The sequence below is a fragment of the Nelumbo lutea genome, chromosome 7 (genome assembly GCF_056320005.1).
Source record: "Nelumbo lutea isolate HS-2025 chromosome 7, American lotus-T2T, whole genome shotgun sequence".
Taxonomy (NCBI): domain Eukaryota; kingdom Viridiplantae; phylum Streptophyta; class Magnoliopsida; order Proteales; family Nelumbonaceae; genus Nelumbo; species Nelumbo lutea.
In genome coordinates this window covers 36,276,048-36,403,959 of record NC_142690.1, presented here as the reverse complement: position 1 = coordinate 36,403,959, position 127,912 = coordinate 36,276,048, and the positions used below count along the sequence as shown (strand labels likewise).

Below are 127,912 nucleotides of genomic sequence, written 5' to 3'. Positions count from 1 at the left end.
AGTAATAATGTTTATCCAATTGCTTCCAAAACAGGTGGGATGGGAGTAAGCTCCGTCGACGTGGCATTGTGATCCCAGGGGAGTCGGGGATGATAACCTACTCAAGAAGGAGGTCACCCATCGCATCATACAAGTCGCCAACTAAGCCTTGGTCAAATCGCCTCTTATGTTGACCTGATACCTTTCAGGTTGTCCATAGGTCGGCCTACCGAGGTGGGGCCAAGGAGGTCGAGACGAGTGTGAGGTGTCCATAGTGCTTGATCCAAAGTTTGCTTACGCGGAGCTGAAATGTCATTTGTCAGTTTCGTGGTGCCACGTGTTGTGATGTCACTAGAGGGCCAAATCACCCCCATCGATTGCCCCCCACTCCCGAGTCGAGGTTGGTTCGGCGAAGGGAATACCTTGTCATGTATCCTTGGCCCAGAATAACTATTTTGGTCAATCCTCTGTGAGCACAGTCTAACTTGCCCATCTGGTCTTGGGAGCATATTAGCACGTAAGGTAGATTTAAATTTCTAATTGAGTGCACAAGTTCAAATTTTGAAATCATCGTTGGGTACTAAAGTGGCATGCTCCTTTTATGGACTGTTAGATGAAGTGCATTGCTATCGTTGGTTGCCACATCCCTTCACTATAAATAGGGGACCCCTTGACGAGTCCCATTCACATTGCCTTGGAGTTTTCTGGATGGTTGCAGAACAAGAGGTCAAAGAGCTTGCGGATGAAACCGGTTTTCTATAGGCGAGGTTGGTCTTCATTTTTCCAATCTTCGGTGAGTCTCCCTCAACCCCAAGCTATGTTCAGTGGGTTAGAGAGGGAGTGTCCCCAAGCTGCTTGACACGAGGTGGAGCTTCGGCTCAAGAGCGACGAGGATCTCAAGGAGGAGCCTCAACCTCTCAACATCCTAGGACTATGTCAAAATTCGGACCCAATGAACTGAGTGGGGAGGAGATAGTTGCAAAGAGGGGCCTCATCCCTTTATTTGCAAGGTGGTTTCTCACAATGGCATCTCCTTAGGAAGGTGGTTGACCAATGGGTCCCAGATGTTAAGTTTAATGAGGAGTTGGCTGACGAGATTAGGTTCCTTGTAGAACGACAATCCTTGGCTGACGAGTTTCTAGCCAAACCAATGCTCATTTAGGCCTGTCTAAGTCCTACGGGGTAGGTCGCCTGCGTAGTACTTTGTTATGTCGATCTATTATGGTTTTCCAATTTGACCAAATCTTTTTTTTTTTGCTGCTTGACAGACATGAGTACCACATCCATTCTAACTACAACAAGGAGAGCTCTGAAGAAGAAGAAGAAGAAAAGAGCTATTGAATCTACTTATGCATCAGAGACGAAGCAGGAAATGCTAGAGAGGAGGTTGTTGGCTAGGGAGCCTGACGTGGTGAACATCAACGGTGAGGGCACCAATCCAACGTTTGTTGAACCCACTACCATGTTGGACCAGTTCGCTCTGCTGGGGGCATCTTACATACCCCCCCCCCCCGATTCCATCACTAAAGGGTCTAATTTGCATGGGCCCGTCTACATTCCGAGCTGGAATATTACCATTGTCGATCGGATTTTGGATCCTTGCGTCACTTTTGAAGTTAGTGGCAACATCCTTCTCCCTGATGATGTGAGGTACTACAACCAACAGAGTACCGCCAACCTTGATGCGTCTATGATCTGGGATGCGCTATCGGTATGTGTTTCCACTCTTCAAGAGCTCACTTGTGTATACACCTCTTTCTAACTATTGTTCCTTGTAGGCAAACTCTATGGGTTGGGCTTTGTATGATCGTGCCATCTCCTTGGAGCAGAATGTTGCAAGGATGACAACTCAGATTGAGTCTCTTCAATCTCAGTTGGAGTGCACAACTCAAAGCTCAGGAAGATCGTCGGTGATTCCTCAACGCATCAACCAACTTGACGTGCTAGCTGGAGGAGGCGAACAACAACGTCACCAACCTGATGGCCGAGGTGGAAGAGCAAGCTCGACAACTTGAGGAAAGGCAAAGCAAGCACACTGAGGAGATCCAACAAGCAAAGTAGGTCGGTGTTGAGGAGTTTTGTTATTCGTTGGAATTTAAGCAAGAAAAGTCTAAATTTGCTATGCCAACCCTTTGGAAGGGATTTCAGATTGTGTTGTCATTACCTCTGGCCTGTATATCCCAATTTCAACTTTGGTCACATATCCATTAGGTTGGTCTCGGACGAGGTGAGTGACTGGATAGATGTTGAGCCTGACACATTGGATGAGATGGGTGAGGATGACGAGGCCGAGGCCAAGGAGGGCGTTGGGGAGCGTTACACCGGAGACAAAGTGTAGACTACCTCTTTTCTTGAATCCGCTCCCTTTTGTACATGCTATGTATGCTGATCCTCCAAGCTCAACTTTTTCCTATCATTTTTTCTTTAAGCAATGTACTTTCCTTTGCAATCAATGAAGTTGTTCCTTTTTTTTACACTATGCCCTTCATACCATTTATTTTCCATTTTAGAAAATAGGATAAGTGTAAACATGCAAGTTGAGGTGACGAGGTTCACACATGCTAAGGTGCTTGAAAGTGAACTAACTTGTTGGAATTCAGCTAAGTCAAAATGTTGCCAAGTTGATAAGCGTTTGGTGTCGATGCACTTCGAGGTCGACTTAAGGGGGCCTTAGAGCTGAAAGTGATTTGGATTCTCCTTTTTTATTTTCTAGACGAAGTGCTTATAGCGTAGATCGGCTTGAACAGGTCGTCGTAGCGGGCGGCCTATGTTTTCCAAACTTGGATAATTTCAAATTTTGGTAGATGCATGTTGAAATTGTTGTGGCTACCCAACCTAGAGGGGGAACGGATTTGGGTATGGAGTTTGGAGTCAGCACCTAAATTTTTGGAAAATGGGAATTTAGGAAAACCCGAGATTTTTTCAAGAAAAATGTTAATTTTGTTTTCTTGGCGACTCGTTACCCAATGAGGATGAGATTCTTTTGGTCCGAGGACCAAGGTACAATGCAGGAAGGTGTTAGGCACCCCACACTCGCCAAGTTAAACTGGTTTCTACTTTACCAAAGTTCCAAGGAAATTTTCATAATCTTGGGCTTGAAATAATTATTAATCAAACATTCAATGGAAGAAAATATCAGAGTAACCTAAAGCCAAAAACTAAATATTAAATAACTACTCAAGAGGTAATTAGAAATAAATTAGTTAAGCATCGAACCAGAAATAAACTAACGTATTGAAAATTAAAGGCTAAGATAACAAAATTAATACAAACCTAGAATGATGAGTGTAGGTAAAAGGAGATATGAGAATGGTTGCATGCTATTTATCGTAAATACATGAAAATAGAAAAGAAAAACTAAAGAGATTTCATGATAAATATCCTATAGGTCAAGACTCTAAGCAGAATTCCATAAAAGAAGATTAATCTAACAATGGTGAATTATTAGAGGCTTTGTGGGGACAACTACCGAGGGAGAACTAACACTAACCATGTGTGATATGTGTGGGGTCTAGCTATTTGGTCCTAATGAATGCACACAATAAATTGATGAACTAGGCCAGCCATGAGAGAGTCAAAAATCATTTTTTGGGCTAGTCTGGTTCAAATTTTTGTAGTCTATGCACATTCTAAGGGCACTGGCACTATATTTGCTAACCACTCAGGGTAACGCGAAACTAGGAGAAAGCCAGCATCACATTGCTTCTCAATTTCTTCTTTGATTTTTAAAGCTCATTTTGGCTTGAGTCTTCTAAGCTTTTGCTTCACTGGTTTTGATCCCTCTATGAGGGACAACTTAGGTACACTATATCTAAACTAAGGCCAAGCATGTCTTTGTAAAACCAAGCGAATATTTCATCAAATTCCTTTAATAACATGATCATAGCTTTTCTTTCTTTGAGACTCAAGGTAGTGCCTATCTTGACCATCTATGGATCATCCTCAGTGCCTAAGTTAATAGTCTCAGTCTCATCTTCTCTTGGATGGGTCCTATCATCGTGCCTTTCAAATGATTTTGCTATCCCTTCCGAAGTATCCCTATGCTCATCACTTGGACCATTCTCGGGGTTAGAAAGCAAAGCTGGTTTAAAACTTTTAGAATTTTCAAAACATTTTTGGATGCTTTTTTTTTGTAATTTTTGATTTTTTTTTGCTTTTTTGAGTTTTGGAAAAGATATAATTTTTTTTTGGATTTTGAAAAATATTTGATTTTTTGGATTTTAAAGAATATTTGATTTTTTTGGATTTTTGAAATGGTGATGCAATGATAGATGGTGTGATGCTACTTGATGCAATGTCAGAAGCCTCTAATATGGGGAGGTTTACGAACTTTTTTTTTCAAGACACTTATGGGCCTCATGGTGGGCCAGATGACCCTAGGACTAATCTCCCAATTATAGTTTGGACCTATCGCCAATCGGATGAAGAGTGTTGGGTCTATGTCTCGCTCACTATAAAGTGGAGCCATGATAGTGCAAACACAAGACTTAACCCAATTTCCATTCAGACCTGATATGGTCCCATCCCCAAGATGATAAGATGGAGGGTGCACACTTGAGGATGTGAAGTTTCTGCCCAAACTACTGCTAGGTGAAAGCGACATGTTAGATTGCAGGCTTGTTGGAATTGGGACAACCATCGTGGGTCTTGCCTCCTCGGTGGGCTCTATTTCAATGTGTTCCAATGTAGGAGTGCCTAGCTCAACCCGGGGTCCTTCCTGGACTTGCTTTATGGGTCCATGAATGCTCTCTTCTAACATTTTCCCTTCAGTTTCATCCATAGATTTTGTATCCCAATCATTCCATGACTCATCCTCCTCAATGTCTATGAGAAATCTCTAGAGGCACCGATAGGAGTCTACATCCAAGGTGTAAGGGCTTGAAGTCACAAAAATAGGTAGTGCCCCTCCAAGGTTCAAGCCAACATAATGAGTCATGCAAAAAACCTAATTTTTTTCTTGATTAATGTATAAGCAGCCTTATCCGAAGAGGTTCGTTCTTTGCATTGGGTCAATTCCAATCCATTCTTCATCATCATGTGTTGGGCCATACATTAGCGATGGCCTGAGGTTTAAGCTAACCCAATCACCTGGAGGGATAGGTGTAATACATGCCTCTTCATTTTCCCCAATCTTTCGGACATGATACCACTACGGAGATTACTCAATTTCGAAGGCAGCTACTATATTCATCTGATGCCTGATTTCAGCTGGTTGAAAAAGGCCAAGGTCCCTAGTTGTCAATAATTGGGTTGCATCACGCCGTGCTTCATCATTTGGTTCATGGAATAGATAAGCCACCCCGAAAAGGTTAGAATCATCAAGTTGAAAGGGGTCATGGACTGTTTTGATTGACCCAGGGGTTAGGCTTTGAAGGTCTTCATCTACAAACTCAACCAATTGGATTTCCTGGTTGTAATGGTCAAACTCTTCTTCTTGGAATCTCTACTTTTTCCACCTAGTAGTTACAATCCTTGGGTTGGGAGATTAGCTGGTTTTCCCCCCTACCATAACGAAGTAGTGATTTAGGTCCAAGGTGTATGGTGTCATTGGTAGGGGTTCCCTTAATCGAGCCGCCTTCAATTCAACCTATGTAGGTTTATGCCCTAGTCCAAACCTTCCTTTGGGTTGTGGTATTGAGACCAGCTCAATAATTCCTTATTGTTCTTTGCCTAGTCCTAACCCTGTCACATACCCCATAGATCTCAATGTTCGTACTACCACGATGTTAGCGGACCTTAGTAAAAGGATAATGTTTTCATCCTCAAGGTTTTTCAATTGTACTGTCCTAACAGTGGCAACCCACTCTATGGTGTGATGGATTCCAGAGTGTAATTCTAAATCTCCAAGGATGCTAACAATGTCATCACCATGGTAGAACTTAACCCTTTGATGGAGAGATGATGGTACTGCCCTAGTTGAATGTAGCCATGGCTTTCCAAGTAGGAGGTTAAAATTTGCAAGTGCATTGATAACTCAAAACTAGACTAGACCTATGGTAAGGTTGATAGTGACCTCCCCTTCTACTTCAGTTTCATGACTGTCAAAGGCTTTGACTATAACTCTAGAATGATGGAGATCGTCTTCTAGACCCAAATATTGAGCGGTCCGAAGTGGACAGGCATTCAACCCTACCCCATTGTCTATCAAGCACAGGGGGACTCTTTGATTCATGCAGTCTACGGTTATGTCAAGAGCTTTTGTGTGGTTAAACCCCTTCCTTTGGCAAGTCTTGGTCTGTGAAGGTGATGGCGCGGGTTTGACCTAAGCTTGCAATGGTATGGGCCAAGTCTTGAGGGCTTATGTCATTTGGGACATGTGCATGGCTGAGGAGGTCCGTCACTGCCTTTATGCGGTTAGAAGAGGTCATCAATAATCTCCAAACTGAGATGCTAGCTAGGGTTCTCTTTAGATGTTTTACCACATCTCCGTCTAGCCTGCTTGACTTGACCTTGACTTCTGTTTGGCCCATGCTCTTGTTAGTTGTTTCTTGTGTTGGTGCAGATGGTTTTGCTGGTTGTACTATTGGTGGCACCGTTGGAGGCATTAGGGATGTTGAGGCTTCACCGGCCCCTTGTTTGGCCAGGTGTTGTGATTCTAATTGAGGGGGTTTAAAATGCCAGGCATTTCTTATCTTATGCGTCACCTCAGCTAGCCCTTCTTGTTGGTCTTGAGTTGATTGGCTCTTTTGTCCCTTTTGGAGGATCTCTTCCAACGGCACCGGATAGCTAATTCCTGGGGTCTTGTTCTATTGTCATGCCTTAATTATGTCTTCTAATGACACTGCATGGCTGACTTTTTCCTGACTTTGTTGGCTCATTTGGACTACTTCAAGAGTCACAAGCTAGGATGGGTGTTTTGTTGGTACGTCAAGAACATTTTGGTAGTCATAAGGGACTGCATGATACTCTGGCGGCCAGAATAAACCTTGAACACATTCATCAATCCCATCTCATTTGTCAAGCTTAGACTCTAAAGGAAATATGGGTACCTCTTCTTCATCTTTCGTGTCTCCAACTAGCTCATCAAATGTGACTGGACCCAGAACATAGAAGTAGGCTTCGTTGACAATTGGGAGGACCATATTCACATTTTCCTTAGGTTAGATCTTGGAGATGAAATTTTTTGGGTCAAAGGTTGGTCCCATTTGCTGATAAACTATAGCTACATCTCTTGATTCCATCGACTTCTTTTCTTCCTTGATTAGTCTGATTAGTGATGTGGGGTCTAACACCTCTGATGATGCCAAGACAATTGGTATGAAATTTATTAGTTGAATTGGTCTGATAAGCTTTGTTGGATCAATGGTTGGGCCATCTGCCTTGGCTTGTAAAGTGCAAACATGATGCTTAGGCAATGGGTTCATAATGATATTCAACTGTTGTTGATTGCTTGAACCCAGGATAGTAATATGCTTCTTTTCGATCAGGTCTTATATGGCATTCTTTAGTTTACAACAATTGTTGGTTCAGTGACCCAATCCCTGGTGAAATTCACAAACAACATTTTTGTTAAACCAAGATGGTAGAGGGTCTAGAGGTTGCCTAGGTGCTAAGGGAGTCAAAAGGCCCATCTCAAGTAGGCCCAGGAGTAGTTGGCTCATGGGTCTACCCAAGTCAATATATTCTTTATCTAGTCTTCGGGGTATTGACTCCTGTACTGTTTGGGTTGATTGTTCTGGCTATATTGAACCTGTTCTAGTTTACTCTCATAATTTGATGCTTTTCTGAATTATTCATTGTTGTTTGAGTCCTGTAATTGGTTGAAAGTTGGTTGACCTTTGGCTTGGAAGATTCGACCCCTATGGGCCTCTTGCTGCTAGCGGGTGCAATATCAATCTTGTTTGCAGAGGGAACAAGTGGGATTGTTGTACCAGTTGCCAATGAGTCTTCGATTTGACAGCCAACACAAACTAATGAGTGGAAGGTAGGATGATGGGGCAGTGTCAGTCTACTTGAGTATTCTGTATTGAGACTCTTCAAAACCATAGTAATTTGATCTTCTTCACTTGGCCTTTTTAGAACTTGGACTACTTGGGCGCTCCACCTAGAAACAAATTCTGTAAATAATTCCTCAGGATGCTACTTGATCAAATCTAGTTTTTGCCTAGACAATTGAATGCTTGCATTATTTGAGTAGTGTGTGATGAAGGCGTTAACTAGATTTGGCCAAGTACTAACTGCGCTTGGATCTGTATTCATTAGCTAGGTAAAACTTGGTTCAGTTAGGCTTCTTGAAAACATTTGGACTATTAGTTCATCAGTTAGGCCCATTGGTCTTAGAGTTTGCTCATACATCCTCACATGGGCTTGGGGACAACCTGTCCCATCATAACAATCAATTTTAGGCCACTTAAATCCTGGGGGAAGTCTATGGCCTATGATTAAGTCCAAGTCATCCAAATCCAAATGATTGTGTAGCAACTTTCTAAGGCCCTGTTCTATGCGGGCCAATCTTTGGTCCATCATACTTTAGGCCGGAGGCACTAGTGTTGCCTCTTGCATTTGGGTTTGGACTAGAGTAGAGGTCGAGGGTTGTGCTTGGGTCTGAACTTGATGAGAAGGTCCCTGAGAGCGAGCCGAATATGAGTTGGGGTCTTGGGCTTGAGGAACACATGATGCTTGAATATGATGAGAGTGCCCCTGAGATGGAGGGATTGAGTTGGGCTGGTTCTGGTGTTTGCATGATTTGCGGGGAGGGAACCAAGGGTGAAGTGGTTTCTCTCAGAGTGGTGGGTATTGGGTTAACTTGAGCTTGTTGGTTTTGATCTTGTGTTCCCTGCAAATGGTGGGGAACTTGCCCTTGGCTTAATGGGTTTGGAATAGACGAGTGGGTCATCAAGATTGGGCTCTGGGTTGATGGGTTTGCTAGCCCAAGTATTTGCCTATTGGATGATAGGGTTTGGCCAGATGAGGGTTGGGCTTGGTGTTTTGCCCGAAGTTGACTCATTTTAGAATGGAATATTCTATTTGGTCTATTTGTTTCTGGTAGAGTTGCTCCATGGCCCTTAAGAATTGGGTAAAATCCATCCCTTGACTTTGGTTGGTGGGAGTGGTTTCTTCGGTACTCGAGTTGTGGGTCATAGGTACTAGTTCAACCATCGATTTGCTCTCAGGGTCCTAGGGGATGTTGGGGCCACCTCTAGATCAATTACAAGATTCAGGTTCTCTATTTCTTCTACCCTAGTTAACCTCCTACCAATTATTTTCTAATGAGTCGTGGTGTGACTCTTAGGGTGTAGACTTAACTAGAAAGAAAGGAGAGGAGTACTTGTATGGGTCTAATGTTGTCTAATTCAATTGCTTTAGCCAAGACAAAACAAAGCAAGAAGAGACGAATGACATGTAAATGAAGAAAAAAATTCTATGACTTGGGTGTGTAGAAGAATGCAATGTGAAGTGCGTGTAGTCCAAGTGAAGCCCAAAAGTTAAAAAATAATCCTTGGAACTCGGTGTTTCAAGTTAGGCCCTCTTAGAGATTCCCCAGTGGAGTCACCATTTGTGGCTACCTGACCCAGAGGGGGACGGATTTGGATATGGACTTTGGAGTCGCGACCTAAATTTTTGGAAAAAGGGAATTTAGGAAAACTTGAGATTTTTCAAGGAAAACATTATTTTTGTTTTGTTGGTGACTCTTTGCCCAATGGGGATGAGATTCTTTGGGTTCAGGGACCAAGGTACGGTGTGGAAAGGTGTTAGGTACCCCACACTCACCCGGTTAAACCAGCCTCTACTTTACCAAAGTTCCAAGGAAATTTTCATAATTTTGGGCTTGAAATAATTATTAATCAAACACTCAATGAAAGAAAATATCTGAATAACCTAAAGCCAAAAACTAAAGATTAAATAACTACTTAAGAGGTAATTACAAATAGATTAGTTAAACATTGAACCGAAAATAAATTGACCGATTGAAAATTAAAGGCTAAAGATAACAAAATTAATACAGACTTAGAATGATGAGTGTAGGTAAAATGAGATATGAGAATGGTTGCATGCTATTTATTGTAAATACATCAAAACAAAAAAAAAGAAGAAAAAAACTAAAGAGATTGCATGATGAATATCCTATAGATCAAGATTCTAAACAGAATTCCATAAAAAGAAGATTAATCTAACAATGGAGAATTATTAGAAGCTTTGTGGGGACAACTAACGAGGGAGAACTAACACTAACCATGTGTGATTTGCAAGGGTGTTAGTCGACAGGTTTTAGTTTGGATCCAATCCGATCCAAACCTTATCAAATCGGATTCAGACTATCTATTATAATTATTGGATTGGGCCAATCCAAAACAAATTGGTTCATATTCTTATTGGTTTGAATTAGACCTAAACCAAATTTCCAATAATCTGATTATGAGGCCAAACCCTTGTCCAATTTGAAATCAATCAAAACTGAAAACAACATAAAATCACTTTTACGAAAGCACTTTTATGAAAATATTTTTATAAAAGCACTTTTATAAAAGTACTTTTATGAAAATATTTTTATAAAAGCACTTTTATAAAAGTGCTTTTATGAAAATGATTTTTACAAAAGCACTTTTAAAAAAATACTTTTACAAAAGTAGTTTTATGAAAGCACTTTTACAGAAGTTTTATAAAAACACTTTTACAAAATTACTTTAATAAAAGCACTTTTACAAAAGTACTTTTATGAAAATTCTTTTATGAAAGCACTTTTGTTAAAAGTACTTTTACAAGAAAGCAATTTTATGGAATCACTTTTACAAAAAAACTTTTATTGAAGTACTTTTATGAAAGCACTTTTATAGAAGTACTTTATTAAGAGCACTTTTACGAAAGCATTTTTGTGGAAGCACTTTTAGAAAATCACTTTTATTAAAGAAGTTTTATGAAAGCACTTTTACAAGAGTACTTTTATGAAATTACTTTTATAAAAACACTTTTACAAAAGTACTTTTACAAAAGTACTTTTATATTAGATTTGGATTGGATTGGGACCAGTCCATTTATAAGTGGACTCACATTGGACTGGATCGGGTTGGACCAAATCCGTCCAATTGACCCCTCTAGTGACATGTGTGGGGTCTAGCTGTTTGGTCCTAAAGATTGCGCACGATAAATTGATGAACTAGGCCATCCGTGAAAATATTGACCTACCATGATGACACAACTTCCTATTAATAGTTTCTAACAAAATGCTTTCTATTGAATGGAGATGTAAAACTAAATCAAATTGTCAAATAAGTGAATGACTTGGACTAAAAAAACTGCTATGGAAACTAAGTTAAATAATGACACGTATTATATATTAATGGGAAAAGATGGTGTGAGAGAATGCTAGGGTAAAGCAAACTAGAAAAAAAAATTACCACATGAGATTTTCAAAAGTGTATGAAAGTAAAAGTTGTGACAAATTTAATTGAGTAGAGAATGCCAAATGCAATTAAGAAAAACTTACTACATGAGATGATCGAATCCAACGATTCTAGCTATTCTAATCCACCCATCGTTGAGTCAGAACTTAGAAATTCTAAATACAAGAAGTGATTCCAATTAAGAAAGTTAGATGATTATCACAAAAAGAGAAATGGGATCATCGCTCCGGAATGTTAATCCTTCTTTTAACTACTTTGAGAGAAACAAAGAATAACTAAGATAGAATGGAAATTGCAAGCCTACAATAGAAGAAGAGAAAAAGAACGTCAAACCTTGTGAGTCATGAAGTAGGAATCACCTTTCACCAGTTTTTCTATCAGCAGCATAACCTTCATAGTCATTTGGGAGGTCAAAGATGTTGGTTATATAGCCCAAGATGTATAGAAACACTACTGGACTGAGTATCATTTATGTTCCACAATTTTTACTTCTAGAATGCTTTCACCTTCTTCTCTTGGATGTATGCATGACATGGGGAGTTCTTAGACTATAATACTGATATGGGGAGACTCTAGGAACGTGAAAGATAGTGGAGAAATAGTATACAACATGGGTTAGAGAAGCTTGGGGCTGTTTGGGATGTGAAGGGGGTATTCTCTATACTAGTGAGTGTAAGATTATCTCTCTAGGCTTCCTTGTGTGTATAGAATGTGAGAAATGGGTGATATTTACAGACTTTTTGAGAGGGGAATAGAGGGATGATGGGAAACAAAGGAGGTCAATGGCTGAGGTTTAAAGGGTTTTTGGAGGGAGAGAATGGACCATCAAATCAGCTTTGGGAGAGACTCTCTCAATCAATCAAGACAAAGAGTGGAACATTTATCCAATTTACCTAAATTGGGCATTCCAAGTTTATGTGATTGGATTTATTGATTGGAGGCTCTAGGTGGTTAAATCTTAGATTTTTAAAATGTTTCTATAGGCCGAGAGGAACTTTTGGTCATTTTATTCCCTAGGCTCGAAGTTATAGTGAAGGGGATTACAAATGGAGGGCTCAGATATATTCTAGCTTTGGGTCTCAAGGTGGAGGGGCTAATGGTGTTAGAATTGGACAATCTTGGTACCGTTGGACTTGAAATTTTGATTTCCATCCATATGAAAAGTTGGATTTCAGATTTCATGTGGCATAGGGTTCAAGATCAAAGATGATCCCAATTGAATGATCAAAATCTGTTCTGGCTTCGGGCATTGAGATGAAGGGGTAAACGATGTTGAATTTGGGTGATCTTGTGGTTGTCAGACTTGGATTTTTGGGCTCTATATACCTACAATTTTGGATTTCTGATTTGGCATGAAATGGGGTTTAGGATCGAAATGACTTCGATCAGACAACTTGAATCGATTCCAGCTTTTGGTCTTAGGATGATGGGGTAAACGGTGTTAGACTTGGCTGATCTTGGTGTCATTGGATTTGGATTTTTGGTCTCTATGTGCCTATGGTCTCAGATTTTGGATTTTATGTGAAATGAGGTTCAAGATCAAAAGGACTCCAATTGGACGATCGGAATCAGTTTCGGCTTCGAGTCTTAGGATGAAGGGATAAACATTATCAGATTTGGGTGACCTTGGTGTCATTGGGTTTGGGTTTCTAGGCTCTACGTACATATGGTATTGGATCCTTGAGGCCCCAACTTTTGTAAAATTTCAAAAATACCCCCGAGTCGGTTGAGAAGTTAGCTGAAGCATGTTTGGAGCTCAAAGTGCTGCAAAAAGACTGAATAGCACAAAAATGGGGTGCCTACAACTGAAAATTCTTTATAAGCAGTATTTCTTCAAGTTGTCAACGTTCCAAGCCCGGCTTAAAGCCGGGCTTAGGTACCATAACCTTCTTGAGTACCAGGTCACCAACTCAGAATTGGTGCCTCTTAATTCGGGCGTTGTAATACCAATCTACTCATTGAAGGTACGCTGTGGTCCGTATGTACGCCAGGTCGCGAACCTCTTCTACCAAGTCTAGGTTGGTCCATAGCTCGTCATCATTTGCCTCCTCTTTGTACACCTCGGAACACAAGGTCAACACTTTGATCTCTATAGGGATGAAGATCTCGGCTTAGCCGTTCACCTAGGGGTGAGATACTATGGTGAAGTTCTGCTGAATGCCCATCTCAATGCACCAGTTTTGGAACTTGATGTCTTCGGATTGCTCCCCGTTGTTTGATATAAACACCATAGGGAGTCCGAAGCGGCACATGATTGTTCCTCTAAAATAAGTTCTAAATGTTGCGAGTTGTGATGGACACCGACGGGTCGACTTTCACCCACTTGGTGAAATAATCCACCACGACCACGAAGAACCTTCTCTGCCCAGTTGCTGGTGGGAAGGGACCGAGTATGTCTATCCCCCACTATGCAAATGGCCACAGGCTAGTCAAGTAGCTCAGGTTGGTTATGTGCCGATGTGGTATGTTAGCGTGCCACTGACACTTATCACACTTCTAGACCAATTCTACTATGCTCGCCTTAATTGTGGGTCAATAATACCCTTGTTGTAGGGATTTTTGAGCTAGCACCTTGCCACCCCAAGTGTCCTTCATAGAGACCTTTGTAGATCTCCCATAACACTTGGTCGACCTTCATTGGACGTAAGCAACACAGGTGGGGTAGCGTGAATGACTTGCAATATAGCTACTCACCAACAATTACATAACGAGCAGATTGCTGCTTTACCCTTTGCGTCTTATTATGATATGTAGGAAGGGTCCCATGGCACAAATAGTCAATGAAGGGATCTATCTAGCTCGGTTCTACATCCATAATAGGAGCAACTTCTTCTGCTACTCTTTCTGTGCTCGGTCGTGGCATGTCTTTGATGTATATGGTTCTCTTGGTGGTGTCTGTCTCATCGGCCAGTTCAAAAAGTACATCAGCCTTGATGTTCTCAAACCTCAAAATTTGCTGGATATACCAAGAGCGGAAACAGTAGAAGAGCTCTCTAACCTTGACTAAGTAAGTCAACATGGCAGGCTCATGGGCCTTGTATTGCCTATTCACTTGGTTGATGACCAACTGCAGGTCACTACAAATAACGAGATGCTTTGTGCTGACCTTCTTAGATAGTGACATCCCGACTACAAGTGCTCATATTCTGCTCCATTGTTTGAAGCTCAAAATACGAATTAGAGGGTGTACTCTTGCATGAACTTACTTGATCCATAGAAGATAAGTTCGACTCCAATTCCTCTCTGATTAGATGAATCATCCACGTGGAGGATCCAAGGCTCTTCATCGTAGGTCAAGATAGGTGTTGTGGTGGTTGAAGCCTCAGAAGTATTGACAGGTCCTCCATCTTCAGGAATCGACGTGTTGAATGTGCACTCGACAATGACGTCAGGTATGACCCATGCCTTTATTGCAGGACGTGACTCAAATTCAATATTGTACGTGTTGACCTCAATAGCCCGCTTTGTTAATCTCCCTGACACCTGTGGCTGAAATGGTATGGAGTTGCCACCCATCAAAACAAGGAACATGGGAGTGATGGGCCTTCTAAGTTCAAGAAACAAACAAGATTCTCATGTGATCCCCAAAAGAGGCTATTCTAGGTACTTTTTCGGGGAGAAAGGGAAGGTGTTAGGCATCCCTCTCCCATACTCAACATGTAGTACCATTCCCTTAATTTAGTAAAGAAAGATTAAGACCAAAAGAAAACAAAATCTACAAGATATATAGAAACCTTGCCCATCAAAGAGAATGGTCATAGTGAATTTGTTCCCCAAGTGATTCAACCCTCTCATTCTCTTTTTGGGTGAGGGAAACCCTTAAAGGAGCAAAGGATTAGGCAACTATATGCATCATCCTTCCTTATCCAAGGTTCCCCTTACTCCTATTAGGCAAATGAGAGAAATCAAAGCACAAGGGAATCAATCCCCTATGAACCCCTCACTTAGGGCTCACTAAACACAATCTACAGTTAAGATTTAAAACAAAAAACAAAGAGACAAAACAAACCAATAAACAAGGCAGAAAAACTAACTTGAACTAGAGTTTAGCATAGAGCCAAAATACCATTAAACATGTATTCTAACATTCAAATAAAAAAGGTCCAATATGTTTATTTATTTAACTAGACAAATCCAAATTTGAACACTATGAGAGAGAAGAGATTTCAGCAATGATACCAATTCTACTTAAGTTAAAGAAATACTAAAAGAACATAGGATATTATCCTAAACAATCAACAAATTGTTCTAATGATTTCCACACCAAGTCACCAAGAAATTAACTAAAAAAGAATGCCAAACATCATCCAATCAACAAAATAAACCATGCTGAAATGAGAAACTACCTAGAATATCAATAAATTCTAGAGAATAAACAAATAAGCAAACAAATAATTCCATTAAGCTAAAATAAACACAATAAGAGGGATATTCATTCAAATTGATCAACAAAATGTTCTAAGATTCCTACATCTAATCACCATGAAAACTACTCAAAATAATTGCAAAATATCCTCTACAAGGAAAAAAATGATGCTGAAATTGTAGTCTACTTAGGATACCTAAAAAAACCTATAAAAGAACATTATCAAAAACAATATAAATAAAATAAAAAGATGAGGTGAGGAGCTCACCTTTTTTTGTCCTTTTTTACAAACATCTGGTGTATGATGTTATGAGCTGAAATGTTGATGGTGCTGAAATGGTTGATGGTCTTTCTTGCTTGGGCCAAAATCTGTTTTTTTTTTTTATTCTTTTTACTCCTTCACATAGCTAACCCTCTTCACCTTTGTTCTTGTTTCTCTCTTAGTCGAATGGCTTGTCTTGGCTTCTCTTGGCCGAATGAGATGGTGTCCCTAAGATTTCAATTGTGAGATGGTGGTGGATAGGGGACTTTGGTGGTAGAGTGAGAAGGAAGATAGAGGGATTTTGGTTTTGCTTTGGGTGTGAAATAGGTTAAGGGAGAAGGTGATGGAGCAAGGGGAGAAAGGAAATGGGGATTTTAGTTCAGGTTAGAATGTGTGTGAGAGAGAGAGAGAGAGAGGAGGGAGGTAGAGATTTTAGCTGTGGTGTTGTTTGTTGAAGGTGGATAAGGATTTTTTTAGTGGAGTTTGGTCATGGAGTTCGGTTAGGGTTCCTTTACCCGGCCAAAACTGAGGAGATCTTCTTCTCCTTCTCTTCTTCCTTCTTCTTCCTCTTTCTTCTTCTTTCTTCTTCCTCTTTCACTTGCATGAAAATGGGTTGTTCTCTTCCCCCTTTTTTAACGGTTTGAGTTCAAATGGGGGTTGGAGAGGGAGATAGGAGATGGAGGAGAATGATGGAGTGGGTGAGAGAGAAGGAGGATGGTGGAGTTCGGTTGTGGAGCTTGAGGGAGAGAAGAGTTTGTTTTGTTAGGGTTTCATAGAGGATGGTGGGTGAGTAGAGGAAGAAGATGGATGAGAGGAAGATGATGGTTCAATGGTTGGATGGAGACGTTGAGGATGGGGGAATAGACTTCAGTGGTTGCTAGGGTTGTGGAAGAGAAGAGAGCTTGGATGGTTCGTTAATGGAGGTTGAATGGTGAGAGGAGGAGGAAGATGGAGGCCAGGGTTCGGTGGTCTTCTGTGAGGGAGAGGAAAAAGTGAGTGAGAATCCAAAAAAGTCCTCTAGGGTTCCTTTGGTTTTGGGTTTTTCTAAGTTTTTTTTTTTTTTTTCCTTTTTGTTGGTTCTTCCATGAACTGAATTGGGGTGGGCCTCCTAGTTTGGTTTGATTAGGACTAGATTTGATTCGGTCAGAGGTCTTGGTTAGGTTAGAATTAGGGTTTGCTAGAGTCTCTTTTAGGGTTTGGTATAAGAGTACAAAAGGATGATGGGTTAGGATGTTCTTTGTTCCAATCCAAGGGATGAGGGTTCTCTAAGGTTTTTCTCATTTTTCTTTTTCCTTTTTTTTCTTTTCTCTGATTGGCTTTACTTGTTTGACCAAATTTAATGATAGGGGACGACCTTCCTTACAAAGGCTCCCCCTTTGTCTCCCCCATTTATGGATAGAGTTGGGAAGGATTTCAATTTAAAATTAAAATTTGAATTTCAAGAGGCCTTGAGTAAAATTTTGAGAGGGAATGCTAGGGTTTTGGGGAGTGTTTTCTAAAGGATGGGCTGATCCTAGGGTGGAAAGAGAGTGATGAACTTAGATTTACAACCACGGTTACATCGAGGGTTGTTAGGGGGCTCTGAGTGATTTCCAAGAATGTGTAGCGACTTAAATGAAATTGTGCAGGGGATCTTTGCAATGAAAGGGCAAATTTAAGGGGTGTGATGTGTAGATGAAGGGGTAAACTAGGGAGTTCTTTAATGAAATTTTCCAAGGGGGTTCTAAGGTGTTCTAAAATGGTGATAATGGGGTTTGATGGCCACAAAGGGTGTGTTTAAGTGAGAATCCATGATTTGGAGTGTGTCGAGCAACGGGGGCCGTTTAGTTGGGATTTTTCTTGATGAAAGGGTAAAATGGTCATTTGAATATAAAAAATGGATGAGGGTTTATCTGGGTGTTTAGGAAGGTGATGGCATAGTTTAGGTGTATCGAAGGGTGTTTCACAATGTAGATCTTGAAATAAGAGAGTAGTAATCAATGAGAGCCCTCGATTTGGATTCTTTATAGATGAGGGATAAAATGGCCATTTTAATGTTTGAAGTTCAACAGATCGACGATCAGGAGGCTTTGCTGGAGTTTTGAGGTGTTAGAGGATGTATGGAGATGGATATCTTGAATTTAGAGAGTATTAAGCGACCTAGATGGCTTATTTAGAATCTTTTTAAATGAAGGGTAAAATGGTCAATTTAGGGTCTGATACAAGATAGATCATCGATTGGGAGGTTTTGATGGGTTGTGGAGGTATTGGGTGATTTGTAACGATGGATATCTTGAATTTGAAGAGTACGGGTGACGAGGATGGTTTATTTGGAGTCTTTTTAAGCACAAGGTAAAATGATCATTTTGATGTCTTAATTTGGATGGGTGGTCAATCGAGAGGTTGATGAAGATTTAGGGAAGGTTTGAGTGTCTCGAGGAATGTACTATGTTGGAGATTTAAGATTTTGAGAGTAACGAGCATCGAAAGTGGTTAATTCGGAATCTTTACGTATGAAGGGCAAAATAGGGATTTTTGGATCTGAAATATGGGTGGTTGATATCTTAGGATATTTGGGGTCTAATGGGAGTGCCTCGTGGTACTAGAGGTGTTGTAATTTTGGGAGTCTACATTGTTGGTGTTTTGACCAATGAAGGGGCTCAAAGTGGAATCTAGGCTTGATAGATGGGTAAGTGAGAGGATTTTAGGTTTAATCCTGGTAGAGTGGTGGTGTTCCAGAAGCACATCGTTAAACACTTCAGAACACCAGTTTAAACATTTATAATTTTATTCCGATTCTCAAAAAACTACTAACACAATGAAATGATGAGAACGGGTCATATTCACAAGGAAACGAGGGGAAAATTAATATTTTCTTAGATTTGGGAGAGAGAACACAAAGGGGAGTTCTAAAAATATATTATTAATTAATTAAAATGAAAAAAATGGAATTCATTAAAACCAAATTCGAACAGTACTAAAAATAACAAGTGCATAAAAATAAATAACAAAGACAAATAAATAAAAAGGGACAAAATAAAAATGTTTGTGAATTTGATAAGAGGTAGCAGTCTCCGGATCTCTCCTTCGACCCTAGAACTTCCTGAGCTAGGCCTTCCATCTTACTTGGCCGAATTTTAGATCTATAGAAAATAAATAAAACACAAATCAAATTTAATAAAAATAAATTTGCAAGAAGGAAAAATTAAACTTGACATTAAAGAACATAAAATAATTCTAAAACCGAAGAAAATATGGTTGGGATTCAAATCCAGAGTTGGTAGTAGTGGTGTTGACGAAGTGAAAGTAGGAACCCCTCCTCTCGCTTGGGCGTCCTGCTCTTCCTCTACCCTTGAACTTCTCAAGATCAACATTCCTTCTTACTTGGGTTAATTGACCAACCCCTTCTCCAGGGCCCCTGGGGTCCTTTTAATAGAGAATTGTGGATATAAATGGAATTAGAGGGAAAGTGGGAGGCGACAATTCGGTTTTAGCAAAATATGGGTGCCCTAGGGTTCAGAATGAAGTGTTAGGATGGTTCTAGGGTGATCCTAAGGCTGAAAAGAAAAGGAGAAGGCACCCAATATTATGTAAGGCTGATATTTAATGGCTAAAGGCTGAATGGTGAAGATTAGAAGTTAGGTGGCTCTTAGGGTTAGAATGCTAAGAAGAGAGTGCCCTAGAATGGATGGTGGAGATTAGAAGGGCTGGAATGTGAGGATTTAGCGGTTAGGGGTGGGTAGGGTTTGTTGAGAGTGAAAAGAATGGGTTAAAAAGTGCCCTAGGGTTTACTAAGGCGTGGGGAGCATACTAATATAGTAGGAGGGGCGCCAAACTAGGTTTAGCAGCTAGGTGGCGCCCTTTTGCTTTCAGTTTTCACAAAAACAACCATTTTCTCAGCTGAACTTCACACCAGTTTCCCAAAATCTGCATATCGGCCCTGAAAACTTTCTAGTTTTCCTCAGAATTTGCATAGAGACCCTTATAAGCCACAACATTGCATTTAACTGGGAAAATGGCACATCTTGCCTATTCTAAGGCCGAAAATACACTAAATTGATGTTCTTAAGGCCAATCTTGCACAAATGGAATATGATGGATGGGATGACAAGATTGGGTATGTGCCACTTTGTTGACGGTGTGCAAGGACTTCGTCAAGTCTTTGGGCCATACCATTAATCTTGTCCAGTTGTCAAGACACGTGGTTCCGATCAATTTGTGGCTCAGGTTGGAAGAAGTTTCTCATTCCACAAACTCCAACCATTGAATTCATTTTCTCTTATTTTGTTTTAACCCCTTACTCTTCTTCTTTTTTTTTTTCTTTTGAAAATTGAAATTGAAATTTTGAATTATAATTTCAAATTTATATTTTGAAATTTAAATTCAAAATTTAAACTCAAATTTAAATTTTCAAAATTTCGATTTTTTTATTCCTTATGTTTTTTTATTTGAAATTTAAATTGAAATTTTGATTTTGAAACTTAAATTTTCGAAATTTAAATTCAAATTTGAATTCTTAAAAATTTATTATATATTTATTTTTTATTTTTTTAATTTGAAATTTAAATTAAATTTCAGATTTAGAAATTCAAAATTTTAAATTAAAAAAAAATGCAAGCAAATCAACTACACGACGTCAGGGCTGACCTAGGGTTTCCTAAATAATGGTTCAACCAATGTGAATCCTTTTAGGTTCACTTGGAATTACACCCCTTGGAATGAAAATGCAAGAAAAATATTAACCAATTTTTTTTTTAATCATTTGGGAGTTTAAATTCAAATTTAGATTTTGAATTACACCTCTTGCCAAATGCTTCTAGTTTAGGATTGTTGTTCTTGTTTCTATAGAATGCAGCTCATTGATTCTAATGCTGATTTGATAGATTTTTGAATTCATTTATGACTTGATTCAGTAGTATAGAATGTAGCTTCTATAGAACATAGGTTGCAGATTTCATTTCAGACTTGACAGATTTCAGACTTGATGTATTTCTGATTAGCAGTAGGATTCAATTCTGTATATAGTAACCTTCATTTCTGATTTTTGTAGTTTTCTTTCTTATTGCAGATTTGCTTTGTTTTTGGTTGTTGAATTTTTCCTGGATACCTTATAAAAATGGTGTATTTCAGATCTGTATATATTAAGTATTATTACTGAAATTAGAAATCAGATCTGTGCACACACACACAAAAAAATAGTTGATTCTTGTTTTCGGTAGAGTACAATTTCTTAATGCTATAGGTTACTTTGCTGATTCGATAGAATTCAGACCTTTGTTTTGTCAGTAGAACTCAATAGGTGTTGTTATAGATTGCTGATTTGAGTTGATAGATTGCTGATTTGATAGAATTCTTTAGGTTGCTTGTCTTGTTAGTCTTGCTTGCTGTTCTATAGGTTACTTGGCTGCTTTGATAGAAGTAGTTTTTTTTCCTATTTCTAAATTGCTTAGTCTTAGGTTGTTGTTCTAGTTTCAGTAGTGTAACTGATTTTTAGTTCTGTATATTTTACAAAAATCTTATAGTTCAGATCTGTGTGCATTGACCTTCATTGCTGAAATCAGAAATCAGAAATCTTAGGCTACTATTCTTGTTTCAGAAGTGTGCAATATGCTTGAATTGATAGGCTACTTCTCTGATTTCAATCTTGTATATTAGATTTCATTAGTGTTCTTTTTCTTGAGATTTCTCTTTTAGGTAGATTGTTGTTCTCTATGTTTTGTACATAGTAGCTTTCTTAGTATGTAACAGTCCCTGTTTCTCAGGTTGCTGAATTGCTTGATAGCTTACATTGCTGTTATAGATTTCAGTAGGTGGCTGTTATAAATTTGGTAGTGTGCAATCTTCTTGATTTGATAGGATTGCAGCTATAAATTTGTTTTGTAGAGTGCTGCTATATTAGTAGTCTCTATTTCTTAGGATTGCTGATTGTTTGTCAGATTGCTTTTTTTTATTAGTGTACTCTAGTTTCTTTAGTACTTTGACAGAGGAGATGGCAACAACCAATTATCAATGGCATTCCGAAAGAGCACAAGTTAGAAGGCATCAAGCTCTTCACAATGTGGACAAATATAGAGTTCTATCTGCGTAAATAGATGCAATCAGCAAGAAAATAGATGAGATGCAGATGGCAGCCATGCATGTGTAGTCCACGACTTGCGATAGGTGTGGGGGTGGCCCTATTAGAACTGAATGCCAAGTTGGCAATCAGTTTATGCAGCCTTCAAAACAGGTAAACTTTGTTTGCCACTTTCCAAGGCAACAATACAATCATTACCTTGTCCCTTTTACCCCGGATGTGGAGGATACCCAAATCAGTCATGGCCAAATCAGCATGTGCCGAAGCCCTTCCCCCAAAACTTCTATCAGTCGAAAAAAAAATCTAACCTAGAGGAGCTGATGACCAAGTTCATAGCTAGTGCTAAAATAAGATTTCAGATCCAAGAAGCAGCAATAAAGAACTTGAAGAAGCAAGTTGGGCAGTTGGTACAAATGATTTCAGCAAGAATACTAGGCACTCTACCAAGTAATATTGAATTGAATCCACAAGGTGGTGAGGAGCTGCTAGAGGAGAAGGCAAGGGCTGAAAACAAGGTTAGCATGTTGGCTGACACCCTTGAGTTTGGCATATAAGAGGGAGGAGTTGCAAGGGAGGAGAATGAAGAGATGCTAGGCATGGCAGCATACCTGAATGCCAATCCACATTTTCAAGGAAAATAGTGTTTTAAGTTGGATGGTTTGGATACCCCACCAATACCAATAAGCAAGCCTTCAAACCAAGAGCCACCCTCCCTTGAGCTGAAGCAACCCCCTCCACATCTAGAGTATGCTTTCTTAGAGGTTCCATCAGCACTACCAGTAATCATATCAATAGATTTGAGCCATTTTCAAAGAAAAAAACTGTTGAGGGTGTCTTGGGAACACATGACAGCTTTAGCTCGAAAGGTGTCATTGATGATAAGGTTGGTGGATGTTTTTAGGCCAGCGGTCAGCACCTCACTAGAAGGTCGAGCTTTAGACAAAAAACGAGCGCTTGTAGGGAGGCAACCCAATTCAGATTTAGTCATAAACTCTCTTTTTTTTTGTTTTCTGCATTTCTTATTCATAACAATTGAGTTTAGTTAGTATTTATGTAGGATGTTAATTAATAAGTTGTTGATCTCTCTCTCTAGTCTTATGTGATTCTTAGCAGCTAAAAGATTCCCATCACAAGAGCTATTGCAAGATTCAGAAGGAACTTCAGGAGAGTCCTCTAACCCCTCTCCTTACTTGATAATGTTCTTCATGTTATTACCTTCATTGCTGGATTTATTTATTTTGCTCCCTAACACTAAGAACATTGAGGATAATGTTCATCTTAAGTGTGGGGGAGTTGGGCTATAGCCATACACCTCAATCAGCCCAACACTTGTATACATGTATTGACAGGCCGAATAGACTGAAATCCCCTCAAGATCATTGTTGTTTATTCGATAAATTTAAAGAGGGAATACAATGAGTTGAGGGAGACCACTGTATGTCTCAGTTTTTATTCTTTTGAATGATCCAACTTAACACAATGCATGAGGTTAAGGGAGCTGAATATGACTTTCTTCATGACCAGCCCAAGCTTTTTTCATGTGTATAGTGCACTTGATTGAATTATTAATGGTCATTTGAACTTTGCTCACATCTGAACTGTTAATGCATGAGATTCAACAATTGAAAAAAAAAGAGAAGAAAAGAAAAGGGACAAAATCCAAATGACTCTGCTATCATGAAATGAATAGTAAAACTAGCGGTTTATGATATGAGTTTAGATCCAACTCCACTATTCCAAGCTAAATAGTAAAACAAGCAACTTGGAATATGAGTATTGTTATCTACCTCAAGCCTGTGATCAGTGTGAGATGGAGTATAAAATGTGATCACATCGAAGAAAGAAGAAAGTGGTCAGTGTGAGATGGAGCATAAAATGCACTCACACCAAAAGAAAAAAAAAAGAAAAGGAAAAGGAAAAAAGAAGAAAGAAGAAAATACCCCGTGTGAGATGGAGCATAAAATGCACTCACACTAAAAAAAAAATTGGGGGAAAGAAAAGAAAAGAATTCGGTGACGATTGATGTTCAAAGGGACAAAATGCAGTTGAACACTCAATGAGGTGCAGTTACAGATTTTAGACCTAGTTGAAAGTGATGGTTAATTTTGGTGGTCAAGGAGCTGATCTACATGTTGAATGAGATCCTTTGTCCTTGGGCCTTTGATATGGTAGTGCACTCGGTGTTGGATTAGGTTGTCTTTGATATGCCAATCAATGAGATCCTTTGTCCTTGGGCCTTCATAGGATGGCTAGATTCAATGACCATTTATTATAAATGTTGGATTAGGAGAAGTTGAGCTTTAAGGCTAAGAAATAGAGGAGGGCGAACTACTCCAGACTTCACCTTTCTACTCTCAATTTTCTCCCTCTACTCTTACTGCCCAAACCCTAATTCGTTCTCCATCTGGTGACTGATCTTGATTAGTCTTGGCTTCTGATTTTTGCAAGAAAAATCAGATTTGCAACGTGCTCACATCCCTTGCTCGATCAAAGTTGTTGGATTGTAATTCTTTCTGAAGGACTGCGTTGTTGAATCGACTTCAATTCAAGATACGCCATCTTCAGTGGAAGCTGGTTTTGGTATTCTGTTTGGGCGTAAACACCCACTTTGGGAGCTACTCGCGTGGAATTTGCATTAGGTATTCTTCTCTCTTTCTTTTGGTTTCAAATCTGGTCCGGTTTGGTGCAAAAATGATCATTGAAAAATGCAGTTTTTCTAAAACAGAGACTGTGATTCCTAAAAGGGGAAAATAATTTTTTTGAAAATTTGCCCAACCATCTAGCATGGTTCGGCCATCCATATGATGTATTTCCCCTTCCTTCAATGCTATTAGAGCCAAAGGTTCAATCTTGAATTGAAATAAACCAAATCTGAAGCATAACCTAAATCGGCAGAATTGTTCTACCCAATTTGCGCAGTTTGCAGTTTGCTGAGAAATTGGTTCTCAGTTTTTGGGCGATTTGATATGAAATTAACTTTATTTTATTCTGTAATAATTTTAGAATTGTTCTATTACTATTTCTTGAATTTTTTGGTTTGTTGGTGTGATGGAGATCAAATTCTTTATTGGTGCCAAGATTTGCACACCCTGCGACTTATTCATTGGATTTTGGTCTATAAATATATTTTCTTTAGTTTTAGACAAAATGTATTAGGATTTATTCTATTGTAATTAATAAAAAAATTAGGGTTTTCTATTTGAATATCTGTGGTGCCTCCACCTGGATCCCTTGTTGGAACCAATTGTCTTATTTCCAACTGAAATGGTCGCTCGATTAGACTCTTCATGTGGGACATAAGTAGGGTCCCGAGCTTCCAAGGTGCGGGTACCAGCCTGATTTTGGTCATTCTGGTTGTAATTTTGTTCATCGGGTTGTTGGTACTGGTTTACATTCAATGCCATTGTAGGAACTTGGCCAGTGACCTGTTGTTGTTGTTGGTGCTGGTGCTGCTGTTGGAGTACTTGTACGCCGAGGACATGCTGTGGTTGCATCCCAACCATTGCCGCGAAATAGCCTTACCATGTTTGCATCCGTAGGTCTATCTCACGGATGTATTGCACCAACTTGTTAAACTAGTAGCCATCGATCCCAATAGGAACCATTGAGAGCTCAATTGCCAGGAGATGTGTGGTCAGAGTGGGCAATGGGAGGTTCAGTTCAGGGGCGATGGGGATGCCAGGGTATGCGAGGGGATTAGTGACTTGCCCGATCGTGATAGTCGGGATCTCAACATTCTGTACAGGCTGGTTCTACCCCTTGTGACTATACCATCAACTTGTAGGTTGTCATTGACATTGTTGATGGGGTTGTTGCTTGAGGATGCCATTGATTAATTAGTAGAGAGTGGGTGAAAAATTAGCTTTTCGTTGCGGATCCCACAGATGATGCCAATTGATGGTGCACGATTTGGTGCTCCCTACTAGTGGATAGCTTGGACACCGGACTAGTGAGGTTGCTTGGTCGAGCTGCAAAGAGAGAAGTTAGAGTGTTTGAGTTTCTTTACCCAAGGTGGGTAGTTCTATGCTTAAGTTAGTGAGGTGTATTTGGAGAGCTGGAAAGTGAGAGAGCTAGTATGCTCGAAAGCTAAAGTACGTGTACTGTAATTGAAGAATGGGATGCCTTTATATAGGCATAGCTTGTTGCAGGCTTCACATAGCGTCCGAGATCACTGGCTCATCTGGTTCGAAGGTGATTTCATGCCTGGAAGTATGCTTATCCGGTTTCTTCTGAAGCGGGTAGGATGGGAGTCCACTCCGCCAATGTAGCATTGTGATCTCGGGGGTGGTGTCCATAGTGCTCTGTCAACCTAATACCTTCTGGGCTGTCCTCAGATCGACTTGCTAAGGTGGGATTGAGGAGGTCAAGATGGGTGTGAGGTGTTCGTAGTGCCCTGAAGTCTGCTTAGGTGATTCTCTGTCGTTTGACGGTTCCGTGGTTCCACATATCATGATGTCACTAGAGGGCCAAATCACCCCTTATCGATTATATAATTTTAAATAATATTTTATTTGTACTATTTAAATTATATTTATTTACTAAATACAAAGTTCCTTTATCATAACTACTCCATGTGATGCATGGGAAAACTTGATATCTATGATTACAAAAGTAGTGCTTTCGAGTCCAACCGAACGTTGTCCCAAACAGCTGAATTGTTCGAATCACCACCCAACTATGATTCTAGGTCCAGTGCTCCCAAAACTTGAGGATTGGCCAAGAACCATTAACTTGGTCAAAACCATCCAACTTGGGCAGTTGAGCCTTTGACTGCTTAATCGGGTCATTTGGTCACAAGTGGCATATTAAATGAATATGCAAACTTCTAAAGGTCAAAACTTTGCTTGGTTGTCCAATTTGGGGTAACTTTTTGAGATCTATTCGTCCTATGGAGTTAAAGGTGCCTTGCCTTGCTATTTTCACAAAAAATAAAAAATAAATAGCTTCAAATTGTAATTTTTAGTTTTTTTACAAATAAAAATGTAAAATTTAAATTAAACATAAAATACTTATATTAAACATAAAATATATTTATACATTACATATTTATTCCTACAACCTAGAGGCAAAAACAATTCAGCCTCTAGGTCAATTTTTAATTTGACAAAAGGGGTTAAAAGGATATTTAAATCTTTTATTATTTGCCTCAGAAAAAATACTGGAACAAATTACAAATTAATGTAAGACAAGAATAATGCATTTCAAATTTCAAATTAATGTAAGTTAGATTATCTTTCTCTTGTTAAAAATAATGTATTTATTTTTTATTCATTATTTTCATAGTAAAATTATTATTTTAGAAAAAATAATATAATTGTTTTTATAAGGATTGCAAATGATTTATTTTTATATGCATCATATTACATATAATCAAACAAGAATTTAACTACATCCAAATCTATCCAATTATTGAGATACTAAATTTGAACTAGATTTTAGACTATGATGCAGGTTTTAACATCCAAATCTAAGTCGAATTCAGCCACATCCAAATTTGATTTGATTATTGAAATTTCAAGTCTAAATCCCATCAAAGTCCAATGTTTGGATAGGGATGGCAATTTGCACCCTACATGACAGTACCCATCCTAACAACAGTGGCTTCTTTTTATTGAAAAACATATTTTGGGGTGGGGATGTGTTTTAGGATTTTACAACCCATTCAAGTATGGACAAGGGCACAATATTAGGCTAAACTTGACTGTTTTTTTTTTTTTTTTTTTTGTATTTAACACAACACATTAAATTTTCAACGTAGGTGGAAATAGTTGGACTCAAATCCACATCTCTATTGGGACTACCTAGCCAACATGCTAACAGAGCCACCACTCGGTTGGCACTTGACTTTATATAATCCACCAACCTGACCTGCACCACCGTTAAATGCGATTTAGGTATAGGATCAAGGGGGGTTTGCAGTTTCATGTGTGGGGAGGTGTTTGGATTACAAAAATTCAACTTGTTGCAAGTTTTAGGGAAGGTATGGGTTCTGAGGGTGCAACTTGGGTATTCCTACCCAAGCCTAACTTGAGCTTTTGCACAAGTTGGGCCCAAGTTTTTGATCTTTGGGCTATAAAACTCGAGCCTAACCTAAGCTCAAGTTAGGATCAGACTAAGGCCTTAGGTAGCCCAAGCCTGACCCACCCCAACTTATTGATTTTTATGTGACACACGCACACACACAAAATACAAAGGTTGGGATACTACTAGCCTGCGATTAAGTCAAACGCCGCCAAAATACAATGCAATTGCGAAAGATGTACTCTGGAAGTGGATGGTAGAGAATGCTTAGTCGTAGGAGAGGAAGATTGGAGGAACATGTACAAAAGTTACTTAGAAGACAACACACTTTCGATAGACCCGGTGATGAGGAGGAAGCTCCTAAACAAAGCCAAGTGATTCTATCTTCATGAAGGAGTCTTATATAGGAAATCCCATGCCAGAAAACCTCTACTATGCTTTGCTGACGAAGAAATTAAGGAAACCACCGATGAGTTATATAAGCATATCGCAAACCACCGATGAGTTATGGACTCATCGCGAGCGTCCATGTGGTACCAATTTGGTATCTTCTGTACTCTGGTGGTCTGAGTGAATACTATGTACTTACACCAACTGCTTGAATTGAATTGGGGAGGTGAGCACGCAATTTCTCTGATTTTTTCATGCAAAAATCAAAGAAAGAACTTATCTTTATCAGCCCCAAAAGCTATAGTCGAACTAGGGTTTCTTAGGAGACAAGAGAGGAAGAGAGAGAGAGCAGAATTGACCAGTCTTGTAGAGCAGTTTGCCCTCTTCTTCTTTTATCTCTATATGGAGCACTTCTCTTAATCAAATTAGGAGATTATCCAAATCTTTATTTGGATCTGGAATCTATTAAGAGATAAGACTTATCCTCTTAAGAGGATACGTGCGCCACACCCAGACTTATCCTCTTAAGCAGTCATGTGACATCTTAATTAATCATATTAATTATGGGCTCTAGGCCCATCAACTATATGGCTCACGACCCAAGTCTGCTGCTTGGCAATTTAGGTTTGATTTGTATGGCGTGGGACTCTACAATGACCTTACATAAGCCCGCATGGGTTTGGCCTAGCCTTTGTGAAAAGGTTTGGCCGAATTCACTACTAAACATAGTGGACCCCTGAGCACATCACTATGGGATCAAAATGAGCCCAACATTTATAGTTAAATGATCATTGAATCCAAACATTCAATGAAGACCCAAGGATAATGGACTTAAGTAAAATAAAGCCCATTAGGTAATCCGCCCTTAATGGTCTCTTACTCTTAACCTCTCAGCCCATAATGATTAAACATAGCCCAACATGGAAGGACCTCTACCTTGGCTGCAAGGTGCAATGTCACACCCTCTGCTCGGATGGATCCTGGGAATTAAAATTTTTTGCAAACATTTTTCATAAAACATAATATACCTAGTTGAAATCCACAAATCTCAAACATAGTTGAAATCCACTGTCGATAGTTTAGGTTTCCATCAGAGAGAGTGTAAACCCTATCATTCACTTTGTTTGACAAAGGGGCCGATCCTATCACCATGATCTCCCACTCTGATGAATTCTCAGTCTGCCCCAACATACCTAGGTTTTGACCCTCAAAGGATCTCACTGATTAGTATATCAAAGATAGCCCAATCTGACACTCAGTGCAGTACCATAATCAAGTGTAGAGGTTATGTGTAACTCTCCAGTTTTGCCTATCAACCTTCAAGGTGTAGGGCATAATTGGAAAATGGTCCGGGTTTAGTGTTTTAACCAAACACACACTACATGTACTTCAGGTCTCACCCTAGCAACTGAGACTAGCTGCCCCAACTTCTTTGGCAGCAGAACAGTGTGAGCCTTGGCAGTATAAAATCCCTAGGTCTATCAATGATTGAGAACATTTTAAACTAACACGAGTCTCGTAAATGTCCAGTTTAAGGGGTAAATTCACAAAAACATACCATTGTTAATAGGAAAAAAGAATGTACTTTTATTCATTTACAATGAATGTATCTGTACATCAATCTGATTGGATCTAAGGGCATACATTGTTTAACAAGCATCGCTCTCGAAGTTTCTAGGTAATTGTTAGTAGGATGAAACAAATAATGAACACACAATTGTAAATGGAAACATTGTATAATCTATTCAAGATTGATGATATGTATCGAAGAAACATAACATGCTCGATTGATTTCATATACAAAGGATCACATTCAAATCTATTAGAATTCACATGCATTATTCATTTTACAGTTTTAACCAGTGACCATTCATTGCTAAATCTTGTTCATTTGTGCTTACATCTTTTAATACATAGTATCCTGTTGGGTGAGTTTCTTGGATGATATACGGTCAAAACCAGTTGGAGGAAAACTGGCCAACCAATTTACCTTGTCTGACATGGAGTATTGTTTTTAGTACATTGTCACCCTCTTTGATTTTTTGGGGCTTTACTCGTTTATTGAAGTTGAAAGTCATGAGTTGTTTGTATTTGATTTGCCTCTGTAATGATTTTTCTCAGGCTTCCTCTTTACATTCTAGTTTATTGCTAAGCATTTGTTCTATCTCATCTATCTAGAAGTGTTTACAATTGCATAGGCTACTCTGGCAGACATTGCTTGTACCTCTACTAGTAGAACTGCTTTCTGACCGCATACCATGGAGTATGGATTTGCCTATGTACTCTTTCTAATTGTTGTGCGATAGGCCAAAAGTGTTTTAGACAACTTATTGGCCCAGTCTTTTTTATTCTTGGCCATCATCTTCCTTAGCATCTTCAACAAGGTTTTATTGGTTGCCTCTGCTTGCCCATTCCCTTGTGGGTAATAAATTGTTGATATTCCTAACCGTTCCCCATATTGTCCCAATAGGTCTCGAACTTCCTGGTTTTGATTGATAACCTGTTGTCTGTTAAAATCCTCATCAAGACTCCAAACCTATGGACTACGTGTTGCCTTATGAAATTAGCAATGTTCTCTACACAAATTCTTCTCAATGGTCCGACCTCCGCCCATTTTGTGAAAGTTTGGGGCCACCATAATGAAACAGTAACCTCTGGAGTACAGAGGCTTTCCTGTATAGGACTTTCTATATAGCACTCTATCATGTAGATAGAACCTTTTGGCTTTTGCTAGGAGTTTCTTTGCAAAGTTGGGTTGATTGGCATAATGTCATTCTGAATGTAGTCTATGAACATGTCTCTTCAATCTGCATCACCCACTATGAAGCATTCATTTTTATTTGCCTCTAGTATTCACTTTTCACAATCATTTTGTATTTTGGCCGCATCTACTTTCATCTCTGGCCAGTAATAACCCATCCTTTGTAGTATCCTATAAAGTGTTGTAGTCACATCTCCAAAATATGCTCTATGAGTTTTGTTCAAGACTACTTCAGCCTCTTTATCTTGCTCGAACTCCATTTGCGATTCTATGGTATAATACTCTATTCACCAGTTGGAATCTTAGGAGGATTTTGCCATCTTGCATCGCCACCATTGGGTTACTCAGCTTCTGTATTATGTTGGGTCTCCAATTGTCTACTTTTATTTTATCTTTTGTTTCAACCCAGGGTCCCAGTTGTTCTATTGATGGCTCATAGTGCATTTGGATTGTTATACTGATCGGGTTCTCATTCGGTTGTATTTTAGATCCCAGGGTGGCTAGTGCATCGACATATTTATTTTTGGCTCTATTATGGTGTTCATAGGTTACTTCCAGGTCCTTAGTTAACCTCTGGATCAGTGTTCTGTATGGTAGAATTGCCAATTCTTTTATTGTTGTGCTACCATCTAGTTTTGAGTCCCCTATTACTTTTACCTTCTTAACCCAAGAGTTCCTTTCAACTGTCAGACCCAGTACAAGTGCCTCATACTCTACGAGGTTGTGTAATAAGGGGAATTGTAATTTGAATGAATAGGCTGATGTTTCTCTAACTGATGTAGTCAGCACGACTCCATCTCCTACAAAGGAGTTTGTGCTACTTCCATCAAAAGTTAGGGTCCATTTTCTATCTTCTACTATTGTGATGATGGGGAGCTCTCCGGGTACCTCTTCAGAGATGGGGAAATTGTCATTGGTGGGGAAGGCATTTAGGAGGTCTGCAACTACTTGGCATTTGATTGCCTTTGGCTAGGTGTACTCATTGCTATATTCACTTAATTGCATCATCCACTTCACAAGTCTACCTAAGAGTGGTGGTCTATCGATGAAATATTTTATTGGATCGCTTCTTGCGATCAACTTCACCTTTTGGCTTAGGATGTAGTGTCTAAACTTCTGTGTTGCGAAGACTTGCACTACATGTGTGAGTAGTTATTTTTCACCATTTTTAGAGTTCTGCTGGTATAATAGATCGGACACTCAATGCCCTCATCATTATCTTGGGCTAACAAACATCTTACGACTTCTGAATTTGATGCTATGTACACCCTAAAATCTTAGCCATTCTTTGGAGGTGACATGGTTGGGGCTTTGGTTAGCGTTTGCTTTAGCTGGTTGAAAGCATTTTGGTGTTGTGCTGACCACTTATTTTCTACAAACTTCTTTGTCAACTTAAGCAGGGGCATTGCTGCATCTGTCAGGCCAATGATGAACCTTCTAAGGTAGGAGACTTTCCCTAGGAAGGTTTTTAACTATGATTTGGTGCTTAGGGGAGATAAATCCAGGACTACTTTTACTTTTATCTCATCTGAGTGAATCCTGGTGTGGTCAACTCTATATCCCAGAAACTTCATTGACTAGACTCTGAATGCACACTTTGGTGAGTTGAGCCTTAGGTTGAAAGCCCTGCATCTGGTGAACACTTTTCTTTGTACGTCGGAGTGTTCCTTTCTCTTCTTTGCTTTTACCACTATGTCATCTACATAGCACTCAATCTCTTTATGCATCATGTCATGAAACACAATCGTCATCGTTCATTGGTATGTGGCTCTAGCATTTTTCAGGCCAAAGGCCATTATCTTGTAGTAAGAGTTCCCAATTGGTGTCCTGAATGTTGTGTCTAGTGCATCTACAGGGTCCATGTATATCTGATTGTATCCACTATAGACATCTAGGAAAGAGAACAACTGGTTCTCGACCGTTGAATTAATGAGGATGTCCATATTTGGGGCAGGGAACTCATCTTTGGGGCAGAACCTATTCATGTCCCTGAAATCGACACAACACCTAGGGTAAAGGTGGGAAAAGTTATTGCGCTACTCCTTTACTGATAGTTGTAAGCTAATGTGCTAAGATCTGGGTACTAACCTTAGTTGGTTGTTTTTCTTTCTGTCTGGAACAACGTTAGCTAAGCACAATGGCTAGTGATTGGTTTGATGAAGCCTACTTTCAGGAGTCATTCAACCTTCTCTTTGTGTTGGGCCCATATTGAGCTCATAGTGATGTGCTCAGGGGTTCACTACATTTAGTAGTGAATTCGGCCAAGCCTTTTCAAAGAGGCTGGGCCAAACCCATGTGGACTTATGTGAGGTCATTGTGGGGTCCCACACCATAAAAATCAAGCCTAAGTTGACCATGCAATACCCTTGTGTCGTGAGCCATATAGCTGATGGGCCCATAATTAATATGATTAATTAAGTTGTCATGTGACATGGGGTGAATTTGGGTTTGGATCAGGGTATGGAGCACCTAATCTTATAAGAAGATAAGTTGTAATTAGAGTCCACATCTGATTTAGATCTTGATTAGCTCCTAATTAGATTAGGAGATAGCCCCATAAGAGAGTATAAAAGAGGAAGGGGGCGGACCAGTCCAACACAACTTCATATTTTTGTTTTTTCTAGTTCTCTCTACCCTTTTGTCTCTCAATTTTTTCCCAATTCTACATCAACTATTTGGTTGATCTAGATCAGTTCTCCTTTGATTTTTGCAAGAAAAATTCAGGGGATATTAGGCTCATCATCCTCAATTTGATCCAAGCAAATAGAGCTTAGTTTTGTAGAAAATTGTGTTGCTAAACCAACTTCAGGAATACACTGCACCATCTTTAATGGAGGCTGGTTTTAGGACTTATTTGGGCATGAACTTCCATGGTATCAGTATCAGGTATACATCTCCCTCTTTGATTGGTTTCAAATCTGGTATAGTTCAGTGCAAGACCGGTCCTGAAAAATGCAGTTTTTCAAAACATAGGGAATTCGATTCCTAGAAAGATTAGGGAATTTTTGAAATTTTGCCCAGCATCTAGCATGGTTCAACCATCCATATGATGGATCCTAACCCTTCTAATAGTGGTATTAGAGCACTAGGTCCAGCTCTTGAACTGAACCAAATGGAGTTTGAACCCAAACTCAAATGCAAGAACTAGTCTAGCCAATTTGAGCAGTTAATAGAAATCTCTGAGAATTCGGTTCTCAAAGTGGGCCAATGCTATGAAGGATTTATAGATATATTCTGATATATCTATAATTCCCTAATTTTACTATTTTACCCCTAAAACAAACCATTTGATAATTGTTAGCTCAATTTGCACTAATTCATAAAAATAAATTATTAAATTCAAAAATAATATAAAAATATGAATAAATTGTAAAAAATTAATTTATTAAAATAAGAATAAAATTGAAAAATATATATACACTTATAAATTAAAAATAAATAATTAAAAGTTAAAATAATAATGAAAATAGTAATAAAGTCCATGAAGCAATGAGAAAATATTTAATAATTGGAAAATTAATGTCTTAAAACTATTAAAATATTTAATAATTAATAAAAATTAAAATAATTAATAATTAATTCAAATAAAAATTATAAAATAAAAATAATTTATTAAAATAAGATTAAGATTAGAAAGTTTGTATAAATTAGTGTAAGATTAAAAAATAATTTAATAAAGTCTATTAAACAATTAAAAAATATTTAATAATTAGTGTAAGTAAGGTGGTTAGGCTACATATAGGGGTTTCCTTAAAGGACAAAAGAAGATTGGGTGCAGGAGGTAGGCTAAAGGTTAAGGAAAATGTAAGTGATAAGGCGATCATCTCATTACAAGACAGACCCCTATTTATAGGGAGATATCCCAAGGTCCCGAAAGGAAGGAGCCAAAAGCATTTGATTCCCATTAAGAAATGGAATCTCAGATTCGCTGTCAGTTGTTAGGGAGGATTGCTAGGGTTTTGCTATGTATCTTACGAGATATCCTTGGGATGAACTTTCCTTTCGTCCAAGGATTCTCATAATCCGTGTATGCTACTTCCTTTTCTGACCCATTTAACCAACGTGGCATAAGTGATATAATTGTTTAATGGGTGCACCTTTACTAGGTTCATGTCGCATCCTATGGGCGCATAATTTAAAGACACATGTGTAATTGATATTTATTCTCATTCTATAGTGATTTTACGGGAGTCGCGATTCTACATTGACTTTGAATTCATTGCAACTACACCCGTGTCTAAATCTCATCGCAAATCTGTGTGTGTTTAAGGTTCATCGCATATTTGTGTGTGTCTAAAGTTCATCGTGACTCATTTCCAGTACGAGTTTATCACAGTCATGCGATGAGTTAGGAACTCATTATAGACATCCAATGAGTTATGAACTCATCGCAAGTGTCCATGTTGTATTAATTCAGTATCCTCTGCACTCTATTGGTATGGGCGATCACTATATTCCTACATTAGCCCCCTTGCTTATCGGTAAGAGAGGGGGCTTTATGATCAGTGTGCATCTTTGTATTGGGATTTGTCTTGAGACTTTATGATCAGTGTGCATTGTGGCACACTGATCTCTGTGCATTGAGTCTGGTGGTCATCCCTATCTTGATTGGGTCTTTTATGATCAGTGGGAAATTTTATTTGGATCTATTTTCAGCCCCCTTGCTTATTAGCAGACAACAGACCAGTCAAAAAGCAATCATATATTCGACTTGGTGATATCTTTGGATGGGAATTGGGTTTGTCCATTTTGGGATAGCTTTTCGTTCACTCTGTGATTCAGCCCCCCTGTCTTTCGACAATTTGCTTTCTGTCAGTTGGCAACTCTATGCTCATTTTGTTAGTGAAATTATTAGCCCCCTACTTAATGGTAGGAAGTAAATTGTCAAAAGACAAGAGATAAACACTAAAGTATAGGCGTCCATCCCCCTGTGTTTGTCGAAGTGATGCCCATCACGAGTGCATTTGTGAGTTGGGTGGGTTTTGCTTGGTGGATTTTCGCATTCGGTTACCATTGGAGGGATGGGAAAGTAGTTATGTGCCAATGACATGGCAATCATCATTAGAACTTTTCGTAACTGTCATCTCCTCATAAATGCATTGTGTTCGTGCATGTGGCTCAGAGAGGGGATGTACATTTAAAGTGGTGGTTGCCAACGTGTCACCACTTTTAAATTAATGCACCGGTTTGTCCCGCCCAACTGGGGTACGATTATAATTTTACATACTTTACTTTTCCGTTAAGCGTTAGTAGGGAAATTGCAATCATATCGATTTGTCTTCCTCGATGTTGTTTAGCATTCTTGACATGTTCGAGGATTCTATAAAAAGGATAGTATGCCTTCTTCTGCTTCCTTTTTGTGTTTGCACTTATTCTCATCTAGTTTTCCATCCTTGTTTCTATCCTTAACTCTCTAGTGACCGTTTTCAATCTATTTCTTCCTTGTTCCATGTTCTTTAGACCATGTCTCCTCGCGAGAAGAAAACTGAATACCCATTTGTTGAATTCGTTAGAGTCATGGATACAACATAAATGTTGTCTGAACGTGAAGTGGCTAGGGTGGCCGATGGTGGTAAGGGCTTCTAGTCACCTATGCCAGTAGCAAGGGGAAAGGATGAGGGTTTTGATGTTGTTGATGGGAGTTAACTAATGTGTTTTTATGGGCACTTGGGTCGGTCGGTGTCCTTCAAGTGTCAAGAGCCTAGGGTTGATAGCTCAAAATCATTGAATAGCTATTCTAGCTGGGCACGTTATATCTTAGGGAATCTAATGTTTTTCTGGTTGCTAAGGGATGCCAGACTTATATGCTTTGTAGACTGTTTCCTTGATCTCCCTGGTAAGGAGGGAGTGAGTTATGTAAAACCTTTATTGGATCACTGGTGTTGCCGTACTCACACATTTGTGGGTGCGTTCAATGAATTTTCTATCACCGTAGAGGATGTTGTTGCCTTATTGGCGTTACCAATTGGTGGGTCGGTGTCTACCCACCACCAACAGTTTCCCGAGTCCCTTCCTGCCAACTTGTTGGGGCTCTATGAGGAATTGTTGTGAGAGGTTGCTGAGTTTAAGTCCTAAGTAGACCAATCGATTGCCCGGGGTAAAATGTCACTTGAAGCATGGGTAACCTATTGGTTTGAGGCCAACAACATGGGAGATGTAATGGTGCACAGGGGAGAGAGCCAATGCCACCTTGCGGCATTTATTCTGTATGTCACGTCTTGTTTCCTTTTCCTAGGGCTGCCTGATTATGGCCTTCACACGGTGCTGGTCCCCCTTGTCGTGATGGTTGCCGGAGGTCACCGACTTCGGTTAGCATTGTTGCTTTTGGGGTACCTGCTCGAGTAGATGGACAACATAGTCCATTAGATGATAGATCCAGGCACATTTGTGAGTGTTTGGAGCTCAGTGTCATGCCCCGACGTCTCTCTCTTGTGAATGTCACTATTGCAGCTTTAAAGGGAGACCATACCAAAGATCATTCATTGGGGGTCTGCCGTGGAAAGCGATGGCTTCACGCTACAAGGCTTAAGGACTTTGAGGTAAATGAGGTTGAGTTGAAGCTGGCATCCATTGAAAGTTTCATGTGGAGGCCTTATACCCGGGCTGTTTGACATTCTATGTTGTTCTGTGTTGGCATCGTTGTTCTTGAGGATGGTGATCAACAATGTGTTGTGGAGGTGGTGCATCCCCTTGCGGGTGTGGCGCATCTTATTCTTTGGCTCGGTGATCGCATACTTAGACCGCACCAGTGAAGCCCAAGTTATAGCTTATCACCCTAATAGGATCCTCTGCCAGTTCGACTACGATGATTTGGGTGCCCAGTTTCTTCGGTCTTCAGGGGAGGACGTATTTTGGACCCGGAGGCATGATTTGGTAATCCCAAGAAGTTTGTGGCTCCCTATGGTAGGTTATGGGAGGGTTCAGGCTTGTAAGTTCCTCCATCTTGCATACATGTGCTCATTGTTTGGGGGCTTTGAAATGTTCATGTTTGCAACTCCCCGCCCATGTCATGTTATGGCTCCCCCTCTGGGTCATGCAATGGTAGGAGCATGCACTGGTTAATCCTCAATTGAGCCCGGCGATTATAGAGGAATGAGAATTCATGGGTGTTGTTTGAAAGGGGAAGCGCCTTGCTCTAGAGAAGGGTGAAGGCAGCTGCCCTCCTATGGAAAAGAGGGCTAGATCGGCAAGGGTGAAGGCAGCTGCCCTCCTACATCAACTATCCCATGCACCCTCGAATTGGACGTTGTGTCATCTCGGGTTTGGGAGGTTCAAGTTAGGGGCTCACCACGAACAGATCCAGAAGGGGTTAGGCAAGAGCCCCCAGCCCTGACACTCGAAGTAAGAGATGCGGATGACATAGAGTTTGCGCAATTGGCAATGCCAATCTCCCCAACCAAAGTTGTTTCTATCCGCATCTCTGGTGGATGTGTGAAGAAGATGGCTCGCCGTTCTCGTAGGAAGGAGCCTAAGAAGATTGAATTGGTAATAATTTATATTTCTGATGTATTTGTTTTACTACCACCGCGAATACCATGGCATCACTTTTACGAACTTGTTTATAGTCTTTTGTTTTGAAGCGAGTGGAGGCTGATGATGCTCAGCTTGATGTAGGTGCCCCACAAGATCCATTTGAAGGCATTGTGGGCGAGAAGGTATAGATAATTGGGGTATTTGTATGATTTTCTTATTGTGTTTATCTCATTGTACTAATTGTTTGTGGTTTATCTCATTGCAGGTGATTTTCGATGTGGGTCCTTCCAACGTACCATTCTCGCCCATTATTAGGCAGCTGGTGCGCGAGTTGTAGTCCCCACAGCCCCCCATCGAGGGTTAGGGAGCAACTAAAGACCCTTGCAACGGCCTTGTAAGCTCAAGCTCGGCTTGGTTCGAGCTTGATTTGAGAAAAAAATGTTTTATAAAAATAAAAAATTATATGTAAATTTTTTTATTTGATATTTAAAAATTTATGAATTATAATATTTTTATTATATATATTCGAGCTCGGCTCGGCTCGTTTATTAATCGAGCTTGTAAAATGGCTCTAGCTTGGCTCAAAGCTCAGTTGAAATTGAGGCAAGCCGATAGCTCGTGAAGAGCTCTGCTCATAGCCACCCCTAGGTATAATTTGTCATTATTAATTGTATCAAGGATATTTTAGACTTTTGGTCAGGTCTGAAACGAATCTAACCGCCTGGCTTGGGTCTTAAAGTTTAAGATCTGAAAGTGGCATTCAGATAAACTTTTAAGACATGACCCCAAATGTCTATTACTTCTGAAAAGCAAGTATTTCAGAAATAAGCGATAGATTCAACGTTATCAAACACCCACTTAGACTTATCATGAAATTATCATAAAATTGTAGAAAGTTACCAAAAAATTATTACTAGAAATTGCACCAAATTACCAAATAATATAAGTAAAATAAATTACCATTATTTACCATAAATTACCAATAATTATAAAAGCTTATCATAAAATTGTAGAAATATCAAAAAACATAAATTACACAATTTTTAAAAGAATGATATAGATGATTGATTTGTTATAGTATATTAACTTTTATTATAGATCTTATATATTTATTAGTTGATTATACCCGAAATTGATTTCCCCTGAATTTTTATTATTCTATTCTTTCTTAACAAAGCCTATGCATCACATGGTACTCACAAGTCATCTATTAATTCACAACATTTTCTCAAATTTTGCTGTTATATTTCACAGATCCGTATGGTAACGGTCACACGTGACAGCGGAGTTTGGTCCCATGTCTCTGCTGCTTTGACTCTGAGATAGATATTACCAACTGAGAGCTGAGAGCCATTGTAAATCAATATTTACTAATATTCGGATATCGGATTCAGTGCTCACAAGTTCCTGTTTACACAATTCTAACAGTCTTATTTTATAGCCGTGAATTGGAAATATCTCCGTTATTATATGCTTTCTTGGGAAAATATTTTCAATGTAAATTTGCAGAGGACTGTGCGAGAGCAAATCCAATTTCTAATTTGAATACCAAAAAAAAAAAAAAATCCGATTTTTAATATTTAAATGCCACCGGTATAGATGCCACTAGTACTTCTGTACCATGTCTCTCCCTCGTTTGTCTCGTCTCCACATAAAAAACCTGAGCGCTCCCGGTTTTAGGGCCTCTTGTTAGAGAAGCCAAAACAATGGGCGCGTGGGCCGAAAGGAACGAAGGAATATGGTTACCCGAGTCAACTTTTTATTTTTTTTTTGGAAAAAGCTGCCCCAATTTTTTACCCGATATACTAACCAATTCGGGTTGGCTCCAAACCCATGTACGACTTGGATTAGATGTTTCCAAAAAATAAAATTTAATTGTTTCACGGGTTTTTTTTTTTTCAAAACTCATAGTACGCAATAGTTTTGACTTTCTTACCAAATTTAAGTTCCATTTGGTTTATGGAAGTAGGGGTTTAGAATTAAAATCGGAATGGCCTATTTCTATTCCAACTGTTTGGTGGGTGGAATCCCATTTCAATTCTTAATAAAATGGCATTCCTCAATTTGAGGGAGGGCTATTTGGTTTCTCTCCCTTATAGTCGATTTTAAAAATAAATTAAAAATGATGAAAAATTAAAAATAAATTATTCAGATTCTGATCCAAGAGATTAATTCCAATTCTTATAAATCAAATGGACCCTTAATACCGAGGGGGGTTTAGGCTTGACAAAAGATAAACGGGTTTATGTTTTGGAGAATAATTACTCCTGCTTTCGTTTTCTCCTGCAGCCAAACAATTCGGATGGCTTTGTTTTGGAGTAATGGATCAGAACAGAGCAACGAAAAATTTCCTTGGTCAAACACGTTAAGGTGCATTTTCGTAATTTTGCTAAGACCAAGGGTATAAGAAAAAAAACAAAGAATTAAAGACCATGAGTAATTTTATTTTTCTTTACTTTTCTTTAATCACACGCATACGGCACTCTGGAGCTACGCTATTCCAAGGACTATCATAACTAAAGTACTTCAATCTGGTCGGATAATTATTGATTATTGATTAATTTGTGTAGGTCCTAGTCCTACCGTACAGAAATTTACCACGCAGAAGCATGACATACTAATTACATCCATAACGTGGCTTTGTATATAGTTTTTCACGTATGGTTCCGTAATGGGTCCACCTAGGGTTTGATTTGAAAAGAGCTTGTACAGATTTTGGTACTATCATTATTGCAATAGGACAGTACTACCTAATTTTCTCTCTTTTTTTAAATTTTAATTGAGTTTTAAATTTTCTAATTTCAAAAGAAAAAGAAAGTACATGCAAGAAAGAGGAAAGAGAGAGAGAGAGGATTGCTTGTCGTGGTTAGTTGTTTTGATTGGTTTAGCCTTCCGTCTCTCAGAGATTTCGGTTAGTGAGAGCGTGCGTGTGAGGGTCGTTGGTTGACTCTCTTCCCTCCATCTCCTTGAGCTGTAATTTTTCGGATTCTTTCTCTCTCTAAAACTCTCTTCTCTCTCCAACTCTCTGAGGGAATAGAAAACAGAAAGCCATTAGTCTCCTCTGACAAAGTAGTCCGTCTTACCATATTTATGACATTATTATTGTGATTAATTTAATTTAATTGAAGAAATAGAGGGAGCCTACGGTACAACGACGCTATCGAATTTTAGCTTCTTTTAAGGTATCTTTTCTGTATTTTCTTTTTTATTTCTGGGTAGTTTTGGTTAGATACTACTGTGTTTGATTGAGTCTTGAGAAAAATCATGTGGGTGCTCTTCTCTTTTCATTAATATGATGAAGTCATTTTTTTGGGGTATAATTTATCTTCAATTGGGTCATTGGTTTCTCCATTTTTAGGTAATTTGTTTCTTTATTTTAAATTTAAATAATTATCTATTGGTTTTTAATTAATGATAGTGGATTAAATATGTTATTTTGTGTTGGCTCGGCTAGAAAGCAAATTGGGTTTGGATCATTTGTTGGTTTAGTTGAAGGTTGGGTTCTATCTACGTTCTTTCTCTATTGCTCTTCTGCAAAACAGGGAAAAATAGAAGTACCGGGGAGTTGGGTACGGATATTTTATTTTCTCTCTCCATGAGACCACATTTGTTGAATTTTGGGGTTACAATAACGTTCTTTTCTGTGGGGTTTGTGCAGGAAATTATTGTCTGGCAGTTAGTTTTGGATATTTTGTGAATTGGGCTTGTTTTGATTTCCTGTTCTAGGTGAGAACAGTGGTTTTTCCCCCTTCAAAATTTCGCTCTGCATGGAGATTTGTTGGTTGGGATTCATGATCTTCTGTGGCTAATAAAACAGTTTTCATGGAAAGCAGGAAAATTCTTCAGGAGGTTAGTTTGTTCTTTGATCCTGTTAAATACGGCCATCCATCTTTTGGTTCCTAGAGGCTTGTTGCTTATTTATTCTTCTTGTTCATATTCATGTTTTTTTTTCCCTATTTATCCATCTTCTATGCAGGCTCATACATGCTTTTAATTTTTGAATCGGTGCCTACAATTCCACAGTTAGATAAAAACTGAACTATTTATGAGTTAGATCTGGCATTGGTTATCATAATCTGAACTCAAGTTCAGATCTTTTGTTTGTATGCAATTGATATTGTACTCTTGTAATATTAAACTGAATATAAATTTGGCATCTAATTTTAATTCTTCAATCCTGTTTATCAATGAAGAGCCTTTGCATTTTCTTCCTGATAAAGAGGCCTTCACAAAGATGGCATTTTTCTGGTAGTTACCTGATGTTCTGCCAGAAACATTAAGACCATAAACTGCAGCTTATTCTCTGTCATGTTGCTAACTTAGACTCCATACACCACAGTAGGGTTATCTAGTGCATGATGGAAATTTTTGTTATGTTTAGCCAATTTGTCTGCTGGTTTTATAGGGTGGTCTAGCCTGACCTTATACAGGCCTTGGCTTTCAGTCCATTGTTGAATTAGGTCATGGTGTTCTTTAAAATATCACACTGAAATTCAATTATCAAAAAAAAAAAAAATATCACACTGAAATTCATCTTCTAATTGTGAACAGTTGGACTTGCTAAATGGAAACCCTTGCATTTTTTCCTTTTTATTAAGTTGGATTAGAATTATGTGCAGTTCTTCCTATCCATAATAATTACACTAAGATAGATAATCTAAATGGATGTAAGACTCAATGGCAGAGCCCAAGGGGCTGGTCATCAATTTTCGATAACATAGTAAAGTTTTCATGTCTTTTGATAGGCAAATATTTTTCCTGGTTGCTTTCGAATATGCCTCCACCCAAGAAATAAGAAAAGTTGAACTTTTGATACCTTACCCCCAAGAGAACAATTTTAGTTTATCATTAGTGCATAAAAAAGCCACTACTAGGTCCATAGCAAGTTGCTTGGTTTCCCATAAAGAGAGAAAAAAAGCAATAAACAAAAATAACCATCCCCAGGTTCCCCACAGTAAGTTTTATTAAGATCTTTTTAGATTGTTAATTTGATTAATCCTAAACTGTGAATGGTAACTTAGGTAATGAAGATGATAAATATTATATTGCATTTGAAGAAAAGGTTCAAAAGAATAGTATAGAAAGAAGGTATCCTTGTGACTATATAAATGAATTGGGTTGAATTACTAATATATTTCACACAAAACCTCGCCTTTACAGCTTCTCCTTGTATGGAGGCCTCACTGTACTTTGGCTCTTTGATCTTAGTGAAATACTTTAACTTATACTTTCAAAAAAAAAAAGAAAAACAAAATCTTGCCTTTAGTTTTGATTCTAATAGTGTATACTTGTTTAAAATACCAAATATTTTACAGAGCCTTTTAGAAAATTTTATAATTTCCCATCAATGACAACCACTCCCCCACAAAAGGAAGAAAAAAGGAGAAATTTTCTGGGTTGGCCTCTGGTCCTAATAATTCCTATGCAAAACTAGCTTCAGGTGGAATAAGTGGAAGATTGGTAGTGGGAGATTTATTTTTTGATCAGCAGAAAATAAATTCATTAATTTTAATTAAAAAGTAGTTAATACAACTTGATGAATAGAGTGTCATCCCCAATTTTCACATTCAAGTTACATGAAAGCCCCAAAATACATCAGGTTACACCTTTTCCTAAAATAAAATAGGCCTGTTAACTCTCTGCTTTGCCAACACGTCCACCAACCCATTTGCAGCCCTTATCCAGCTAAAAGTAGAACTGAATCTCTTTGCTAGGATATTGATTTCCCTGAAAACATGTCTGTATTTCCAGGGAGCTGAACTGAAATTTTTGGTCCATGAGATGACTAATTGTGAGAGATTTAACTCATTGTTAATTAGAGGCTCAATCTGCATTAGGAATTAGATAGAAGCTAGCATTTTTTTTTAAAACTTTGTTAGCAGCAGGTTATGGATCATATCTAGACAGGCTAAATATGCTGTTTCAAGTTTTAAACCAAATACACAAGAAAACCCTTAGCTACTGGTGGTAGTGTCATAGGGTAATTTTTATATTGGTATTGGCTTGTTCAGTATTGTTTGTAATTTTAGAATGCTAAAAACTTTCATATCAGCTTTGTGTAAATCATCTATCTTTTGCCTTGCAGTTAAATATCGATGGGGACAAAATGTTTTCAGAATTGTTTGACAGAAGAACATCCAGGAATCTCAAGTCATGGAAATATTCCCTTTGATGTATGTTTTAGCATTAAAAGGGAATCAGATCACACTTCATCCGTTTAACGGAGTTTTGGAATGGAAGCAGTCACTGATCCTCAACCTATAAAGCTAGATGTAGAACCTAGCAACTGTGAGGAAGTGAAGGTTAAACGATCTGTTAGGCGGAGAAATTGGATCCATTATGGTTTATTAGATATTAGTTCTGGAGATGAGTCTGACTGTGAAAAATCCATGAAGGTGCTTTTTTATCCTTTACCATTACATGGCCTTCTTTTCTACAATATTTTCTGTATATTTTGATCTCATCGTCACATCTTGACTTATATTATCACCTGCCACTGAATTTCTTCCAAGTCCACCTTTGACTTAATGTCTTAATCTGTATTATGTTATTTGGATCATTTTATAATTTCTAGGATTAATATTCTAAGGTTCATGATGAGAAGTTCTCCCATATTTGATGTTTACTTTTCGTCTTTTTAAACAGAAAAGTACATGTTAAGCTCTTCAACATTGCTATGCATATATGCCATAGTTACTCAGGTGTCTTATCTGTCAAAGTAATAATAAAAGAAAAATTGTTGATCAAGTGTCTGTGATCACCTTACCTACGCATCCACACTGAAACTTCTTGGTTTCCATGAGTTCCCATTTATAATTTCATCAAATCAATTTCTAATCCTAGGTGAATCCTAAAAGTGAAAAGAAAAAGAGAAGTGCTTGATTATGATAGTATTCATGAATTGTACTGTTAACATTTTGTTGCTTATGGTTATGGCTAGCAAGTTAGAGAGGGCAGTGACATTGCATTTTTTTTTACTTTATTGAATTTGCAATTCAACCCATTGCACATTCTAATAATAGCTTTCCACAGGACCTGTACTTAAGGCATGCCAAACACAATGATGGTACTCCTGAAGCACCGGGCAGTCCCCGACACAGGAAGGTATACAAATTCAAGGGGATTATAAATTTAACTTTTACAATAATGTGGCTCCTTTTTGTTTTTTCATACTAAAAAGGCCATTACCCAATGGTGGTCCAGCTATCTGGAGTCTTGGGTGGGGTGGACCGGATACAGTCCTAACCTTTGGCATATTTTCCACAAAATGGCTGGTCTCACCCTCGAACTTGTGTTTACCAGCCTGAGATTTTATCATTACATCAAGCAATGACCCTTTTTTTGCATACTTCACCCCATGCAAAGGACTTAAATGTATTTAATTGGCTACATAGTTTCATAGAATGCCATCTAGCTCAGATATCCATGTAGAGGTCTTTGATCCTGTTTACTTATTAGAGAATCAAGTTATCTTTTGTCCATGATGCTCTATATTGGATTATAACATATTTGTTTCTTTTTATAATAGTACAACATAAATATTGCTATGGCAATATCTATGAAGTTGGAAGGGTATGGTACTGGAAGAACTTTGATCAATTGAAATCCCTCTGTGAATTTTGATGAATACTATCTGATTGATAGGTTACCACTTTTTTATGATACCAGTTGATTGTTTATCATTTTTTCAGATATCATGCCTTTCTGGTATCATATTTGGACTTTATTTCTATTTGTTGTTGTATGAGGGAAATTCTGCTATTGTTCATTTTATTATAAATACCAACAAGAAGGGCTAGCAGCCCATGCTTTTGCTCTCTCAAACCTTTTCTTTCTTTTCTCTTCTCTTTCTGTATCTTTTTTCCTCTTTATCTTCTTTTCTTCTGTAATCAAGTCTTCTAATCAACAAAACTCTCAACTCTATTTTCTTCTACTTGTCTTGTGCAGCAATAAAAATTAAGAAATAAAAGCAGAAAATTGGTAGAGAATGAAGGAGAAAACAGTAGAAGAGAAGAGGAGAAAGAGAAGAAGAGAATGAAGAAGAAATCTCTCCAATCCCCTTCAATTGTGGGAGCCAATGTGAGGCCCCATTGCTTTTAACATTAACTGTGTAACTGAATAAAAGATAATTACAATAATGCCCTTGGTTGTTAGGTGTCAGCAATAAGAATGTTAGAGAAATTTAAGGTCCATGATCCATTAGTAAAGAAAGCCCAAAAATAAGGCCCGGAAAAGAGCCCGTAACATGGTGGCCTATTTTTCAACACTTCTCTTTGTGGATGAACATGCTTTTCTTTAATAGATAACAAGAACTCATTTAAAGAAGATAGGAATAACTGAAAATCATACAAGAGAAGGGGAGCAAAATCCAGGTGTACTTCCAAACTGGTTTTACCAAACTTGTTTTTTTTTTTTTCTTTTTTTTGAGAGAAAGAGTTACTGATTGTACTAATTAGCAAAGGAGAGTACATGAGAAAATGTAGAAAGGAAGCAAGCTAAATACAGGTTTACATAGGCATACTTGTATCACTGTACATGTTTTCACTGTGTAACATATAAGGACCCACACACATCACTATGTATGATGGCAAGTATGTTTACAGTCCTTTCCCCATGTCTTACAAAGGGCAGCTTTGTCATTTTTCCTAGAAGGCACAATTCACAAGTTAGGTAGTGCTCTAAGATGAATGAACCCAATTGTCCATCCTTAGCCAACTTGTTTATCTTGTCCTCTTCAATATGACTTAGCCTCAGGTGCCACATATACTTGGGACTAATCACTTTTCTTGGCCTTTTGGGAATGAAAACAATATTATCATGCTCAATGTTTTCTAAGGAACCATCAAAATTGATGAGATATAAACCATCCATCAAAGTTTCAGAACAATAAAATTTATTTCCAAAATAAATCAAATAACTATTGTTTGTAAAGGTAATTGTATAAACTGTCTAAAACTGATAAAGAAATCAAATTCCTAACTACATCTACAGCATAAAGACAATTATTGAGTTCTAAACTCAACCCTAATGGCAGTGGCAAGCCATAGGTCCTCACAACTAAAGCAACAACTTTTGCTCCATTTCCTGCTCGTAGGGTCTACACACTGTCCCTCAGCCTTCTACTTCTCTTTAGATCTTACATGGGTGCACAAATGTTCACCTCCACAATGAGTAATGATGACTTACCTTCTGAAGGCTTGTCCTTGCCCTTTTAGACTTGGGAGGTACTCTTTGTAGTTCTTCTTCAAATGTCCATCCTCCTGTAGTGGAAGCACTTTCTTTTCTTCTTGGCGTTCTTAGCTTTCTCCTTCTTGATCCCTCCATTAGCTTTTGGACCCTGCTTCTTCTTGCTGGACTTTCCTTTTGAAGATGAAGCATTGCCCACGGCAAGGATCATAGCCTTGGCATTAGGCTTCTTTACGGTTCCCTCTGTGGTTACCAGCATGTTTAGGAGTTCAGATGGTGTGCACTCCATCTTGTTCATGTGAAAGTTCATCATGAACTGAGAAAAGAAGTCTAGAAGGGATTGCAAAATCAGGCCAATAACCAAGTCGGGGTCCAACACAAATCCCAGCCTTTCGAGTTGTTCAATGTGATCTATCATTTTAAGACAGTGGCCATTTACCAACTGTCCCTCCGAGATTCTCAACCTAAAGAGGTTCTTAGATATCTCTATCTTACTGAGCGGCTTCTTTCACCATACAAATCTTGTAGGCGAGCAAGGATGCTAGCTGCATCTTCGAACATGTAACGTCTGACCTGCATGTCATCCTCTTTCTGCTTATCATATGCAAATTCTTCTTCAAGGTTTGCATTATTTATAGGGGGTTATGGGACCAGTTTAGTTAGGATGTAAGCTTTCTTTTTGGAATTTAGAACTATTCTTAAATTCCTTAGCCAATCTTGGAATTTGAGTCCAGTTAGTTGGTTTGTGTGTAGGGTCTTAGCGAGTGGGTTCAAATTTGCCATTTAAATCTGTAGAAAGATATTGGTTCTAATTAGTTCCTGGTCTATTCACTTTAAACCATATGATTTTGTGTCATTAAATCGTAATGGCGCTTCCCACTAATTCTTCGGATATCACACTCCTTTAATGAGAAACGAAAATCCTCATTTAAAGGATTTCTAGTGGGGATTGGGTTCCCATCAAACCCTGGTTAACCTCACATAATAGGTTCTTGGTTCACCAGTTTTCAATGGGTGAATAACTCTTGTTCAATGCTTTCTCAAGCAAGTTCCAATGTATCTCTTGGTCCTTAAGATATATGGGCCTCACATAATAGTTTATTGGTCCATATTCTTAGTTTCTTGGTATTTAATGGTATCCTACCCCATCATATCTCAAGCAAGTCAGACCTACCATTTTGAAAGGTGCAGGATATCGTCAAACCCCTCATATAATAGTTTCTTGGAATTTAATGGTATCCTACCCCATCATATCTCATATTTAATAGGGTGTTCATGTGTTCTCTTCATAGGAATTGCCTCATATATATCTATGGCATACATGCTCACAAGGCACAACAAGTGACGACACATCCACTCTACAATAGTGGAAGGCCACATGTGATGTTCATAACCTCCCATGCACAATTTAAATATTTAACGTAAGGGAGATTTATGTAGTCTTAATGGTCTCATTGTAGCATGCATCACATGCAAATAATAAACAACGTGCATATCACATAAACATCAAAACATGATGATCATGGACTTTGATCTGATTCATCTCGAGCCATAAATCTCTAGCTGTCTTAATGGTCTCATCATAGCATGCATCACATGCAAATAATGAACAGCATGCGTATCACATATACATGCATATCACGTAGTCTTAATGGTCTCTGCTCATCATATGTTGCTTTAGCTTGTTCCCATATATCTCTAGCTGTCTCAGCCCACATAAAGTTTTTTCTTATTGTCGGTTTCATAAATGACAGCACCCATAACATAATTTTCACAATCATATAATTTTCTCTCCCCCCCCCCCCCCCCCCCCCCCCTTTCTCAAGAAGTCTAACTACCTTGGACAACTCTAGGTAATTTAAGCCATTCAGAGGAACAATGGAGATAAGGTAAAGGATATCTTTAGCATTTCATCCAGTTAAAAAATGCATTCCCAGTTGTTGCTAATTGTCTAAAGCCATTATAAAACATAGTAGGAACAACAGAAAACTACAAATTTCAGTCCAAACAGACTTACTCCCAATGCTGATTTTTGCCACATGCAACTTAACAGCACTTCTGTTGATGCAACCAGAGGTATACAAACACACCAAAAATAACTTAGGAAAGAAGGAGGCCATAGATGTTGAATGGACTGAAAAACATATGTATGTTGGCTGAACTGGCTAGGGTTTATGGCTGAATTCCAAAATATTTCAGCCCGAACCTGAGAATCGGATTCTCCTAGGATCAATCTAGCATTGGATCTGTAGTCAAATAAGACTACTAGTCAAAGATAGAGTGTAATTTAATAAGAAAACTGAGAAGAGAAGAGAGAGGGAAGGGAGAAAAGGAAAAGGGGAGAGTAAGGATTCGAAGGAGAGATTTAGAAAGGGAGAGAATACTCTATCTGCCACTCCCCTCTTTCTATTTATATTAATTCTTAAGTAAAGATAAAAGGGCTGAAATACCCTTACTGCTTACATGTCAAAAATAAAAGACTAACTACTAATTGTAGACCGATTGAAATAACTAACTACTAATTGCAGACTAACTGAAATAACTAATGACTAATAAAAGACTGTAGATATACGAGTACAATAAAGTGGTGGGGACCATGGCTACATCATCAGTGGTCTTTACACTCGCCCTCAAGTTGGGAATAGATGCTTGTCATTCCCAACTTGCATAGATTTGCTTCTAACTTCTTTTTTGAAACTTCCTTGGTGAGAAGATTGGCAAACTGCATGTTGGAGGTGATATATGGAAGATATACTTGAGATGCAACCCTTTCCCTAATAAAATGTCGATCCACTTCAATATGCTTAGTTCTATCATGTTGTACTGGATTATGGGCTATATTAATAGTAGCCTGATTATCACAGTACAACATTAAAGGCTTCTCATAGGTAATACCCAATTATTCAAACAGTGATTGCAACCATAGTATTTCAGCCACACTATTTGCCATGGACTGTTATTCAGCTTCAACATTGGAACGAGAAACAACATTTTGTTTCTTACTCCTCCAAGAAACTAGGTTACCTCCTACAAAGGCACAATATTTAGAGATAGACCTTCTATCATCAATACAACTGGCCCAATCAGAATCTGTATAAACTTCTATCTTCATGTGATTATTATTCTTAAACAGTATACCTTTGCCTGGACACCTCTTCAAATATGCCAATATCCTCTCAACAATAAGTAGATGAGTAGTTCTAGGAGAGTGCATATACCGACTAACAACACTAATTGCATAGATGATGTCTGGTTGTGTGAGACAAAGATAAAGGAGTTTTCCAACCAACTATTGGAACATAGCTTTATCTTCAAGAGGCTCTCCTCCTTCTACACTGATCCTGTGATTCTGTTCAATAGGTGTGTCAGCTGGCTTAACACCCAGCTTTCCTGTTTCCTCCAACAAATCAAGGGCATACTTCATTTGAGAAACAAAGATTCCATGCTTGGACCGAGCTACCTCAATACCTAAGAAATATCGTAGCTCTCCTAGGTCTTTTACCTAAAACTTTTGATCTAGAAGTTGCTTAAGAGACTTAATCTCACTGTTATCATTCCTTGTTACTACAATGTTATCCACATATAAAACAAGCAAAGTTAAGGAAGAATCCACCTTCTTAATGAACAAAGTGTGATCTGACTGAGCCTGTACATAGCCAAACTTTTCAAGGGCTTGTCTGAATCTATCAAACCAATCTCTAGGGGACTCCATACAGGGCTTTACTCAGTCGGCAAACCTTCTTACCTGTCTGTGTATTATAAAAACCAGGAGGCAATTGCATGTACACTTCTTCTTGCAAGTCTCCATTGAGGAAGGCATTTTTAGCATCCATCTGGAACAAGGGCCAAGAGTAACTGGCTACAAGAGATAATATCACTCTGATAGTGGTCATCTTTGCTACTGGTGCAAAAGTCTCCAAGTAATCTATACCATAAGTCTAAGTAAATCCCTTTGCAACTAACCGGGCCTTATACCGTTCAATGGAACCATCAGCATTATGTTTCACAGTAAACACCCATCGATATCCAATTGGTTTCTTCCTTTTAGGTTGATCAACTAACTCCCAAGTATTATTTCTCAAAAGGGCATCCATTTCTACTATCATTGCATCCTTCCACTTTGGAATTGGCAGGGCTTCCTGAACTGTTCTAGGAATGGGCATATCAGCAATGGATGCAAGGAAGGACTTGTATGAAGGAGACAAATGATCATATGACAAGAACTGTGAGATACAATGAGCTATGGATGAGGTGCAATGGTGTTTCCCTTTACGGATTGCAATTGGGAGTTCAAGATCATCCAGTGGAGGTAAGGGCTGAACAGAAGATGGTGAAGGCTCAATAGTGGGGGGCTCATCTATAACAGGAGATGAAGGAGTTGTAGTACTTGGATTTGGATTTGCAAAAGGAATTGGGGATGGCTTGGACTGTTGATGACCGAAATCAACCTGCCTCCACCATCTGCGATAAACTCTCAAATCCCGACACTTCTAATAGCCTTCCCCATCACATCCCTCTTCACTCAATGGAACAGGTAAGAGAAGAAACCTTAGGATAATAAGGTACATCCTCAAAGAAAGTGACATCCATAGAGACAAATCTCTTCCCTGAGGTTGGTTCATTGTAGCAATATCCCTTTTGGGTTTGTGCATAACCAAGGAAAATACATTTTGAGACTTTAGGATCAAATTTGGATTGGTGATGGCCAAGAGTCTGAACCAAACAAGTACATCCAAAGGTTTTAAAGGGAATAGAGAACTTATCAGGATACAAAAGGGTGAATGGAGGTTTCATGTCAAGAACCTGCGAAGGAATTTAGATGATGAGATAAATAGCCGTGAGAATAGCATCTCCACATAAACGTATAGGCACATTAGAGTTAAATATGATACTTGTAGCTACCTCCAATGTGTGCCTATTCTTTCTCTCAGCCACCCTGTTCTGCTAAGGGGTATGAGGGCAAGTACTCAGATGGATAATCCCATGGTCAAGGAAATATGAGGCTAGGGATGTTTTAAAGTACTCTTTCGCATTGTCGGATCTAAAAATTTTGATTTTTTCCCCAAACAGGGTTAAAATCATTTGATGAAAGATCCGGGTTAAGGCAGGAACCTCATCTCGAGAACGCATCAAGTAGACCCAAGAAAACCGGGTGTAGTCATCAACAAATAGCAAGAAGTATTTGTACCCCCCCCCCCCATAGTAGTGATGTGATATGGTCCCCAAACATCAGTATGCACAATGTCAAAAGTAACACTACTTCTCTTATTACTCAATGGATAGGTTGTTTTACAATGATTTGCAAGTTCACAACTTTCATACTTTAAACTGGACATTTGGATAGATTCAAATAAATTAGGAAACAAGCTTTTCAAAGACCTAAAGGATAAATGACCCAATTGGTTATGCCAAAGCATGACTTGACCAATAGACTGAGAAACAAAAGACCCTCTAACTTCACTCTCTTCCCAGTGTGAACTTCCTCCAAGCAGATAGATCCCATTTGTCTCACAACCAGTCCCAATCACCTTCCTTGTCTCCAAATCCTGAAAAACACATCGATTAGGAAAAAAAGTCACTGAGCAATTCTGGTTTTTAGTAATTCTACTAACTAAAAGCAAGTTAGTACTAAGTTTAGGAACATGCAAAACAAAAGGCAAGGAAATGGCACTAACAACTTGATGTCTCCCTTGCCAAAGATGGGAACAAGTGAACCATTGGCAATAGACACCTTGTCTCTACCAAAAGACAAATGATAGGTAGCAAATAGTGAGGATAAGCCAATCATATGATCAGATGCACCTGAGTTTATTACCCAATAATGTTTAGTATTACCTGGATTTGAAGCATGATAAGCTAAGGCCAGTGTACCTGAGTGAACAAAGGTTGAAGTGGGAGGAGCTGATGTTGTTACTGGTGACTGAGATGATGATGCTGAATTTCCAACCTCATTTTCCAACTGGGTCAAAGCAGCTCAAACAACAACTAGTGTGTCAAGTGGTGCTACTTTTGTGCCTGATGAAGCCATATTAGCATTCCCTTTCTTATTTCTGAGTTTTGCTGGAACTAGATGAGGGTGTAACTTCCAACATGTTTCTTTGGTATGCTTTGGTTTCTTGCAATATTCACATATTAAGTCCCTCTTGTCTTCCTTCTTCATACCTCTCTCCTTATCACCCCTGAAATTGGGTTTAGATGCTGTCAAGGCTGATTCAAGGGGCTGGTGCTGCAACATAACCTTCCTTCTACTCTCTTCACTGTGCACTAGAGAGTAGGTTTGAGATAAGGTCACACTTTCTGTTGTTAGAAGTTACTGTCTTAAAATATCATACTCAGAATTCAGACCAGCTAGGAACTCAAACACCCTATTAGTTTCAACCTGCTTTTTAAAGGTCTGTGCATCCTTCTAACTTTCCCACTCAATTGTTTCTAAATGATCAATCTCATGCCACAAGGATTTCAAGACTAAAAAATAAACCGAGACTGGTTTCTCTCTTTGTTTAAGGTTATTTACTTTACATTTCAGCTCATAGCCCCTAGCAACATTAAGGGGTTGGGAGTAAGTCTCTTTCATGATATCCTAGATTTTTTTAGCTGTTTTTGCCCATAAATAATTTCGGCTGTTATGTGGCTGCATGGAGTTGCACAGCCATGTCATAACCAAATAGTTTTCCTGAACCCATTTGGCATATACTTGGTCCTTCTTGGCTGGTTCCTTCACATCCCCCAGTAAATAACTTAGCTTTCCTCTGCCCCCAATTGCCATAATGGCTGATTGGGCCCACTCCAAGTAGTTTGATCCATCAAACTTAACAGTGGTAATCTGAAAGCTACTTTCAGACATGCTACCAGCACCACCAGTTCCCAAAAGACTTCCCCATTGGCCTTTAAACTCCATTCTTTGTTAAGGTAAGGGTCAAAAAACCTTCTTTTATCTCCAAGGAAGGGTAATCCCTTCCAGAAACTGCTACAGCCGAACCTACTTTGGTAAAGGTCAAACAACCCAGAACAAAAAAAAAAAAAAAACAAACTGCTCTGATGTTCTTTCAAGAATAAAGACACCTTGGTCTGTAAGACTGAAACTAAAAAACTGCTGTTCCAGAATTGGCGGCAGTCTAGGATTCAAGGTCTTATACCTTAGAACTAGTCGTAGGTCAAGAAACACCAAGATCAGATCAAAATCAACCAGTCTAGGGTAAGATCTCTCAGTTGCACTTCTTAAAATCACCAGAAAAAATGATCTTTCAATAGGTCAAACATGAAGGGCAATCCAAGAAGGGAGATCTCTCAGTTGCACCTCTAAAAAACAAGAAAGAGTGATCTTTTGATAGAGACCTCTCAGCCGCACCTCTTGGAAAACAAGAAAGAATACTCTTTTAATAAATCAACCTTAAAAAAAATCAAGTTACTTCAGTGGAACTCTAGCTGCCACCTTCAAAACAAATCTGAACCCTAATCTTGAAGGTTCTTTCTTTCGTCTGACTCTTCCTGATTGCTGGACATCCTCCAATGCTAGCCGCACACTGCCAACAATCTTTAAGACTCAGCCGATGGTCTTGATTTGCTTAAAACTTCCAATCCTAGGAAATTCTTATTGCAGCCGGCCATGTTAGGCTATCACAAGAATCCCTAGGTTGACTCTGATACCATGTAGTCAAATAAGACTACTAATCAGTCAAAGATAGAGTGTAATTTATAAGAAAACTGAGAAGAGAAGAGAGGGGGAAGGGAGAAAAGGAGAAGGGGAGAGTAAGGATTCAAAGGAGAGATTTAGAAAGGGAGAGAATACTCTATCTGCCGCCCCCCTCTTTCTATTTATATTAATTCTTAAATAAAGATAAAAGGGCTGAAATACCCTTACTGCTTACATGGCAAAAATAAAAGACTAACTACTAATTGTAGACTGACTGGAATAACTAAAGACTAATAAAAGACTGTAGTATATGAGTACAATAAAGTGGTGGGGGCCACGGCTACATCATCAGTGGTCTCTATATTATCAAATCAGATTTGATTCACAAAATGAATACGAGTGTACCTGATACAGAGTCCACAAATTGCAGCTCCCAGAGTGGTGGCTCATGCTCAATACTCAGATCCAAATTGGCCTCCCAACTGAAGATGGCACAATTGATGGTTGAGGTCGACCCTATAACAAGTCTTCAGCCGAACTGCTTCTTCAACAAGCTTGGATTTGTGCAGCTGTGAAACCACTTCAATTCTGATGTGTTACATTAGAAAATGCAACAGAAACAATGAAAGAAAAGTAGCTCCTAAGGCTGGTTTGAATTAGGGTTTTTGGGAAATAAGAGAAAAGAGAAAAAGTGCAAGAAAGATGCAAGACTAGTAGTGGTCGAACTCTCCCTCTTTTATCTTTAAATAGACCTCAATCCCAATGTAATTAGGACTTATCCAAATTGATTTGGGTAGCTCTCTAATTACATAAGATAACATGGAGATCCATACCCATATTCAATCCAAAGCACATGACAACTCAACTTAAGTTGTCATGTGATTAGTCCAACTAGTCTTACTAGTTGATGGGCTAAGGCTCATTTCTTTAGGTGGGTCAATAACATAACTACTGCAAGCCTTATTGGGCTTGACTAATATATGGCATGGGACCCACAAAGGTCTTATATCAGTTCATATGGGTTCAGCCCATGCCAAGTAACACATGGGCCGAATTCACTGAATAACGTCAGTGAACCTTTGAGCCAATCAAATGGGGCTCAGTCTGGGCCCATCACTCAAGTCTAAGTGACCCTTGGTTTTAGCCACCCTATGAAGCCCAAGGATAATGGATTGACATAAGATAAGGCCCATTAGGTTTCAGCCTTGTAATGGTCTTTTGCTCTTGACCTCTCAACCCTAAATGATCAAAACACTACTCATAGGGAAGGACCTCTTCCTAATTGCTAGATGTAATGTCACATCCCTTGCTCAGATGGACCCCAAGATTAAAACCTTTTGCAAACATTTTTCATAAAATATTATATCATAAATATAAATACATTTTGCAAAGAAATTTTAGAAACAATTGAAATCCATTGCCAGTAGCTTTAGGTTTCCATCAGAGATAGTGGATGATCCTATCACAATGATCACCCAGTTAGGTAATTTTCTGAATTGCTCCGACATACCTAGGTGTTTAACCCTAAGAGAATCTGTGGTTGGCATATCAAAAGGAGCTGACTCCAAGACATAGTGTAGTATCATTATCAAGTTTGGGATCAAGAACAACTTTTCAAGTTTGCCCATTTGTCTCCAAGGTATAGGGCTTAACTTGAAATTAGTCCATGTTCAGTTCTTCTTACAAACACCCATTGGCTATACTTAGGGTTTAACCCTAGCATTTGAGATAAGTTGCTCCACCATTTTGGTAGTACATCAGTATCAACCTTGTCAAGATAAATTCTCCAAGCTTTATCCAATGGTTCAGAGCCTTTTAAACTAATGCAAGTTTCATAAGTGTCCAGTTTAAGGGGTAATTCATAGAAACATACCGAGTAAAACATAAAACAATAATGAACTGACTTTTTTTCATTCATAAAATTCAATATACTCAATCTGATTGGAGCTAAAGGCATACACTTCTAACAATAGAATCATTAATTCATCCCCAAAAAAGATTTAGATCCACACATATCAATTCTGGTTCATCTATTTTCACAGAAACTTGATCACAAATCAGGTTTCCTTTAGCTTAACAGATTTGGTTTTGATTGATACTCTAGGTTTGAGTAGGAGGGAAAGGCACTATAGAGGTCTACCTAAAAGACCGTAGATGGCGGAGTGGGGAGGTTTTTGAGAGACTCACAAGAGAGATTGAGTCCTGAGTTTAGTAGAGCTTATGCAAAGCTTAGATCAGAATGCATGTGGTGATCCTTAGAGACCCCCTATTTATAGAAACTCCCTCAGAAAAAGGGAGGGAACTTTCCTGCTTCAGAAAGCGGTTAGTTTGTCAGATCTAAATCACATGGGCAAGTTAGGGTTTGCCACGTGTCCATTTAATTACTCTGGTACTCGAGTTCTTGCTCTTTCTCGACATTTGCATGTGAGCATGGCTATAGCTACTACACCTTCTAGAACCTTGATTGCATGCACTGCAAAAGATGTCATTTTAAGAACGTTCAAGTGTTGATTAAGGCTATGCGATGAGTGGCACAAAACCGATGTGTAATCGTGAGGCGAGATCATGGAGCATGTTTGTGATGCTATGACATGCAATCATGATGGATTTAGCAATGAGAAACATAGAGCTAGGTGAAATCATGCATTTTCTTTTAAGATTGGAATGCAATGAGAGACTAGAACAGTCTCACCGCGATGTAAGCCTAAAGTATGACAAGGTTCCATAATATCTTGATTATAATGTAGGAGAGATCCATTATATGGATAGCCGAACCCTGCAGGTAGATAGGGCGAAATTTCAAAAATTTCTCTCCCTTGTGGGAATCACATTCCCTATTTTAGAAAATCTGCATTTTCAATGATCAATCTTGAACCTAAACCGAACCAGATTTGAAACCGAAAGGTAGGAGAGGGATATACCTGATATGGAGTAACAGTAACTCCCAACGAAGGTGTTCACACCCAAGGAAAACTCCAAAGACTGCTCCCACTAAAGATGACACAGCGTAGGGTGGAGTAGAATTAGCAGGTTCTTCACAAGAACCGAATCCTTCAGCAAGATTCAATGGAGGGTATGTGAGCACGACTTCAGATCAGCCTTTCTCCAAAGACTGATATCAAGAACACTTCTTGATCACTCCTACAGTGGAGAACGAACTGGCAATGGCAGTAGTAGGAGGAGGGCGCAAGAGCAGAAGATGGCGCAGTCTTACTGTTGCTATCTTCTCTCTTGGATCTGAGATCTAATGTTGGGATGATATATAGAATGATTTGCCCCCTCCTCCTTTTATACCCTTAAAACGTTTAGCTCCTAGTCCCATTTGGAGTTTCCTGATTCAAATCCTTATTTGAATCTGGGCCCTCTTTAAGAGATAAGGATAAACCCTTATCTTATCTGCAGATTAGATCAACCCTCATAATCTTATTAGGAGTATCCAAATCCAAATCTGTATTTGGATCTGGACTCTCTAAGTGGATAGGGATAACTCCCTATGCTATCTACTGATCCAAATCCCAGATTCGCCCCTCTTTAACTAATCAAATTAGACCAGTTCGAATTGGGCTTTAGCCCATTAAGTCCATGTGCTCACTAACCTTCCAAACTGCTACGCAGTTGGGCTTCCTTGTATGGCGTGGGACCCAAACATTGATCTACACATCAGCCACATGGGTTCAGCCTATCTTTTATTACAAGGCCTAGCCAAATTCACTGTTATGGGCAGTGAACCCCTGAGACCATCACCATGGGCTCTTAACGGGCCCAACACTTACACTAAGTAGCCCCTGGGCCAAGCCACCTTATAAAAACCCAGGGACTGTGGGCAGATGCAAGATTAGCCCATCAGGTATTACCCTCAATGGTCTTACACTTAAACTCTCAACCCATAATGATCAATCACTGCCCGACAAGAGAGGACCTCTCCCTCGGCTGCAAGGAGCAGTGTTGCACTCTCTACTCACATGGATCTCGGGAATTAAAATCTTTTGCAAACATTTTGAAACCATAATATAAATATATTTTGCAAAAACAAATTTCAACGATTGAAATCGGCTGCCGACAGATTTGGTTTCCATCAGAGAGAGTGCATCCCCGATCATTACCTTTGTCCGAAAAGGGGCTGATCCTGTCACTATGATCAGCCACTCAGATGAATTCTCGGACTGTCCCAACATACCCTGGTTTTGACCCCCTCTAAGGATCTCACTGATTAGCATATCAAAGACGGCCCAATCTGATACCTAGTGCAGTATCATAATCGAGTCTAGGGGTCAGGTGTAACATTCCAGTTTTTCCCACTAATCACCAAGGTCTAGGGAAATACTGGAATCTTGGTCCGATTCAGGGTTTCAAGTAAACCTATACTGCATGTACCTCGGGTCTCACCCTAGCAGCTGAGACAGGCTACCCCAACCAACTTGGCGGCACATCAGTGTCAGCCTTATCAGGATAAATCTCCCCATATCTATCCAACAACTGTGAACATTCTTAACTAACACGAGTCTCATATGTGTCTAGTTTAAGGGTATTACACAGAAACACACCATAATAACATGAATCAAATATGTAGTTTATTCATTTACAATAAATGTCATATGGTACATCATTCTGATTGGAGCTAAGAGCATACACTGTCTAACAATCACAGTATAGTCTCATGGGTTTGTCAACCGAGAACCCCATCTCTTGTAGCAAGTTCTTCAACCATACTAGTTCACATGTGGTATGAGATGTACTCAGCTTTTGTGCTACTCCTTGCCACCACTGTTTGTTTCTTGCTCTTCCAAGTTACAAGATTGCCTCCAAGGAAGGTACAATACCCTGTAGTTGATCTCCTGTTTGATATAGAACCAGCCCAATCAGCATCTATATACCCTACTATTTGAAGAGTCCTTCCACTTTGGTATAGCAAACCACGACCTGAAGCACCCTTCAGGTACCTAACATTCCTTTGAACTGCTTCCCAATGAGGAATCCAAGGATGTTGCATAAACTGACTCACCATACTCACAGCAAATGATATATCTGGTCGGGTAATAGTCAGATAATTCAACTTTCCCACCAACCTCCTGTATCTTCCAGGATCATCAAACTCTTCACCTGCATCAACACTCAACTTGACATTAAGTTCCATAGGAGTCTCTGCTGGTTTAGCACCTAACAGTCCTGTTTCTTCAAGTAGGTCAAGAACATATTTTCTTTGACACAAGTTAATTCCTTGCCTTGATCTTGCAACTTCTATTCCCAGGAAGTACTTTAGCTTACCCAAATCTTTCGTATTGAAGTGGTCCTGTAGGAATTTCTTCAACCTGTCAATCCCGTTACTGTCTCTCCCAGTTATGACAATATCATCCATATACACCACTAGCAAGATTTTCCCATCTTTTGAGTCATGGCTGAACACAGAATGGTCTACTTGACACTGTTTCATCCCAAAGTCTTTCACTACTTCACTGAACCTGCCAAACCATGCGTGTGGAGATTGTTTCAGTCCATAAATTTCCTTTTTGAGTCTACAAACCTTACCATCCTCCCCCTAAGCAACAAACCCTAGCGGTTGCTTCATATACACTTCCTCAATGAACCAATTTTAGCAGCTAATGAAATCAACACCTGAACTGAACCAATTTTAGCCACAAGAGAAAATGTCTTCATATAGTCCACACCATACAACTGAGAATAGCCCTTGGCCACTAACCTGGTCTTCAATCGTTCCACACTGCCATCTGGAAGATACTTCACTGTGTATACCCACTTACACCCAATAACATGCTTACCGGGGGGAAGAGCAGTGAGTTCCCACGTGTTATTGTGTTGTAGAGCAGAGAGTTCCTCTTCCATGGCTTGCCGCCACCTTGGGGAGGTAAGGGCTTCTTGGACGGTCTTGGGAATGGAAATAGATGATTGCAATGATATAAAGTTGCGATGAGAAGCAGAAAGGTGAGCAGCTGAAACATAGCATGAAATAGGATGAGAAGTACAAGTGCTTTTACCTTTCCGCAGGGCAATAGGAAGATCAAGGTCTAAGGGAGAAGAAGCAATGACAGGATCTGTCGACGAGGGCTGAATTGGAGGAGCTGGTGTTATTCTATGAGTATATACTTGTTTGATTGGTGGCCTCTCAGTAGTAACTGGCATGGGAGGTGAATCTGTAACTGGAATGGGAACCACGGGAAGGGGATCCGCAACAGGGACGGGAAGAGGAACTAGGGAGGAAGGAGAAGAAACCATAGTATCTGAGAAAAAAGGAACTGATTCAAAGAAGGTGACATCGGAGCACACAAATGACTTATGGAAGTTAGGGTTATAGCACTTATACCCTTTCTGAGTCCTTTAGTAGCCAAGGAATATACACTTAGTAGCTTGTGCATCTAACTTGTCTAAACCAGGCCCCAAGTTTTGAACAAAACAAACACATCCAAAGACTCTTGGGGTGAGAGGAAACAGAGACAAGGTGGGAAACAACACCGAGAAGGGGGATTGACTTCCAATGATGGACATGGGCATCCGATTGATGAGAAAATAGGATGTGAGGACGACATCACTCCAAAAATGCTTTGGGACATTCATATTAAGCATCAAAGACCGAGCAGTTTCAAGGAGATGTCGATTTTTCCATTCAGCTACACCATTCTGTTGTGGGGTGTAGGCACAAGAAGTTTGATGAATTATCCCATGGTGCTCTAAATATTGTTGAAATGGGATTGAGGTGTACTCTTTTGGCATTATCGGAGCGAAGAATTTTAATATGAACACCAAATTGGGTACGTATTTCAGCATAAAATTTTTGAAAAATAGAAAACAATTCACTACAATCTTTCATAAGATAAATCCATGTCATCCTTGAAAAGTCATAAACAAAAATTACAAAATACTTATAGCCATTGTATGACATCACTTTGATCGGACCCCAGACATCAGAATGAACTAAAGAAAAAGGACTCGAGACATGACTATCAACTCTTGGACTAAAAGAGACTCTTGATGTTTCCCAAGCTGACATGACTCACAATCCAAAGATGAAAGATGACTCAAGGAAGGAACCATCAATTTCAGAGCCTTGAGAGAAGGATGACCAAGTCTGCAGTGCCATTGAAGAGGAGTAAGAGACAACTGAAAAGCTACTGGAGGGCCACCGCCATCAAGGTAATACAATCCACCTGCCTCATGCCCTCACCAATCTTCATCCCCGTCTTGAGATCCTGAAACACATAAGAAGAGGGATAAAAGGTTATGGAACAATTAAGTGACTTGGTTAATCTACTAACAGACATAAGGTTAAAAGGGAACTTGGGAACATATAAAATAGATGATAAAGACAAGGAGAAGAGATCAACATCACCAACACCACATATGGGAGATGTAGAACCATTAGCAAGAGTAACTGTTTGAGATGTGGAGGACCAAGAAAGAGAAGAAAATACATTAGGAGTCCTAGACATATGGTTCGAGGCTCCGGAGTCAATGATCCAGTGTGAGGGCTTGGAAGCCAAGCAAGCCATACCTGAATGGGCAAGGGTAGCTGTGTTCTGTTGAGATGTCTGAAGGAACTGCTCATATACTGCACGGGGTACACTCACCATCTCCTTCCCAGAAGCACCAGTAAATGTGGAGGGGATTGGGTCAGTATGCTGACTATCAGTAATTGTACCACTACCCTTAGTCAAAGCATGGTTAGCCCAAGTGTTGGGTGGACCATGTAAATCATAGCAGAAATTAACCGTGTGTCCCTCTAATCCACAGTGTGTACACTTCCTAGGGGCATTACTTCTTCCTTTACCACGACCTCCCCTTGAGTGCCGACCTCCACTCCGGCCGCCAACATGGTTAAACATGGGACCACCACGGTTACCTGGAAGTCCACGACGACCACCACCACCTCTATTTCCACGGCCTCCCCCTCTAGTCACCACAAAACCAGATTTGTCTGAGAGAGAAGAATGCTCTATAGACTCAATAGATGTCCTAAGACGGGCAAAAACTTCTTCAAGTGAGGGAAGAGCAGACTCCCCCCCCCCTCATATTCAGCCTTCAAAGCCACTAGAAACCTTGTCACATCAAGTTGCTCACGCTGTTGTTGCTGAATCTGAACATCCCGTGTTAGAGGATGATACACATTGAGCTCATTTCGGATATTCCTCAGGCTTGCATAGTATTCCTCCAAGCTTTGATTGCCTTGTTTCAGATTAAAGTACTCTTGGTACAACTAATACACCCTAGTTGTATTGTCTTGTCCGGAGTACAGTTTCTTAGCATGATCCCAAATTTCTTTAGCTGTATCTAGGAACATAAAGTTCACACTAATTTTTTGTTCCATGCTATTCCATAGCTATGTCATTATTTATGCATCTTCCTGTTCCCAATCACTAAACCCCGGAGGGTTTCTCCTCTCTCACATGTTTTACTTTTTTCTTGGCCTTTAAAAACACCTCCACAGATTTTGCCCACAGCACATAATTCTCACCATTCAACTTAATAGATGTCATTTGGACGTTTAGGTAATTTGGAGAAATCATAACGCCTGTTTTATTGTGATTCCCATCTCCAATCGATGCCATCTTAACTAATTCACCTTCAAATATTCAGCACAACCTCACGCACTTCCACAAAACTTATCTCACTTTCAGCATCACCACCTTCTTCAAATACACATTGCACATCAAATACAAAAGCTGAAATCACCCAGTCATTAAATCAAACACAGGAATCAGTATAAACACCACCACATGACACAAGGTTTCACTTTCAACTATTCAGAAGCATCCACATACCATTCAACACAATACAACCACCACCACACCACTGTTGCGTGAACTTCAGCGGTCGAGAAAACCCTACTTTCAGCACAGATATGAGGTAAAAACAGAGAACAAGGCTGATATGCATACTAGTCATTTCAAACCTCCACAAAAAAAAGTTTTTTGAACCAAAACTGTTATGGACGCCTTCCTCGGGAAGACGTACCGTTGCCGCCGGCAGCAACAGGCCCCGGGCCCACTGCCAGCAGCAGCAAGGATTCGGTGATGCTCATCCTACCCAGTTCGGCAACAGCAGCCTTATCTAGATTAGATTAGCTCATTTTGCTTGTTCTTATCTTATTGTTCTTATCTCTTATCTTATCTTGTTAATAGCTTATCAGATTAGGATTAGCTTAGCTTATCTTATCTTGTTAGTAGCTTATCAGATTAGGATTAGCTTATCTTATCCTTTGCAAGATAGAACTGGAAGTCTCCCCATTCAGCAAGGAGACTCCCCTTGATTAGGACTCTTGTAATCTCCTATTTAAGGAGACCCCATTATTGAATGAGATATCAAATTATTCAGTCAAGAGTGAGTTAGGAGAGTTGGTGATCTCTTGGACAAATCACCAAGGGCGCCAAGATAGGTTCATCACGAGCAGGAAGGAACAAGGGAAAACAGGAGATTTTCCCCGTGGACCGACCAGTGACGAGATCCTATTCCCGGGCCCTCAACAACTTGGTATCAGAGCAAGGCGTCATGGGAGATCTGGAGCAACTACCTTCCAGGGTCCATGACCTCGAGCACCAACTCGTGGAGACCAACTCCGAAGTTCGTGAGATCAAAGGTGAAGTGCGAGAACTGTGGCGACTAATGGAGATGTTTCTTTCCAGCAGGGAAAGGAACTCTGATGGAGGGATAGCAGCTAACGACCGCTAGCCAGATCTGCCGGAGTCTTCCGGCGAACAGCAGTCCGTTCGCCATGGAGCAGCCATCATCCCCAAGTACAGCAGGCTGGAGTTCCCATCGTACAACGGCAACGGAGACCCCCTAGGCTGGCTGTATTGTTGCGAGCAGTTCTTCTGGAATCAACGGACAAATGACTAGGACAAGGTAAGCCTAGCCGCCTTTCATTTAACAGAAGAAGCACAACTTTGGTTTTATCGGTTAGAGCAAGAAGAACCCGGGCTCAGTAGACCCAAGTTTAAATCCTATTGCCTTCTTCGGTTCGGACCCCCATTGACCAGCAACCCACTGGGCGAGCTAATTAACCTTAAACAGACCGGAACAGTTGCTGAATACCAGCGACAGTTCCAAACCCTCCTCACGAGGGCATCCTCCATGCGACCAGACCAGCAAGTAGATATGTTCACAGCAGGGTTAGCAGAACCCCTGTGAGTGGATGTCGAGATGCAGAATCCCCCAAATTTGGTCACAGCCATGAACTTAGCCTGCACATTTGAGCGCAAGCTGCAGCTCAGCTGCGGAATTTTTAATGTGGGTCGTCCACCGAACTCGTGGGTGCCCCCAAGACTAGCAGCAACGACCCCCTCTTCTGCTACCAGCCGGGAAATGAAGCCTCCCACGACCACCACCTCTAGAGCAGTGACAAGTACAGGCAGTAACATGGTCACTCCTCCCATCAAGCGCTTGACCAGGGCAGAAATGGCAGAGCGCCGAGCGAGAGGTCAATGTTTCAACTGTGATGACCTCTACTCGGTAGGACATAGATGCAAGAGGCTTTTTCGCCTTCTCATAGATGAGCAAGAGGAGGAAGGGGAACCCGTCACATTCGAACCAAAGATCTCTCTCCATGCGATCACCGGTATTAAAACCTCTCAGACCATGTAGTTATAGGCACAGATCGCAGGTCAGTCGGTGCGCATTCTCGTCGATTCAGGGAGCACACACAACTTCATAAGTGAACATGCAGCCTTGTAGTTAAAACTACCAATGGAACTCCGGCCGCGACTACAAGTAGCCGTCGCAAATGGTGAAAAAGTTCACAGTCCAAGGATTTGTATGGACGTTCCAGTACAGGTCAATTCTGAACTAATTCTTGTTGATTTATTTGTACTCTCATTGGATGGATTCGATATTGTTCTCGGGGTCAAGTGGTTAATTACCCTAGGCCCGATTTTGTGGGACTTCAGCGCACTCACCATGACCTTCCACTTGAATGGCGAGCAAGTTTCATGGCACGGTTGCAGGGTTAAAGAGAAGACACCGCAGGTTCATGCACTCCAGACAGAACCAGCAACCATAGAAAAACTTCTCGCTGAGTTTTCAGATCTGTTCCAGGAACCGAAGGGCCTTCCCCCTTCCCGAGCTTGCGACCATCGTATTCCTTTGGTGGCAGGTTCAGCACCAGTCGTTGTCAGGCCTTATCGCTACCCTCACTTGCAGAAGGATGAGATAGAAAAACAATGTACAACGATGCTGAACCAAGGGATCATACGCAAAAGTCACTCCCCCTTCTCTTCGCCGGTTCTGTTGGTGGCGAAGTAGGATGGAACATGGAGGTTCTGTGTTGACTATAGAGAACTCAATGACCAGACGATCAAAGATAAGTTCCCTATTCCCATTGTGGACGAACTGCTGGACGAGCTGCATGGTGCCCAGTATTTCTCTAAGCTGGACCTCAAGTCCGGATATTTCGAAGTTCGCATGGCTCCCGGTGACGTGAAGAAGACTGCTTTTCGCACCCACCATGGCCACTTCGAATTTTTAGTCATGCCATTCGGACTCTCCAATGCACCATCTACATTTCAGGCACTAATGAACGAGGTATTCCAGCCCCATTTGCGCAAATTTGTTTTAGTTTTCTTTGATGATATCCTCGTCTACAGCAAATCACGGGTAGAGCATGTCCACCATCTGAGGACCGTTTTTGTACTCCTACGCTAACACAGCTTATTCCTGAAACGGTCCAAGTGCTCCTTCGGGGAACGATAGGTTCTTTACCTCGACCACATCATCCATGGGCAGGGTGTCATAGTTGATAGTTCCAAGATTCATGCTATAACAGAATGGCCCAAACCTCAATCCGCCAAGGCCTTACGCGGGTTCCTCGGTTTAACGGGTTACTACCGCAAATTTGTCCTGAACTATGGAGTGTTGGCGGCCCTGTTAACCAACCTGTTGAAGAGAAACTCCTTTCGGTGGGACGACACAACTGATGAAGCTTTTCTATCACTGCGAAATGCACAGTCTTCAACCCCTGTCCTGCAATTACCTAATTTTGCCCTCGAATTTACAGTCGAGTGCGATGCTTCCGGAGTGGGTATCGGGGCCGTACTACAACAGCAAGGGCACCCGATCGCTTTCTTCAGCTGCAGATTGGCCGACCGGCATCTGAAGCTTCCAGCCTATGAGCGCGAACTAATCGGCCTTGCCCGAGCCATCCAGCACTGGAGGCCGTATTTGTGGGGGCGGTCGTTCATCGTCAAAAGCCTCAAATACCTATTAGAGCAGCATCTCACCACTTCCCCTCAGCAGCATTGGGTTAGCAAACTGCTCGGGCTTGACTTCCGGGTGGAATATAAGGCGGGATCCTCTAATCGCGCAGCTGATGCCCTGTCTAGGCGAGAAGAAGACGTGATGGTTCTATGTAGCATTTCCCAACCTCGGATCTCTCTGTTTGACGACATTAAGAAGGCAACACCACAGTCCCCGAAATGGTCGCTCTTACTGCAGAAGATCCAGACCGGCACGGCCGACCCCGATTGGTCACTTCACGACGGGTTGGTATTGTATAAGGGACGAGTCCATCTTCCAGCAGACTGCCCGTTAATTCCCACCATCATCACCAGCATCCATAACTCCACCCATGAGGGCATTCAAAAAACACTACACCGCGTCCGGACTGATTTCCATTGGTGAGGTATGAAGACTTCTATTCGAGATTTTGTCCAGAATTGCTCCACATGCCAACAACACAAATGGGAAAACCTACACCCGGCAAGCCTCCTTCAGCCCCTTTCCATCCCATCGCAGATCTGGGCCGACATATCCATGGACTTCATTGAGGGACTTCCCAAGGTAGGGGGCAAATCAATTCTCTTTGTGGTAGTCGACCGCTTCTCTAAATACGCGCACTTCATTCCTCTATCACACCCGTACAGTGCCACTTCGGTTGCCCTCGCCTTCTTTACACATATCTTTCGCTTACATGGGTTGTTGGAATCCATCGTCAGCGATAGAGACCCGCTCTTCACTAGTGCCTTTTGGAAAGAATTATTTCGACTACACGGCACCACCCTGGCCTACTCATTAGCTTACCAGCCACAAACCGACGGTCAGACGGAAGTGGTTAGCCGCACTATCGAGATGTATATCCGCTGTTTCGTAGGCGATCAACCCCGACGGTGGTTGGAATGGCTTCCTTGGGCCGAGTATTGCTACAACACAGCCTACCATTCCTCCCTCGGCATGACCCCCTTTCGCGTCGTTTACGACAGGGATCCTCCCCGCTTGATGTCCTACGAGCCCGGATCTACTCGCTTGGACGCAGTCGATCACTCCTTACAGGACCGCGACGCCCTCCTCGCCGACGTCTGCATTCGCTTACAGCAGGCCCAGCTCCGCATGAAGCTCCACTATGATAAGCACCACTGGGAGCTGTCGTTCGATCCAAGACAATTTGTTTGGTTGAAGCTCCAGCACTACCGGCAGCGCTCCTTGCGCCACAAGGCCGCCCCGAAGCAGGCCCCTAAGTTCTATGGGCCCTACAAGGTTCTGCGACGGATTGGTAGTGTGGCCTACCATCTAGAATTGCCAGAGACTAGCCGAATTCATGATGTCTTCCACATCTCTTTGCTGAAACCATTTATGGGTGTTCCCTCGGACCAAGTTCCCTCCTTGCCACCCTTGAAAGATGGCAAACTGGTCCCCCAGCCTAAAACTGTCACCTGCTCTCGTTTCAATCGTGGAATCCTTGAAGTCTTGGTGGAATGGTGTGATCTACCGCCAACAGAAGCCACATGGATCCCATTGGCAGAGTTCCAAGCCACATATCCATCTTTCGAGCTTGAGGACAAGCTCGTAGTCTAGGAGGGGAGTAATGTTATGGATGCCTTCCTCGGGAAGACATACCGTCGCCGCCGGCAGCAACAGGCCCCGGGCCCACCGCCAGCAGCAACAAGGATTCAGTGATGCTCATCCTACCCAGTTCGACAACAACAACCTTATCTAGATTAGATTAGCTTATTTTGCTTGTTCTTATCTTATTGTTCTTATCTCTTATCTTATCTTGTTAATAGCTTATCAGATTAGGATTAGCTTAGCTTATCTTATCTTGTTAGTAGCTTATCAGATTAGGATTAGCTTATCTTATCCTTTGCAAGATAGAACTGGAAGTCTCCATATTCAGCAAGGAGACTCCCCTTGATTAGGACTCTTGTAATCTCCTATTTAAAGAGACCCCATTATTGAATGAGATATCAAATTATTCAGTCAAGAGTGAGTTAGGAGAGTTGGTGATCTCTTGGACAAATCACCAAGGGTGCCAGGATAGGTTCATCACGAGCAGGAAGGAACAAGGGAAAACAGGAGGTTTTCCCCGTGGACCGACCCGTGACAAGATCCTATTCCTGGGCCCTCAAAAAAAACACAACATTTATAGTCCACTATTTGGGCAAAAAAACAGAATTGTTCATACCTGTCCACAAACAGCCCTCTTCGTATCACAGGATAGAGGGCATCTAGTACACAACCTCAACGACCACCACCACAGTAACTGGAGGCATACTCACCTCCAAAACCACAAAAGGACTACTCCTTTTTGGCCTCTTGTCGAGCTTCCACTCAGGCTAGAAGAAAATCGAAGAAAGCTAAAATGGTTGGCAGCGAACCCAGGAAGAAGACAAACAGTCAGGAAAGAAGAAAAAAAGGGAAAAGAGAACTAGGTTTTATTGCTCTGATACCATGTAAAAACCCTATTCAATTCTAGGTTAAAGTAAAGAAGAAGAAGAGGAGGAGGAGGAGGAGAAGAAGGGTTCGGCCAGATTAGGAAAAATCAGTCCACCTCTAGCCGACCCACTTGTATTTATCTCCAATAGCATAGTTACAAGAAAGACCATATTGTCCCTCATAAGTGATGGGACACATAACTTAAACTTAAATAAAATAGACCTTTCACTCTCAAATAGATAAACCCAAATGACCAAAATACCCCTGATTTGTGTATTCTAACAGCTTAAAATGTCAGTGTTCATGGAAATATTGGTCATCCAAATATAGGAAACATGTCATAAATGTAGAAATGTCGAATGGAAACATTGTAAAAGTTATAGATATGGTGGAAACATTGTGAAATATGCAAAAATATAGAATGTTATTTTATGTAATAATAAAAGAAGCACAGGTGACCCTTTTAAATTATTATCTTGTTCTATATCATTAAACGAAACTAAGGTTAATAGGTAAAATAACATGCTACAATGTTATCCTGTAAACTTTAACAGTCAAAACTGCACGATAGAGTGAGATCGAGCAAAATCTGAACTCATAAAAAATGCAATTGATTCTAATAGATCAACCAAATAATTTATTATGCAAATAAAAAATTAAGATATATCTTCATTTTTGAAAAGAATTTCAAGCTGGCTCGAAATGGTAATAATGTCCATAAGGCAGGCAATAACACTGTTACTTCACAGATCTATAATATTGTCGCCGATTTATGTTATAATACCATCTCTTGGACTCCACCTAAGTATTCACTGGGTAGTATGTCAACTCCAGTAGTATTTCAAGTTGATACCCATGGAAATAGAAATATGTTTTGGAAATATTAGGAAATTTATGGACATTTTAAACCATGGCCCCTACTTAACTGCTTGGACGATGGAACCATTCTGAATGTATAGAATTCCCCATCCCCTTCATCCTTCTCAACACCTGTGAATATGGATAAACCTGTCGAAGTATACATATGATGAATGTTTCATTTTGGATGTTGCTTCCTTGAATGCTTTGGAGAAGGATTAACTGATATTATTTTTTTCCCATTTTTCTTCTAATACATTCACATCCCTTTTTTTTTATAGGAAACAGTAACTTTCATTAAAAATTATTAAAACATTGCATTACATCTCAAAAATTCCAAAGCTTTAATACTGAACCCAGCCAAATTCATAACCATTGTTACAAAACATCCCAGAAAAGTTCACTCCTGTTTGATCCTTGTTTGGCTAAAGCATCAGCCAGGCCATTTGCTGTTCTTCTAACCCATTGGAAGTTTGCTTCAACTTCCCTTGTAAGACACCAAACCTCTCTCATAGCTTGCCTGTGGTTCCAGATTCCCAAATTTCTAGTTTTCATCCAGTCTATTACTAATCTTGAATCCCCTTCCACTTCAGTCTGGTGCAGTCCCATCTGTTTAGCCAGTGTCAGACCTTCAGCAATGCTAAAACCTCAGCTCTTAACAAATCGTCCACTCCTGTAGTCCCCAAAAAAAGAGCCAAAATTTTTCCTTCCCCATCTCTAAAGACTCCTACACCTGAAGGCCCTGGGTAACCGGGTTACCAAAAGAATTGCCATCAAAATTGAACTTGATTTTTTGTTGTGTAGAGGCTGCCCAACTCTCTTGAATTTCTGGACTAGATCTTGAGGAGTTTGCTATTGAACTGCACCCCCTAATTATATTATCCACTGTGAATTCCTTAAACAACTCATCTGATTGTACCCAATGCACTACCTTGATAGTGGTGCAGTCAATCAAAGCCTCCCTCGATTTTCTTTTTCCTTGAAAGATTCTGTTGTTTCTTTCCTTCTCAGATTTAAATTGTTCACCAACATCTATTAGTCTTGACATAAATACTACCTATGTTGTAGTAAATTTCATATGAATATAGCAATGGGAAATGGAAATTCAACATTCTTAGATGCTTGTATTATTATGTTCTGCTATATATTTTAGTACTGGATACTGGAGAAATGCTTTTATAGTAAAATTTCTATGGATTTCTCATTGTACTAATCAAATTATATTGTATGACATCTGATAATAGTCTTGTTGTTTTGTTAAATAAAGACCATATGGTATGCCATAAGAAAGATTTGAATGTTAGAACCTTAGTTTTCACTTGGTATAATTATTATCACCAAACTGGCATAACTTTGATGCTAGAAAGCATAGCACAGTTCAGTGTAATGGACAAGATATAACAATTTCTTATCCATGTCCAGTATTTTGGGAGAAAGAGTTGTAGTCTTGTTTCTTTCCTTGTATATACACAGTAGGGAATCTTAGTCTTTAAAGACAGTCAACTGATGTGGTTTTGTTACATAACTTGTAGTGTTAGCTAACTTGTATACTGAAACCAAGATTCAACATTTCTTCCCAGTCTCATCATGATTTTCCTAGGTTAACATGATTTTGTCAAACAGATATCCATGAGATGGCACCCAAAAGATGCCTGCAGGCCCATTATTGATGAAGCACCAGTATTTTATCCAAATGATGAGGTATTTTTTATTGCTATCATAAGGTTAGATATCAATTCAATGTCTTTAATGGAGTTTCACATTGTTTACTCTTTGACTTGATGCTCCATTCATCAGGAGTTTGAAGATGCACTTGGTTATATTGCAAAGATACGCAAGGAAGCAGAACCTTATGGTATCTGCCGGATTGTGCCACCTCCTTCTTGGAAGCCACCCTGCCCTCTAAGAGAAAAGAGCATATGGGAACATGCTATGTTTTCTACACGAATTCAGCAAGTAGATAAGCTCCAAAATAGGGAGCCAATGAAAAAGAAATTAAGAAATCGTAGCCACAGAAAGCGCAAAAGAAGAAGGCGCTCAAGGATGGGGACGACTCAGAGACGTACAAGTTTTGATGGCTATGACACTAATGAATGTGTTGCCTCTGACACAGACGAGAAGTTTGGGTTCCTTTCAGGTTCTGATTTCACTCTTAATGATTTTCAGAAATATGCTGATGATTTCAAAGAGAATTATTTTGGAATGAAGGATGTCGAAGAGAACTTAAACTTTGTCAGGGACGAACCCAAGGAAATGTGGGTTCCCTCAGTAGAGGATATTGAAGGTGAATATTGGAGGATAGTTGAGAGACCAACAGAAGAAATAGAGGTATTGATATATGGTCTTCCATATGTCCCATTATTGTTTTTGAATTTCCATTGCATTTGACTTTATTGATATCATTGCAGGTGTATTATGGGGCTGATTTGGAAACTGGAGTATTTGGGAGTGGATTTCCTAAAGGATCACATTTGAACCCTATAGACAACTTGGATAAGTATGTAATGTCAGGCTGGAATTTGAATAACTTCCCACGCCTGCCCGGGTCCCTACTTTGCTATGAAAGAGAAGAGATCTCAGGGGTTCTGGTGCCATGGTTATACATTGGGATGTGCTTTTCATCATTTTGTTGGGTAAGTCTTGGAGGCAATTATGATTAAGCTTTTAAAAAAACAAAATTATGTGGTAACAGCAAGAGAACTCTGCAATTCATTCATCAAAGTGATGCTTTTTGTAGAGAACATTGATGTGGACCCCACAGCTGTGGTACCACTCTGTCCGTAGGGTAGAATGTATCTAGTCACAGCTGTGGTTATTTTGTTGTTTTGTTATTTCTAGTTTCAGTTTTATATTGGTTGTTATCTAGTCACAGTTATGATGTAAGCACCAAGGGCAGATATGTCCTTTCATGTAACTAGCATAACCTATATATATTAACTTAAAGTGGCGGTGGCAGAATGATTGACATTCTGTTCTTCTCCTCAAAATCTGTGTTCTATTGCTCTTCCATCACTCTTTCTTCTACATCTTCTTCACTTTCTCTTTTCATTGAACTAAAATCTCTTAGTGATCAAGACTGAATAGCAGTCTTGAAAACCTACATGGTATCAGAGCCAAGTTAGGGTTTTTCATGTGAGTCTAATACCAATCGACCACATGAGAATCTCCTAGGACTGAAAGCTGAAAAGGAGGAGTTCGCAGACTGATTCTTGGAGATCGCCAGAGGTACTAGCAGCTGTTAGAAACTTGCTAGGGTTGCAGAGTGTTGGTGGTCAGGAAGGATCAGAGAAGACTAGGGTTCAGGTAACCCTAGAAGGCAGTGAACTATTTTTTCCTTGTAAGTTGTTATTTTTTAATAGAAGTTCTTTCAGAGAAGATAGGTTAGACCTATCTGGAGGGGAAGGCCGAATCATTCTAGCTCTTTCTATCTTCGATTTCCTAGGGTTTTACATCAAACCCTGGACCGAACTGTGTTTCTTTCTACTCTAGGGTTTGAAAGTGATCTGCGGCAAGCTCTAGTGGTTGACTGAACTCTATGATCTACCTAGAGCTACTCTTAAGTTGATTGGTAGATCCGATCAGATTCTAGGGTTTCTTATTAACCCTACTGCAAGCTCATCTATATAGTTTGGACTGTGCGACTGAATTGCTTCCTCTCAGGACTGATTAAAACCCTACTGAAAGCTCATCTATATAGTTTGGACTGTGTGACTGAATTGCTTCCTTTCAGGACTGATTAAAACCCTAACTTTCCCTAGCATATCAGTTTTGTTTTAAAGTTGTTCTCAGAGTTCTAAGGGGGTTAGAGATCTACAGACAGCTACTGCTGTGTTGGCTAGTTGGTATCAGAGCAAGTTGGCCAGTTGAAGCGGTCATTTTGACAAGCAGCATCTTGTGGGGTGTGGTCCTCAGGCACTTCCACCCAGGATCGAGCAAAATTCAGATCAGGCCTAGAGAGAGGCCATTTCAGTGTTCGTGTCCCCTTTCCAATGACACTAAAACAGCTTCCCTTGTGGTTGCAGACACATTGGTTGCTGTCCTCATGCGGGGGCAGACGCGTGAGCCTTGATAGGAATGTGGGTACACTGCCCGAGCTTATTGCTTATCAGGCCTAACTAGAGGCCATTCAATGTTCGCGTTCCCATTCCAATGACCCTAAAACAACTTCCCTTGTGGGTGCAGACGCATTGGTTGTTGTCCCCATGCGGGGGCAGACGCGTGGGCCTTGTTAGGAATGTGGTTACGCTAGCCGTTGGAGCATGGCGGCCCTACACCGGCAAAGTTTCAGGTGGACATGCTCAGTTTTCAGGTTGAACACTTGCAGTAGCAGAAGCTCATCACAAGGCGAGTGCATGTTCGGCAACTCATGGGTAAAAGTTGCCACACTCGTGTTCGAAGCGGTCAGATCTCCTTGAGGCAGCAGCAGTGGGGCCCCCTCGGAGCGAACATGTAGCCCGAGCCAGCGAGGTGAAGCGTAGTTTCGAGGGCCGTGAGAGCATAAGCCATGTCTAGGTTTGAGTAACCCGCACAGGGCGAGGTGAAGACCGCAGGCCAGCATGGTGAAAGGGTACACCTAGCATCCATCGCCAACAGCAGGAGTAGACCTATCAACGTGTTCGGTAGCATCACTGAAAAGCTACCAAGAAGACGGTTGAGCCTTGAGGTAAGATGATACATGGGGCGGACCTCCGCGAAGCACCACACACATTTCTTCAAGGGCCCTCCTTTCACAAATCAACGGCATAGCCATTGCGCGGTTTGAGTAACCTCAACATTGGAGGGGTGAAGTCCAGGCAGGCCGGCATGGTGAAATGGTTCCGTCCCCATAAAATGGACACCAATATAGGCAAGACCCGGGTTGGCCAGGCGAGCCCTGGAACTGGCTGAAGAGTGGATGGCGCGGGACTCAAATGCCCATTCACGGGAGGAGTCATTGTCGAGGACGACAATGAATTGAGTGGGGGAGCCTGTGACGGTCTGAAACAGGCTTAGCCTTGCCTACGCTTGGCAGGCTTACGTTAGGGACATGCCCGTCATTTTCGCCTATAAGATTTTTGGGAGAACTAATGTCATCTTCAGGTAGACCACCAAAAGCTTAACGTACTCTTTGAGGAGGGGTGGTCGACCTCCTTGGGTGCCTAACCTTGGCACTCCTAGACCATCATCCCCTTGCGAGGCGGCCCTGGTTAACGGCTACCATGGCTACCAGGGTTCCTCATGGGTGCACACTTGCTCATGGGGACAATGTTGGACCGGCACTGCACTGCCGTTACTCAAGGGAGGCTTGGCATGCGGGCTTGGCTCAAGTACGTCCCTTTACAACGCCAGTCCCTTGCCCAAGCTGAGTGAGCTACCCCGTTGCCCTTGGCGCATGGGTGTGTTCCGTCCCAAGCGGTTGCCTATCACCATGGCACACAGGTGCCTGTCATCATCGGCTTACAGGAGACCCATCACATCGGTGCCAAGTCACCTCATCGGCGCATGGTCGCCTTCCATTATGGTTGTCCCCCTTTAGCACGTAACGGCGCCTCCCATGGACCGGTCTGAGCCAGGAGAGTGCCTCGGCCATTGGACTTGAGGTCATGATCCAGTGCTATTGACTTTGGTGGAGCCATCCCATCGGGCAACTCCTAGCCTCTATGCGTTACAAAGGCTTGTTCTGGCCTGCCTTGGCCAGGACGCCGCACGGGTTCTTCCGCTGTGGGGCCCACATCAATGTTCTCTACACTTTTAAATGCTAATAAGTGTGTAATCTTCTTTGTTTTTTCAATGTTTTAGTATTATACTACTGAAATACTTGTCTTATACAGCAAGGATAATAAAAAAATAGCCAGAAATTGATGATTAAATAGGAAAAAGCTGTAAAGAAGAAGGAAAGAGAGAAGAGAATGAGGAGAAAAACACTACAATCGTGGGAGCTCATGTGAGCCCCCACTAGCTTTTAAATTAACTGCTGTAACTGACCAAAAATTACAATAATTCCCCTAGATAGGCAGCAGCAATGAAAAAGGCCTGTGAACAGCTAATTGAGGCCCATGGGCCGAATAATGGAAATAATAAGAAAGTCCAACAATAAAAAAACAGAAACAAAACAGTAACTCAACTAACAAAGCAACAATAAAGCCCATAATATGCTGGTTGATCTGTCAAAAGAAATGTATCATATAATATTTATGAAATTTAAATCAAATAATAAAAGTAGAGGTTTATAAATTTTTTAAATGAACAGTGTGACAGTACCTATAATGAGTGTAACGACCAATGATGCTTGTTAGGTAAAACCTTTCCTATAGGTGTAGTGCGTAGTTCAGAAAACCAGAAGCTATGATAGTGGCGCAATATTAGCACTGTATTTGCCATTTTCAGAACCATGTCTTTGGTTAAACTTTTCAAGCATAGATATGGATGCCACCATGATGTAGATAAAGTAAAGTAATAAATATTATTACCAGAATATTTGGAAAGATGGAACAATAGAATGTATGTGTAGAGAAGATGGGCCAAATGGCTCATAGGCTGTTATTCTATGTTATATTTATGTTCTTTTCTGTAATGGGCCTTATTCTGGGCCCATCCTCTTCTATACTGTGTTTTTGTAATTTCTTGCCCAACTAAGGGCCCCTCTTGTAATTATTCAAGAATTAACTTAATAAAATTGTATTAGAGTGTTAGAGGGGGAGATTAGTTCGAACCTCTCATCCTCTAACCCTCCTTGCCGCCAGCTCTCTCTCTCCATCTTCACCAATTTTTTCAGCTGTTTGCCTTTTCTGGTTTTTCATCTAATCTTACACAGCCCCATACTTTGAAGGGCTGTTTTTCAACTTGGTATCAGAGCGGGCCTGAGCTTGGCGTGGCTCTCATGTGGGTATGGTCCAGCCGACTGCATGAGGGTGTTCTAGGGCTGGAAGTTTAGACTCATTTGCCTGATTCTTGGTGGTCATTGGAGGGTGCCCAAGACTCTAATCACTTGGAGAATAGTTCAGTGACTAGGAAGAATCAGAGAGAAAGATTGTTCGACCTGATTTGGAGCCCAAATCAGAGATTGATAAAACTGTAAGTTGCTTTAGTTATTTCTGTGTTATATTTCTGATTTCGGGGGACTGTTAAGAGTGTTCGAAACCCCTCTAAATCTGTTCAGCTGTTCAGCTGTGGTCAACCTGATTTAGCTTAGAGATTTCTGGGTTGATTTCTCATCTTGTTGGACTGTCAAGTGGCTGAAACCTTTTTGGACTCAGTGGCGTGAGTTCCTACTTCAGTTCAGTTGCTTCTTGGACCTATACGGACTGCTCCTAAAGTGGTTCTTACTTGGTGACAGTGGGGTGTTCACTGCTGCATACATAGTGTTCGTAAAAAGGCCCCTTTAATTACTGTGGCTCGTGAATTCAATGCAGCCACAGATTAGTCAACATTATCTATGGATGAACTCAGCTAAGGAAATCTGGGATAGTGTTGTAGAAACCTACTCCCAGAAACTAAATGTAGCCAGAGCCTATAAACCGAGGAGTGATGTGAAGAATTTAAGATAGGGGGAGAAATCCCTTGCGGTATACTTCTCAACCTTGAAATCTCTGTGGCAAGAAATTGATCTAATAGAGGCTGTGACTTGGGACACTTCCAATGATGCAGAAACCTACAGGAAATTAGTTGAAAGAAACAGGGTTTTTGAGTTCCTAACTGGACTAAACCCTGAATATGACATCACAAAACAAAATATTTTATCCAAGGAAAGTGTTTCATTGTCACAAGCATATGCTTTGGTCAACAGTGAAGAAAGTAGAAGATAGGTACAGGTTCAAGGGGTTGGCACTAGTGATCACTTTGCAAATATGGAGGTTAAACCCAAAAGAGTTGTAGGGGCTCCTAACGGCTCTAGAAAGAAGGAGGTTGTATGTGAATATTGCAAGAAGCCAAAGCACACCAAGGACAAGTGTTGGAAATTACATCCTGGTCTTGTTCCTGTTCGATTCCAGAAGAAACATGATAGTATAAAGACAGGGAGTGCTAATGTAGCCACTGATATAGATACTGAAGTTGAGGTTGCTTGTGCACAGTTGGCGGCCATGAAAGTTGAGTATGAAAAATTTGGGAAGATGATCAGTCATCTCGAAGGTGTAACTTCATCTTCCAACCCTTCAGGAAGTCCAGCCACCTCTGCATTTGCTCACTCAGGTATAAGAGCTTCTGCTAATCATTCAACCACCTCAGATAATCTTAAGACCCCTTGGATCATCGACTCAGGTGCTTTTGATCACATGACCAACCTTTCTACTTTGATTGTTTCATATGATTTGCTCCCTGATCGTGATAAAATCACCTTAGCCGATGGCTTTCTTGCCTCTATTTCTGGCAAGGGAACCGTCAAGGCTACAGACTCCTTACTCCTACCTTCCACTCTTCATGTACCTAGATTAAATACAAATTTGTTATCTGTAAGTAGCTTAACCAAGTCATTAAATTGTTGTGTAACCTTCTTTTCTTCCCACTGTGTTTTTCAGGATCTAGAGTCTCGAAAAGTGATTGGGAGTGGCCATGAAGCGAATGGAATATACTTGCTCGATACTCCTGGGCAATGCCTTGATCAGCCTAGGAATGTTGCTTTTGGTTCTACCTCTTCAGAGTCTGCCAGTCGAATTATGTTGAGTCATTGTCGTTTGGGTCATTTGCCTTTTTCTGCTTTAAGTCATCTATTCCCTGAATTATTCAAGGGAATCAGTGTGTCCAGTCTTAATTGTGAATCATGTCAATTATCAAAATATTGTAGAAACAATTACCCTTTGAGCAATAAAAGATCTTCTTTTCCTTTTAATATTGTGCACTCTAATGTGTGGGGGGCCTTACCACTTATCCTCTATGGGGGGCTACAGATACTTCATCCTGTTTATTGATGATTTTTCTAAATTCACTTGGATATTCCTAACAAAATCTCGTGATGAAGTTCCAAGACTTGTGAGGCAATTTCATTAATATGTTTTAACCTAGTTTGATACTAAGATTAAAATTTTCAGATCTGACAATGCAAAAGAATATTTTGAGAAGAACTTATCTTTGTATCTCTTTAACATGGGGTTATTGATCAAAGTTCGTGTGTTAGAACCCCTGAAGAGAATGGAGTTGTTGAAAGGAAAAATAGACATATTGTTGAAGTTGTAAGGAGCCTTTGTTTGCCTCACATGTTCCTACAAGATTTTGGGGTGATGCTATTCTCACAGCTACCTACCTCATAAACCGTATGCCATCTAGGGTTCTAGGGTTTAAATCCCCCTTCAGTCTTCATCCAGACAAGGACTTCTTTCCTATTCCTCTTCGTGTGTTTGGCTGCACCTGTTATGTACACATTCCAAGTGCTCAGAGACATAAATTTGAACCAAAAGCCCACAAGTGTATCTTCCTTGGTTATTCCCCCACACAGAAGGGTTACTGTTGTTTTGATCCAAAGATTGGCACTCGATATGTCTCAATGGATGTTACCTTTGATGAATTTTCTCATTTTTATGGTTCCTCTCAGGAAGGACATTGTCCATAGGGGGAGAGTTTGTCACAAGTGTTTGCTCTTCCTCTCCCTGTCCCAGTTGAGTCTCATGATGAGCCTGTGTTTCCAAATGAATCAAGGGAGGATCAGTCACTCCATTCTCCTTGTCCTAGTGTTCCTATCTCTTTACCTCCTCATCCTACCCACAATCCTAAGGTGTATCAAAGGCAAAGATCCAGGAATGAGTAGGTTGTTTCCCTTCCAACAAGTGAGCCTCATGCACTTCCAATCATAGATGAGACAACAGGTGGTGTTTCAACCCATTTGGAACCATCTTTCCCGGATCTTGATGTTCCCATTGTTGTTAGGAAAGGAAAACGGAAGTGCACTGCACACTGCATTTCAAAACACCTTTCTTATGGTCTGCTTTCTCCTTCATATTTTTCTTATCTCTCTTCAGTTGCTTATAATCCTATTCCCAGGTCTGTGTCAGAAGCTCTTGAGATTCCAAAATGGAGAGATGCCATGGAATTTGAAATGGATGCCCTACACAAGAATCATACTTGGGAAGTGGTGGATTTGCCTGAAGGGAAGGATCCGGTTGGTTGCAAGTGGGTCTTTACCATTAAATACCGGGATGATGGGACTATTGAGAGGTACAAGGCCATGCTAGTTGCAAAAGACTACACACAGACATATGGGATTGACTATCTGGAGACCTTTGCACCTGTTGCTAAGATGACATCTGTGATGGTTCTCTTATCTCTGGCAGCTCACTTTGACTGGCCCCTTTATCAGTTGGATGTAAAGAATGCATTTCTGAATGGTGACTTACATGAGGAGGTTTATATGTCTCTCCCTCCAGGAATGTATGAAAGTGATATGCAAGGAAAGGTATGCAAATTGAAGAAGTCCCTTTATGGCCTCAAACAGTCTCCTAGAGCATGGTTTGAGAGATTTAGAGCAGCACTTGTTAACTTCGGCTATGCTCAGACACAGTCTGATCATACTCTTTTTGTGAAGAGAAGAGAATCTCTGGCAGTATATCTCATTGTGTATGTTGATGATATTGTTGTGACTGGTAATGATGCTTTAGGAATTCGTGCTCTTAAGTCTTTCCTTCGTATAGAATTTGAGATTAAAGACCTGGGGGAGTTGAGATACTTCCTTGGCATAGAAGTTGCTAGATCCAAGGATAGGATCCTTATCTCCCAAAGGAAGTATGTCCTTGACTTGCTTTCTGAAACTGGGAACATGGGTGCTAGACCGGCTGCAACTCCTATTGTTATGAGTAACAAACTTTCTGCTTCAGATGGAACATTGTTGGAAGGCGAAGGGGTCTTTTAGAGACTTCTTAGGAAACTCCTGTACCTGTGCATGACTCGGCCAAATATTGCATATGCTGTCAGTTGTATTAGCCAGTTCAAGCATGCTCCCCGAGATACTCATATGGCAGCCGCAGAACGAATTGTGTTATTTGAAAGGCTCTCTAGGAAAAGGAATTATGTTTACCAAGCATGGTCATATGAAACTTGAAGCCTATATTGATGCTGACTGGGCTGGAAATATTGATGATAGAAGATCTACTTCAGGGTATTACAGTTTGGTGGCTGGTAATGTTGTCTCTTGGAGGAGCAAGAAACAATCAGTTGTGGCTCGATCCTCAGCAGAAGCAGAATACAGGGCCATGGCACATGGAGTCTCTAACTGTTGTGACTAAGGTCGTTGATGGAGGAACTTGGGATTGAGTATGACAAGCCAATGATGTTCTATTGTGATAATCAGGCCGCCATTAACATTGCCCACAACCCAGTACAACATGATAGAACTAAGCATATTGAGGTTGATAGACACTTTATTCGAGAAAGAGTCTCTTTGGGTGAAGTGTGTCTTCCCTTCATCACTTCTGAAGGACAATTGGCAGATTTTCTCACCAAGGGCATTCCCAAGGCAAGACTTCAGCATGACACTAGCAAGCTGGGCATGATTAACATCTATGCTCATCTTGAGGGGGAGTGTAGAGAAGATGGGCCATAGGCTGTTATTCTATGTTTTATTTATGTTCTTTTCTATAATGGGCCTTATTTTGGGCCCGTCCTCTTCTATGCTGTGTTTTTGTAATTTCTTGCCCAACCAAGGGCCTCTCGTTGTAATTATTCAAGAATTAACTTAATAAAATTGCATTAGAGTGTTAGAGGGGGAGATTAGTTCGAACCTCTCATCCTCTAACCCTCCTTGCCGCCAGCTCTTTCTCTCCATCTTCACCAATCTTTTCAGCTATTTGGCTTTTCTGGTTTTTCATCTAATCTTACACAGTCCCATACTTCGAAGGGCTGTTTTTCAACTGTATGCAAGCCAGAAATCAGTTAGGCTGAGGCCAGGCTTCTACCCCAACAAAACAGAATACCCGATATATAGAAACAAGCTCCCTAGCCTACCCAACTGTGCAGGAACCCTGTGCAATTCATCCTTATTGTCTCCTCTAGATAATCGAATCCAGCAGAAACTGCATCTCTCTAATAAGGTGAAGATACAATCAAAGGACTATATCATCTCCAATGCACCCAATCAATTGTTTGTAACCTTACTATGAAGATTATTTACATGGCTTCTTGCCTATTGCTTAGGGTGAGTTTGGGAGCCAAAGCCAAGCCTTTTAAATGTTGCAGCTGAGGTCACTGTCCAATAGCTGCCACAACATGGCAAAAGAAGCCTTCCCTCATACCGGAAAAAAAAAAGAAAATTAGTGGTTGTCATTCCATGTATTTAAGATTTATAATTTTATTAATAGGTATAAGGTCCAGTTCACAGTTGTACGTATGGGTAATTCCATGGCCAGCCAAGAGAATCACTTTCAGATCATCAGATGGATAATAATCTTGATTGCTCCACTGATCCCTTCATGTGGTTGTCACTTATCAAAGAAGGGGGCGATATACTAGGAATTTGTACTTTCTAGACCCAGTTGATGAAACCTTTTATATTGGTATAATTTTGTTAAAATATAAGATATGATTGACAACAGTCTAGCTAAAATGTAGCAAAGTATAAGCATTTGTGCCATTATAACTAATTCATTACTGTACCGTTTGTTGTCGTTGGTGATAGCATGTTGAGGACCACCACCTCTACTCCCTGAACTATCTCCATTGGGGTGATCCGAAAGTATGGTATGGAGTTCCTGGAAGCCATGCATCACAATTGGAGGAAGCCATGAAAAAGCATTTGCCTGATCTGTTTGAAGAGCAACCATATTTACTTAATGAACTGGTACAGGGACATTTTTTATATATTTTTATCAGATTTCATCTTGCATATTATGCAGCCTGAACAAATGTAATATACTCTGTGAGGTTGATAAATGTTCTGTTAAAATAATAATTCATCACAATTAACATTCAGATGGACTGTGGAACAAAAAATTGATTATGCAGTTCCATATATCAATATATTCATTACTTTCATTTAGATTTTTCAACTTCTGAAATGTTAATTTACTTTTGCACGTAAGTAGCTGAGTTGGTCACTCATCCTCCTGAATGTGGAGGCACAGGATCAAGCCTGCCTAACTGCTGGCTCTCTGTGGTAGTGTCAGGGGACCTCACCTGCATCCTGCTCTGTCCCCACCTCTTAATCCTCCTGTAATGTGTAATTTGTAATTAAAGAAAAGCTTTTGCATATAAGTACTTGTCTTTTGAATGATGTATTTTTTAACTACCCTATTAGGACAGTTTAAAGGAAATTATATTTTGTTTATACAAACAAAAGAAATGCTGTAAGATGGTCTTGACAGAAGGATGGAGGGATGCATACTTCTTTGACCTGTTCATTTTCCCTTCTATGCATAGGTGGCTTCAGAATTACCTCAATGATGGTGTGCATCTAGGAGATCTCTTGAGCCTATAAATTCTGGCAAAGTGATCTAGCATTAGGTGAACAGTTGTTATTTTGCTGTCTGGCTATTTTAATTGACTGAAAGGCTGTGGCAAATTATATGATTATGTTGATCTGATCTGGTCAATTTTGGCAAGAATATTTCCTTGGTTGGAGTAACCTAAGTGTTATCTAATTTCATCTTGATTTTATATGATGTTATTAATGCATGGTTTTGTGGTCATGTTTGGAATAGGTTACTCAGTTGTCCCCTTCAGTTTTAAAATCTGAGGGGGTGCCAGTGTACCGAGCTGTCCAGAATTCTGGGGAGTTTGTTCTCACCTTCGCAAGGGCATACCATGCGGGGTTCAACTGTGGCTTCAACTGTGCAGAAGCTGTCAATGTGGCCCCAGTTGACTGGTTACCACTTGGACAAAGTGCAGTGGAGCTCTATAGCGAGCAGTGCCGGAAGACATCCATCTCTCATGACAAGTTACTACTGGGTTCGCTTTAACAGCAATGGAAATTTCTAAAAGACAAATCTGATTGTGACTTATTCATTTTCTAGGCCCGAGTTGATATAGAGCAGGAAAGAAGAGACAGTCTTCCAATTCTTTTGCGGTCTCAAAAGATGAACAGAGACTTTGATTTGACACATGAACGAGAATGCTTTTCATGCTTCTATGACTTACACCTGTCTGCTGCCAGCTGCAGGTGCTCTCCTGACCGCTTTGCATGTCTCAAACATGCAAAATTTCTCTGTTCATGTGAACCAGGGCAGAGATTTTTCCTTTTCCGTTATAATACAGAAGAATTGGCCACTCTGGTTGAGGCTTTAGAAGGGAATTTAGATGCTTTAACTAAATGGGCATCACAGGATCTTGGATTAGTTAACATCAACAGCATAGAAGCTGGTAACCCTATGTCAGATTTTGAGAGTGAAGCATCAAGAACTGATTGTCTCATGCAGAAGGAAGGAAGTCCCTCTTCAAGAATAGGAGAAATTCCTAACATTAACGAGCCTTGCAAATTGGAATGTTGTAATTCTTTGGAAGTCATTCAGTCAAACCAGCAACAAGGACCTCATAGTTTATATGCACCTCATGTCAAGACAGAGGTGGAGAATGGGGTTTTCAATGAAGGATTTCCTATCAAAAAAGATGAACTGAAACGGGACTGGTGTATTAATTTGAATCTTGAGGGTATGTCTGTCGAACATGGAAGTGGGAAGCAAGAAATGTATGAAAGCTATGATAATACGACAACTGTTGATGTTGCCAAAACCTTTACATCAGTGATTAAGCAGGAAGAAATTCACATTTCAAATGTTTCAAAAGAAATGGAAAAAAGGGACCTTGATAGTGGTGGAAGGGCCCTCTCTATTCCAGTCAGATCAATTTCTGATTGCAACTCAGTTTCACTAAATAATTCTGCTGAGTTATCTTCTCTTATTCCTGTGAGTAAAAGTCATCCTTCATGTTTGAGAGATGCTGGACATCCTTGCAACTCTGGTGGTAGTAAGCTCTTTGGGATTGATCTTTCCATCCCACATTCTTCTTCATCTGCATCATCAAGCAGCATAATCAAAACCGAACTTATGGAACTCAATTCGTGCCTAAAGACTCTAAATGGTGAAAACCATCCAACAAAAAACTTGAATTTACGTGTTGAGCCTATAAACTTTGGCATAACCATGCCGGGAAAGCTTTGGTGCAGTAAAAGTGCCATATTTCCGAAAGGTATATTGGGTTGGACCTTGTCTGGGACTCTTTCATTTTTCTTTTATAGGATTAACTCTAATTTGTTTGATATTCTGTTGGTTGGCCTTGGTAGGGTTCAGAAGCCGTGTAAGGTTTTTTAGCGTGTTTGATCCATCACAAATTTGCAGCTATATCTCAGAGGTCCTGGATGCTGGTCTCCTTGGGCCTCTGTTTAAGGTGTGGTTTGTTCTCTTTTTCTGTTTCAAAGAACATTAAGACCTTTATTAAATACTTTGTTTATAGAGACAGGAAAAATTTGTTGTTTCTTAGTCCAACAACAACCAATAATTGACTAGCTGGCTGGATCTATAACTATTTTATCATGGAAAAAAATAAGAAACATGAAATTTCATGTTTCTTTCATTTCATTTTTCATTTATTTACAGTAGCATTTGGAAGTCCGAAAAATAGCCACTTATTTCTGAACTAGTAAGACAAGTGCTTATCCTTCTGAGTGCATAGATTTACACCTCTTATAGGCCACTTAATCTGAATTTTTGCTCTGATTAACAAGTTATTGAATCATCACTTATGACTTAATAGTTGTGTAAGTGTTATATTTACTCTTGACCTTTTAAAGCTTTCATAATAACAAGTGTGTACCCTCCTACCCATTTTCAAAAAGAATAAACTGCAGTAGGCACTCCAATCAGCTTCTTCAACGTGCCAGTGTAATCAGATTACTGGCACACTGTTCAGATATAAGCTTTTATAATAAGCTCTAATTAGACTTAAAATGTGTCAGATTTCAGATTTCTGAATGCCCTTCCCACTTTCCCTATTCATATTTCAGAAGCTTTTCAAATTTCTATTATTAGTCATAGCATCTTATCTTTTTAAAGATTTTGAAGAGGAATCAGAGAATATTTGAGGCAAAAAAGCTGTTATGGAAATCTTTAAAAAGATCCTTGGTGTCATTGACTCCTGGCTAGCTGCAACGGATCTTTTCAGAGATGTTCCCCATCAAAACTATTTTGATCCTATTACGTTGTTTTTGTAAAATTTGGCAGGAGCTGCAATATATTTATAATTTTGTGTAGTGGTCATACATGCCCATACTTAACATCCTTGTATCAGTTGAATCAATACAGTACTTCACCTTTTGCTCAAAAAAAAAAAATCTTTTGATTTTACTTATCTTTGGGAGAATAATTCAGGTTACGGTGGAGGAGTGCCCAAGTCAGGCCTTTGCTAGTGCCTCTGCTGAGAAATGCTGGGAAATGGTGCTAGAAAGACTGGAACAAGAGATCCAAAGACAACATAACCTAGGGAAAAAAGGACTGCCACCCATACAACCTTTACAGAATCTCAATGGACTTGAAATGTTTGGATTTTTATCCCCGCCCATTATTCAGGTAAAGCTTTCTCAATCCTCGAACTCATTAACTTCTAGTATTTGAGTAAAAGCTTCCTTGCAATTATAAAAGAAAAAGTATCCGTTTTTCTCCCTTTATCCTGACATTATCTTTTCTTGCCCATGTGTCTTAAATATAGAGTAGGAACCAAACATATGATGCACCCATGTAAAAAAATGATTGTCTAGGCCAAAGAGTTAGCATGATCAGATGAGTGTGATTATCTTGGTGTACTCGTCTGACTTGATATTTTTGGCTTAGGCAATTATCATGGCCCCCAGATCTTCACACTTCTATCTTCTTTATATTGCACTTCCATTCAGTCTATGACAAGTTTTCTCTGTACATGTCAAAATACCCATACATGTGAGAATACACGTGATGTCACAGGCTAGCTGGAAGTGTAGGAGATCTAGAGATAATATTATGTGGGGTCAATCACTTTATGGTCCCAATCCTTGTATCTGAAACAGTTGATGTTATATCATGCTGGATGACCCAGGATCTTCCATGTGTTAACTGAAAAGAGTATGCATGTTTGCCATGAAACCTCCTTGTCTCCCCCATCCCCAAGAAGGAAACCTTTTTTCTAAAGTAAAATTGAAACTTCAATGGCCACCCATGCTCGGGAAAAGTAAGATATACTGCCATATGTATCTGATATGTATTGGGGCTAATGCTTGGTTGGGTTCGTCAACATATAAAACAGAAATAAAAATACGCAAGGGGCCAATCTAGATTGCTCATATAGTAGGTAATACTTTTAATTAGCCATGTACCCTCCTTTTGGGTGTTTGACTTCATAAAACCTTGCTATTTGAATGAATAAGTGCATCCAATCCCATCCTCCCTCTACCCCCCCTCCCCAAACAGAAGAGAAAAAAGAGATTTTTTTTGTCTGATAGGTAGGTCTATTGTTTTGATACTTGGCACCATGGGGTTTTGAGTTGCAAAGTAACTGGAACCCCTTCAGTCAGAACTAATATTTGGCACAAATATATGATCCATGAATGTTATTATATTTACATGTATCCACAAGCTTGTTGCCATTATAGGTTTGGTTGCTAACTAGGGTATTCACAGGCCATTGAAGCACTTGATCCCTATCATCAGTGCTTGGAGTACTGGGAGCATAAGCTTAATCTCAAAGGGGAAGATTTGAATAAAGTCCCTTTAGTGCAATGTGGGGTTTTGGGCAAGGAACTTGATGGTGAGAAGAGGTATCCTGTTGGTGCAAGTTTATCTACAGAGGAATCAAAGACTCGGATTTTTGGCTTTGATTTAATAAAATTGGACCTGGACAAATCAAATACTGGAGTCCATTCAGTTAATGAAGTTCAGTCTGTGATAGGAGGATTGTTCAAGAAAGCAAATACAGATGAACTAAAAATGATGCACAGGATATTATGCAGTGGATCATGGAGCACTGAATGGAGAGTGGCATTCACAACTTTGAACAGGGAGATTCAGAAAATTGTAGATAAATGAGGAGGAAAAGTAGAAAATAAGCCATCATTCTTTTTGTCTGAGGTAACGTTGTTTTTTCTTTTTCTTTTTCTAGTTCCTACCTTCCCCATTCTTTTTAGGTCTATTCTTTTCAGGCTCTTTAGAGATCATTAGGGCAAGAGTATGGCACGCATTTCTGCTGTGCCCTCTATGATACATAGGGTTTTTGTTCCAATACCATTAACCAATCACAATTAATTTGAGGCTGCTTGTATATTAGAAATTTATGCACTACAGATAAAGAAAATTTCTTCCAACTTTAATGAAATTCATATCCAATTTATCTCTTGCCTGAACTGACTCTATTTCTATATTAGATGTGTATATTAAACCCTTTATCAATGACGATTGTTTAGTCTTATTTTTTCCATTTTGTTTTTTCATTTGTAAATTCTGATACTAGATTCCTTAACAATTACATAGTCTGCATCTTTTCACATTTCCTGCATTATTTTATCTGCTTGGTTCCTACGTAGAGACTAGGGCTTATTCCCTGGCCCTCTGGAACTGCCTGCATTATTTTTCTGAAAGGTTGGGCATTGTGGTTTGGGACTACAAAAGACCCATATAGTGGTATGGAATGGTGATTGGCAACATATTTTAGACTGCGTTTGGTTCCAGTACAAATTTCATTTGCACTAGTACAAATTCCTGGGATTACAAGAGGACTGAATGTAAATTCTGGTTTACTTTTGCTTCTTTGACTTGTTTGTTTGTGTGAAGCAAAATGAAGTTACCTCCACCAGTGGTAGGAGGTGGGTATATTCAGGAGTGAGGTAGGATGCAAGATGTTGTGGTCTTCACTTTATATGATAAAGAATTAAGGTAGGAGGAAGGTAGTTCAAAATACTGCATCAGTTGTTGGGATGCGAAATTTGCACTACTAGTGAGTGCAAAAGAGACAAAAAGTACAAATTTTGTATCAGGTATTAATGCAAATTATAACTACAAATAAACAAAAACAAAAATGAACCAGATATAAATTTTGCACTTAATCAAGATTTGCACTTCGCACAAGTGCAGCCTTTAAATTCATTTAATATGAAGCAAAAATTTCAAATTAAATCAAATCCAATTGATGTGAATCTGGCTTAAACGTTTTAAATAAGTGTTGATGTTCACAAACCTTTGAGAGAAGAACATGAAGAAGTGTCTTCAGAGTTTGTAACAAGTACAAATTTGATTCTCAGAAAGGCTTTCTCATGTTCTTCTCTCCACACAAACTACATTCTATTTTGTGAAGTCCATTAGAAGTTTTGTTGCTAGTGTTAGGCCAGGGATGACTTTTCTAAGATAGGAGGTTTTGTTGAAGAAAGTTTTTAGATGGCTCTTTGAAATTAAAGGTGGCATATTTAGTATAGCTTTCACCTTGCACTCATTAGGGTGAATCCCTCTGTTGTTAACTATACACCCTAAGAACTTTCATATCTTATTTCGAAGGCACATTTCATGGGGTTTATCCCAAGGTTGTACTCTTTGCATCTGCTTCTCAATATTGCCACGTGGTCCTTTCATTTCTTTATTCTAATGATTTCGTTATCTGTATAGCACCTAATGTCCTTGTGTAGCATGTCATGGAAGATACACGTCATTGCTATTTGATATGTGGTTCTTGTGTTCTTCGACCTAAAGGGCATTACTGCAGGCATCTAGGAAGGAAAACATTTCATGGATTGTAGTGGAATATAGCAAGAGTTCTATGTTTGGTAGAGGGACTTCATCCTTTGGACAAGCTTTATTAAGGTGGTGAAAATCAATGCATCACCTATAAAAATGTTAATTGCTATAATCTTATCACGTATAAGGCGTAGGGAAAGTTGTACTACATTTGACAAGCCACGGCAGATGTGAAATGGGCTTGTTGAATCCTATTTTGAGTAATTTCTCTATTTCCTATTTTATTTTGAGTTATACATCTGAACGGAGGACTCACAGGGGTTGTTTGACCGAGTGTGCAATAGGGTTTATGTATAGTGAGTAAGCCACTAAGTCGAGTTCAAGGTTAGGCATCTCATCCTACGACCATGCAAAGATGTCTTTAAACTCTTTTAAAGACTAATTTCTTCTAGCTTTCCATTAATTACGTCAATGCTCTCTTGGAACATCCACGGGGTGAGTGATATCATAGCCTCACATTTTATAGGTCTGTCTATGTCACCATACCTCTCCTTGATTCAAATGCCCTTCCTAATTTTTTGTGTTTTTGAATCTTTTTTATTTTTTTAATTTCACATAATTACCCATTAAACCAATAAGGAAATCACACATGCTTAACTATTTCTAATAACCATAAAGAAAGAGTGATTTGCATTTCTAATGCTTAGCCAAGTGGCACCACTTTCCCCCACTTCCTCCTAAATTGTCTCTAATTCCTATTTATCTCTTAAATTATCTCTAACTCCTATTTATCTCTTAAATTATCTCTAATTTAGTAGAGAGGTTATCCCTAAACTATCTCTAATTCCTATTTATCTTCTCCCCCACTTTTTATTTCTATTTATCTAAAGAAAATTTCAATTAAAAAATTTAGAATTATTTAAATGCTATAACGAAATTATATACTAAATTTAAAATATTTATTCAAAACACAAAAAATTAGTAGATTTAATAATATTCATATTATTAATAATTCAATATTTTTACAAAATTCATCATGATATTATGTATTAACAATATAATTTATAATTTTGTGAATTATTCAATTTAAATGTTATTCAAATAATAAAAAATTAACATTAAAAATTAAAACATTATTTAAATATTTCAATAACTACAAATCTTAAGTAACAAACATTAAAAATAGCTAAATAATATAACAAAATATTTAATATTATGAAATAACATTAAAATAAATAAAATTCAAATAATGAAAAATTTTAAATATTTTACATATTATTTAAATATTTAAATAACAAAATATTTAACATTACAAATTTTAAATAGTTAAGCTAACGAAATTAAGTAATAAATTTAAAAAATGATCAAAAGTAGAAAATAATTATAAAAGAATTCATAATATTCATATTAATAATAATTTAATATTGTATAAAATTAATAATGAATTATGTAATAATAGTAAAATTATAATTTTATGGATTATTAAATTCAATAAATAATTAATATTTTAAGAATTTAAATAAAAATATTATCTCAATAACTAAATAATATTGTAAATAACTTATTTCACTTATATCAATTAATAATTATAGAAAATAACTATCAACAAAATTATGTTTATTAGTAATAATTTTATAATAATAGTGTATATTCATTATATATTTATATACACTATAAGTAATATTTATTTTATTTTCAATAATTATTTATTGTTTTTTATAAATATGCTTTCAATAATTATTTATAAATCTATTTTTATTTTGTTATTTAATAAAAAATTATCAATAATTATTGGAGATTAAACAACTATTATTTAACTTTTGAAATTTAATTTATCGTATTTATTGTATTTTTGTTATAAATTTATTTTTATTAATTATATATTTCTTATAATTTATAGATTAATACTTATTAGAGATTAAACTATTACTTGAGATTACACTAATTATTTTATAATTATTGTATTTTTATTATATATCTATTATATTTTCATTATAAACTTATTTTCAATGATTGTATACGTTTGCTATAAATTTTCAATAATTATTGGGGATTAAACTATTGTTATTTATTAGAGATTAGACTATAGATTTAGTTGAGATTAGGAGTGTTCAATGATTGGTTCAGTTCAGTTGCAGGCTATTTCACCAACCAAATTGATTTGTTCAAGTCTGCAGTTTGTCACTCGAAACCGATTGACCATTAGTGAAAACCTACCAACTCGGGTTGTATCGATTTGGATCTATTTTTGGTTTAGTTTGTTTGTTCAAAAGATTTAAACTAATAGCTTTAATTTTCATAAATTACAATGATATTATTAAAAATTAAATTAAAAAAACTAAATCTATGATATAAAATATTTTAGACTAAGAAATATGGGATTTTTTCTATTTTCTCATATTAAAAAATTGAATATAAAATATAAAATATTAATGTATATTTATTAAACCCAAACCGATATGCAATACTAGAAAACCAGCCAACTCGGGTTGAGTTTGATCGAATTGTTTATTAAAAAGTTAAAATATGAAACAATTATATACTCTTATGTATTTTTATTGTTTCACTTTTGCTTAATAAAGCCCGTGCATCGCATGGGTCCCCGTCACCATGCCTTTCCTTGCTCAATTATCCCCACTTTGACTTTCTCTCCTCTCCCCTTTTCATCACTCCCATTAAGCCATGTCACCTAACTACCTAAAAATATTCCTATAATCTCTCTCCTAAGGTATCTCATTTAAACCAATAGGAAAATATCATGTTGCCCCACTCCCTAATCAATTCCTAAAGTGCATCCCCTTAATTCCCTCATTTAAAATATTATTAATTAATAAATAGTTAAATATGGTTAATATTTAATCCCACCCATATTCAATGAGTATTCAATAGCGTTATTACCAAAAGTTAATAAATACAGTTAGTAAATTACCAAAAATTAAATATTCTTATTAGTACGATTAGTAAATTACAAAAAAATAATAAATATTGTTATTAACTCGTTAACAACATTTTATAAAAATTGAAACTCTATAACTAATTTCTATAAAATTGAGAATTATATTTAAAAATTATCAAAAATTATAAAATTTTAGTTATTGTTATTATTATAATTAGTAACAAATACAAATGGGATAACAACATATTTTAATGTTAGAAAATGAAATTACTAATTAATTTATATTGAAAAATAAAAGATAAATTGGTGTAATTTTGTTAGTAAACTACCAAATAAAAATATATATTTAATAACAATTTAAAAAAATTCAATAAATTCCCATAATTACACAAATGTAATAAAATTTTCAAAAGTTTTCATAAAACTACATTTTCGTAAAATAACATTTTTAAAATTAAAAGATATAAAGTATTTGATTTATTTAAAATGCATTAAATAATTATTGAAAATTATTAGAATATTTTGGGAATTTTAAGAAAATTTGTTACATTTGATAGATTTTGGAAAACCATTGAAAAATTATGTAATTTTCACTACAAATTATTGAAAATTATTAAAGATAAATGACTATGGGAAATAGAAAACTATAATTTAAACAAATAATTACACAAATTATTAAGATAAATTAGTATAATATTGAAAAAAGGAAATTATTTGTTAGTTTATATTAGAAATTATAAGATAAATTAGTATAATTCTATAAGTAAACCATTTAAAAAGAAAATAAATTATTTAATAAAAATTTAAATAAATTTGAATAAATTTTCAAAATTACAGAAGTACAATAAAATTTCTAAAATTTTCATAAAATTACATTTTTGAATATTAAAGACAATTTAGTGTACTTTTAGAAATTACCATGTGGTTGATACTCAATATATCATTTTGATAATTTCTATCATCAAATTGAATATTGGGTTGACAGGGATAGTGTTTTCAAAATTGGATCAAACCAAATGGTTAGACCGTAAAAATTGGAAACCGGACATCATTTCACCTCAAAACCGCTTTTTGTCAAAAAACTATTTATTTTGTTAGAGCGTGTCATTCGTTCGGATCGAACAACCAGACCGTTTGACCCTAGAATGGCTCCCTATTCGGTCCAATTTTAAAAACCTTGGACGAGGAGTGGATGCCTTGCCTTGAGCTTGGCTTGGTGTGCAGCATGGCTGACCCAAGGCCCGACGCATGGACCAACCCGACCCACGGCACGGCACGGGCCCGTGTAGGCTCGGGCCGTGGGCCATGCCGAACTGACCCCCAAATTATCCTAGAGGAGGAAGGCATGGCCTGAGATGCCTCGTGGGCCAGCATGACACGATTCGCACTTTGTGTGGGGCACATGCGATTCGTGTCATGCCGACCTAGCATGACCCAATTTACACCTCTACTTCAACCCACCTAATACTAGGGACAGGATAGGGAAATTTGAGGATTCTCCATCCTTGATGAGGAGTGGGGTGCCTTGCCCCTGAATTCGCTCGACATTGAGGAACGGTGTGCCTTGCCCTTGAACTTGCATGATATTGAGGAATATTTACCTTGCCCTGAACCTACGTGACACTGGAGACGGGGTAGGGATGGGGTAGAGTGTCTTGACTATGGGGCAGGGAAAGGGATGAGGTGCCTTGCCCTGAATCCACCTCGTTGTTATTCCTATATAATTATTAATTATTAGTAGAATTAATAAAAATATTAACTTTTACAATTATTTTTATTTATTCAAAGTTAATCAAAATTTCATATAAAAATAATAAAAAAGAATAAAAATTATTAAAATTACTACAAATTATTAAAAAAACTAAATTTATTAAAAATATTTATTCATATTCAATTAATAATAATTATTTTTTATAAATCAACATTAATTTTTATAAGTGATTTACTATTTTATGTTTGGATTTATGTGGCGTGGCTATTGGTGGGGTCCTCTTTATTTTCAATTTCGAGTTCGTTTTCAGTCCAAGTACGTTTTGTCCGTACACCGTTCGTGCATTTCGAGGACGCGCCGCGTATCTCCGAATCGTGTGAAGTGCTGAAGTGTGCGAATGGGCTTAAACCCCGTTAGTGGTGTCTACCGTTAGTGGTATCGCGCATTCGTCTCCTCTCTTGTCGCAGATTCACGCTGTCTCCTCTCTGCCTGGCGGCGACTGCAAAATCATCCCCGCTGGCGACAAACAATCATCACCGGCGGCGGATCAACTCAGGTATTGTGATGTTTGCATCTCATCTTTCCTGAACCTCTTCTGCTTCCATGAAAACTAACCCTAATGGTTTTGGATGGCGACTGCGAACCAACACTGCCGGCGACAAACAACTATCATCGGCGGCGGAAGAACCTCAGGTTGTCTTCTTTGCATCTCTTCTTCTTCCATCACAACTAGGGTTTAATCCTCAGCAATTTTTAAAATTATTTGTATGATCTCTTCTTCCATGAATCAGAAGGGAGGACACGAATTCCATTCAATCTTCTCATTCTTCCGAAATCGACCTGGTTCAAAATTCATCTCCCTCAACCGCTATTGCCACCACTGCCACGGGGTCAAGCTTTACTAGGACTTCACTCGTGCTGTGTACTCCCAGAATTCGGCTGAGCCCGATTCAGGGTTTTACATTGCCGTTGCCTGTAACTCTCGTATTGAATTCTTCCTGGGCGACCTCCGAGACGATGCACTGCACCGCACTGGAGCTGTTCGGGTGTGTCCATCAGCGGAGCCTGCATTGCTGTCCCGTCGTGAGCACGTGTTTGGGCATCGGAGTTACACTACTACAACTCAGTTTTCAGAGTCGAAACATGAAATCGGGATCGAATGCGCTGGTGGACTGTTGAGAGTGAAAGTGGATGGTAAGATAAGCCTGGTTGTAAAGAGATTGGCCTGGAAATTCAGAGGGAATGAGCGCATTGTAGTTGGCTGGTCGGAAGTGGAATTCTATTGGGATGTTTTTAATTGGGTAACCGAGTCTGGAAGAGATGGCGGCGGGCATGGAGCGTTTCTGTTTCAGGTGGGAGATGGCGGTGCGTTGCTGGAAATGATGGGCCTAGAGAAGAGATTGATGAAGAAAAGCTTGCCATTCTCATTGTTATGGACATACCACCGGGCAGCACACTTGGCAGGCATAGGCAGTAGCACGCACAGTGGGCTGCCAAGTAGCACGCAGGGGCCCACATGACAGTTCATAGGGGTGGGCTAACCCTTATCTGGACACGTTAAGAGAACTCGCCGCCAGCCTTATCCTCATCCCTTATCTTATCTTATCTTTATCTTATCTTAAGTAAGAGTGCGTTACCAATAGGAGTAGGTAATTAGAAGTTTGAGTTCAAGTTAGAGTTTGAGTTTAATTACGAATTTCCTTCTGTAATCTCTTATTTAAGGAATTACAAATTGAAATAAAGGATTCAGTTTTCGCAATCAGGAAGGAGAGTGATGAGAGTTCGGGTGATCTATTAGATAAATCACCCATTAGGAGAGTTCGGGTGATCTCTTGGACAAATCACCCACGCGATTGCCACCATAGGGTTTGTACGCAAGGCCAAGGGCAAGGGAAGACAGGAGTGTCTCCCGGTGGATCGACTCGTGACGAGATCCTACACGCGGGACCATAACATTTTGGTATCAAAACCAAGCGTCATGGGCGACATGGAGCAGCTATCGTCCAAGGTTCACGAGCTGGAACACCGTCTCGTGGAAAATCACACGGAGGTAAGAAAAGTTAAAGGGGACATCAGGGAACTTCGGTGTCTACTAGAGTTATACTTTTTCACCAGGGAAGGGAGCCCTGAAGGAGCAACCACTAACCATAGTCGTCACCCAGATCGGACAGAGTGCTCCAGTGAGTGACAGAATGACACACTGACAATAGAAATCATACCCAAATACAGTCATCTGAAGTTCCCCTCATACAGCGGCAGTGGTGACCCACTCGGATGGCTGTACCGCTGTGAGCAATTCTTCCGCAATCAGCGCATGAAAGAGAAGGACAAGGTCAGCCTGGCAGCATTCCACTTGATTGATGAAGCACAACTTTGGTTCTACCGAGTGGAGCAGGAAGAACCAGGCCTTAGGTGGGCCCAGTTCAAGTCGTATTGCCTCCTCCGGTTCGGCCCCCCATTAACGAGCAACCCTTTGGGGGAGCTCATTAACCTCAAGCAGACCGAGACCGTCACGGAGTATCAACGGCAGTTTCAGACTTCTTGCCAGAGCCTTGTCAGTACACCCAGACCAGCAGGTGGATATTTTCACAATTGGTCTAGCCGAACCCTTGAGAGTTGATGTAGAGATGCAGAGCCTGCCTAACCTGGTCACGACAATGAATTTGGCCCAGGCCTTCGAGCGCAAACTACAGATTAGCCGAGGGCTGTTAAGCATGGGATGCCCAACAGTGGCTTCGACAAACCCGAAGCCTATGAAAGGAGGGTCTTCGCTGGCAGCCAACAGGGAACCACTCGAAATGGCTCCATATCCAATAGCCAGCCCAGAATGGAAGCCACAGACGAGCACCAATTCTAGATCAGCATCCAATGTGGGGAGTAGCGGCGGTACACCCACTATTAAGCACTTGTCTAGGGCGGAGATGGCATAACACAAGGCAAGAGGGCAATGTTTTAATTGCGATGAACTCTACTCAACGGGGCACAGGTGCAAGAGACTTTTCTGCCTCCTAGTGAAACAAGAGGAAGAGGAGGATGAACCCCCTCCATGGGAACCCAATCCAAGAGGGCAAAGCCATCTAGGATTCCTTTGAGGGTGTCTTCGACGCCCAATTTGAGCTTGAGGACAAGCTCATAGTCCGGGAGGGGTGTGATGTAATGGACACACCATTGGGCAGTGCATTTCGGTGCAGGCATAGGCAGTAGCACGCACAACGGGCCGCCCAGCAGCACACACCACCCAGCAACGCCGCACAACAACCTGACAGCGCGCAGCACGCACCGCTTGGCAGCGTGCACAACAGCACGCACCGCTTGGCAGTGTGCACAGCAACACACACCGCCGGCAGCGCGCAGCACACACCGCTCGACAGCGTGCAGCATGCACCGCTCGGCATCGTGCACAGTAGCACTCACCATGAGCCGCGTGCACGCACTGCGCGGCAGCGGCACTGCACGCACACACTACGCGACGGCGACACCATGAGCCGCACGCACGCGCACGCACCCGACAGCAGCAACAAAGTGGGGCCCACATGACAGCTCATAGGGATGGGCCCACCCTTATCTGGACACGTCAAGAGAACTCGCTGCCAACCTTATCCTCATCCCTTATCTTATCTTATCTTTATCTTATCTTAAGTAAGAGTGTGCTACCAATAGGAATAGGTAATTAGGAGTTTGAGTTCAAGTTGAAGTTTGAGTTTAATTAGGAATTTCCTTCTGTAATCTCCTATTTAAGGAGCTATGAATTGAAATAAAGGATTCAGTTTTCACAGTCAGGAAAGAGAGTGAGGAGAGTTCGGGTGATCTATTGGACAAATCACCAATTAGGAGAGTTTGGGTGATCTCTTGGACAAATCACCCACGCAATTGCCCCCATAGGGTCTGTACGCAAGGCCAAGGGCAAGGGAAGACAGGAGTCTCTCCTGGTGGATTGACCCGTGATGAGATCCTACGCGTAGGACCATAACATTCCTCCTCGTCTATGATCTCATTATCACCTTCTCCGTCGAGTTCAAGCGTCTTACAGTGGGCAGAAGAGAGTAGTGATGGAGGAAGGAGTTCTTGTAATTCTAAAAATTAGTGAGAATTAAACCCTAGTTTTGATGGAAGAAGAAGAGATGCAAAGAAGACAACCTAAGGTTTTTCTTCCGCCGGCGGTGATGATTGTTTGTCGCCGGTGGTGATGATTTTGCAGTCGCCTCTGGGCGGAGAAGAGAGTGTGAATCTGCGAGAGGAGAGGAATGGAGAGGAACCGAATGCGCGACACCACTAACGACAGACATCACTAACGGGTTTAAGCCCGGTCACACGCTTCAGCACCTCACACAATTCGGAGAACACGCGGCGCATCTTCCGAATGCACGAATGATGCGCGTACAAAACGTGTCTGGAATGATGGTGTATTTTTCACACGTGTAAAGTGACTGGAAATGCCAAACTTTGATATTGAGCTGAAAATGTTAATATTGCAATATTAAATTGAAACCGATTAAGCTTCTCCTTAAACAAAATGTTGTTGAAATGAAATAAGAGATAGTCTGATCATACAAAACACAACATACTACTTTGAAAGTGAAACAAAAATATGAAATCTATCCAATAGAGTACACGGATACAAATCATTGCCTTAGTAAGTATCATTACAAAATATTTATATGTATTTGTACCCATGTTGATATTGAACCTACCCTTGTTGCATGTCACCGATAGTCTCTCAAAAGTCTTGGAGAAAAAAAAAAAAACGAAGGGGGTAAATAAAGAATCCTAAACTAATAATATTTCCATTGAAGTTGTTTATAGGGAGATGAACATAATAATCAAGACGAAATAATAAGATTGGCTTAATCAATCAAATATATAATTTGTGTTGGATTTTAAGAAATTGTACTTGCGCACTTGATTGAAAATTCAGTTTTTTTGTTACAAAATCCAGTTTTGAACTTGTCCCACATTGGAAATTTATAAGTTTTGTTTTCAGTATTTCAATAGGAGCTGATTTACACTCCTTAAAATTAGTAGAAGAGAGTATGGGGATTTGATACCGTGCAACGTATGTGCGTGCGTGTGTGCGACGCAATGATGCGCTTTAGAGGTGCACTTTGCTCGCACTTCACGTTGTTCGCGATGGGTGGCTTTGGTTTTGGTGCATTGTTGACCGTTGGTCATCGTTGATGAGATCAACGGTCACGATTTGATCAGGTGTGATCAAGAGACACAATGAAGCAGGTACGAACAAGTATCTTATTGCAGAATACTTTGACTTCACCATAAACGACCATAAACCCATACTAGAGTAAGTTCATGAACTACAGGTGATATAGTCAACAAAATTTGATCCCTTAACATCATCCTTCCTGAATCTTTCCAAGTGGGAGCAATCATTGCCAAACTTACACCATCATGGAAGGATTACAGGAAGAAGCTTCTGCACAAGGCTGAAGAACTTACTTTGGAGCAAATTCAGCAACACCTTCGTATTGAAGAAAAGTCTCAGTTTAGAGACAGTAGGGATAAGACCCTGACCGGTATGCTGAACTCTAAGGTCAATTTTGAGGAAAACGGATCGAAGAAGACTAACCCTGCATTACAAGTAAAGAAGAAGGATGGGAACTTCAAGAAGAGCAACAATAAGAAAGGATCTTGCTATATTTGTGGAAAGAAGGGGCATTATGCCCGAGTCTACCGACATCGCAAAGGCGGAACCAACTCTGCAAACATGGTAGAAGACAATCTAGTGGCCATGATTACTGAAGTCAACATGGCAGAATCATCATCTAGATGGGGGTTTGATTCAGGTGCCATAGTCCATGTTTGCAAGGACAAGTCCTTGTTTAAGACATATGAAGAAGTGACTGATGGCCAGGAGGTACAGATGGGAAACCAAACATGTGCCAATGTTGCTGGAAGAGGCAGCTAGAGTTGAACTTCACCTCCGGAAAGACACTGACTCTCCTGAATATTCTCCATGTTCCTGACATTAGGAAGAACTTAGTCTCAGTAAATCTTGTTTGTAAGAGGGGATTAAAAGTTGCCATTGAATCCGACAAACTAAACCTGTTAGACAGTTTTGTATGCCCTTAGCTTCAATCAAAATTGATGTACTTTATGAGTTTAATGTAAATGAATGAAAGTGCATATTTGATTCATGTTCCCTTGGTATTTTTCTGTGTAATACCCTTAAACTAGACACTTAATGAGACTTGTGTTAGTTTAGAATGTTCACAGCTAGTGGGTCGATCTGGGAAGACCTATCCTGATAAGGTTGACACTATGGTGCCACCAAATCGGTTTGGGTGGCCTGTCTCAGCTGCCAGGGTGAGACCCTAGGCACATACAGTGTAGGATTAATTGAATCTATGAACTGGACCAGATTTCCAATATTGCCCTAGACATTGGAGATTGATGGGCAAAACTAAAAATTTACACCCGATCCCTAGACTCGATTATGATACTGCATTGAGTGTCGGATTGGGCTGTCTTTGATGTACCAATCAGTGAGATCTTTAGCGGGGGTCAAAACCTGGGTATGTTGGGATAGTCTGAGAATTCATCTGAGTGGGTGATCATAGTGACATGATCGGCCCCTTTGTCGGACAAAGGTAATGATCGGGGATGCACTCTCACTGATGGAAACCAAGACTACCGGCAACCGATTTCAATCGTTGAGATTTGTTTTGCAAAATATATTTTATATGAGATATAAAAGAATATATATATTATGGTTTCTAAAATGTTTGCAAGAAGGTTTTAATTCCCGGGATCCATATAAGTAGAGAGTGCAACACTGTTCCTTGTAGCCGAGGGAGATGTCATCTCTTGTCGGGTAGTGTATGATCATTATGGGTTGAGAGGTTATGTGTAAAACCATTGAGAATAATACATGATGGGCTAATTTTTCATCTACCCACAGTCCCTGGGTGTTACAAGGTGGCTTGGCCAGGGACCACTTAGGGTAAGTTTTGGGCCCATAGAGGCCATTTGATGGGTTTCAGGGGTGCACTGTCCACAATAGTATATTCGGCCAGGCCTTGTAACAAAGGCTGGGCCGAACCCATGTGGCTGATGTGTAGATCAATGCTTGGGTCCCACGCCATACAAGGAAGCCCAACTGGGCAGCAGTTAGGAAGGTCAAGTGAGCACATAAGCTTAATGGGCCTAAAGCCCATTTCGAACTGGGCTATTTAATTAGTTAATTATGGGGCGAATTCTAAGATGGATTGGCTGATAGGATAGGGTACCCTATCCACTTAGGGAGTCCAGATCTGAATGTGATTCAGATATAGAAACCTCCTAATGAGATTAGGAGAAAGCTAATCTAGTATGTAGATAAGGTAAGGGTTTATCCCTATCACCTAAAGAGCGGTCTTATCCAAATATGATTTGGATAAGCAACTCCTAATTGGATTAGGAGCTGATCTTTTAGGTTAACAAAAGAAGGAGGGGGTAGCAGATTTTAGAAGACAATTCATTCAGATCCTCTTGAGTGCTGAAATCAAAGAAGGAAGAATTAAGCATCCCTGCATAATTCTTTCTTTCCACCTCCTTGTTCTTGCCGCCCCTGTTTGCCAGTTCGATCTCCAGTTGTGGGAGAAGTCAAGATTTGATCTTGACATCAGTTCTTTCAGAAAGAATTGATAGGAAGCTGTGCTCACGTGCCATCATGTTGATTCTTGCGAAGGACAAAGTTCTTGGAGAAGAAGACTTCTGATTCTGCTCCATCCTACACTGCGCCATCTTCAGTGGGAGCAGTCTTTGGATCCTTCCTTGGGCGTGAACACCTTCGTTGGGGGATATTATTTCTCCATATCAGGTATAATCCTTTCTACTCCTTTTGGTTTAGATCTGGTTTAGTTTATGGTTCAAGAATGATCATTGAAAATATGATTTTCTAAATAGGGAATGCAATTCTCAGTTGAAGGGAGAAAAATATTTTTAAAATTTGCCCCCTTATTCCGCAATCTTTGGGCGTCCATTCGATGGATCTCTCATCTCGTCAGTGGTATCAGAGCCAGGTTCAAATCTTGAATCAAATTGTTTCAGATTTGAACCTGCGCAAATGGGCAGAAGGCGTGTACCCAATTTGCGAAGATATGGGTTTTGGAAAATTTGTTCCCAGAATTAATGGGCGAATAATCTAAAATTAATTTTATATAAACCTGATTATTATTTAGAATTGTTTTTTATGATTTTCTTTATTTATGGGCTATTCGTACTAGAGGAGATCGAAATCTTGATTTGCGCAGGGAACCTGTGATTTTGCAGTTTTTGTTACATTTGGTCTATAAAATAATTTTATTTTTATTTTTAGACTGAATGTATAGGTATTCGATATGATGTAATCGTTAATAGAAATAGGATTTCTATTTTTTTTTATTTTTGATCGAACATTGCGGCGTAGAAAGGGAGATTTCGCAGAAAAGCAGATTTCACAGATGGGAGAACTACAATCTATGATTTGCAGTTTATGAAATTGCAAACTGTGATCTAACCTCTATTTTGCAGCATGGATTGTGCGAATAACCCTGTTTGACTAATTCTTGATTTTCTTTTATCAGTATTTAATTTCAGATTATTATCTTGAATTAAAGATTTAATTAAAGATCAAACCCTAGACCCATTTGAACCAAGATTGGTTCAAACTGTTTGGACCAAATCTAGGGTTTAATAAAGGCTAAACGTCAGCCCTAATTTTCCCACTAATGGGCCTAAGGATTGATATTTAATTAAATAATTAATTTGGCCCAACCTGTAAAGGCCCAATTTTAAATAGTTAAAATTGCTAAAAGCCCACTTAATACATAAAGCTATATGGGCTGAACCATTCGACCCATATACCTAAATAATATTAATGGTTAATATTATGGATTTAAAATGGGCTTCAAATGGGCCTTACAGATGATTAATTGATTGGATCAATTTATCCCTGCATGAGATGTATGGATGTGTGATGTGTGCTACGTACATGGGCCATAAGTGCTTGGCCCATGCTCAATCGACAAGTGGCTCTAGCGCACACCATGACTGAATGCACATCATTGCCATGGTGTCCCTTTTGGTCATTGGATGGCCTCCCTTAGTGGTGGGCCCCACACCTCATCGAGAGGTTACATGCGGAACCCTAGCCGATTAAGGCCCACCGAAATTTGACTTTATGAAAGTCAGTGGGAACCACTTTGGTTTGACCTAGGTCAAACTAGGGCATAATTAACTGTTCCCTCCAGCTAATATGAGTGCATGTGATAGGGAGATTCATATGATGAACTCTCTAAAGGCCTTCCATCATTAGCATGAGAATGAGTCCTTCAGTAATGAGGAAACACACCAGAAAATGGGCTATCCATTTGCTGTTGAGCTTGTCTGAGTGTTTCATAAGATGATAGGGGCGTCATAGACCGATGTGGGAGAGGCTTCACCATAAAATGGGAACTCTCTCACGGTACCTTGGTGTTCACAAATGTGATGGGTAAGCACTCACTAGACAGAAAGGTTTACCTGAAAACGGCTTTGAACCTTGGTTGATAGAAGTCAAAGGGAAAGCTCATATGATGAGTGGATATGATCATTCACAGAAAGGTGGTGGAGTTATGCAGCTGAAACAATTGACTCCATGCACCCTATGTGATTTCCCACATTTTCAGAGACAACCCGTAGTCTTCGTCACTGAGAAAGGAGGGAAATCTCAGAGATGAATGAATGGAAATGGAACGTAGATTAAAATCCATATCTATGTAATGAACATGAATCAAATATGGTTGTGGACTGATGTTTGCTCTTTTATCAGAAAATGGCAAACGGATCATTTGCAAAATTGCTTGATGACAACAAGTTGAAGGGCCCAAACTATGCCGACTGGTACAGGAACCTTATGCTGGTCCTAGCTTCTGAAAAGCTAGACAAAGTGGCAAAGAATCCTGCCCCAGAGCGTTTGGGAGATAGGGCTTCTGAGGCCCGAAGGAGAGACTATCAGGAATGGGAGGAGAAAAATTCCCTTGCCCAGTGTTACATCATTGCCTCCTTGGACAACCCGATACAGAGGCAGTTTGATCAGATTAAACTTGCCAAGGACATATTGGACAGTCTCAGGACGATGTATGAAGAGCAGAATCGTTCTACTCGACAAAAGGTCTTGAAACAGTTCATGACCGCACAAATGACCAAGGGCCAACAAGTTCACGACCATTATCTCCGGATGATGGGATATATCAACGAACTGGAGGCTCTTGGATCCAGGCTGGACCTTGCGACCTAGATAGATGCTATCCTTAATTGTTTGCCTCCTTCCTTTAATCCGTTCATCATGAACTATAACATGAACAAGCTGAATGTCAGTTTGCAAGAGCTCAACAATATGTTGCAAAGAGCTGAAGAACTGATTTGAAAGGATGAGCCTGCAGCTATGCTTGTTGAAACTAGCAAGACAGGCAAGAGAAAGAGGAAGGCAAAGAAGCCTCAGAAGAAAGCCACTAAGTGCAAGAAGTAGAAGAAAGACAAAGCATCGGATGCCTATCACTTCTGCAAGAAGATTGACCACTGGAAAAGGAACTGTCCTGCCTACATGGAATCCAAGAAAGGAAATTTTGAAACTTGTGTTATAGAAACCAATCTGTTGGTAGTTTCTACGTCCTAGTGTATTGACTCCGGGGCTTCAACTCATGTGTGTAACTCCTGTAGGGGTTCAAGGTAAGCAGAAGGCTGAGTGAAGGAGAAGTCACACTCTACTTGGGGACTACTACAACTGTTGCAGCCATGGCCATAGGAATCGTGGAGTTACATTTTAGAGAAGGAACAATTGTACTAAGGGATTGTCTTTATATACAAAATTTAAGGAGAAATTTGATTTCTGTCTCAAATCTGTGTGCAGATGGTTATTCTGTCTTCTTTAGTAATACGATTACTATTAAAAGAAATAACAGATTCATCGCATACGGGGAACTGGAGAATGGTCTCTATGTTCTACATCCTTCTCTAGAAACTAACATAACTGAAACTACGTCGGCTGAAATCCCTAAGAAGAGAGCCCATGATACAGTCAATCCCACATGTCTGTGGCATTACCGACTTGGACACATTGGTGTTGACCGAATCACAAGGTTGGTAAAGGATGGTCCTTTGGATTTTTCTAACTATAGAAGATCTTCCCACCTTTGGGCCTTGCCTACAAGGCAAGGTGACGAAACGACCATTTAACAGTTAGCCTGAAAAATGTATAGGCACACTTGACCTAATACATACTGATGTATGTGGTGCCCTGAGTGTTAGGACACAAAATCAACACGTGTATTTCATCACCTTCACAGATGATTTTTTCACGATATGGTTACGAGTACCTAATGAGACACAAGTCTGAATCCTTTGAAAAGTTCAAAGAGTTTAGACAAGAGGTCGAGAAACAGTTAGGGAGAGATATTAAAGCCCTTCAATCAGATCGAGGTGACAAGTATCTCTTTGACGAATTCAAGGACTACTTAAAGGACAATGAGATAGTATAACAATTAGCTCCTCTTGCTACACCATAACTTAACGGTGTTTCAGAGAGGAGGAATAAAACCTTATTGGATATGGTTCGGTCGCTTCTCATACACTCAAAGTTACCCACATCCTTTTGGGGTTATGCATTAGAGACCGCGATTTACATGCTGAATCGGGTTCCAACCAAATTGGTTCCGAATACTCCATATGAACTTTGGACCGGAAAGAAACCAAGTGTCAGACACTTGAAGATTTGGGGTTGTCCAGCACACGTTAAAAGAACAAGTGTAGACAAGTTGGAATCCAAGACCAACCGTTGCCTTTTTGTAGGTTATCCAAAAGGCTCTATAGGTTACCTATTTTTTGACCCAAGTGAGTAGAAAGTGTTCTGCAGTCAAAATGCGTAATTGTTGGAAACCGATTACATTCTGGACACCCATCGTCAGGAAGTTGTTCTTGATGAGGATAGCTCAGGAACAGTGGAAGATGTCCCACAAGTTCCAGGTAGTGACCAACCTAGAAGATCCACTCGGGTATCCAGGCCACCAGTCCATTATGGTTATGACCAGGATAGTTACCTGGTGGAAACCTTGACTAGTGAGGAGGATCCCATGACTTACGCGGAAGCTATGTTGGATATAGATTCCTAGAAGTGGGTGGAGGCCATGAGAGTAGAGATGGACTCAATGGAGACCAATGGAGCCTGGACTCTAGTAGATCCGCCCTCCGGGGTAAAAGCAATCGGTTGCCATTGGATTTACAGGAGGAAGAATGGCCCCGATGGCAAAGGGTACATTTAAAAAGTAGGCATCGATTATGAGGAAACCTTTTCGCCTGTGGCCATGCTTAAATCCATTAGGATCCTGCTAGCTGTAGCAACATACCATGATTATGAGATTTGGTAGATGGATGTCAAAACTGCATTCTTGAATGGAGATCTTACTGAAGATATCTATATGCTGCAGCTGCAAGGCTTCATTGTTGCAGGTTAGGAAAACATGGTATGTAAACTTAATAGATCCATTTATGGACTTAAGAAAGTTTCTAGAAGTTGGAACATCCATTTTGACTCTGCTGTCAAATCGTTTGACTTCAAGCAGAATTCGGATGAATCCTGTGTCCACAGAAAGTACAGTGGAGATAAAGTTACCTTCTTGGTTCTGCATGTAGATGACATTCTACTCATCGGGAATGATGTAGGAATGTTAACTACGGTGAAAGTATGGCTTTCACAGTAATTCTCCATGAAAGATCTTGGAGAAGTCTCCTATATACTAGGTCTTCGACTCTATAGAGATAGATCGAAGCAGATAATAGGATTATCTCAGTCTGCTTACATTGACAAAATAGTCAAAAGATACAGCATGGAAAACTCCAAGAAGGAAATGTTCCTTTCAGGCATGGAGTCACTCTCTCCAAGAAGATGTCTCCCAAGACTTTTGAGGAGATTGATGGCATGAAATTCGTTCCCTATGCCTCTGCCATAGGGAGCATCATGTATGCCATGCTGTGCACTCGTCTTGACATTGCTCAGGCAGTGTGTGTAGTAAGCAGATTTCAAGCCAACCCAGGGCAGGAGCACTGGACTGCTGTGAAAAACATAAGTACCTTCGAAGGACAAAAGAGTTTTGTCTAGTATTCGACGATAGCTCACTACAGATCCAAGGGTATACAGATGCCGATTTTCAGTCGGATCCAGTTGATAGAAAGTCTACATCTGGATATGTTTTCACGATAGGATCGTGTGTTATTTGCTGGAAAAGCTGCAAATAGGGGTCCACTGCAGACTCCATGACCGAGGCCGAGTACATTGCCGCAAGTGAGGCTGCCAAAGAAGCCATGTGGATGAAGAAATTCGTTGACGAGTTGGGAGTAGTTCCGTCCAGCACATCACCCATCCCATTGTTGTGTGAGAACAATGGCGCCATTGCTCAGGCTAAGGAGCCACGAGCCCACTCGAAGTGAAAGCACATCGAGAAGAAGTACCACTTACTGCGGGAGATTGTTGGTAGAGGGGACGTCCTGATTCAGAAGGTAGCGTAAGCGGAAAATGTAGTAGACCCATTGATGAAGCCACTATCACAGAAAGTGTTTGAGAAACATGTGGAAAGCATGGAACTCCGACTTGTACCTGATTGGACCTAAGTGCAAGTGGGAGCTGTTAGAAAGTTTTGTATGCCCTTAGCTTCAATCAAAATTGATGTACTTTATGAGTTTATTGTAAATGAATGAAAGTGCATATTTGATTCATGTTCCCTTGGTATGTTTCTGTGTAATACCCTTAAACTGGACACTTGATGAGACTCGTGTTAGTTTAGAATGTTCACAGCCAGTGGGTCGGTCTGGGGAGACCTATCCTGATAAGGCTGACACTGAGGTGCCACCAAGTCGGTTTGGGTAGCCTGTCTTAGTTGCCAGTTTGAGACCCTAGGCACATATAGTGTTGGATTAATTGAATCTATGATCTGGACCAGATTTCCAGTATTGCCCTGGACCTTGGAGATTGATGGGCAAAATTGGAAAGTTACACCTGACCCCTTGACTCGATTATGATACTGTATTGGGTGTTGGATTGGACTGTCTTTGATGTACCAATCAGTGAGATCCTTCGCGGGGGTCAAAACCTGGGTATGTTGGGACAGTATGAAAATTCATCTGAGTGGGTGATCATAGTGATAGGATCGGCCCCTTTGTCGGACAAAGATAATGATCGGGAATGCACTCTCATTGATGGAAACCAAGACTGCCGGCAATCGATTTCAATCGTTGAGATTTGTGTTGCAAAATATATTTTATATGAGATATAAAAGTATATATATTATGGTTTGTAAAATGTTTGCAAAAAGGTTTTAATTACTGGGATCCATATAAGTAGAGAGTGCAACACTGTTCCTTGCAGTTGTGGGAGAGGTCCTCTTTTGTCGGGCAGCGTATGATCATTATGGGTTGAGTGGTTATTTGTAAGACCATTGAGGATAATACATGATGGGCTAATTTTGCATCTGCCCATAGTCCCTGGGTGTTACAAGGTGGCTTGGCCCATGGACCACTTAGGGTAAGTGTTGGGCCCCTAGAGCCCATTTGATGGGTTTTAGGGGTGCATTGTCCATAATAGTGTATTCGGCCAGGCCTTGTAACAAAGGCTAAGCCGAACCCATGTGGCTGATGTGTAGATCAATGCTTGGGTCCCATGCCATACAAGGAAGCCCAACAGGCCAGCAGTTAGGAAGGTTAAGTGAGCACATAAGCTTAATGGGCCTAAAGCCCATTTCAAACTGGACTATTTAATTAGTTAATTATGGGGCGAATTCTGAGATGGATTAGATGATAGGATAGGGTCTTGACCCTATCCACTCAGAGAGTCCAGATATAAATGTGATTCAGATCTAGAAATTTCCTAATGAGATTAGGAGAAAGTTAATCTAATCTGCAGATAAGATAAGGGTTTATCCCTATCACCTAAAGAGAGGTCTTATCCAAATATGATTTGGATAAGAAACTCTTAATTGGATTAGGAGCTGATCTTTTAGGTTAACAAAAGAAGGAGGGGGCGACAACCTTTAGAAGACAATTCATCGAGATCCTCTTGAGTGCTGAAATCAAAGAAGGAAGAATTAAGCATCCCTGCAGAAATCTTTCTTTTCACCTCCCAGTTCTTGCCGCCCCTGTTTGCCAGTTCGATCTTCAATTGTGGGTGAAGTCAAGAATCAATATTGACATCAGTTCTTTCAGAAAGAATTGATAGGAAGTTGTGCTCACATGCCATCCTGCTGATTCTTGTGAAGGATAGAGTTCTTGGAGAAGAACACTACTGATTCTGCTCCACCCTGCACTGCGCCATCTATAGTGGGAGTAGTTTTTGGATCATTCTTTGGACGTGAACACCTTCGTTGGGGAATACTATTTCTCTGTATCAGGTATAATCATTTTCTATGCATTTTGGTTCAGATCTGGTTCAATTTGTGGTTCAAGAATGATATTTGAAAATATGATTTTCTTAATAGGGAAGGCAATTCCTAGTTGAAGGGAGAATTTTTTTATGAAATTCGCCCCTTATTCCGCAATCTTTGGTCATCCATTCGATGGATCTCTCATCCCTTCAGTGGCATGAGAAATTTGATTCTTGCATCATAGCTTTTGGTTTTAAACATAATTGTGCTGATAAATGCATCTACTCAAAATTCACTGAAAATTATGGAGTAATTGTATGTCTTTATGTTGATGATATGCTTATTGTGGGTACAAATATAGTTGGCATAAATGAAACTAAAAACTACTTATCCTCTGTTTTCAAGAAAAGATTTAGGAGAAGTAGATACCATCTTTGGAATAAAAGTTAAAAAATATTGTAGGGGCTATGAATTAAGCCATTCACATTATATTGAGAAAGTACTTGAGAAATTTAAGCATTTAGGGTTTAAAGAATATAGCACGCCATATGATTGTAGTATTGAGATAGTAGGGAATACTGGTAAAGCAATTGCACAACTTGAGTATGCTATGCTTTGTATCAGACCTGATATTGCATTTGCAATAAGTAAACTTAGTTGGTTTACAAGTAACCCCGATGCAGAGCACTAGAAGGCAATTGGGAGAGTTTTTGGGTATTTCAAAAAAACCTTGGAACTTGGCTTGTTTTATTGTGATTATCCAGCTGTACTAGAAGGGTACACTGATGCAAGTTGGATTATTGGTAATGGAGATAACAAGTCCACATCTAGATGGATTTTCGTCCTTGGTGGGGGTACAATCTCTTGGGCATCCAAGGGACAAACTTGTATATCTCACTCGACCATGGAATCTGAATTCATAGCCTTAGCGGCCACTAGAAAAGTGGTTGAATGGATCAGGAATTTATTATTGGATATAAAACTTTGGCCTAGTCTTATGCCTCAAATTTCCATTTACTGTGATAGTGAGGCAACTCTGTCAAGGGCCTATAGTGGTACCTACAATGGTAAGTCCAAACATATAAGTCTGAGACATGAATTTGTTAGGCAACTGATTCAAGATGGAGTCATCACTATAGCATATATGAGGTCAAGTAAAAACTTGGTTGATCCTTTTACCAAGGGCTTGGCCAGAGAATTGGTAAGAATGACAATCAAAGAGATGGGGTTAAAACCCTTTTTTTAGTCACCTGTAATGGTAACCCAACTTGAACTGAAAAACCATCAGTATTGAGTTTAATGGGTAACAACAAGTTACAACAATGTGACTGTTAGCACTGATATTGAGAAATTTCCCATTACAACATAAACAATGCTGTCCATTATAATGAGAGGTCGAGATAAACTCTTAATGAAGTTCTGAAATGTGTCAAATAACGGAACACAGAGTGGAACTTCACTTATGTGAACATAGAAGTGGTGCCGCTTCTCATGAGGGTTTGTTCATGAAACCAGGAAAGAAGCACATGGCCATAACAGTGTTGAGCAAAACTTGAAACTTTTGCAAAGTCTGGACATTTTTGTATGTATAAGTGTCTCCGGTCTGTCTTGAGAGTAATTGGTTTAAGGTCTTACCACCAATAACTTTGACAAGGCTCTGAGATAACTATACTAACAAGAGGTTTAAGTTGATAAACACCTTTTGTATGCATAATTGTGTCATAGTAGTTTGGATTGAGAGAGAACTATGTAATTGATCAATCAATGTCGGGGATTGTTGGATTTTAATCTCATAAGAGATTAAATCTAATGGGTTTGATTGGTCAATTACATGAGAAATTGCACCTGCACACTTGATTGAAAAATCAGTTTTTCTCTTACAAAACCCAATTTGAACTTGTCCCACATTGGAAAATTATAAGTTTTATTTTCAGTATTTCAATAGGAGCTGATTTACACTCATTAGAATTAGTAGAGGAGATTATGGGGATTTGATATTGCGCAACGTGTGTGCGTACGTGTGTGCGGCACAATGAGGAGCTTTAGAGGCGCACTTTGTTTGCATTTCGCGTAGCTCGCGATGGGCGGCTTTTGTTTTGGTGCGTTGCTGACTATTGATCACCGTTGATGAGATCAACGGTCACGATTCGATCGGGTGTGATCAAGAGGCACAATTCAAAATTAACAGTCCCTAACTGTTAACTGCTTTTTAAATGGTCACAATGTTTGAAATTGTGACTGTTCAAGGTGCTTTCTCTAAACCAACACCTACCCTTTTTCATACCTCTTCACAAATTATTTAAGGAGCACGAATCTAACTCCAAAACACACAATTTCGAAATTCACTATCTCTCTCAATCCGGTCTGCTACAGTCTCATAGAAGGTTTCTTTGGAGACTCTTCAACTTTGCTGGTTGCAGATTCTCGCCCAAGGTTCTGTTGTATCTTGGGAACGAATTTTCCTATAACCCAACAGCAAACTCAGTGAAACTAAGTAGGGGCAAATAATGTTCTAAAGATAGTGTCTTCAGACGTGCCTCAGAGCTTCTCCTCCAAAGTTACAGTGACCCCATTTTCTCCAATAGTTTGTTCCTAGAAACATTAATTAGCTGGATGGGTGGGTATGGTGCATAGTGGTGGTAATTGAGCGGGTTGGATTGGGTTTGGTTCGGGTTGAGTTTCAATTCAACCCATTTAACCCGCCAACTCGTTAATGACCCAGTTATATAAAATTAAATGGGTTGGGTTCAACCCAAACCCGCTTTAATCCAATCAAATCCGCTCAAAGCTATTAATCTTATATTTATGTACTTAAAACAAAAAAACTAACTCTTTTTTAACAAATAAATTAGTCATAGCTTAGTGGTAATAGTAGTTGCTATTTACATAAGTGGTGAAGGTTCAAATCACATTGCATGTATGTTATTTTTATACAAGCAGTGAAGCCATCTAACTATGTTCGGGTTTCGGATTTGACGAACCACATTGGTTCAAACCGGTTAGACCAACTTGAACTATCTCATTGGATTGTCTTTGAGGTAATCACATCAAGTTCAAGAGTGGTTGAACCGTTTAGATCCGGATCAGTCCGGTCGGACTAGACCCCGCTCGAACCGGTTTAGTCCAGTTGGACAAAACTGACCAGATCGACTCAATTCGGTCGGACCAGACCCCGACTCGACTAGACTGGTTCAGTTCAATCGTGCTAGATCCCAACTGGGACAGTTCAATCTGGTCGGACTAGTCCGGACCAGATCAGTCAAATGGTGGATTGACTTGAGCCGGCTCATATCAGGTTTGTGCATGGGTTTAAGGTTGAACCGATTGGCCCGAAGCGGGTCAAAAGAAGTAAATCTGACCGGGCTGGATTCGAGTCGGGTTGTACAGATATGAACCAAACTAGGCAAAGCAAGCGGGGGTGGTTTAGGGTTTGGACCCCACCCGGTCCGACCCGTTTTGGATTTGGGTCAACCATGATCAGCTTGTACCGAGTCGAGCTGGGTTGTCTGAATAATGGTTGGACCGAACGACCCAAAATGCACAAAGTAAGCGGTACCGAGCCATCCCGTCCTAGGTCTATTTTGGATTCGGGTTGACCCGGATTGGTATATGTTGGATCGGGTCAAACCTCATTGAACTGGTCCAAACTTGGGTCAAATTGATTTGGATTTATATTGGGTGAAGTGTGTTGATTTAAGATAAAACTAAATTTAGTCAATAATTAATAGAAAATTAATGCATTAATTATAAATTATTTAATTCAAATGAAAAAAATAAAAAAAGGCTAAGAAATTAATACTAATGTCTGTAATAGTTAACCCAATGGTTATCCACAACCCAAACCCAACCTATTTAAATAGGCGGGTTGGGTGAAGGGTTGTGTGAACAACCCGCTAACTAAATGGGCGGGTTAGATATTGGGTAGGTTGAATGGGTTCAGCAGGTTGGGTGAAAAATTGCTACCCCTAATGGTGCATACCTCATTTGAGGTGGGGTAGAAGTGGAGGCCTCATTCTGTAGTTGGTGCAGGAAGATGATGTTGTGACGTTCATAAGTGTCTATAGGGACCAAAGTATAAAAGCTGTTCTATCATGGTTTTAAAATTGAACCAGACAACGAATCGGTTAGGGATCCAGTTTTCAGGTTGAAATGAATAGCCCATTGTGACAAAAAAAAAAAAAAAGAGTCAAATGATTTAATCACCCGAATCAAGGATTTGCTAACCAAATTAACATTTTTTGGTGAAATAACAATTCTGGGGTAAACGAAACCGGTCATATGACCTATTTTTCCGGCCAAAACCATGGTGTAGATGCACTTCCATTACCATGAAGAGTGCCTTGGTCCCCACAATGCGTATCTGCTTCCCTCGCATGATGGCCTTGGAACACTGTTCGTTGATACATGAAAAGGCATGAGTTGAAGCTTGTAGATGAATAATGGGCCTACCCATTAGGATGCATGTGATAAGTTGTCTTTCCTGCCACATTCTGAAACCCAATAGGACGTGATGAATGCGGAATGCCCAACATCCACCTGTAGCATCCATGAGGTCAGGGTTTAAGACACATTCGCATTGAAGTTGGAAATCTCCATAGTCATTGTTTTGTCTCCTATTACCTCAATCCCAATCACATGCACAATGTGCACTGAAACTAAGTTCACCAAGCTGCTCGTGGCCACTAACATTCTTCGCACCTTGTAGCCATTGAGACACTTCATGAATAGAGTGTTTGCCATCTTGTCCTTGGGGCGAAAAGTAACTGCCCTATTCTTTCTCTTCCAATCTCTACCAACACCATTGCGATCTTATGTTGCACTTGCAATTACTACCTCCAGTACACTCTCCTCCTAAAAGAACCTCTATAGATAACTACTCTGAAAAAACCTCATAGCCAAGACTACTGGCGATTAGGGTGCTCAACCAAACTGTCGAGCTTTTTTTGGAACCGAATTGGTACTATTGATTTTAGAAAAACCAGTAATTGAAACTGAACCGAATCCAGTCGGTTAATCGGTTGACCGATTTAGTTAACCGTCGGTTCGGTTCATTGGTTTTTCAGTTTTTTTAATTTTTATAAAATATATTATATAAATATATATATAAAAATTATAAATATATATAAATATTGTGTTTTAAATAATAAATAATATATCATATACTATATATAATATAATGCATATTTATTAATTTATAATATATAAAAATATAACATATATAATATATATAATATACATAAATATTAAATATATATATATATAATATAGAAATATATGTATACCAGTTGGTTCGGTTAAGTGTCGGTTTTTTATATTGGTTAACCAAAACAGAACCAGTACCTTCGGTTTTTTAAAAACACAAAACCGAAACTGAATCGACCAGTTTGGTTAACCAATTTTTTGGTTCGATTTCAGTCGATTTGGTTTTTCGGTATTTTTGCTCACCCCTAACCGGTGATGTCAAGTTGTGGACTACTCCATTGACCATCAGAGCCAAATCGTTAGACTAAGAAAAGAAGAAAATCATAGTTGTTGGGTGTGTATCAAGTGACGATCAACACTCAGAAGAGTAGTTATATTATAATGGTGAAATGACTATTTTGTCCTCAATATTTGCAAATGACGTACAATAGAATAAGAAATAATCTAATATACAAGAAACACAGAAAGACAAAAATAACCCTCCTTTAGCTCTCTTTATCTCTACACTCCCCCTCAAATTAATGCATGGGAATATAGAGGACCCATGCGGAAGAGATAATGCCAACAAAGAGGTTGCTAATAAAATAGCAATAAACTTGTATGTGCTTTGTGCATTCATGAAAAATGGGATTGGATGTAATATTGATGGCACTAAGATTATCTATAAAGAGAGGAATTGAAAATGGAGGCTCATGTAGATCATGCAGAAGAGACTTGAGCTAAATAATCTCACTACATAGCGAAGAAATGACCCTTTACTCAGGTTCAATAGATGATTTTGATATTGTAGATTGTTTCTTGCATTTCCAGGAGATAAGAGAGTCACCCAAGAAAGCACACCAACTTGTAGTAGATCTCCGAGTGTCTAGACAACCTACAAATGTGGTTGTCATGAAGATGGCAAATTGGCTTATAATCTAGACTACGTATGATACATTTGGCCAACTCATAGTAAAATAAATTAAACTACCCACCAACTAGTGATAAAGAGTAGGATCTTCAAGAGAGAGACCATCATCCTTACTGAGTTTCAAATTAATCTCCAAGGAAGTGTCAACTAACTTGGAATTAGTGAAGTTATATCTATTATGGCAAGGTTAGTTGCATACTTATGTTGATTGATGAAATAAGCATGAGAATTATGACTGACCTCTAGTCCCAAAAAGTAAGTCAGGGGACCCAAGTCCTTCATCTTGAAAGATTTATTTAGAAGTTTCTTCAAATTAACAATCCCTTTGCATCATTCCCTGTAATGATATGTCATCAACATAGAGGAGAAGTATTGTCACTCCCTAATCCCAATGTAAGGTAAGGAGAGAGTAATAAAAGAAGGTTTGTATAAAGCTAGCATTAGTGATAATAGAATAAAATCTCTCAAACTATGCTCTAGGTGATTGTTTAAGTCCATAAAAGGATTTCTTGAGGCAACATATAGAGTGACGATCATTACAATATCCAAGAGGAGGTTTTATGTACACAATCTCCTTCAACTCTCTATGGAGGAATGCGTTTTTCACATCCATCTAATGAATCTCCTATTATTTAGCAGCAAAGATGGCTAGGAGTGGTCAAATAGTAGTCATCTTTTCTACCAAAACAAAAGTTTCATCATAGTCTATCTCATTCTCCTACTTGTAGCCTTCAGTAACAAGTCAGGCCTTTTATCTATCTAGACTTCCATCTAATTTTAATTTTATTGAATAAACCCATTGACTACAAATAATAGATGCTTCAAGAGGAGCCTTAACAAGTTCCTAAGTATCATTATCAAGAAGAGACTGAGTATAGAGTCCATGAAAATTTTCCACTGAGGAATAGCTACAAGGCTTAGAGATATCTGTAGTGGACAACACAACAAAAAAAAAAACTATGGTATGAAGAAAAACCATAATGGTTAGGAGGTTAAGAAATCCTAGAAGAATGACACAATGTAAGAGCAATGGAAGAAATGGTTTCAGATGTAGGAACAAAAGAAGTTATAGGAATGGATGGAGTAAGTAGACTAATAGCTGGTGGTGAAGAAGAACTAGGTAGAGGTGTTGTAGTTTGTTGCTTTTGGAAATAAGTCTAAAACTACTGCAAAAGTGATGTATGAACTTCTAAATATTTTGTAGTCAAATTGTGCAATTACTTTACAATATGTTCAAAGAAAGATACATTCTCAAGAAAAATAACATTGCGAGATATGCAAATGCAATGAGTCATGGGATCATAGAAAAAGAAACCCTTTTGGTCAAGACAATAGCCCATAAAAGCATAGAAAGTTGCTTGAGTAGTTAGTTTAGTGTGTTTGATGGACAAAACAGGCACAACAAAATACCTAAAGCATGGAGAAGTCTGAATGATGATGGAGATATTGGAAAGTAGAAGAGTTGTTTAGGATTAATGATGGAAGAAGATTTATAAGGTACACATGCAGATGTAGTAATGTTGGTTGCCTCCACCCAAAACTAGGAGGGTACATGATAAGAGAGTTCTGACTACACTCAAGATGTGTCTATTTTTTCTTGTTGCCACTTCATTCTTTTGTAGAGTTCTAGGATAGGATTTTTGGGATTTGTTGTTTTAATTAAGTTTGAAAACCCTCATCAAAGTACTCTTCCCTTGAATCTAAATGTAGAATGCATTTGTTGGTTTTGAACTAGGTGGTAACAAGGGCTTGAAATAGTTTGAAAATAGAGAACACTTTGGATTTCTTGTAAAGAAAATAAATCCAACTAAAACAAATTCAATCATCAATGAAAGTCGAAAAATACTTGTACCCCAACCTAAAAACAAGTTGAGACGACCAAACATCACTATATATTAATTGAAATGGAACTATTGCATGTTCAAAGTGAGAATGAAAAGGTAAAACATGGCTCTTACATAAACAACAAGTGATACGAGCTTTATTCAGGTCCTTTAGAGAAGCAACAGATGTTGGTAAACTACCAAAAGTAAACAAGTAACCAAGTTTCTCAGAAAAAGGATGACCAAAGGGTCTATGCCATAAGTGCTAAGCATTACTACAATTAATAGTCTTAGAACAAGAAGTATTAGAAAGTAAACAAGAAGTGGATGTGGAAGGAACTTTTTTCTTCTCGAATTCCAAAGAAAACAATTAACCTAGTCTAAGCCCCTTCTCCTTCACCTCCCTAGTGTGCTAATCTTGTATTAAACAACGACCCTAACTGAATTTAATTCAGTTTGGTTCGGTTTTTTTTATTTTTTATTTTTTTTATTTTTTATTTTTTATTTTTTCAATTGGGCCCTGATTTCACATAAATGATAAACATTCAACAACTAATGAATAATTGATAATTAATAAGTGTTATTATTTAAAAGTTAAAATGGCCCCAAAACCCAATGATTTTAATTAATTAACTATTAATAATTAAAAGTTAAAATAGGCCCAAAGCCCATGCCAATGGGGAATTGCCGAATTGGCCATTATTCACAAACAATTAATGATTAATGTACAATGAATAATTAGTCTAGGTTTAAATTTACTATTATTAATTAAAAGTTAGAATATGTACAAAGCCCTATGCTAATGGCGAATTTCCAAATTGTCCATTATTCACAAACAATTAATGATTAATGAACAATTAATAATTAGTCTAGGTTTTAATTAACTATTATTAATTAAAAGTTAGAATGGGCCCAGAGTCCAATGGGGAATCACCAAATTGGTTATTGGGAAATATAATAATTAATTGGCATAAAGTATTAAATAGAACATTAAATACTCAATATACTTCATTAAATAAATCGCTAGTTCGGTTCGGTTGAAAATCTCCGCCAAACCGAATTGAAGTCAAAAATCGATTTTCAAAAAAACAAAAATCATACCAAACCAATACCCAAATTAATCAAACCGAACCAGCTTAATCAGTTTAGTTTGATTCAGTTTTCGATTTATCAATCGGAATTGAACACCCCTAAATAGTATTACCATCTCAACAAAATAGAATTGATACCAAAAATTGATTAAAAAAAAAACAAAAAATGAATTGAACCAATACCTGAATGAACCAAAATAAACTAGCCTCTTTGGTTTGGTTCAGTTCGATTTTCAATTTATGAATGGAATTTGAAAACCCATAAATAGTATTATCATCTCATCCAAACCAAACTAAAATCGACTACTGATTTAAGAAAAAAACAAAGGCCGAACCGAACCTATACCTGGATTAATCGAACCAAACTAATATTCGATTTGGTTTTTGTTTTATCAACTGAATTGAATACCCTTAAAAAAGTATTACCATCTTCCACAATTTATCCAACAGAAATCAAACCAGTAGTAAAATTGGGTACAAATAAAGTCTTGGGTAGGTGAAAGTGAGAGGACTTAATGCAAATCATCACAGCAAAAAATATTTAACTTTTCACCATTAGTAGTAACATTGTATTTATTAGAGGAGTGTGGTTTAGGAGACTAACCAAAAGAGACCCCTATCATGTGATTAGAGAGACTTGGATAAATGATTCATAGATGGTTTGGTGAAGGACAAAAGGGAGGAGACTTTCCAGATAGACTGTAGTTGAGAAAGCAAAAGAGATAGTTGAGGACATAAGTTGTTGAATCTTCTCCTTCAACATACCACCAGAGGTATCACTTTGTGGAACCAATGAAGCGGTAGAAGATGAGGCTCATGAACCCTTTATAAAAGTTTGATAAGTCTTATAGGATCCCTTCTTCTGATTGAACCCACCCCCTTTGGAGATCAAGTAAGGCACTCTATAATGATATGTCCCTAATGCTTACAATAAGTGTAGGTGTTCATTTTCTTGTAGTGCGAGACAACATGCCCAAATTCCTTACATTCATAACATTGTACCCAATAAAATTTTTCTTCCCCTTGGGCTTTGTTGCAAGAAAAACAATATTTATGTTAGAGTCCTTCTTCCCATCAAGTGTAGTTTGAGTAACCAGCCTAGTTTCTTCTCTAGAAAGCTCCCCAAGAATAGTGTCTAAGTACGGAAGAGTCTCTCTATTGTGAATAATAGATCTAACTAGGGATGCAAATGGATCAGGTCGGATTCGAATATGATCTAACACTGTTCATGTCTGATTTGAAGAACCGATCAGATTTGATAGGACTTGATTTGAATTTGAATCCTATTGGTAAGTCAGATCTTCAATATGATCTGATCTGACTTATTTTCTTTAAAAATTAATAAATTATTAAAATAAAAATAAAATATACTAATTTAAATAAAGTAAAAACAAAAAATACAAGTATTTTTTAATTATTTTCATCATATATATACATATTTTTTTATAAAAAATAAATAATATAAAAAATTTATAAAATATAATATAAAAAATATATTTATAAATAAATAAATAACACATATATGTATTATATATATTTATATTTATAAATATATAATATATATTGTATCGGATTGGATAGGGGGTGATTCGAATTCGATCCGATTTATGATCGGATCCTATTATCCGATTCAAAGATCCAAACAGGGGTGATCCAAATTCAACCAAATATGATTGGACCAGATCGAATCGTGATCCGATCCATTTGCACTCCTAGATCTAACAACTTCGAATTCTAGCTTGAGATACATTAAGAAGTGCATCACCTCTCTTCTATCAAAATGTGCCTTCATAAACTTCACAGAACAATTTGAAGGATCTTCTCCCATGTATATTAGCTCATACTTAGTCCATAGGGGTTAATAATTCATACATAATATTCTTGAATTCTCCTCTCCTCTTAACGATAAGAGAATATACCATCTTCAATTTGGTTTTGTCTAGAGAGATCTTCTCATGATATTGATAAATATCATAAGTGGTTTGGTACCCTCTCATAGGAATGGCAATGTAAACTTCAATTGATCCAAGGATCCATGAGGCAATCTTTGCTTTATCAATTTTCCATTGCTTTAGGGCCTTAGCATCTAAATCATCGGGTTTAGAAGTTTCCATTGAAATAACCCTAAAACTCCTTTGCCTCAACATGGAATTGGAAGTGAAATTTCCATAGAGCATAATTGGATCTGTTAAACTTGATAGGAAGGACATAGGTTATTTTTTGAAGTCATTAAACAACAAGATAGCAGTGTAAAACTGAAAAAATAAGTATTAGTCCCCTCAAAAGAGGAGAGAAAAGTAAATGCCTTTCAGCCAATTGTCCATAGGGGTGCAAGTAAGGCGAGTTAAGCCGGATTTATGGTCAACCTAGGCCCAACCCTAAAATTTGGGCTAAGGCTTGAGCATAGAACGAGCCCGAGGTTAAGCCCGATCTTCCCAACCCAAGCTTAGTCCACATTGTAATTTGATGCACTCAAGTTGGGCTCGAGCCTAGGCCAGGCTCAGGTTGGTCAATGAACCCACTCTAAAATTATATATATAGCACAAGCCCAACCCGAAAAATAAAAAAGCATGACTTTTTGGGTCCGAGCCTGGCTTGAGAACTGAAAATCCAAGCCTAGCCCATGTAAAATTTTAGGCTAGGCTGGTTCGTGATCAGATTGGGCCCACCCAAGTTGCACCCCCATTTGTCCAAAAAAAGAAACTATAGTAGTCGGTCAATCCAAGAGAGAGATCAAAACCCTTCTTAAACTGATCCTATCCAAACCAAACCAAGAGAGATCAAAAGTAGTCTTTGAGAGGATTGCCACCGTCTAAACCAATCTGGGTAAGACTCAGATGAGAGATAGGAGAGGTTAGGCATCCCTCTCCCATTTCCAATAGGTGGGGTCTACATGAAGGTTCCAAGTAAGCATAAGGGAAAATTTCTCAAAATACCCCTATGGCTTAGGAAATTTAATTTTACCCTTATTAACATATTGTCTTAAAGTACACTCAAGTTTTCTGACAATTGACATTGTTGTTAAGTATAAATGAAAAAAATGAAATATTGACTTTTCCCTCCACTATTCATCAAATTTCAAAATAAAACCCAATTGATGAAAAATTTCAAGAAGATGATTGCATCAAAGCATGCTAGAACAAAAATTCCGGTGTGAATACAGACTTTTTCCTTCTTTTCCTTTTGGATTGGAGAAATATGAAAATTCGTATGAACCCATTTGTAGAGAGGACAGGGGAGAAATTACAGAGTTTCAAGATAACAACATCCCTTACGGTAGCGAAAGAAATTGATATAAGGTGAGAAAATAAGAGTTTTAAGAGAAACATAGTTGCCAGTCTCATCTGGGACTTTCCCTATTAATCGATTCCATTTCAAATCTTTGCTCGTTAAACAAAGAAAATGCTAGGGACCGTTAACATATGTAGGAACAATTGGAAATGACACAGCCAAATAATACGCCTTTCCCTTTTTGTTTTAGTAAGAGGGAGAGAGAGTTCTCTACAATAGATTCGTTATTCCTCCTATCTATTTGATGGTGTCAGACAACTCTTCTGGGTTGAGACGAGGAATTAGAAGCTGATCCGTGAGGAAAGAGTTGAAGAACTTCAATTTTTAGATAAAATTCCAACTACAATCTTTTCCTTTTGTTTTTCTTTTATTTTCACAGTCAAATCGATTAAAAGAAACCAATGAAAAGCTAACATTCATAATCTCTATTGTCCAAAGAACTAAGCACTCAAATCGAATATTATAATGCCATGCACTTGGGTCCAAACCCACCAAAAGAATAAAAGCTTATAGGTCCTATTCCAGCTTCAAAATTTTATTGGAAAATCCCAACACAAGAAATCTCCGAAGTGATGATTACAGTTTGAGCAAGAAAATCACTAAGATAAAACTGAGTTATGGAGAGACAATAGTGTTTATATTGTGAAGCGCTGCATGACCAAGATGCAAATGCCGGCCATTAATAGATGTTTGTTCACCAACAAGAGCTTCTGGGGTTGAAGATACTGAAGCTGAAGACGAGAAGCAATACAAGCCATCTCTACTGATCCTTTGTAGAACTATTCTTCCCGAGTAATCCTTCACAAAACAATAATCACGGTGGAATTCAAAAAACACATCATTATCACGTGTAAAATGACTGATGGATAATAAATTCTTGAAAATAGAAGGAACATGGAAGATATCTTTTATTGTAAAAGCATTTTGATTAAATAAAAGAGAAGATGAACCAGTATGATGTATGCACAAACCTTGCCCGTTACCAATTTTGACTTACCCGACCCCATGTACTCAGATTGATTTTGTAAATTATCCAATTATGGTGTCATGTGATGAGTAGCACCCGGGTCCGGATACCATGTTGAATCAAATGAGGGAACATTTCCATTATTTGGATTTACAAATTGCAATTGGGGAGAACTAACCCCTCCATGATAAGCTGCTGGTTTGTTGTAAGAGTCATTTTGAAGACTGAAAATATAACGTGCACGACAGCATTGAAGGGAACTATGTCCTATCTTGTTGTAGATTTAACAAATAATTGCAAAATTCTTACCTCCATGACTACTTTCATTAAACTGTTGTTGTTGATTAGGAAAATTATTCTAAAAGAATTGATGATTGTACTAAATGTTTCCACTTCCATGACCACGGCCACGACAACCTCCATTAAACATAGAGTGAAACTGTTGCTATTGTTGCTTATTCAGAGAACTGTTGTATCCCTTGCCTTTGATTCCGATAAGATTGACATTAGGAGATTCATATAAACGGGCCTGATCTTCAAGCCAAGATTCATGATTGAGTAAAGAGCCGAGTACCTCTGAGATGCTGAGATCTTCTGCATCTGGACGGTTAGTGAGAGTGGCCACTACTGATTCATACTTGTTACCCAAACCAGCAAGAATGTAGAGAACAAGTTTTGACTTCGAAACTTTTTTGGAAATAGTGTAGAGGCTATCTGTAACCGATTTAGAGCATTGAACATAGGCTGAGATAGATAGTGCTCCATTCTTGAGATTTTGGAGTTGCCTCTTCAGTTGAAGCACCCTTGACTGAGAGTGTGTTGAGTAACTCTAGGCCAAGGCACTCTAGACTTCAGCGGAGGATGTCAAACCCACGATGTGGCCCATTACGCTTTTGGTGAGTGATGCGTGTGCAAATTACACATAAATTCTGATGTTTATGTATGGTTTTGATGCTGATTTGTGTAAATTTTTACATCAATTTAGCTTGATTTCAGGAAATTATCAAGGGAGACCAGCTTAGGGGAAAGATAACATAAAACCATGGAAAAGAGGCCAGGGGATGTAATTCAGCCCAGATAGGAGAAAGGCCTAGCCGAGAAGCCTAAGGAGGGCTATTCGGCCCATGAAGCCTAGGCAGCACTCCATGGGGGAACCCAAGGGGAGAGCCTAATCGAAGCTCTCCAAGGGAGCCCATTCGGCCCAGCAAGAGGAGGCCCATGTACGGTTCAAGAGCAGCCAAAGTGCAGCCCAAGGAGCCTAAATGTAGCAAACTTTCTAGAATAGAGAAAGGTGCTGAAGAGAAAGCTATAAAAGGAGAAGAGAAAGAGGGAAAAAGGGTTCAAACTCCTTTGGATCGAAATCCTTTTGGGAGAATCGAGAGAGAGGCGCGCAAGAGAGAAGAAAGGAAGAGATTCAAGAAGCTTCAAGAGAAGAAGAGGTGTTGAATCCGATTTTGGAGAAGAAGCCATTGGAGGAGATCAATCTAGGTTATCTTCTTCCATGAATTCTGCGCAAGTGGTAAATGATCTCAGCTAGGGTTTCATGATATTTTCTCACTTGATTATTCTTTCTTGCTGTAATTGAATCATGTTTCATGTAATTTCAGATCTGTAATTAGTTCTCTAGGGTTATTCGATGGGATTAGATTCAATCTTGATGTTTATTGATTAGGATTTTAATAGTTAGAATAGCTAGCCGAATTGAATTTGTATGCTGGACTATCTGAATTGCTTGATGAAGAATTTAGATAATCTGATTTCTGTTTGGCTGAATTGTTCTTAATTCTTGGAGTTTCTAGATTGCTTGAGAAAGAGTTTAGAAATTCGGATATGCTAATCAAGAACCAAATCGAATACAAGGTTAGAGATAACTTGTACAATTCGGTTGGTCTTCATTCGTTTCTGCAAGTGTAAACCTTCTATAATGGGCTGACTGAAGCCAACAAGACCATTATGGATGCGGCAACCAGGGGATCCATCAACAACAAGACCCCTGAAGTTGCCCATGCACTCATAGAGGAGATGGCAACAAACAACTACCAATGACACTCCGAGAGAGCACAAGTTAGGCGGTAGCAAGGTCTTCACAATGTGGGGGAGGTGACAGCCATGCATGTTCAGTCTGTGACTTGTGAATGATGTGGGGGAGGTCATATAAGCACTGAATGTCAAGTTGGCAATCAGTTTATGCAATCCCCAAAACAGGTAGACTTTGTTGGCAACTTTCCAAGGCAACAAAGAAATCAGTACCCTCGTGCCTTTAACTCTGTATTGAGGAACAAGCCGAATCAGTTATGGCCAAATCATAACATGGTGAAGCCTTTCCCCCAAAACTTCAATCAGCCGGAAAAGAAGACTAACCTAGAGGAACTGATGACCAAGTTCATAGCTAGTTCTAAAACAAGATTTCAGAACCAAAAGGCATCAATAAAGAACTTGGAGAATCAAGTCGGGCAGTTGGCACAAATGATTTCAACAAGAGTATCGGGCACTCTACCCAGCAATACTGAAGTGAACCCAAGGGAGCAAGTGTAGGCTATCACTTTGAGAAGTGGTAAGGAGCTGTCAGAAGTAGAGAAGAAGGCAAGGGCTGAAAACAAGGCAGATGCAACCCTTGAAACCGAAAGGAAGGAGGATGAGCAATCTGAACCAAAGGAGAGAAACCAACAGCTGCAAGTACCCTTTCCGAATAGGCTGAAGCAACACAAATTGGAAAAAGAATTCGGTAAGTTTCTTGAAGTGTTTAAGAGTTTAGACATTAACATCCCTTTTGCTAATGCTTTAGCCCAGATGCCACACTATGCAAAGTTCTTGAAGGAGATATTGGCAAATAAAAGGAAATTGGGAGATGTGGCTATTGTTGCACTCAATGAAGAATGCTTAGCAATCCTTCTCAACAAGTTGCCACACAAATTGAAGGATCCAGGGAGTTTCACTATCCCTTGCACTATAGGAAATTTGAAAATTGAAAAGGCATTATGTGATCTAGGAGCTAGCATAAACTTGATGCCATATTTGGTTTTTAAGAAACTAGGATTGGTTGAACCCCAACCTACTCGAGTTGCATTGGAATTAGCTGATAGATTCATAAAGCATTCTAGGGGAATCATTGTATTAGACATGCAAAAAGATGTTGATGTTCCTCTTATCCTATGGAGACCTTTCCTAGCTACGGGGAAGGCAATGATTGATGTCCAACAAGGTCAAATCAGCCTTATGATTCAAGATGAGGGAATAATTTTTAACATGTCTGGTGCTATAAAACATGCACCTTCTAGTGATGATTCTTGTTACATGGTTGATGTTATTGATTATGTGGTTGATGATTGCTTTTAGGTTAGCAGGTTGGCCGATCCCCTTGACCTTTGCATACAAGAGGGAGGAGCTACAAGGGAAGAAAACGAGGAGATTCAAAGCATGGCAGCATACCTAAATGCCAATCTACAGTTTCAAGGGAAGGGATTTCTCAAGTTGGAGAGCTTGGACAGGCCGCCAATACCAACGACCAAGCCTTCAATCCAAGAACCTCCCATTCTTGAGCTGAAGCAACTTCCACCACATTTGGAGTATGCTTTCTTAGAGGCATCATCAGCTCTACCGGTAATCATATCAGTAACATTGAGCCCTTTGCAAAGAGAAAAACTGTTGAGAGTGTTACGGGAACACCCGATAGCATTGGCTTGGAAGGTATCCAACATCAAGGGTATCAACCCATCTATGTGCACACACCGAATTCTGATGGAAGAAGGAAGTAAGCCTTAAGTTCAGCCCCAAAGATGCCTGAACCCGAATTTGAAAGAGGTGGTGAAGGCTGAAGTCATCAAGTTACTAGATGTCGGGATTATTTATCCTATCTCTAACAGTTCATGGGTGAGCCCCATGCAAGTAGTGCCAAAGAAAGGTGGCATGACCGTTGTTCCGAATGAAAGAAATGAATTCATACCGACTAGAACTGTCACCAGGTGGCGAGTATGCATTGACTACAGAAAATTGAATGAAGCCACACAAGGATCACTTCCCTCTCCCGTTTATTGACCAAATGTTAGAGAGGCTGGCCGGGCATGAGTATTACTGTTTCTTGGATGGGTATTCAGGTTATTCCAA

General features: G+C 39.4%; 1 protein-coding gene and 1 long non-coding RNA gene across 2 annotated transcripts; both read left to right on the top strand.

Annotated features, from left to right (window-relative positions):
* The first annotated feature begins 41,902 nt into the window (after nt 1-41,902).
* On the top strand, nt 41,903-89,234 carry LOC148846100 (lysine-specific demethylase JMJ18-like). Its single transcript, XM_088955784.1, is given in 13 exon segments — nt 41,903-42,007; nt 42,104-42,218; nt 42,308-42,498; nt 44,735-45,044; nt 45,682-45,753; nt 72,599-72,676; nt 72,773-73,303; nt 73,384-73,608; nt 83,553-83,714; nt 84,574-86,056; nt 86,151-86,254; nt 87,235-87,432; nt 88,516-89,234. Coding segments are annotated over 10 exon segments (3,420 nt in total). The 5' UTR covers nt 41,903-42,007; nt 42,104-42,218; nt 42,308-42,498; nt 44,735-44,882; the 3' UTR covers nt 88,921-89,234.
* A 6,361-nt stretch (nt 89,235-95,595) lies between these two features.
* Nucleotides 95,596-96,904, top strand: LOC148846099 (uncharacterized). Its single transcript, XR_016101937.1, has 2 exons — nt 95,596-95,855; nt 95,954-96,904. It is a non-coding gene; the product is annotated as an uncharacterized LOC148846099 (long non-coding RNA).
* The last annotated feature ends 31,008 nt before the right edge of the window (nt 96,905-127,912 follow it).